The sequence below is a fragment of the Mus caroli genome, unplaced genomic scaffold, assembly GCF_978045245.1.
Source record: "Mus caroli unplaced genomic scaffold, Mus_caroli_1 scaffold_10, whole genome shotgun sequence".
NCBI classification, from domain to species: domain Eukaryota; kingdom Metazoa; phylum Chordata; class Mammalia; order Rodentia; family Muridae; genus Mus; species Mus caroli.
This window is the reverse complement of record NW_028227265.1, coordinates 82,712,155-82,856,333: the sequence shown is the minus strand read 5'-3', so window position 1 is coordinate 82,856,333 and position 144,179 is coordinate 82,712,155. Positions and strand designations below refer to the sequence as shown.

Below are 144,179 nucleotides of genomic sequence, written 5' to 3'. Positions count from 1 at the left end.
CTCGGTGCTCGAGTGTTTGCCTCGAGTGAATTATTAGTAGGCTCTAGGTTCAGTCTACACAGCTGATCTTGAGAGAGGCTGGTGCAGTCTAAGCATGAAGCTCACTTCCTGTGGCTGCCTAGGTAGCAGTGGGGTTAGGTCTGTTTTCTGTTCCTGCCCCTGGCACATCCCTCCACCTGTTCTATTACAGCACCTTCCCAGGCTGACTATGGCACACAAGTCAATAAAGTCTTTGTTTGAAAAATTCCATATACTCTATCCTCAACACTGGGCCATTAGCTCTGCAAATATCCCCTTGGGCTGCCGTCCAACCTGCTTAAGTCTGTCTTAACGACATTGAAGTCTGTTTCCTCTTGCCCTCAATACTGGCCAGACACCCTCACTTGCTTCTCCTCTTAGAAAACACACTCTAAATAAATAAATACAAACAAAAAACAAATCCTGGTACATTTGATTCCGTGTGGATTTAAACCTTTGTCACAACAAGCAGAAATTCAAATCCTTTGAAGTTCGTGTTTTCTGGCCACCCAACCAATATTAGTTATTGCATGTTGACTAGTAACAGGGATGGATATCAGTGGTGAGGCTGCATACAAGCTATCAGGACAGGATTTCAGTCATGGAGAAGTCTGTGGTCCAAGCAGAAACAATAAGCAAGCAGGAAATTACAGCTCAGAGTAAAAAGTGCAGCTGCAGAAGGAAGATCTCCATGGGGTGGATATACAGGCTGGGGGCAGGGTGGATATACAGGCTGGGGCTGGGGGTGGAGTATACAGGCTGGGGTTGGGGGTGGAGTATACAGGCTGAGGATGGGGGTGGAGTATACAGGCTGAGGATGGGGTGGAGTATACAGGCTGAGGATGGGGTGGAGTATACAGGCTGAGGATGGGGTGGAGTATACAGGCTGAGGATGGGGGTGGAGTATACAGGCTGGGGTTGGGGGTGGAGTATACAGGCTGAGGATGGGGTGGAGTATACAGGCTGAGGATGGGGGTGGAGTATACAGGCTGAGGATGGGGTGGAGTATACAGGCTGAGGATGGGGTGGAGTATACAGGCTGAGGATGGGGTGGAGTATACAGGCTGAGGATGGGGTGGAGTATACAGGCTGGGGTTGGGGGTGGAGTATACAGGCTGAGGATGGGGTGGAGTATACAGGCTGGGGCTGGGAGTGGAGTATACAGGCTGGAGAGATGGAGGAGAGGGCAGAATTATAAAGTCTGGGGGTTGGAGGTGGATATACAGGCTGGGGAGGGGGTAGAGTATACAGGCTGGGGGCAGGTTTGGGTGCCTGTTGGAAAGATAGGAAGAATATTCCAGAAAGAGAACAGTGGCACCGGTTCCTGCAGCAGAAGGAGCTGTCAGAACTCAGACCAAGAGCCAGAGATGTTCCTCAAGACTGCCCTGCACGAAGAGAATGGTGAGCCCAGCCACTGGGGACCATGCTTCATGACATTCCAGCAAGTGCTGCCCATGAGAAAAACAACACCCAAGCTCGGGACCTCAGCTGCTTGCAAACACTATGCCTTCTGGTGATACCATGCCCTGGGAGGACTCTCCTTCTGGGCCGTTGTTCCCTCTCCTGAACTGTAAGTGGGTGACTGAAATAATATGCCTTATGTCAAAGACGTCAGGAGTGTATCTCCCAAAGCAAAGACTTGCTGTGCAGTGCACACCACAGTCCGAGGTCCTATAAACCTTGGGTCTAGACCATCTTCTCTGGCCTTGTGACTTGGAGTATATTCTAATCTTTCACTGGATCTTGTGACTTTCCCTTGTTAAACACTGAATTGTGACTATACCCATACATGTACATGCATACATATATACACACTCATATATGCAAGCACGCATTGATGCACCCATGGATATATGGTCCAAATGTGTGCACATGGTTAATTTTTTAATATAAATGACAGGTAACTATGGGATCCACACTCTGTGTGTCTGTCTGTCTGTCTGTTTGTGTGGTCTCTTTTGACTGTCTCATTTTGCAGCTCAAGCTAGTGCTAAACATGCAGCAAGTGGCAATCCTCCTGTCTCTCTCCCTCTCCCTCTCCCTCCCTCTCCCTCCCTCTCCCTTTCCCTCTCCCTCTCTCTCTCTCTCTCTCTCTCTCTTTCTCTCTCTCTCTCTCTCTCTCTCTCTCTCCTGTCTTTTTGTTGTTGTTGTTGTTTGTTTGTTTGTTTGTTTGTTTTCGAGACATGGTTTCACTGTATAGCCCTGGCAGTCCTGGAACTCACTCTGTAGACCAGGCTGGCCTCGAACTCAGAAATCTGCCTGCCTTTGCCTCCCAAGTGCTGGCATCAAAGGTGTGTGCCACCACTGCCCGGCTATCCCGACTCTCTTGCTTCAGCCCTGGCACCACAGGCATAAGCCATGACACCCAGCTTTTCTCCTTAATTAACACAATTTTATATTGTTTGTTGCGATATTTTAATACATGTATAAGATGGACTTGCTCTTTAATTTGAATTTTGTGAGTGTTTGAAATACTCATGGTAAACCTAGTAAACAATATTCCCATCCTGTAGCCATTCCTGAATCTGTGGTCTGTCTTTTCGTTTAGGCAGCTTTTGGGTTTCTGTGCAATTTCATGCCAGCGCTTCCCCTCCTGGAGAAGGGTGCTCAGGACTGAATGGTTGTTCACAAGCTCAGCTCCTTGGCTTGGCATGTAGCCTCTCACTAGCCTGAGAAGTATTCATGTTCTATTTCTCACTGTGACATAAAGTGAACTTCAAGAAGAGCAAAAAATCAAGGGATGGAAGGCTTGGAATGTCTCAAGGTCACACAAAGTGAGTGAGCCACAGAAGTAGTCTCAGGGCCACACAAAGTGAGCCACAAAAATGGTCTCAGGGCCACAAAAAGAGAGCCATAAAAGTGGTCTCAGGGCAACACAAAGAGAGCCACACAAGTTGTTCTGGCAACAACTAGTTTAGTCAGTAAAGTGCTTTAAGCCACAGGCCTCAAACTGATTCTAAGTGAAATGGCTGTTGCTCTCTAGAGCTCTGAATACTCTTGTGAAACTTGGCCGCAGTACCAGCTGGTGGCTAGACTTGCTCACCAGGGCTGCAAGTTAAGCACGTGGGTTCCTAGCCACTCCTGGTCCACGATTAGGCTGGGCTGGGTGACTCCAGGGCTCAAGCAAGAGGTGAGGCCCCATCACTTTGTGACCAAACCGTGTGAACGGAGTTGTTCCCCTGCCCTTTTCTCCACTCTGTCTTTCGGGTCCATTGTCTCTACCTAGATTGGGCCCTGGCATTGCAAAGGGAGAATCACTCCTGGACTCTGCTGCCATGGGAGCCTAAAGGAGGCAGAGTGGGCTGGGACGTTGTCAAGGTTTGGCCTGTTGCTATGTATCGGTGATGCTGAATTCTGTACTGGAAGATCTAGGTCTACAATTCTCACATGCTTTTGTTGTGCAAACCGTGCTTCTTAATTTAAAACTATTGGTTAAATAAAATTGGTTACAGCCCCATTGCTGGAGAGATTAGAGGCGGGTGGTTTTTGAGTTACCGGATAGGGGGTGGAGAAGAGAGGGGGAGAGGAGAGGAGGAAGGAGCCATGAGGGGAGATCGGCCGTGATGGGGAGGCAGCCAGGCCAGCAGTTAGAAAAGTAGATTAGGGGTTACCCCCAATAACTGCCAGAGACAAATCAAGTAACCGTAGTCTGAGTCTCACTTATTTGTAGGCTAGTGGGTGATATGTTTAAGATAGCTATACTACAGGATATGGCTCGGTGGGTAACGGGCTGGCTGTGTAAGCACCAGGAGATAAGCGTGGTCCCCAGCATGCACATAAAGGCAGGCACAGTGGCACGTGCCTGTAATCCCATCACCGAGGAAGCAAACGCAGGCACATCCCGGCAGCCTGCTGACTAGCCAGTTTGGCCAAAGGGCAAGCTGAACATTCAGGGAGACCCCGTCTCTTTAAACACAGTGGAGCAAGGCAGAAGACACTCAAAAGTTGTGGTCTGTCCTCCACACATGCGCACATTGGCAAGCTCAACACGCATGCGCACAGTGGAAACTCAACACGCATACACACACACACACACACACACAGAGAGAGAGAGAGAGAGAGAGAGAGAGAGAGAGAGAGAGAGAGAGAGAGAGAGAGAGAGAGAGAGAGAGAGAGGAAGGCCTCTAAAATCAAGAAGGAGTAAAAGAAAAAAATTGCTTCACCATTGAAATAAAGCAAACTGTTCACCCCTTCCTCGTTGTCTAAGTTTGATCAGCTACAGTTTAAGATGTATCTTTCTGTTCGAAATACTTTCCACCTGTGTGTCTTCTGAGAAAAACATTATAAACACATATTTCAGTCTAAAAATATAGATACTATCCTTTCGGAAGTGGCCGCTCCCTTCCTCTCAGACTCGGGAAACCCTGCAGCTCCTACTGTGCTAGGGTTTCAAAGAGCAGGGTGGGAAGGAAGCCTAGGGCTCACTCATAAAGCAGCAGCTACGGCCAAAAAGCTGTAGGGCAGGCGGGGCAGCTTTCCCCAGCCTTGTCCTGCCTTCTGTCCTCTGTGGGGTGGACATTAAATACATCTAAATAGAAGTCAGCAAAGGACTTCTTCATTCTGGGACCTGCAAACACGCACGCTTTGGGTCTGAAGCCTTGAATCTCTCCTTCTTTCCAGTAGCTTACTAAGCTTCTGGAATTTGCTTAATAATCCTTCCCAGAAAATCTAAACATGAGCCCCATCTGCCCTCCTTCAGAGGGCGACCCTTCTTTCTTCCTCCCTGTGCTCGTGCCCCGACTTGTCTGGAGCACGTGATTAGCAAGAGATCGGAGCAAAAGCTCCTTGCAGGGGCTCTGTCTGTCTTTCAAAGACTTGACAAGAGCATTTGAAAGAAGCTCTTTCAGAGTTAGCCTTGCTCCATCACAAAGACCTATGCATAGAACTCACCTCGCTCTGAGGGTCAAAGGCAGTAAGTCAGCAAGCACAACGCGAATTAATAAGGTGCCAGGTGAAGGCATAGCACTGTCAGCAGTAACAGCGAGTATGTAATTTATGAATCAGAGTTAGGAAGGAGCGCTATCGATACACACAACTGTCAGGCATGGAAGCACATGCCTGTTAAGTCCAGCTCTTAGGGGATAGAGGCAGAAGGATTAAAGTTCAAAGCCACCCCTAGCTACATAGAGAGATTGGGCTACATGAGACCATGTCAAAAGTGGAAAGGAAGGAAGGAAGGAAGGAAGGAAGGAAGGAAGGAAGGAAGGAAGGAAGGAAGGAAGGGAGGGAGGGAGGGAGGGAGGGAGGGAGGGAGGGAGGGAGGGAGGGAGGAAGGGAGGGAGGGAGGGAGGGAGGAAGAGAGGAAGCTAGGAAGAGAGGAAGAGAGGAAGAGAGGAAGAGAGGAAGAGAGGAAGAGAGGAAGGAAGAGAGGAATCAAGAAGAAAGAGAAACAAAGAGGAAGGAAGAGGAATGAATGAATGAATGAATAAGTAAATAAATAAATAGCACAGTTAGAGACAAGAGTGACTGTGCAGTCAATTAAGCCAAAAAGGTCCTTCCCTCATGGGGGCCTGGTGCACAATGGCTACGGGCAGCCATCTTCTTGGTAGTGTACGAAGCCTGTTGCTTAATAAGAGCAGCACTAAGGACCTTGGAGACAGATTTCTGGTAGAAACTCATATCTCTGTATATTTCCTGCTCTTCCCAGTCTAGGCTCCAGACAGGTGTTCTGGTGCCCATGAGAAGGCCTGGAGCATGGTGGTCATGTTTCACAGGCTAGGTCACCGTGTTCATCAGCTCCAGGCTGCAGACATGTACACACATGACTGTTGTGGCCCGTCATAAAGGCAAGTACAGGGCTCAGTGGTTAAGAGCACTGACTGCTCTTCTGAAGGTCCTGAGTTCAAATCCCAGCAACCACATGGTGGCTCACAACCATCTCTAACGAGATCGGATGCCCTCTTCTGGTGTGTCTGAAGACAACTAGAGTGTACTTACATATAATAAATGAATAAATCTTTTTTAAAAAGTCAAGTGCAAGTTCTCTGGCACCAGGAAATCCACATTGCAAAGAAGTAGGGCTTCAACAAATTTAATACAGATGAGTTAGAAGACTGGAAGCTGGGAATCGGTGAGTCTCTGATGGCCGAGGGTCACACACATCCCCAGCTGTGGTCCATTGGACAAGTGGTGAGCCCCGAGCTCCTGAGGACTTTCATTATGCTGCGTCCTATATTCCACCATGATCAAAATAAATCTCACATCCAGTCTAGGAAAAAAAAAAGACAAAATGGGCAAACGCAATGAACAGTTCAAATCTGTTCTCCCACATGAAGAGAGGGGTCAGTTTGAGTGTGAGGGAGACTTTATGCAGAATGAATAAGTAGCAGTTAAAGTCAAGGGCTTTGACTGCCACCGTGTCTATATCCAGAGCCTGGCTCCTCCATCTCCTGAGACCTAGGACAAATACATAATGTTTCTGCCTTAGTTTCTTCATCTGTAAAATGGGAGTATTCCAAATATATCTCTCACAAGGCTGCTATGAGGAATTCACAGTTGTTCATTTCTTTATTTGTTATTGTTTGGTTCCTTGCTGCTGGCATGTGACTACTATGACAACGGGACGCATTCTTTGCTGTTCTGGTGACTCCGTCGTACCCCGCAGCCTGGTTAACCTGGAACTGCATCACCATGGCCATACCTGTGTGCTCCCGGGCCAGTGTAGGTTTGGGACAGCATGCCAGTTCATGTTGTCACTGACCCTCTGGTCTGGCAGTCAAGATGGCGCTTCCCTGGTTCTCCTCAGAGATCTTCTTTTTTTTTTTTTTTTTTTTTGGTTTTTCGAGACAGGGTTTCTCTGTGTAGCCCTGGCTGTCCTGGCACTCACTTTGTAGACCAGGCTGGCCTCGAACTCAGAAATCCGCCTGCCTCTGCCTCCCAAGTGCTGGGATTAAAGGCGTGCGCCACCACGCCCGGCTTCTCAGAGATCTTCTATTGGTATTGTTGTGTTCCAGGCCAGGGGGATGCCCAAGCAGTCACTCTGGTGACCTGTGGTGTTAGGGTTAGAGGCAGTGGGGTAGACGTCAGACTTAAGTTCCAGTTTGTTCTCGCATCTCTCAGTCTGTCTATGTTGTCCCCATTTCATATCTACCTTTCCTTCTCCTCCTGGTCTAGGCAAACTATAAATATGTCATTGTCAGATGGAGAAGCACCGGCCTTGCTAGACTCTTCCAGAAGCTCCCACAATGGAGAAAGGCTTCTCCCCGAAGTGAGTCCTTATTTATTCTATATCTCTTGCAACTTCTCTGATAGAGCCTCGGTCTTTATAGAGGTCAGGACTGGAAATGGTTCTAGAAGATTGTGTTGTCTGAACCATTTTTAGGCTGTGTGAAATTAGCCCCCTGGTTTGATATTTTTCAGGCAGCGATGACCTTATTTCCACGAATAGAGAAGAAAGCATAGAGCATAAGAGGTGACAGTTAATGCCCAATGTCAGCTTGGCTGAATTTAGAATCAGTCAGGAGAAACATTTTTGGGTATGCCTTTGAGGGCAACTGCTGAGAGCTGTAACTGATGGGGGGAAGACCCACCCTGAACATAGAGGACACCATTCTGAACTGAATGGAAAGAAGCAATGAGCAGGGCACAGCATTCATCTCTACCTCCAGGCTGCAGACCAATAGGAAGAACCATCCTTTACCTCCGGCTGCTGTGCCTTCACTGACATGATGGACGGTACCCTCAAGCCAGGAGCCAACACTTCTTCCCTTTCCTTGTTCCTGGTAAGATACTGGGCCACAGCAATGAGAAAAAGATAACTAATATGGATGTGGAAGAGAAAAGTACCTTCAACATTCCTCTTTACACCTATCATCATGTCTAAAGAATAGAAGAATATGACTGAGTAAGTCAGTCTAACATAGATTGCACACAAATATATAGCTAGACAAACAAGCTGTTTCCGTGCTTGCTTCTGGGTGTGCTTCAAGTCCTTGGGAAAAGGGCACAGTGAACTCAGAGCGTTCAACAGGCCTAGCTAAAGGACCAGAAATCACCTATGACTGCCCCCTCAAGGCACCTCCCCCACCACTTTTTTTTTTTTTTTTTTTTTTTTTTGGTAGTTACAGAGCTAAGATTTCTAAAGACCAAGCCAAAAGTCCAATCCAAATAGACTCCAAAATCTCCTTTGGTAAAAGTTAGGGCATTGGCTGGAAAATGGGTCCCCAAGGTTGGCAAAAATGCATATATGTGTCATCAGTGCAGCTGGAGACCTTAAGTCCCCAGATTCTATCAAATGACCTTTTTTGGTTTGGTTGGTTTTGTCTTGTTTTGTTTTGAGACCGGGTTTCTCTGTGTAGCCCTGACTGTCATGGAACTCACAGGCCAGCCTTAAACTCAGAGATCCACCTACCTCTACCTCCCAAGTGCTGGGATTAAAGGCTCTCACCACCACATCCTTTCAAAGGATCTTCAGCAGAAGGCATAGTTCTTTCTCTCCTGTCTAATGATTGCCAACAGCGCATCTGAGGATCTTTCAGTAGCCACCTCACAGAGCTGAATAGCCTCCTCAATGTCAGACACGCACCGCCCTTATTTCTCATTTCCAGACTCAAACTGTTCCCAGCATAAATATGTGTCATGAGGTTGCAATACGTAACAGAAGACCCATAAGATGGTATGAATTAATTCCAACACGAGCGAAGAGGAAGTATGAAAATCCAGTAGGATGTTGGATCTATGTGTTAATATACTGTTGGATTGCATTAACTTACATATATAACTATAATAATATGTGTTATGTAACAGATTCAGAGATTCGTGCTTTGTTGTGTATATTCAAGTAATCAGTGGTTCTCTTGTGTTTTTTTTTTTTAAAGAATTCTCCAGACACACTAGAAGACGACATCAGATCTCATTACAGATGGTTGTAAGCCACCATGTAGTTGCAGGGAATTGAACTCAGGACCTGTGGAAGAGCAGTCAGTGCTCTTAACCACTGAGCCATCTCTCCAGCCCATTGTATTTTCTTTCTAAAAGATTTGTCTATTTTAATGTGTTTGAGTATCTGAATGTATGTATATATGTGTACTTAATGTGCACCTGGTACCCATGGAGACCAGAAGAAGAGGGCACTGGATCTCCTGAAACTGGAACCGTGTACTATGATGTGCTGGGTACTGAACCCGCCCTCTGTAAGAGCAACAAGTGGTTTTAGCAACCTGGCCTGCTCTCGAGCCCCTCTCTTAGCTTTCTTATTTGTTTGAACAAATCTGAACCCAAAGAGGCTACATTCAAACTTTACTCGGCAAGGAGAGGTCTTCTCATACAGAATGAACAGAAACAAAAAATGAAAATCCTAGTTTCGAATATGCTCAGTCTTTTTTTTTTTTTTTTTTTTTTTTTTGGTTTTTTGAGACAGGGTTTCTCTGTATAGCCCTGGCTGTCCTGGAACTCACTTTGTAGACCAGGCTGGCCTCGAACTCAGAAATCCACCTGCCTCTGCCTCCCGAGTGCTGGGATTAAAGGCGTGTGCCACCACGCCCGACTGCTCAGTCTTTAAGAATTGTCGGAAGCCTGGGATAGTGATGCGTGCCTTTAACCCCAGTACTTGGAAGGCAGAAGCCAGCAGATCTATGTTGAGTTTGAAGCCAGCCTGATGGAGCCTGTCTCGGGCGTGGGGAGGTGGGAGTGGAAATAAATTGGTTCTTTTCTCACCTGTATCTAAAAGTTTTCGCCTTTGTGAAGTTGGTCTCCCGTTTCATGGTGAGGATGGAAGTCGCATCCTTGCACGCCATGTGCAATTGTCAAGTATTCTCTCCTCATAAGGTCTGCACTGTGAGGTTAATATTAATGAGAGCGTCTAGCTGACTCACTTAGCCATCCAAGCACAAAGTCCCCCCTCCCTTTTCAGTTGTTCTCTCTCCTTTGAAATTCATTCCCTGGGCTAAAGTTTGCACATGGCTCTCCCCAGCAATGAACCCAGTGCCAACCATGCCCCTGTGAGCTTGCATCTTTCTCAGATACAGAAATTCGGAATCCGTTTGTATGTTAGTTTTATTGACATAGCAGCAGACCCCAGGAGCCAACACTAGACAGGCAAGGACAGTGCACTGGCTCTGGGGTCTTCTCTGTCCTGTCTCCAGAAATGCCCAGCCAAGCCTTTGTGACCCTAACAACACTGTTGGCTGCCTGAGAGCTTCTTAAAGGAGGACTAGTTCTTGGATGCTCCTTCGATTCTTCAACTGAGTTTCTGAGTTTTTAAAAAAACTTAAAAATGTATTTTTCACCCCAGAATTTCTTATATAAAAATTTTAAATTTGGGGCATTTATTAAAATGTATGTTTCAATTTAATAATATTTTTGGTTCAAATGTGTTTTAATTTTTTATAAGAGATGTTTTTATTAAGTTTTTGCTTATGACGTCTCTAAAATTCAATTTTAACTTTTACCTTGTTTTTAAACACATTATACATATTCCTATGGATCATGAATTCTCAAGTGTAAATCACTGAGTTTTACCACAATCATGCCCCTACATAATAGAGTTTTGATCAATAATGGAGCCCGTGTGAGACATTGGTCCTATGAGATTGAATGAAGTGGGGACATTATAGCTATCTTTGCGAAGGTGTATTTCATGATGTTTGTTCAATGATTAAATCACCTAGTGCCACATTCCTCAGTAAGTGTCCCACTTGTTACGCAGCCCATGAGCGTCCATCCAAAGGCTTACACAACTCAAGCCATAGCCTGATTTTCAATCATTCTTAGCACCCTGAAAGGAAGCTGTATTGCTATTACCAGTTACACTACAACACAGCTCCTTCATCCTGGATTATAATTAACTCACTTTCTTCCTTCATCTTCCCTTTTTTGGACACTCACGTACAAGGCATTATACCGTATGTGGTGTTCCACCCCTGGCTTCATCTACTTAGCAGAGTTTTCAGACTGTATCATGGATTGGTGAGTTCTGTACCTTCCTTGGAATCTGGTGACTTGATATGGAATAAGTTCATTTTGCCCAATCAAGGATCAGGGTGAGGCTTTCCTAACAGACTCAGATGTGGCCTGGACTTTTGCTTCTGACTCCCTTGACTTTCAAGGTTTGTTATTCTAGGTTTGGAGGCTTAGAATCAGATCAAACTTTCTGGGATAAGGATGGGGGCAGCTGAGAAAGTCCCCAGAGGCTGAGAGGGAGTGATGGATAAATACATGGAGTTCTATATCTCCAACCTGAAATACACAGGCCTTCTACCTTCTCTTTAGGCTGTCAGCTTGACACAACCTTGAGTCACTTGGGAAGAGGGAACTTCAACTGAGGAATTGGCCAAAGCAGATTGAACTGTCGTCATGTCTGTAAGGGACTGACTTGTTACAGCCCACTGTGGGTGGCACCATCCCTACGCAGGTGAGCCTGGGAAATATAAGAAAGCTAACTGAACACTACTGAGCCAGTGAGTTGGCCAGAGAACCAGCTAGCAAACAGCGATCCTCATGGTTTCTGCTTTAAACCTCTGCCTTAAATTCCTGCCCTGAGTTCCTTCAGTGAGGGAAGTGTGAGCCAAATAAACCCTCTCCTCTGCGGGATCACTTTTGGTCAGAGTACATACCCAGCAACAGGAAGCAAACTAGAACATCTCTTCTGTCCTCTAGTCCTTTTGTTTGTTTGCTGTTTGTTAATAGGTCCAATTTATCTTGGTTGCCACCCAATTTTCTTTTCTTGAAACATTAAGGAGGAAAGGTAAGGAAGATAGTTTAATTCCACAACAATGTGTGCTTCACTTCACTCCGGCTACCTCTGACCCCAGGAGGTCCTAACCTAGGCTGCCCAAGAGTGCCTGCTTTCTCAACAACAACCTTCCTCTTTCCCAGGCTCCTGACGTTACTCCTCTCCACAACAGAGCAGTCCCAAACCCACAGTCCTGACAATTCATAACACTCACGGCCGCATTGCAACAAATGAGTCTCGCTTATCACTGCTCACAGATTTTCTGTTAGACTATGGAGGAGAAAATCTTTGACTGTTCATCCAGATCTCCCCGCTCCCTCCATTCCTTGTGCAGCTACTTTTTGCCTTCCTCGGCATTCTAGAATTTTACCCTCTCAGTTAACGTCACACAACTTTGGTGCTGAGAAGCAGACTTCGCGCAGGAGGGATCTGAGCAGTTAGCGCACCACCCCCCTCTGCCTTGCGTGACAGGATGCTGCGTGCATGCCTGACAGAATCCAGGACACCGTCCCTCACCCTCTACTTGTTAAATATGTATTTTGAACTTGATGTAGCTTTCAGCTTAAGCTTTCGGCACAGCTGTGGCCAGCATCAAGAACTGCCCCAGAGGGCCTTCCCCTCACACTTCCCTCTCCCACAGAGAAACCTGCTCTGACCCCTCAGAACATGCTCAGCTGGCGGAGGGAATTTTTATCACACGGAAAGAAGAAAAGTGCTAACAGCCACCTTTCCCCATCAGCCCTGGAAGGAAGGTCAACTCGAATGTAGCGCTCATCAAACACACTTCGGAGGTGCCGAGCTAAGCTAACTTGTTCCAAAAGTTGAATTTCTTGAAGCGTTTTATTTTGGGTGTTCAATCAACTTCGAATTCCAAATATTTATGGTTCCTGACAGCAGGCTGTCTGTCTACTTTGCAACATGGCTGCCCTAGGGCAATGTTCTTGCCTGTCTGAAGTCTAGAGCCAGGATGACAGATGGGACTCCTTTTGTGTTGTGGGAACTATAAGCCGTATTCCTCATTTGAGGTGGCCAGAACAGCAATGGCCTTCAGAAAAGAACGGCTGTCCCAGGTGTGGCTGCCCACACCTGTAAACTCAGCAGTAGGGAACAGGAGGCCAGAGAATCACACATTGGAAGTCAGGCCTGGCCTACACAGAGAGAGACAACAGTCTAAAATATTTTCTAGGAGAATGAAAGAAAGAAGACCAAGAATGGGGGCTAGAGAGATGGCTCTGTGGTCAAGAGCACTGACAGCTCTCCCAGAGGTCCTGAGTTCAATTCCCAGCAAGCACATGGTGGCTCACAACCATCTGTAATGAACATCTGATGCCACCTTCTGCTGTGTCTGAAGTCAGCAACAGTGACTTTCACAAACATGAAATAAATAAATAAAAGACCAAGAATGAGCAAGATCCCGCCCGCCCTCTAGATCCCTCTCCTAAGGCCTCTACTTGATCCCTTGACCAATTTAAAGAGGAAATATTAGCTCTGTACAAATTAGATTTTGATCATGCTTAAAACTGCAAACCAGAATGAGACTAAGTGTTTGTTGTATGGTAAAAACGAAAACTAAAAGAGAAATGTGTTAAAAAAAAAAAATGAAGACTACAGAGCTAGTGAGATGCGTAGGAGGTAAAGACACCGGCTGCCAAGCCTGACAGTCTGACTTCTATCTCCAGGACCCACGTGGTAGAAGAAGAGAGAACTAACTCTGACCCCTACCTATACACTTGCCACATGGACAACCTCCTCTCCACCAACACACACACGCACACGTGCACACACGTACACAGAGAGTTAAATAAATATGTAATTTAAAAGGTGAGAAACCTATAGGAAACAAAATATGTGTTCTCTTATGTTGGTGGGTCAGGATGAGGAGTCAGGTAAGAGTAGGAATATATCCCAGTATTCTGTCAGCATTTGTTAGCTAGTCCATACATATAATTATTGCTAAATTTCATTTCCCTCAAGAGGCCTCTTGTGAGGCACAACCAACAGTTGTCTTAACAACCTACACATTCACCGTCGTGTGCTGGCCACACCCATAGGAAGCAAGGCTCTAGGAAGCTAGCAGCTGAAGTCAGTGTGCTGAATGCATTTCTTGCAAGTGCTCAGGACTTTATGGAGTAGTAAAAAATGCTAATTAAGGGAAGAGGGGAGGAAGGGGAAACTGCATTCAGGATGTAATGTATACGAGAAGAATAAATAAAGGAAAATGCTAATAAAGATATAATTATAAGACTCTAAAGAGCCTTATAAGCAACCAGTAAACTCTGACAGCAAACATTCCTGCTGTCAGACAATAGGGTTCTCTAAGCCCTTCCAATATAATGCAGTCTTGGGTTCAGCTCAAGGAACCAAAGCAATGAGATACGTTCCCCTGTGGACTAATCACTGAGCTGGTCCCAGGATAAAGCTTTGCTATGGAGCACTTGAGGAACCCCTCCCAAGCACCTCAGCTGCACATCCTTTGTATATCTGAGCTTGTGTTCATCACTGTGCAATGCCGTTCCTAGGGAAACTAGAACATACGTCTGCCCATGCCAGGTAAGGAACTAATGACAACCAAAGTACTGATCCTAGCAACATCCATCCAACCTAGTGAACCAAAGTGTCTTATTGGGGTTACTCAATAGATGAGCAGTAACTTACAGGAGCTGAGAAGACTCAAAGACAGCATTATCAGCACAGCCCACCATAACATGAGTGACAGGCCATCGACTGGAAACCTGGAGCTCACTGCACATCCTGCAGGCAGCTCAGCAGGTTGGAAGGTGTGTTAGTCAGGGTTCTCTAGAGTCACAGAACTTATGGAATGTCTCTCTATATTGAAGGAATTTATTGTGATGGCTTACGGTTTGTACTCCAACTATCCTAACAATGGTCAGCTGTGGATGGAAAGTCCAAGAATCTAGTAGTTGCTCAGTCCCACGAAGCTGAGTGTTTCCGCCGGCCCTCTGCAGAAGTAAGTTCCAACAGATGTGCTGGCAAGGAAGTGCAAGCAGGTGAAGAGCAAATCTCCTTCTTCCAGTGTCCTTATGTAGGTCTCCAGCAGAAGGTGTGGCCCAGATTAAGGTGTGTACCACCATGCCTGGATCTGAGACTGGCTTTGTTCCAGGCTGACCTTGAACTCAGAGATCTCCTTGCCTAAGTCTTCTGGCATTAAAGGCATGTACTACTTTGCCTGGGCCTAGGCTTTTTATGGCCACTATGCCTCAAGATCTCCATGCCAAGATCTAGATCAGAAACTTGGGTCTTCCAGCTTCGAGATCTGGATCACCGGTGTGCCCTCCAATTCTGGATTGTAGTTCGTTCCAGATATAGTCAAGGTGACAACCAGTAATAGCCATTACAGAGGGTGTTCTGTCCCAGTGGTTCCCTAGGCCTGAGCTTCCTCCAGGCAGTTTAGCTGGTCTCTCCTACTTCCAGGCAGTTTGGTAGGTCTCTTAATCTAAGTTGTTTGTCTGAGATTGTCCCCGACAGTCCTTAGGGTTTATATATGTGTGAGAAAGATGGGGACTGATGTGCATAGCTCACCACCATTCCTGCATGATAGAATGCCTCATCTCCCTTTGAAAACCCTGTAGCAACCCCTGCCTTTTAACCTGCTGCTTCTTAACAAGCTTGTCTTCAAGATGACAGAAAGAAATTGCTACATAACAGATGTCTACATGGGCACACATGTACTCAGCCCCATACACGCATGTGTATAATGTACCCCTTTCATGCCCTTTACTAAAACAAACCGATTGTCTTTCTCTAGTCATTAAAGATTCTATAATCCTGTGCTGGGCTGGTTAGTATCTGGATAGGCTTAGACAGAACCTAGGACAGAGCAGACATCTTTAGCGGTGTCTGGAGCTTCAGATTTAATTGGAGAAAGAGCTCCAACAAAGATCTGGAGTAGAAAGGAAATATCCAATAGCAGGAGGGATCCACGTGGGAAGTACCGAGGCAGAATTATCATTTTAGCAGCACAGGGCCTAAAGGTGCAAAGTTGAATTTAATGGCAAAGTGGCTATAAACACAAACCATGAAAATGGCATCTCCCAGCCTTTTCCCTCCGAAGAAATGATTGTGTTCGGAAGAAATGATTGCGGGACACAATGTGGCCAGCACAGAGTCCTTACTTTCATGCCTAGAAAAAAAATCTGACTTTACACATTGGGCTCAACTCCGACACTCATGTGCACATAGCCCACACAGAGTTACAGACGCATACACACAAGTAAAAAGTAAAATTCATCTTCAACACAAATAGAAACTCTTCAAAATGCATCTTATCTTTCACGCCACATCTTACCTACGATATCATGGTTAAAGGCACGTGTGTTTACGCTCAGAATTCCATGAAACAGGAAGCAAAAATGGATAGAGCTTCCGGGAGATTTGGGAGATTCGTAGGTACACTTGGAGTTTTCACACTCCAACTCCAACAGTAGAGAGAACTCTGAGGCAAGCAGAAATATTCCAGGAAGAATCTGGAAGAATTTGAGCATCATCCACTGGGCCTACATGACACGGTCCAGAACACTGGACCAGTGATAAAATATGCAAGTAAAACGATTAAGAAGCCAGGCAGTGGTGGCACACGCCTTTAATCCCAGCACTTGGGAGGCAGAGGCAGAGGCAGGCAGATTTCTGATTTCGAGGCCAGCCTGATCTACAGAATGAGTTCCAGGACAGTCAGGGCTACACAGAGAAACCCTGTCTCGAAAAAACCGGGGGGCTGGAGGGAGTAAGGAATGTTCATCAAGACAGGCTAGTCATGTATCTTGACGTAAGCCTCCACACTTCAAAGGAACACACACACTATGCTCCTGGTTTATAACAGGATTGAGCTAAACAAGAAATTCAGGCTGTGTATTATTAAATGCTTGGAACCAAAAATGTGCCTTTGCATAATGAAATCCTTTTGGCATAAGATCCAAGTCTATACATGAAATAGCTCGTGTTACATTTATATAAACACAGTCTGACACCAATGTTATATAACATATTAATAATGTTATGCCTTACACAGCTTTACAGTGTGGAGTTTTTCATTTCAGCACTATGTTAGTATTCAAAAAACTTCAGGAACTGCAGATATTTGGCTGTTTCGGGTATTTTAACCTGAAAGATCGCTGGGAAATCCCCAGACGGCTGGAAATTAAATATTGCACTAATCTCTCTGTAAGAACCATGTCAAGCAAATGTTATTATCCTCCTCATTTTACAACTGAGAAAGGGAGGCAGGGAGAAAATATAGAAGCCCAGGCAACTAAGAATTCAGTCAAGAGCTGACCTCAGAGACCGGCTCTGGACTGCAACTCAACTGCCCACAGATCACACTGGGAAGCTTCAATTATCCGGACCCAGGGGTCTTAATTGCCTATCTATTGCTGTGCTAAAATGCCAATGACCAAATCAGCTTTTAAAAGAAAGCATTGAACTCAGGAGTCACAGCTCCAGAGGGACAGAGTTCATGGCCATCCTGGTGGGGAACCTGGCAGCTTGCAGGCAAGCATGGCATTGGGGCAGTAGCTAAGAGCTCACATTTTGATCCACAATTCTTGCAGGAAACAGAAACAGAGCACATCATGAATCCATGGAACCCTCCTGAAAGCTCAAAGGCCAGCCCCAGTGACACACCTCCTCCAAACAAGGCCACACCTCCTCCAACAAGGCCACACCTCCTAATCCTTCCCAAACAGTTCCACCAGCTGGGGACCAAGCGCCAATGGGGGCCATTCTCATTCAAGCCACCACACCAGGCTTCCACTGACTTAGATCTGTGAGCATCATTTTGGATAATGTAGGACTCCTTACCATTGTATTATAATTCTAAGCTGACAGATTTTCTTTTTTCCTTTTGTATGCATTTTTAAAGAGTTTTCTTTTTCTATTATTTTCTTGTTTCTGATAGCTAATGTACCTTTTCTCTTGGTTGATTTATAACATGTTTGGGTAGTTTTCCGGTGCTATGCCTAATGGTGGTTTTCTTTTTTCCTTTTTATTAATTAATTAATTAATTAATTAACTTTACATTCTTACTGAACCCCCCCTCCCTTTCCTCCTAGTTTCTCCATCTCTCCTCCTCTTAGCTCCCACATCCCTCTCTCCTTTTCCCCTCAGACAAGAGGAGCCCTCCCAAGGATATCAACCTGCCTTGGCATATCAGATTGCAGCAGGACTAAGTGTATCTTCTCCTATTGAGCCTAAACAACTTAGAGAAACCTATCCAGCTAGAGGAAAAGTCAGGTAACAAGACAAACTCAGCTCCAGTTGTTAGGAGTCCCCAGTGAAGACCAAGCTGTATATCTGCTATATGTACATATATGTGTATACATATATATATATATATATATATATATATATACACACACACACACACATATATATACATATACATACATATGTATATATACACCTATATATAATATTATATATGTATATAATATATACATATATTATAATATTATATATTATATATGTATATATAATAATATATAATATATAATATATGTATATATAATTGTAATATATATATATATGTATATATATATATATATATATATATATATTATGGAACCTAGGTGCAGCTCCTGCATGCTCTCTGGTTGGTCGTTCATGCTCTGTTAGGCCCTGTGAGTCCAGGATTCTATTTTTCTTTGCATGACTCCTGGTTGAGACTTTGTAAGCTTCTAAGTGGTTCAACTGAAACAGGGTTTGTGGTTTCTCTTTAAATTTACAGCCTACTACACACACATTCTTTCTCCTGTTCTGAGACTCTACCTACACATCAGCCTATTAGGTATTGCTTACAGCTACTGAGGTATTTTGTTATTATTGTTGTTTGAGTTGGGTCAAAAGGAGCCCAGGCTGGCCTTGAACTCACTACATAGCTGATAATAACCTTAAACTCTTGGTTTTCCTGCCCCTACTTCCCAAGTACTAGGGTTGTAGAAATCTCCTACCATACCCAGACAAGCTGTTTCTTTTTCTCTTTCTTTTTTTTTTTTTAATCTTTTTTTTCTGTGTGTGTTTTAGTCTGATTTCTCTCCATTGATCTTCAGTTTCACTGGGATTTCAACAGTTAAGCTACCTTAAATTTTGTGTTTAGTATCAATTCCAGAATATCCATTTTTTAAAAAGAAGATTTAGTTATTTTATATATTTGAGTACATGGTCACTGTCTTCAGACACACCAGAAATGGACATGGAATTCCACTACAGATGGTTGTGAACTACCATGTGGTTGTTGGGGATTGAACTTAGGACTTCTGGAATAGTAGTCGGTGTTCTTAAGCACTGAGCCATCTCTCCAGCCCCAGAACATCTATTTTAAAGCTCCCATGGATGACCTAACTTGAGCTTCTTACACATTTCCATGTCTTTTTTACCTGAAAAATTTTTATATGGCCCCAGGTAGATAGATAATACAAATTAAACATTTATTGAAAATAAATCATACAGAAATTCACTTTAACACAATTTTCTGCTACATATACATATTTATTATAATAAACAATACATATAATAATACAATCAACAAGTTTACTATTTGTTTATTATTTGTAGACAGGCATGGTTGTGTATACCTTGAATCCCAGCACTGTGGAGGCTGAGGCAGCTAGATCTCTATGAGTTTGAGGCTAGCCTGGTCTACGTGGCAAGTTCCAGGACAGCCAGAGGTAGAGGTAGAGAAATCCTATCAAAGAGAGAGACAGAGATAGAGGAAAAGGGAGAAAGAAAAAATTATTTGTATTTATTTTTATTTAAACAATTTATATTATATTTGTGCGTGTGTCTACTTTGCCTAGGTTCCCTTGGATCTGCGGGTGAAATAAATACACACACACACACACACACACACACACACGTTAGCTTTTTTTTTTTTTTTTTTGGTTTTTGGTTTTTCTAGATAGGGTTTCTCTGTGTAGCTCTGGCTGTCCTGGAACTCACTCTGTAGACCAGGCTGGCCTCAAACTCAGAAATCCGCCTGCCTCTGCCTCCCAAGTGCTGGGATTAAAGGCGTGCGCCACCACTGCCCGGCACATTAGCTTATTTTTAATAGGCCTTTAGCTCAATGGTTGGATACTTCTAAGCTTTCCTTGGCTTGCGTGCTTTTCTTTTCAGTCCCAGCTCAACACCACTAAATCTGCCCTCAACTTTAGTTCCCCCGTTACCTTCTCCTGTTCAGCACCCTAAACCTGCCCTCAACTTAGTTGCGTTTCTAATCTCCCCCCTGCTACCCCAGGCCCAGCCAGGGAAGCGGCCAATGGCCACTGCACTCAACCACCAATGGCTGGTGGCTCTCTTTTCCTCCTACTGCAGCTGCTAGCCTGCAGGAACCTGGAAGTTCCGCCTCTTCTGGCTAACCATTGGTCGCTAACATCTTTATTGATTGATCAAGAACCAATTGGGGAACATTCAGGATTCATTCCCTCCCGATCAGAGCGTGGGAACCACCCCGTACACTGGATCACCTGAAACTAGGGTTACTAATGGTTGTGAGTCACTTGATACAGTTACTAGGAACTTTGATTTTTTACACACATTCCCATCAGTCATTGGCTACCGGAGTTGGAGTTAAAGATGGTTCTTCCGTCTTCCTGATTCTTCTAGTCTGTGGTATGGTACCAACTTTCTTGGGAAAAGCAGACTTTGGAGTCAAAGACCACAGGCAGTCTCAAGTCTTCTTGCAGGATGCGAGAAAACGAGCAGACCGGACGTCATAGGGTGGAATGCTTTCATCAGGCTACACTCGTTTACACTGAGAATAAGTATTGAGTTCAGATACACATCTGATAAAATGCCAGGTTCACATAAATATTAGCCTTTAGTAATAGATAAATCACAGCTCTGGAGTCAATCCAACTTGGCTTTCTTAGAACCCTTTCCGGCTATTTTGTGACCCTGAAAAAAAATTACAAAATTTCTCTAAGCTTCAGTTCCTTTCATTTATAAGAAGGTGCAAGGTTTAAGACTGACGAGAATATAAACAAGATTGTTCCAGGCACAAGCCAAGCAAAACCGACTTAGCATTTCTTCTTCTGGCTTTAAGCCAAAACAATAAATTATGGAATTTCAAACACCAGTGAACAGGAAGTGTGTGGAGGGCAGAGAAAAGGGAAAGATGACTTCCTGGCATACTCGCCTGGACACTCTTCCCCCTTCTCTCTAGTTAAGTGCCCAGGAAAATGAGGTGACACTGACATGAAGAACAACACGAAAAAAGAGAGAGAGAGAGAGAGAGAGAGAGAGAGAGAGAGAGAGAGAGAGAGAGGTCATTCCAGTGCAAGGATAACGCAGTGGGTCAACCACGTATCTGAATATTTAATTCATACGATGCTAAAATCTAGTCATTGTTTTCAAAGCTGGGTGGTGGTGGTGCACACCTTTAATCCTAGCAGAGGCAGGTAAAGAGCTCTGTGAGTTCAAGGCCAACCTGGTCTACAGAGTGATTTCCAGGACAGCCAGGACTACAGAAAAACCCTATCCTGAAAAAGAAAATCTAAATGTTGCCCTCAATTCTGACAACTTATTAGTTCAAAGGAAGCATTTTCTTTTTTTCCTTCCCCTCCCCCAACCCCTGGCCCTGCTCACTCTGGCCATTTTTATTTCATATATGTGGGTACACTGTCACTATCTTCAGTCACAGCAGAAGACAGCATTGGGTGCCTATTACCGATGGTTGTGAGCCACCATGTGGTTGCTGGGAATTGAACTCCGGACCTCTGGAAGAGCAGTGGGTGCTCTTAACCTCTGAGCCATCAGGAAGAATTTTCTTACGATTGAATTTATATTTTTTTATGTAGATCACTAGATCTGAATTAGGAAATGATTCAAACTCTAGCTTTACCTTCTCCACTTATCAACTATGAATGGGCAAAGCATCTGATTCTTGAAGACCTCTGTTTTCTGTTCTACTTCATAAGAGGATCACGTGAAAGCTACGTAAGATACAAATTGTTATTACAGCCACTACAGTTGCCTGCACAACATCTGCACAAGATGGAGCCAACCCAAATCCCAGCAGAGAGGGAACGATGACCTCTTGGCCTCACCCCTGACTGAGGAGCAGCTGGCAGCTGGTAGTTGCAGGGGGAGGGGGTAGGGGGCAGGGGGCGGGGAGGATCATTCTTTTTTAAGGATGTAGCCACTGGTAGATTCTCCAGGCTCCTGTAGATGGCCCCACACCCAAACACATATGGGTAGCGCTAACTGGACTTACTGGGTTATGAGAAACATGACATTGAAGGGAGAGCTTGTTGAGGGGAATGTGGGTGGGGAGGCGTCGAAGGGAGAACTAAGAGTAGTCATAATCGATTGCAGTATACTTGTGTGACATTCTCAAAGTAAGGGAAAAACTATAAATATGGAAATGTTAATATCAATAACATGAGAAAATATTTCCAGGGACTTTCAATCCTGGCAAAGGCCATTATAAAACTTTTACAAAGATCTCCAGGAATAAGATTACAATATGTGCATAATTCTCGATGCTTTCCATTCAAGCAAGTGACTGAGGCTCCCCCCAACCCCCACCGTGGACCTCAGGATAATTTTTAGTAGAGTCACAATTGTCCAAAACCTATCCAAAACCTAACCTCTGTGGGCTAACAGCTGGGTAAAGAACCCAGGGAAAGGAGAAAGGGGAAGGAAGAGGGGAGGGGAAGGGCAAGAAGCTGGGGAAAGGCAGAAGGGGGCGAGGAAAATGGGGGAAGGGAGGAGACGGAGGAGGTGAAGGGGAGGGCGGGGGGAAGAACCATCATGTGTAGCACAGAAAGCCCGTTACTATGGTGATAAATCAGCTCTCCGAAACAGTGAACCAAAGTAAACTCTCGTATAAATCCTCCTTCGCTGTCTTTTGTTTTGTTTCATTTTGTTTGTTTTGTCTGATTTTGTTTTGTCAGCTTGTCACAAAGGGTCTTCTGGGAAGGGGATACCTCAACTGAGAAAAACGCTTCCCTCCGCCAAATTGGTGTACAGGCTGAAGATGAAGTAAACCCTTTTCTTCCCTGCGTTTTGAGTCCTGCAAGGTGTTTATCACAGCAATGGAAAGTGAAGGGGGGGGGGAGCACCTCCCAGGACAGGTGCTGCCACTGGCCACTGATTGGTAAGAGCCTCAGGTTGGTAAGTGTATGTACCAAAGTTAACCAAGAGCTTTAGAAACAAAGTTGCTGAAAACTTTAGATAACAGACTTTGCCACCCCAAGCTAGCCCTCAGACTGACAAGATGGCTCAGCAGTTAGAACACTGGTTGCTCTTCCTGAAGACCTGGGGGGGGGGGGGCGTTGAATTCCCAGGACCAATATCATGGTTCACAATCATACGTAACTTAAGCTCTAGGGGACCAAATGCCCTCTTCTGATGGCTGTGGGCACTGTATTTGTGTAGTGGTGCACGTACATCCATTCAGGGGAAAACACTCATACACATACAGTAAAAATACAGTAAAAATAAAGCAACCTTGAAGTTTAAAACTAGCCATTGTGATGAAGACAGGCTATAAGAATCAGAAGGCAGCTTAGGGCCCCGGAGACCTTAAAAACAGCACTTTCAGGAATGGCCTTTGATTCTCGGGCCAGCAATGCCAGAAGGAGAGCTCTGCTTTCGTATTCTAAGTCAACACCCTTGAATCTGATTCTCAGCGCCAGGAATAAGGAAAAGTATAGCATCCAAATAACCCCGAAGGTCAAACAACCGGCAAGTAGGAAAGCCGAGGGCGGCTCACCACCGCTCTGTGGGACTAGGAACTACAGTAGTCTCCCAAAGTGCTGATGATGCTGGATGCTGCTTCCACAGCCAACACGGGCACTCTCTGTCTTAGCAGTCTTCCTGCCAGCTGCCGAGCATCGCTCAGTGCTGAGGGCTTCCTGACAGTTCTTATTCCAGTGTGTATTTATAGCGGTGCCTCATCAGCTCTCCTGCCATGCCTATTGTTCTCAGAACACACCCGGCAGATTATTATTAGCACTACCAAATGTGAAAGGAGGAACAGTAGTCACGGGTGCTCAGAAAAATCTACCAAAGACCAAGACATTTTAAAAAGCATGTTGGGGATACTGAGAAGAAACTCTAGTGGCTTCCAGGATTACACTTGGGGACTCTTGCTTGTGTGTTAATATTATTTTTATTCCCATCGTATTTATTTACTTACAGGATATTTTATTTCCACGTAAGTGGTCCACATACTAATTCACAGATGGCCTACTGTGGGCCTGCGAGAGTTTAGAAATAATACATCTGGCTGTTTTGTGGAAAGACGGCAGAAAATGAACACAACATGGGCGGCAGACGTAATTGAGCCGTGGAGTGCTTGCTTAGCATAGGCTAGCCCCTCGGCCTTGAGAAGCACAGCAAAACAAAAGCACAAGTGAGTTCCAGGACAGCCAGGGCTACACAGAGAAACCCTATCTCGAAAAACCAAAAAAAAAAAAAGCACAACAACCAGCCAGCAAACTACTAACAGCCAACTTTTGTAAAGAATACAAGCCATGAAAGAAATAGTATACGAATAAATGTGCTTACTCTAAAAAAAAAAAAAAAAAAAAAAAAAAAAAAAAAGAAGAGGGGGAGAGGAGGAAGAGGAGAATTTTCTGGCATGCCCGAGGTTTTTATCATTTAGTAATTGTTTTGATTATCTTTGGTTTTTTTTTTCTTCCTTTTTCCAAATTTTCTACTATACCTACGCATGGCTTTTAGAAATAACATAATAAAAATAAGAAAACAATGGTCCAGGTCCAAACCTCTCAAAAGGGGCCTGGTAAGATGGCTGCTCAGGGGTTAAGAGCACTGGTTGCTCTTACAAAGGACCTGGGTTCTCTTCGCAGCCCCTTACCTGGCAGCTCACAGCTCCTATAATCTGATGCTGTCTTCTGACTTCCATGCCCAACAGGCACAGATGTGGGGGACATGAAGGCAAAGCATTCATACAACAAAAATAAATAACATTTTAGGGGGCTGGAGAGATGTCTCCGTGCTTAAAGACACTGGCTGCTCTTCCAGAGGGTCCAAGTTTGATGACAAGCACCCACATGGTAGCTGGTAAACAAATATCTGCCTTCCATGGGCCCCGTGATGCAAGTGATGCAGAGACAGGCATGCAGGCAAGCAAAATACTAATACACAGTTTAAAAAGAGAGAGAGGGGAGAGAAGGGGAGAGGAAGGGATGGAGGGAGGGAGAAGGGGGAAAGAATTTTTACAAGCTTTTAAATGGAGAAAAGAATTCAAGGTATTCTGGAATAAGCCTTCCCTATTCCAGGTCTGAAAACCAGAAACAATGTCAAAGCAAGCACACTAACATTTTATTGAGAGAGTGGTCCCAGGGAGTAAGGGAGGGAGGGAGGGAAAGACAGACAAATATTTGCATATCTCTGAGCTGCTCGAAGCATAGCTAACTCCTTGCATTTCTTTTTTTAAAAAAATTATTTTTGAGATTTTAATGTAATTTCATCACTTCCCTCTTCTTCTTCCCTCCCTCCTTTGATATCCCTCTCCTCGCTTCCAAACCTATCACTTCGCTTTATTAAATTTTACATGCATGCATGTGTATGCATGGTTTTGTGTGTGTGTATGTGTGTGTGTGTGTGTTTCTAAATATAACCTGCTCAGTCTGTATAATGTTACATCCTGGATATGTCTTTATGGCTAAGCATTTGCTATGAGATAAGCAGTTGGTGTGCTCTTCCCTGGGGAAGACTGTTTCTCCAGCTCGCCACACTCCTTAGTTGCCTGTGTAGCATCTTGGCCTCGTGAGCTTTAGGCAGCCATGTTGGTGAGACAACACGTGTGTAGCTTCTGACATTCCTATAGGCACAACCTCACAGCAAGCTCCCTGTTCCTCTGGCTCTTACAGTCCTTCCGCAGCGGTCCCTCCTCTGCAATGGTCCCTGAGCCTTAACACAGGAGCTGTTCTGTACAAGCAGGTTCTGGCACTGGGCTCTTCAACTCTGCATCTTGGTGGCTGTGGCTTTGTGTCGTGGTCTCCATCTGCTGCAGAGATATCTCCTTGATGAAAAGTGAGGACTGCACTTCCCTAGGGCATAAGGACAAGTATAGAGAATGTAGTTAAGGGTCATGCTGATTTAGCAAAGTGTTGCAGGTTTGTGGGGAGCCATTCCGGACTCCCTGGCCAGCCGGATGGAAATCTACTCCAGGCAGTAAATAAGCCCCATGTTTGGTGGATGGCCCTCCCTTAATCCCTGATTGGCTGAGCAAGCCTGCCTGGTGAGGTGATGTGACCTGTGGTGATTGGTGGGGGCGTGGTTGTGGCTGGAGTGGAGAAAAACACTTGTAACCAGAGAGGCTGGGGGATTTTAAGAAAGAAGCTGCCTGAGTAAAACTGCTTTAAGAAGAACCTGTGGTTGCTTCTGGTCGAGTTGGACGCGACACAGGTTCTCCTCCAAGGCCCATGACTTAGCTAGCTGTGGGTGTCCCCACTCTACAGATTGTCGGCCAATTTGGTCCACAAAGGCAGTGGGAGCGGAGACTTCAAACAGGGGGGTTGGAAGCCCTGTGAGTACACCCAGTGAATGGCCACACCGGGGCCACCTGTCAGTAGGCAAATCAACTTTACTCAGGGTGACTGCAGGCTCATAACGTTTTGGGGGATTGATGGTAGAAACATCCAGAATGGGCAAAGGTCATTGGCTGGGAACTTAGGGTATCTGGGAGGCTTCGTCAGCATGGGGAAGCATTTCAGGCATCTAGGGTGATGGCTGAACAGGTTTTGTCAGGAGAAAGGAAATTGATTCTATAAACTAATTGAGGCTAGGTGACACTTCTCAGGTAGAAGCAAGTGTCGGGGCTAAGAATACCCCAGATAAGGTCAGAGAAGGAGGAACTCTGTTAACAAAGGCAGTCCCAGGCTAGAGAGATAGCTCAGGGGTTAAGAGCACTGAGTGTTCTTTTAGAGGTCCTGAGTTCGATTCCCAGCAACCACACGGTGACTCACGACCAGCTGTAACAAGGATCCTATACCCTGTTCTCATGTGTCTGAAGACAGCTATAGTGTACCCATAAATAAAATTAATAGCTGGGTGTGGTGGCACACGCCTTTAATTCCAGCACTCGGGAGGCAGAGGCAGGCAGATTTCTGAATTTGAGGCCAGCCTGGTCTACAAGGTGAGTTCCAGGACAGCCAGGGCCATACAGAGAAACCCTGTCTCGAAAAACCTAAATAAATAAATTAAATTAAATTAAACTAAATTAAATTAATAAATCTTTTAAAAAGTGAGGTGTCCCCCATTACACGCCAAACCTCAGCAGGCTATCTAGTCAACAGTAGACTTCGACCTTAATTAGCAGTTTTCCCACAACTAGCCCTGTAGTTAGCTAGGTTTCTATTACTAGGCCTGGCTTCCCTCTTAAGTCCAGCGAGAGAGCTGTTAGTTACTGTCAAGGAATGCACGTACCCTTGGGGTTATCTGACCATGCTGGTTGTTGTTATGGTGTCTAAGCATCACAGATGGGTAGGACTCTTGTCACTTTCTTCCTTTGGGTGCTCACATGGTGTCTTCTAATACCATGAAGTTTAGTCTTCAGGAAGGAGGCTTTCAGGTCACTTCCAACTCAGTGGCCTCTAGGCCCCGTGTCTAAAGTGCGTGATGTTTTCAATAGGGACTCACCTTTTGTGCTAGTTAGGGTTTTATTGCTGTGAAGAAACAGCATGACCATAGAAACTCTTAAAAAGGGACACTACCTTTAATCCCAGCACTCAGGAGGCAGAGGCAGGCGGCTTTCTGAGTTTGAGGCCAGCCTGGTCTACAAAGTGAATTCCAGGACAACCAGGGCTATACAGAGAAATCCTGTCTCAAAAACAAAAAACAAAAAACAAAAAAACAAACAAACAAACAAAAACAACAACAACAACAACAACAAAAAGGACACTAATTGGGGATGACTTACAAATTTAGGGTTTCAGTCCATTGTCATGGCGGGAAGCATGGCAGCATGCAGGCAGACATGGTGCTGGAGAAGGAGCTGAGAGTTCTACATCTGGATCTTCAGGCACCAGGAAGAGACTCTCAAACCTCAAAGTCTGCCTCGCAGTGATAGACTTTGACAAGGCCACGCCTCCTAATAGTGCCGCCCCCTGTGGACCTGTGGGGCCATTTTCTTTTTTTTTTTTTTTTTTTTTTGGTTTTAGAGCTTTATTTTATTTTATTTTTTTATATTTTTATTACATATTTTCCTCAATTACATTTCCAATACTATCCCAAAAGTCCCCCATAGCGCCCCCCACTTCCCTACCCACCCATTCCCATTCTTTTGGCCCTGGCATTCCCCTATATTGGGGCATATAAAGTTTGCAAGTCCAGTGGGCCTCTCTTTCCATTGATGGCCAACTAGGCCATCTTTCAATACATATGCAGCTAGAGACAAGAGCTCCAGGGTTCTGGTTAGTACATCATGTTGTTCCAACAATAGGGTTGCAGATCCCTTTAGCTCCTTGGGTACTTTCTCTAGCTTCTCCATTGGGAGCCCTGTGATACATCCAATAGCTGACTGTGAACATCCACTCCTGTGTTTGCTAGGCCCCGGCATCGTCTCACAAGAGACAGCTATATTTGGGTCCTTTCAGCAAAATCTTGCTAGTGTATGCAATGGTGTCAGCGTTTAGAAGCTGATTATGGGACGGATCCCTGGATACAGCAGTCTCTAAATGGTCCATCCTTTCATCACAGCTACGAACTTTGTCTCTGTAGCTCCTTCCCTGGGTGTTTTGTTCCCAATTCTAAGAAGGTGCACAGTGTCCACACTTTGGTCTTCATTCTTCTTGAGTTTCATGCGTTTATCAAATTGTATCTTATATCTTGGGTATCCTAAGTTTTGGGCTAATATCCACTTATCAATGAATACATATTGTGTGAGTTCTTTTGTGATTGTGTTACTTCACTCAAGATGATGCCCTCCAGGTCCATCCATTTGGCTAGGAATTTCATAAATTCATTCTTTTTAATAGCTGAGTAGTACTCCATTGTGTAAATGTACCATAATTTCTGTATCCATTCCTCTGTTGAGGGACATCTGGGTTCTTTCCAGCTTCTGGCTATTATAAATAGGGCTGCTATGAACATAGTGGAGCATGTGTCCTTTTTACCGGTTGGGACATCTTCTGGATATATGCCCAGGAGAGGTATTGCTGGATCCTCCGGTAGTACTATGTCCAATTTTCTGAGGAACCGCCAGACTGATTTCCAGAGTGGTTGTACAAGCTTGCAATCCCACCAACAATGGAGGAGTGTTCCTCTTTCTCCACATCCTCGCCAGCATCTGCTGTCACCTGAATTTTTGATCTTAGCCATTCTGACTGGTGTGAGGTGGAATCTCAGGGTTGTTTTGATTTGCATTTCCCTGATGATTAAGGATGTTGAACATTTTTTCAGGTGCTTCTCTGCCATTCGGTATTCCTCAGGTGAGAATTCTTTGTTCAGTTCTGAGCCCCATTTTTTAATGGGGTTATTTGACTTTCTGGAGTCCACCTTCTTGAGTTCTTTATATATATTGGATATTAGTCCCTTATCTGATTTAGGATAGGTGAAGATCCTTTCCCAATCTGTTGGTGGTTTTTTTGTCTTATTGATGGTGTCTTTGGCCTTGCAGAAGCTTTGTAGTTTCATGAGATCCCACTTGTCAATTCTCGATCTTACAGCACAAGCCATTACTGTTCTATTCAGGAATTTTTCCCCTGTGCCCATATCTTCAAGGCTTTTCCCCACTTTCTCCTCTATAAGTTTCAGTGTCTCTGGTTTTATGTAAAGTTCCTTGATCCACTTAGACTTGACCTTAGTACAAGGAGATAGGAATGGATCGATTCGCATTCTTCTACATGTTAACAACCAGCTGTGCCAGCACCATTTGTTGAAAATGCTGTCTTTCTTCCACTGGATGTTTTTAGCTCCCTTGTCGAAGATCAAGTGACCATAGGTGTGTGGGTTCATTTCTGGGTCTTCAATTCTATTCCATTGGTCTATTTGTCTGTCACTATACCAGTACCATGCAGTTTTTATCACAATTGCTCTGTAGTAAAGCTTTAGGTCCGGCATGGTGATTCCACATGAGGTTCTTTTATCCTTGAGAAGAGTTTTTGCTATCCTAGGTTTTTTTGTTATTCCAGATGAATTTGCAGATTGCACTTTCTAATTCGTTGAAGAATTGATTTGGAATTTTGATGGGGATTGCATTGAATCTGTAGATTGCTTTTGGCAAGATAGCCATTTTTACAATGTTGATCCTGCCAATCTATGAGCATGGGAGATCTTTCCATCTTCTGAGATCTTCTATAATTTCTTTCTTCAGAGACTTGAAGTTTTTATTATACAGATCTTTCACTTCCTTAGTTAGAGTCACGCCAAGATATTTTATATTATTTGTGACTATTGAGAAGGGTGTTGTTTCCCTAATTTCTTTCTCAGCCTGTTTATTCTTTGTGTAGAGAAAGGCCATTGATTTGTTTGAGTTAATTTTATATCCAGCTACTTCACCGAAGCTGTTTATCAGGCTTAGGAGTTCTCTGGTGGAATTTTTAGGGTCACTTATATATACTATCATATCATCTGCAAAAAGTGATATTTTGACTTCATCTTTTCCAATTTGTATCCCTTTGATCTCCTTTTGTTGTCGAATTGCTCTGGCTAGGACTTCAAGTACAATGTTGAATAGGTATGGAGAAAGTGGACAGCCTTGTCTAGTCCCTGATTTTAGAGGGATTGCTTCAAGCTTCTCACCATTTACTTTGATGTTGGCTACTGGTTTGCTGTAGATTGCTTTTATCATGTTTAGGTATGGGCCTTGAATTCCTGATCTTTCCAAGACTTTTATCATGAATGGGTGTTGGATCTTGTCAAATGCTTTTTCCGCATCTAACGAGATGACCATGTGGTTTTTGTCTTTGAGTTTGTTTATATACTGGATTACGTTGATGGATTTCCGTATATTGAACCATCCCTGCATCCCTGGGATGAAACCTACTTGGTCAGGATGGATGATTGTTTTGATGTGTTCTTGGATTCGGTTAGCAAGAACTTTATTGAGGATTTTTGCATCAATATTCATAAGGGATATTGGTCTGAAGTTTTCTATCTTTGTTGGGTCTTTTTGTGGTTTAGGTATCAGAGTAATTGTGGCTTCATAGAATGAGTTGGGTAGAGTACCTTCTGTTTCTATTTTGTGGAATAGTTTGTGAAGAACTGGGATTAGATCTTCTTTGAAGGTCTGATAGAACTCTGCACTAAACCCATCTGGTCCTGGGCTTTTTTTAGTTGGGAGACTATTAATGACTGCTTCTATTTCTTTGGGGGATATAGGGCTGTTTAGATCATTAACCTGATCTTGATTCAACTTTGGTACCTGGTATCTGTCTAGGAACTTCTCCATTTCATCCAGGTTCTCCAGTTTTGTTGAGTATAGCCTTTGGTAGAAGGATCTGATGGTGTTTTGGATGTCTTCAGGATCTGTTGTTATGTCTCCTTTTTCATTTCTGATTTTGTTAATTAGGATGCTTTCCCTGTGCCCTCTAGTGAGTCTGGCTAAGGGTTTATCTATCTTGTTGATTTTCTCAAAGAACCAGCTCCTTGATTGGTTGATTCTTTGAATAGTTTTTCTTGTATCCACTTGGTTGATTTCGCCCCTGAGTTTGATTATTTCCTGCCGTCTACTCCTCTTGGGTGAATTTGCTTCCTTTTGTTCTAGTGCTTTTAGGTGTGTTGTCAAGCTGCTAATGTGTGCTCTCTCTAGTTTCCTTTTGGAGGCACTCAGAGCTATGAGTTTTCCTCTTAGAAATGCTTTCATTGCGTCCCATAAGTTTGGGTATGTTGTGGCTTCATTTTCATTGAACTCTAAAAAGTCCTTAATTTCTTTCTTTATTCCTTCCTTGACCAAGGTATCATTGAGAAGAGTGTTGTTCAGTTTCCACGTGAAGGTTGGCTTTCTATTATTTATTTTGTTATTGAAGATCAGCTTTAGGCCATGGTGATCTGATAGGATGCATGGGACAATTTCAATATTTTTATATCTGTTGAGGCCTGCTTTGTGACCAATTATGTGGTCAATTTTGGAGAAGGTACCATGAGGTGCTGAGAAGAAGGTATATCCTTTTGTTTTAGGATAGAATGTTCTGTAGATATCTGCCAGATCCATTTGATTCATAATTTCTCTTAGTTTCACTGTGTCCCTGTTTAGTTTCTGTTTCCATGATCTGTCCATTGGTGAAAGTGGTGTGTTGAAGTCTCCCACTATTATTGTATGAGGTGCAATGTGTGCTTTGAGCTTTACTAAAGTTTCTTTAATGAATGTGGCTGCCTTTGTATTTGGAGCATAGATATTCAGGATTGATAGTTCCTCTTGGAGGATTTTACCTTTGATGAGTATGAAGTGTCCCTCCCTGTCTTTTTTAATGACTTTGGGTTGGAAGTCAATCTTATCAGATATTAGAATGGCTACTCCAGCTTGTTTCTTCATGCCATTTGCTTGGAAAATTGTTTTCCAGCCTTTCATTCTGAGGTAGTGTCTATCCTTTTCTCTGAGATGAGTTTCCTGTAAGCAGCAAAATGTTGGGTCTTGTTTGTGTAGCCAGTTTGTTAGTCTATGTCTTTTTATCGGGGAGTTGAGTCCATTGATATTAAGAGATATTAAGGAAAAGTAATTGTTGTTTCCTGTTATTTTTGTTGTTAAAGTTGGCATTCTGTTCTTGTGGCTGTCTTCTTTTAGGTTTGTTGAGGGATTACCTTCTTGTTGTTTCTAGGGCGTGGTTCCTGTCCTTGTATTGGTTTTTTTCTGTTATTATCCTTTGAAGGGCTGGATTCGTGGAGAGATAATGTGTGAATTTGGTTTTGTCGTGGAATACTTTGGTTTCTCCATCTATGTTAATTGAGAGTTTGGCTGGGTATAGTAGCCTGGGCTGGAATTTGTGTTCTTTTAGTGTCTGTATAACATCCGTCCAGGATCTTCTGGCTTTCATAGTCTCTGGTGAAAAATCTGGTGTAATTCTGATAGGCTTGCCTTTATATGTTACTTGGCCTTTTTCTCTTACTGCTTTTAGTATTCTATCTTTATTTAGAGCATTTGTTGCTCTGATTATTATGTGTCGGGAGGTATTTCTTTTCTGGTCCAGTCTATTTGGAGTTCTGTAGGCTTCTTGTATGTTCATGGGCATCTCTTTCTTTAGATTTGGGAAGTTTTCTTCTATAATTTTGTTGAAGATGTTTGCTGGTCCTTTGAGTTGAAAATCTTCATTCTCATCCACTCCTATTATCCGTAGGTTTGGTCTTCTCATTGCGTCCTGTATTTCTTGGATGTTTTGAGTTAGGATCTTTTTGCATTTTACATTTTCCTTGATTGTTGTGCCGATGTTCTCTATGGAATCTTCTGCACCTGAGATTCTCTCTTCCATCTCTTGTATTCTGTTGCTGATGCTCGTATCTATGGTTCCAGATTTCTTTCCTAGGGTTTCTATCTCCAGTGTTGCCTCATTTTGGGTTTTCTTTATTGTGTCTACTTCCCTTTTTAGGTCTAGTATGGTTTTGTTCATTTCCATCATCTGTTTGGATGTGTTTTCCTGTTTTTCTGTAAGGACTTCTACCTGTTTGATTATGTTATCGTGTTTTTCTTTAAGGATTTGTAACTCTTTAGCAGTGTTCTCCTGTAATTCTTTAAGGGATTTTTGTGCTTTCTCTTTATTGTCTTCTGCCTGTTTAGCAGTGTTCTCCTGCATTTCTTTAAGTGTGTTATTAAAGTCCTTCTTGAAGTTCTCTATCATCATCAGGAGATATGCTTTTAAATCCGTGTCTAGCTTTTCCGGTGTATTGGGGTGCCCTGGACTGGGCGAAGTGGGGGTGCTGGGTTCTGATGATGGTGAGTGGTCTTGGTTTCTGTTAGTAAGATTATTACGTTTACCTTTCGCCATCTGGTAATCTCTGGGGTTAGTTGTTATCGTTGTCACTGTTTAAAGATTGGAGCAGAAGCTGTGTTCCACTCACCAGCAGTCTCTAAATCCTGCGGCGGGGGTCGTGGGTAGCTGACGGTACCCCGGTGCTGGTCCAGCCGGACGAGGCCTGTGGTCCTACACAGGCCGTTTTTCTGCTTCCCTAACTAATGCAGTCTCTGGTCCCGCGTGCAATTGGATTGGAGCAGAAGCTGTGTTCCACTCTCCAGAAGTCTTAAGATCCTGTGGTGGGTGTTGTGGGTAGCTGGTGAGTGTCAGCCGACCCTGCGCCCCAGCTGCCCCGGTGCTTTTCTGACCGGACGAGGGTTGTGGCCCTATGTAGGCCGGATTTCTCTCTCCCCAACCAGAGCAGTCTCAGGTCCCGCGTGATTGGACTGGAACAGAAGCTGTGTTCCACTCACCAGCAGTCCCAAAATCCTGCGGATGGGGGTCGTGGGTAGCTGGCGGGTGTCAGGCAACCCTGCGCTCCCGCTACCCCGGCGCTGATCCGGCCGGATGAGGCCTGTGGCCCTACTCAGGCCGGTTTCTGCTTCCCTAACTAATGCAGTCTCAGGTCCCGCGCAATTGGATTGGAGCAGAAGCTGTGTTCCACTCACCAGCAGTCCCAAAATCCTGCGGCGGGGGTCGTGGGTAGCTGGCGGGTGTCAGGCAATCCTGCGCTCCCGCTACCCCGGCGCTGATCCAGCCGGATGTGGCCTGTGGCCCTACTCAGGCCGGTTTCTGCTTCCCTAACTAATGCAGTCTCAGGTCCCGCGCAATTGGATTGGAGCTGAAGCTGTGTTCCACTCACCAGCAGTCCCAAAATCCTGCGGCGGGGGTCGTGGGTAGCTGGCGGGTGTCAGGCAACCCTGCGCTCCCGCTACCCCGGCGCTGATCTGGCCGGATGAGGCCTGTGGCCCTCCCATTTTCATTCAAACCACCATCTCTGGAGGGCAGCCAAGAACTACAGCAATAGTCTATGTTTTGGGAGTCTCTTGGACATCCCTGACCAACAACTCAAAAGAGGGCTTCTCTGCCTGATGCTGGAATTTTTGGTAAGTGGCTCTTGGAGGAAGCATTATCATCAGTTAAGAAGGGGAATTTTCATTTAAACTATATATGCATATGTATAAATCAAAAGTTAAACTATATATGCATATGTATAAATCAACATTTAAACTATATATGCATATTTATATATCAACATTTAAACTATATATGCATATTTATATATCAACATTTAAACTGTATATGCATATTTATATATCAACATTCAAACTATATGTGCATATTTATATATTAACTTGTGTAGATAAATAGTTAATATGATTCCTTGTAACTTTTTTCAGATTCCTTTTATCTTCCTACCTGCTTCTTCTCTATGTCTCTGTCCCCCTCCCCACCTACAGCCCCCTGTTTTCTTAAAAGAGTCCAAGTGGAGAAGAAAGAAAGAATATATTATATATATTCCTCCAGCTGCTGATGGAATGTGGACTCAGGTCCTGGGTTGTTTTTTTTTTTTTTTTAAGATTTATTTATTGTATTATTTTATGCATATGGGTGTTTTGTATGCATATGTGTATGTGCACCACACAAGTGCCCACTGCCCCCAAAGATCAGAAGAGGGCATCAGATTCCCTGAGACTGGAGTTACAGATGGTCGTTAGCCATTATGTGGGTGCTGGGAATCAAACCCAGGTCCTTTGCAAGACCGGTACAAGCTTTTAACTGCTGCGCTGAGTCTCCAGCTCAGGGGTCCTACGTTCCTCATTTGCATTCTCAGTGGGGTTCTTCAGGGAGACTTCAGGAAGTCTGATTCCCACACAGTCTTGCCAAAGTCTCCTTGCCCACCGACAAGATGGGCTCAGGAGCCTGGCCAGCAAGTGTGGGTCCCATGGGGTTTCCGGGAGTCCTCTGACTGCCATACAGAGCTGTGTCAGTCAGAAGACCGGTGCTGTATGGCGTGCCCAGGGACCTCAGCAATGCCAACAGTGCCATGACAACCAATGGAATGTGGGCAGGGAGAACCTCTTAGGGTTCAAGACAGTGTTGGCGTTATTGAGCCCAGCGTGTCACTTTCCAGCTGAAACCAAGCCATCTCCTCCGGCATGTGGGCTGTTTAGGGGTTTGGGCCAGGGCATCTTTCGGGAGTGTGTTCACAGTGTGCTGTGACACACCTTCTGTGTGCACAGCACTTAGTGTGTGCTGTCAACAGCAATCCTTCTCCAGGCTGAAGAGGAGGGAAGGGCGCATGGTGGAATCCCAGTGTTCTGGTACCTCTGACATTCCAGTCTTCTGCTACGTTTTCACTGAGAAGACTTGCGTACACTTTATTGGTTGTGGAAGAGAGAATGAGTGCGCAGAACCTTGCGGGTAGCTTTCACTGAGACACAGAAATTATAACCTGGACTCGATGACGTACATCGGTGTGGTTCAGATGCAGTGGCGCCGCCGACTTTTGTCCAGTCCAGCCCTTCACCAATTCAGAGTCATTGTGATGGGTTGTGAAGGGGTGCGATGTGGTGTGTGTGCGTGCGCGCGCATGCTGGTGCTCCTGGCCACTCAGCTGTTTCTCATAGCAACAGAGATGCTGAGAATATAGTCCTCACATGGAGGAATCCTGAAGATGCCCGCAAAGGGGGAGCATAGGAAAGAGAGTGAGTTTCACGGTTAGGATCGCTACTGACAACCGCCCCTGTGCTCCAGGCTTTGGGCACGTGACTCAGTTCCTACCGTGGTTGGCGAACCTGCTGAAGAGGTTTCTAAGAAGCAGAACATCACCCGCGCTCCATTTCTCCCTCCTAGGACACACCCTTCTGTTCAAGAGTATGCAGGATACAGCTTGGTGACAGGAGGATTGCTGCAGAGGGAAGTAGGATTAGCCAGCTTGTGGGGTCTGAGTTACATAGGAACGTGTCTGTCTGCCGGAGAAGACTTCTACTCATGTCTTGACAGAAATCACTGGTATCTTTAAGGCACATTATGCATGCCACAGTCTCAAATTCACAGCATAAAGGGTGCACTTGAATTCATTGTGTTTTGCTTCCTGCTCTGCAAAGCCTCGGTAAGGGTGGTGGGATGGTTCCATCAGCAAAACCCGTGCTTTGCAAGCACAAGGACTCACGTAAAATATGTCACCCTCAGAGGCAAGTGAATCTCTGTGAGTTCGTGGCCAGTCTGGTCTACATAGAAAGTTTCAGGTCAGCCAGGACTATATAGACCCTGTCTTAAAAATAAAATAAAAAGCACACCTTTTCTCCTTTCTAATTATGCTTGCTTTAAGGCTTGAAGTTTCCCCAACACTCTGGGCTTCCATACTCTTTCTCTTCATGTGGTTGTTGTGTGTCGTGGCTCTGTCCTCCCTGGCAGCTTAAATGGATAGCTTTTTCCTTCTCTCTTCCAGTCTCCTCTGGATTAGTTTTTTGTTTTCCTTTTAAACCTAATGAAAATCGTCCTTGAACTTTTATTCAAAGAGTCGATGTGATGTGTCGTGACATAGTGCATGTGTTTTGTGTGTGAGCTGTGCACATGCAGCTGGCCTCTCAGCGGACTGTCTCTTAGTCAACAGTGGAGATGAGATGGGCTCCAAAGGCATGAAATATAATTCTTAAACTCTTTCATCATAAGACCAAGAATTCCAAGAGAAGACCCTGACTTCCTGTGTTTTCTGGTGACCACGAAGGACCTCAAGATTACACACTGATATACTGTGCTGTAGTTACAGAAATTTGGGGGCCCTTCCTTAGTCACCAGGGTGGAGGAGGCCAGGTGTGTTCACTAGCATCTCATAGCAGCCAGGAGGGAGACACAGAAGGGATGAAGTTCCAATAGCCACGCCGATGGCACTCCCACAAGGGCCAACCCTACCTCTTAGGGGGTCAAACATTTCAGAGGACTTTCTAAATCTAAATCACAGCCACCTCTTAAGGCAGCTTGGCAAAACCCCTGTAAGACATTTTGCAGCGTTGCCTCACAAATGCAAGAGTCTCTGATGCTTGCGGCAGTGTATGAAAGGCGCATTCAAGTAGGTTGCCATACCAACTTGGAAGTAGAAGCAGTGCCCGCAGGTTCCTGATGGATGGATGGCTTTCTCATGGGGTCCAGGACATGCCCTAGGGATGCTATTTTACCCCACCTCCTTCTGGTGTCCCCCACTCTCACAGAGTTCAGGCTTGGGCCTTGCAGCTGGAGAGACAGTGATGCCCTGGTGATACACAGCAGGTACCCTTTCACCCAGCCTGCTTCAGTTTCTGCAGCCACCTCCTGGCCCCCAGCACTGCAAGAGTACAGAAAAACCTTCATGGCCTGTCACAGCAGGGGTCCCACTTTTACACAAAAAAGCTCATTGTCCTAAACTCACCCAGCTTGTCTGACCACTTTTGAAATTTCATTATGCACCATTGAACTTGGAACCGGTCACTCCACACCATCCTGCATCCTGCATAGGGAGACTCACTGTTTATTATTTGTGCATGGGAGCGTGACATAGCAAACCTCTGGGGGTGGGGGGAACACTCTAGTTTAATTTTCAATGAATGGAAGGGAAGCATAAGGGGACTGGAACTACAGTATGCACCGGAGGAGCGATCGCCCCAAAAATAAAACTGCAGGGGTGTGTGGCACAAGTTCCATTCCCGCGAGATGAACATAAAATGCTTTTACATGCAACCTCCCCACAGTGCCAAGTCCTACGCCCGTTTCTCTAGATTGTCCTAGGAACAGCACAGGTTAATATTGACTCTAGGTGTGTAATTAATAAAGGTTTGTGTTTGTGGCTGCATTGATTCTACTTCCACAGCTGGAGTTAAAAAAAAAAAAAAGCCAACTTTACTTTTCAAAGAAGAAGGAACTGAAGAGAGGGAGAGCCCGCACCCAAACGCCAGAAAGCGGCCACAACCAGTCCAGGCTACTTGTCACAGTGTAGACCAGCTGGCCTTGAACTCACAGAGATCCCTCCCAAGCTCCCAAGCGGTGGAATTAAAGGCATGTACCACCACACCCAGCTTGAGGCTCTTAAGAGTTTTGGAGATCACATGTGCACCAATATTCTCTCTCTCTCTCTCTCTCTCTCTCTCTCTCTCTCTCTCTCTCTCTCTCTCTCTCTCTCTCTCTCTCTCCTGAAATGACAGAAAAATTGTCTCTCAGAGGAAAAGTATTTCAAGGCGAGTGACTATATTTAGTAATCGAGGAGAAGAAAGTTTTTATACAGAATTCTAGTTGAGCTTTAAAAAAGTGTTTTTGTTTGGGGGATACAGGGTCTCATGTAGTCCAAGCTAGCTTTGACTGGCTATTTAGCCAAGGATGACTTTAAACTTACCATCACCCTGCCTCCAGTTCCCAAGTGCAAGGATGACAGAGGTTACTAACCACATGAGATTTACAAACTTGGAACTTTCTCTCCCAGTCTGCTGGAGATACTGGAGATAAAGAAACCTGCAGTATTAACACCCTGGAGAAGCAATCAACCAAATCTACAATGTTGAGTGTAATACAAGTGACTCTATTTCTTCAACCGGACTGATGCTCTTAGGGTGGAGGGTGAGTTGGGCCACTGGATGACTAAGACAACCATGAAGACTACAAAGGACTAACTTGGGTGGAGTGTCAAGCCATCAATAGCTAAGTATGACTGAACTCAAAGTGATCTTGATTTACCAAAGCTAGCTGTAAAAACACAACTTCATCATTCAGGAAAAACTGTGTGTGTATTGTGTACTAGACAATTTCAAGGAATTACTGATTGATTAGATATAACAATACAGGATTATATTGAAATATTTATAAGTGAAGTGATTTAATAAGGAGATGGGTGAGATAAATGGCACATATTAATAGCTGATGCTGCCTATGAATGTATTCAGAGAAACATATTAAATTAAAATAAAAATAACGGCAATCTGAAGGAGAGAAATATGGTAAATGTAGTCTGGCCATCCAATGGTCTTCAAGACTGCTCACTTCAAAACATTGTTACCTGTGGCTCACAGCCTATAATCCCAGCCTGAGACAGGTGGAGGCAGGTATCGACACTATGTAGTAAGTTCTGGGTCAGTCTAAACTACATTGTGATCCCTGAGCAATGACTGTTCTTCCATAGGTCCTGAGTTCAATTCCCAGCAACCACGTGGTGGTTCACAACCATCTGTAATGGGGATCCTATGCCCTCTTCTGGTGTGTCTGAAGAAAGCAACAGTGTACTTGGGTAAAACAGAAAAAACACACCATACCACACCACCAGCTATCTGCTTAAAAAAAAAATCAGAAAACGAACAAACAAACCAGCAAAACCTCAAAGCAGCTACCTACCTCTCCTACTCTGAGCGTAAATCATTCAATATTTCATCTAAATGAGTGGGCTTTTCGGCTTTCTTTTTTTTCTTTTTTTTTCTCTGTTAGGGATGGCACATGGATCCTTCTGCCCATTCAATGATCAACCAAGATCAGATATTTTTCAAAATACAAGCTCATTTCTTACTTAAAGCTAGACAAATCATAACTCAAACCCTTTAGCTGTGGTGTAGGGGGACAAGGAGGGAGGGTGGGTGGGTGCAGGTGGGGGTGGGGACCACAAAGGCTGCCAGAGCTCTGGATTTTTGGTGAGTTTTAGTTTCCCCGACCAACTGGCTTATTAAGGACCGAGAATCTCTGGGGGAGGAAACCTTGGCTTTCATCAACCGTGGGGCGGCTGGCACTGGAAGCCCTGGCATGCCTGGGTGCTGGGGCGGGGGTGGGGGGGTTGTAGATGGAGGGGGTGGATGTCTGCACTCCTTCTCATCAGCTGGAATGTTCTCCCTCACTCTGTTTATTTTACACATCTTTACATGTGCTTCAGACCCCAGCTTGCACAAGTTGCCATCTGTCTCCGGATGATGGAGATGAATTCTGGTACAACAAAAACATGGAATGAGCTGGGTGTGCATGCCTTTAATCCCAGCACTTGAGAGACAGAGGCAGACGGATTTCTGAGATCGAGGTCAGCCTGGTCTACAAAGTGAGTTCCAGGACAGCCAGGGCTACACAGAGAAACCCTGTCTCGAAAAACAAACAAACAAAACATGGAATGATTTTCTTACGAACATCAAGACTAAAACAGCTCCCCTGCCACTCCTTGAAGAAGCCTTCCCTCTCTGCTGGCTCCTCCTGTCCGTGGGCTTCCTTCCTGACTTTTATTTTTGGTATAGAAAGTTTCAAACACATCCCAAAGGGATCTGATTCGTCTAATGAGCCCCCATGTGCCCTCGCCTATATAACACTTTATAGCATCCTCCATATTTTACAATCTCCTTCTAACTAGGTTTTGAGCCTTGTTTTGTTTTGTTTGTTGGGTTTTGGATGTTTGTTTGTTTGTTTGTTTTAGACAAGGTCTCACTGAACAGTGCCACCTGTGTACACCAGGCTGACCTCAAACTTGCAGTGATCCTCCTGCCTCTGCCTGGCAAGAGAGGCACCATATCTAATTTTTGGTTTGGTTTTTGGAAGTACTTTAAAGAAACACCAGCTAGCCCACTGGTTTGCCAGTTCTGTTCTCATGCTGGACTGGCATTCTCTCCTTCTGGCCACCAGTCTTCAAGAATGAAGCCACCTCTGGGGCTTAGGAATCAGCACAGACAGTGGCTCATAAGAAGATGACAAAGGCTGGGCGTGGTGGCACACACATTTAATCCCAGCACTCGGGAGGCAGAGGCAGGCAGATTTCTGAGTTCGAGGCCAGCCTGGTCTACAAAGTGAGTTCCAGGACAGCCAGGGCTATACAGAGAAACCCTGTCTCAGAAAAAAAGAAGAAGAAGAAGAAGATGACAAAGAGATAGGGTTTCTCTGTATAGCTCTGGCTGTCCTGGAACTCACCTTGTAGATCAGGCTGGCCTCGAACTCAGATATCCTCCTGCCTCTGCCTCCCAAGTGCTAGAATTAAAGGCGTGTGCCACCACTGCCGGTTCTCAACTCATAGAATGCATAGCCTTTTGGTCATCAGATGCATATTTAACACAAAACAACTTAGGATTGAGCAGGAGGATGAAGCAAGAGATTCACAGTGTGTTCTCAACGACCAGCCTAGGCTTTAAGGTGAGTTCCAAGACAGCCAGCGCCACACCTGAGAACCTATCTCTAAAGCAAAACCATATACCACACTGAGTGTCTTACTTAAGGTTTTACTGCTGTGAACAGACACCATGACCAAGGCAACTCTTATAAGGACAACATTTAATTGAGGTAGGCTCACAGGTTCAGAGGTTCAGTCCATTATCATGGAGGTGGGAACATGGCAGCATCCAGGCAGGCATGGTGCAGGAGGAGCTGAGAGTTCTACATCTTCATCTGATGGCTGCTAGCAGAATACTGGCTTCCAGGCAGCTAGGATGAGGGTCTTAAAGCCTATGCCCCCAGTGACACACCTACTCCAACAAGGCCACACCTCCTCCAACAAGGCCACACCTCCTCCAATATAGTGCCATTCCGGGGGCCAAGCACATACAAACCATCACACTAAGTAAGACTTTTATAAGAGTTGGGCCTGGAGATATGCACCTACAATTGCAGCTGTTGTAAGGCTGAGAGAGAGAGAAAAATTACACCCTACTTGGGACACTGTAGGGCTCAGTCAGTATTAGCAACCGTCACTTAGGCAAGAGACACAACTTTAGTAATCTTTTTTTTTTTTTTTTGGTTTTTCAAGACAGGGTTTCTCTGTATAGCCATGGCTGTCCTGGAACTCACTTTGTAGACCAGGCTGGCCTTGAACTCAGAAATCCGCCTGCCTCTACCTTCCCAAGTACTGGGATTAAAGGCATGTGCCACCACGCCCAGCTTTAGTAATCTTTTTATCTGAGTTTTTATTCATTTGTATGTGGGGGTGTTCTTCCTGCATTTATGTGTGAAGCCAGAAGAGGGCACCATATCCCTGAAAACAGAAATTACAGATGGCTGTGGGCTGCCACGTGGGTGCTGGGATCCCAACACAGGTCCTGTGGAAAAGCAGCCAGTGCTTCTAATCACTGAACCATCTGTCCAGTCCAACTTTAGGAAGTCTTGTCCAGCCTAGCAAGGCTGTTGGTCAGCTCTCACTTGTCACACATCCTGAAACAGCTGAGCAAGGGTGAAATGCAGGCACACTTGGCACCTATGAGTAGATCCTTCCCTCTGGTAAAATGTGTTTCAGAACACAGAGGCAATAGAGCCTCGTGCCGACTGGCTTTTGTACTCAGCTTAGGCAAATAGGATGGAAAGGAGAGTTGCTCAGGAGATGGTCTTTGAGGGACAGTGAAAGTAACTCAGATTCCCCCCCACCACCTCTTTTTCATTTTAATGGGATTCTGCACTCATTTAGTGAGGAGTCTTCTGGAGCTCTTTAAAGGTCTGAGGATGGCAGTTAGCTAAACAGTGAGGTGGCTACGAAGCACCAAAGAACAACGTTAAGACTCACTCTAGAAATTTCCAAAATAGCAATTAAGAGTGATTAATCTTTAAGTAGACACTACTTCCGAATATTGTGACAGTAAGGTTGCATTTTTTTTTTCTTATAATCCTCCTGCCCAGGGCTGTGGTTTTCAGTTGGCAGCCATGCACAAGGAAGGCGAGGATTCAGCCCCACAGGAGGGAGCACTGGCCACGAATGTACAGAAGGGACAAGATCAAGCCTGCACTTTGCATCTGTTCGACAGACTCCACCCATTAATGGCATGGGTAACTACTCCTTGAAGATTACTGATGTGTTTTATAAGAAGTCAGGATATGTTTTCCAGAGAGCGGTATGGTGAGGTGGGAGGGGTGGGAGGAAGCAGGCCCACGATGAAGCATCCCTTGTCCCTGGGGTACCAGCCAGCCAGCAATCTAGTACAGAACAGAGAGTTGAGAAGGGAATACCAGGCTGGGGGTGGGGGGCTGGGGGGGTGTGCGGGGGTGGGGAGAGGATGTGGAGGGAGACAGAGACAAAGACACAGAGACAGACACACAGAGACACACAGAGAGATATGAGGCTGGCCAGGAACACATGGAGAGAGGGGTGGAGGGGAAAGGGGTTAGGAACAGTGGTGTGTGTGTGTGTGTGTGTGTGTGTGTGTGAGAGAGAGAGAGAGAGAGAGAGAGAGAGAGAGAGAGAGAGAGAGAGAGAGAGAGAGTCAGAGAAAGAAAAGGGGCTAAGAGAGCAAGGAGGGACCAAACAGTACCTTTCAGAGCAAGCCAGGCCTACATGGCTGTTGCCAGGTAACTGTTGGGCAGAGCCTAGAAGGAATGCCAACAGTCACAGACATTACAACTTAATTAAGTCACATAACCCATCACTAAGCTGTTTTCAAACGAAGGATTGAACTGTTGGGTGCTTTTTCTGGGTTTTGAGGTCAAGAGAGGGAGCTATAGAAAGGAGCAGCTGGGAGCAGGCGTTGATTAGCTTTGTGCAACTTGAGGGGAGAGAACGTCAAGTGAGAAAATGCCTCCTTAAGAGGGCTACAGGCAAGCATAGAGCATTTTCTGCCCCTTGTGATGGGGCCACCCTTGGTGGTCCTGGGTTCTACCAGAGAGCAGGCTGAGCAAGCCAGTAAGCCCCACTCCTCCATGGCTACTGCTGCTAAGTTATTCTCTGCCAGTGAAATGAGCCAATCCAAGAAGAATTAACACATATATCTATAAAGGCAGGTTTATTGGGAAACCGCTCTCAGGGGGGAAGTTCACTGGTCCCAAGGAGGGGGTCAGTGAAGTCACAATAGGGAGGGAAACAAAGAAGAGGGGGTAGAGAAAGAGAGAAAGCATGCATACAGATGGGAGAGACCAAGATATCTGCTTTTTATAGGGAACAGCTTGGGTCGGGGGGTTGGGGGGGAGCCCAGGGCAGAGGCGGGTAGGCCTTGTAACAGGTAGGGCCTGAGGGCTGCTGGGGGCTGGGGAGGCTGGAGGCCAGGTCTGTACCAGGCTTTGGTATGTGAAATATGCTCCTCAGCTGTTTGTCCTGGGTCTGGCCAACGCCTGCCTTGACTTCCCCGGCTGAGTTTTAGGATATGTCAGCCTAATAAAACCTTAGTTGGCCCCACGTTGCTTTTGGTCATGGTGTTTCATTACAGCCACAGAAACCCTGCGACTGACTGCTTGGACTCGCCCATTTAAAGGGGTTACCTTCCATCTGCCATTTCTTTTTTCTGAAGGCACGCCCTCTCCCTCTGCAATGCTGATGTGGAAAGCATAGCTCAGAACTGCCACTGTTCTGGGGATCGTTAGAGGATGGGGAGTCCTCCTCACAGGATGGGGAGTCCTCACAGGAAGGAGTTCTAGGTGGTGATAGCACGGGCTGTGAAGAAGTGACTAAATTAAAACAAAAACAATCTTCCCTTCAAATAACAAATGTTTAAAAAACCTCAACACAGCAGTCACACTCTTTAAAATGCTTCAGTTCGATGGTTCTCGACCTTCCTAATGCTGTGGGCCCCTTAATACAGCCCCTCCCTCATGTTGTGGTGACCCCCAACCATACAATCATGTTTGTTGCTACTTCATAACTGATTTGCTACTGTTAGTGAATCATAATGAAAATATCTGTGTTTTCCAATGGTCTTAGGAGACCCCTGTGGACGTGACCCACAGGTTGAAAAAGCACTGCTCTAAGAGGACAAGGAGCCCTAGGTGGTATAGGTAATCAGAGCTAGGATTCAAGGTCGAGTATGTGGCTCTAAAGGAGCCACATGGTAACATTTGGATCTTGGGCTGGTGCTTACTGCAGAGTCTGGGAGCCATGGTCTGATACAAATCTCCTAATATATACTGTCTTATTAAAAATCACCACTCATAGTGTGTGCCTGGGTAAACAGCAATGCCGGGTAGTGAATGTAACACAGTAAAAAGGCAGCAGACATTCTCATGAGGGGCAGAGGTCCCAGGTGACATGATGAAGGGAGGAAAGACAGGAACCTGGTAAAATGATAGCTTGTATGCCATTATCTTGGGTTAAAGTGCATTTAACCCAAGATAAGTCACAATCTTACATGTGTTTTTCAATAAAAATATTCAGTTTCAATACAGGCCAATAGAATGTATTCACAGTAGAATTTATAATATGGCAATGGGTGATAAAGTTTTTCTCACTGGCTGTATGAAAAATTTTAAAACAGATTTGTTGATTGGTAAAGCAGATGAAGTTAGCGCAGTTAACATGGCACACTAACACCAAGGCCTCAGTGAAGAGCACTCTGGTGACTGTTTGGTAAGAGCACAGATCTTACACTGGGAACGGTCCATGTCAATGCATGGGACTTTATGGTTAGTACATTATGTCCGAGTATCGCAGTGTCCACGGGGACCTTGAAGACCTTCATCTGAAGTTTTCAAACTTCCAGTTACGTCTTACCAGAGGCCACGGGATCAACCTGGCAGGTTACAATGAAGACTGAAAACAAAACACTAGCGTACAAACCAGGGGCCGATGAAGAGCGCAGGTATTCCATGGGCCACGGTTACCGTTTATATTAGGTATATGTGTTTCTATACATGGATGCACTCACTTCCATATTGCATTATGTACATACAACGTAGGACAAATGCACATAGCCGTCCTTTTCAGCCTCCCCCGGAAAGCAGGAGGGGAATCTAGCTAAGCATGCACCTTGGCCCTGGCAGGGTCAAGCTATCCTTCCTCACCTGTTAAGTGACATCCTCCCAGCAAGCCTATAAGGGAACAGATCTCATCAGCTTCTCTTGGGAAAGCTCAGTATGCCGAGGCAGGCACTGGCCAGCCAGCCAGCCACACAGGTGAGATCCTAGTCCACTCGGGAGCCATACTCCTATGGCCTGTCCCTGAAAACCCGTGACATAGGAACTTATGCCCTCAGACAGCCTTGCATGGGCTGAGCAGGTCCTGGAACACAGAGAGACCTTCCTGGGCTCTCCATTACCCTGCAAAATGTTCCTGGTAAAGTGTACACTAAGATCCAACCACATAAAAGAAAACCAAAGGTATTTACGAGCAGATGTGAAAGAGAACATATTTTATTTACATCACTATTTCCTTTTTACAATATGCCCACAGTCTGCATAGTACAAATTTCTAAGAAATTATGTAGTTTTAAATTAAGATATTTTACAAAGAAAATGTTCACCATATGATCTGTTTCCATTTACATGAACTTAAAGGTCATTCTAAATAGCACTTAGGAAATTATGTAACGGGACTGACAACTCTCAATGCTTCATTCTCACAAACTTGGTCTCGTAACTAAGCTTGTAGTCAGGTCCCCCGGGACGCACACAAATGCACGTGTGGGCTGTGGTTTGAAACTTTCTAATGGTAAACAGAGCACAGCTCTCAACTGCTCCAATGAACCCCCTCTCCCAGAGGTCTGTCCCTCAGTCAGACCTGGGCTGCTTGCTGTGTCTGCACTAAGTACACAGGGGACTTACAGGGTGGGTCACTTGCAGGCACACCCAGGTGAATTGCATCTCCTCTGTCAGCCACACTTGGGTATCTGTTTCTATTGATGCTGGACATCAAGACACATCGCACTAACAGCAACGATGACCTGACACCCTTTCACATCACATGACACAGTTCAAACTTTTATTAGTAAAACTAGAGAAGATGATTTCCTCAATATTTTAGCCATGAGTTCCTCTGAGCAGCTGGTATTATGTCCATTAAAAAATAGGCAAGATTAACTTTTCATCATGATCAAAGCTACAGCCGCAGCAGACCTCCCAGGTAGTCTCTTGACTCCGCTGTAAGAACACCAAGCGCTGGTCCTGGACATCACGCAGCAGCGATGGAGGTATCCTCCAAGAGGCGACCCTGCGGCTTTACAACAGGAAAAGCAGGATGGAATTACAACACCGTCATAAGAAGGCCTCTGTTACGGAAAGCACTTTGGAATTTCTGCGGCTATTTTACAAACTGAAGCAGTAGCGGCCCCTATACTTGCACTGCAGATCCACTTCAGTCAGCACCTCGCTCCTAGCCCTGTGCTCTCCACACTCCCACAGATCCTCATAGCCACTGTGTAAAATGGGAGCTATCCCCAAGGCCTGCCAGCCACGCAAGCTCAGCGTCCTCCTGTGTCTCAAGACCTGAACTGACACAAAGCTCCTTTAGGCATTCAGAATCCCCTGATCTTAAATTTGGGAAAAATGGGACTTACAATGATCTCCCAAAGTACCCACCCACCCATCCATCCATCCACCCACCTGTCTGTCCATCCATCCATCCATCCGTCCATCCATCCATCTATCCACTCACCCATCCACCCGTCCATCCATCCATCTATCCACTCACCCATCCACCCGTCCATCCACCCGTCCATCCATCCATCCATCCATCCATCCATCCATCCATCCATCCATCCATCCATCCACACACCCATCATCCATCCTTCCATCCTCCCATCCCTAAGCTCAAGGATAGAAGCAAATACTTTCGCTTTCCTATGCTGACAATAAAACATAGAACACCGCACCCCGACAGTCGATGCTAAGGACAAACGAAGACATCACAGAACTGAGGATCAGGATTTGACCCCCAGATGTCAGGGGGAAAAGCAGGGCCTGGTGGCATGTGCTTGTGATCCCAACAACGGGGGACAGGCAGATCTCTGGGGCTCACTGAGCAGTCAACATTGGCTTACTGTTCCAGGCCAGTGAGAGATCCTACCTCAAAAAGCAAGATGGATAACATCTGACAAACATAAGGTACCTCTGACCCCCACACAGATGTGCACGTGCACGGATGTACAACTGCATTGTTTGTCTGTTTTATAGTGTTGGGGATGAATATAACTATTTAGGCTGTAAAATCCACAATAGGTTAGCAACATGTTACAGAATCATCCAATGGGTATAAGATTTGTTTTTAAAGACAGGTTCTCTCTGTAACTCTGGATGCCCTTGAACGCTATATAGACTAAACCCAGCCGCCTCTGCCTCCCAGGTGCTGGAACTAAAGTTGTGTATAACCATGCCTGGCTGAAAAGAAATGCTTGCAAGTGATTTTATCACAGATACTCAACAGTCAACTTCTGCAGGGGAGAGCATGAGAAAGTGCTCAGAACATGAAACAGAATAATGTCGTGATCCAAACTGTCTGCTATCCTGAGGTAGTACAGGCCTCCAAAGGCATCATCGCACATGTATGTGGGTGAGTGTACAATGTGCAGCACTTGCCCACCACATGTGGACCAGTGCACCTTATAGACTTATGTAGGATGTGTGTGTGCTGAACACACTTCAAGAATGGAGTCGCGTAAGGAGAATTCTGAGGAATTCTGAGAATTAAAAAGAAACTTCAAAAATAACTGGACAGTAGTTTTGTGACCTCAGTTTCTTTAAAAGCACGAATTGTGCTTGGCGTGTGCTTCGGGCCCTCCAGGTGCAGTGGACAGGAGTGTGTCTGCCTCAGATTAGCTATCCCAGCTATGATCTGTTTACATGCTGCGGTCGAGCCCACCCTTGACGGCAGTGACGGTAACAAGGTGCTCTGGTGGTTGGAAAAAGACATGCTAATTACATTAAAACTTAGGCATATTACCTGGAACCTCTCAATCAAGGCAGACACTGAAACAAGCGACTGTTTAAAACTGACACATTAATTCAGAATATAATTCTGTTTAAAACTGACACATTAATTCAGAATATAATTTCTGGCCCTTTTCCGAAGGAATCTAAATCCTGTATTAAAGAGGTAAGAGCTAGGAAAGTTCAAGGCTATTTAGAAAGTTAACCTATCTGATAGAAAGCAGTTATGAACTGCAACTGAACACACATTTCACTGTGTCTAAGGGAAACCAAGTTCAAAGACACCACAAAGACAAATCACTAAATATCTAAGGCAGAGGTTCTCAGCCTGTGGGTCAAGACCATCAAAAAACATGTATAGCCGATGGCTTTAAGAACTGAGACATGGCTCAGTAGCAAAATTGCAGATATGAAGTAGCCACAAAAATGAATGTATGGTTGGGAGTTCCTAAGACCATCAGAAAAAAGCAACGCACAGGTTGTGAACCGCTGATCTATGGAAATGACAGTCTTTGAAATTAGATTCTATAAGATGGTACCACAGAAATAAACAATTACCAAATGCATACGCTAAAAGCAAATGCCATCACTGCCAGCTTTCACTTTCCCTCGGCGAGGCTTCTGTCTGCTTTTAAGATAGAGTTTAAAGGCTGGAAAACCGGAAGCCTCACCTTCACAAAAATGCTGGTCGGGATGAAACGTCTGAGCAGCTGGTTGGTGAAGTTGGGAAACCTAAGCAAGTTGATGTTGAGCGACGGTAGCTGCTGGTACCCAGCCATCAGAGGATAGAAATTATACAGCATTTCCTGTTTGGTGCCAGGGAGAATACGCAACCGGATCTAGTGATGAAGAGTCAGAGGAAGACAGTCTCAGAGTTTCCTGTATGAACACACATCCCTTACATCGTTGCCCTCAGTTATTTATGAAGGACAAACCCTGCTGGTGAAGTTGCACGCTCTCCTCTAGCCGGCCTTCCAAACATACGGAAATGCACTTTATGACACAGGCGCCAGCACTCAGTTTCTGTCAAAATCAGAAGGGCAGCACGTGCCTTCTTAAGGACTCTAGTTGGGTTACCATTTTGTCCTACACCAGGTATATTACAATCTTCAAAAGATATTATATAATAATTTACCAAAACCCTCCTATATCTCTTTATAGGCACTTTTCATCAAAATAAAAACTATCTGGTTTTGGTGATTTCTTGTAGGAATTTCATGCTATATATTAAGGTAAACAACTTGTGGAGCAGGGCTCTGCATGCTGGCCAGCCTGAGAACGTGGGTTCAGTCTCCAGGTCCCGCATGATGTAAGGAGAGAACTGTCCCCCACAAATGTCCTCTGACCTCCACAGCTACCCTGATGCACGTGGACATGACATTCCTAACTCGCAATAACTACGTGACAAAAAAAAAAAAAATCAAACTTTAGAAAAATATACACTGTAAAGTTCTGGCAAGACAATAACCCAGAAACAGCTTACTAGTTTACAAATGAGAAACACGTATGTGTGTGCACACTCTGTGCCAGGGACAACATAGCACAGGCTTGTGAAGGACTAAAGCTAGGACATGTATACATTTATAACGATACACAGCAATACTACATAATTCATGTATAATTCTGCTGTGTATCTGAATATGTACAGCAAACTGGTTGGTTTGTTTGAGGTACACACTTGTGTTAAGACACATTTGGTCCTGTAATTAAAACTGTCCCTTGTTAATAAAAGGCATTAGTGCTGGGCAGTGGTGGCGCACGCCTTTAATCCCAGCACTTGGGAGGCAGAGGCAGGCAGATTTCTGAGTTCCAGGACAGCCAGGGCTACACAGGGAAACCCTGTCTTGAAAAAAACCAAAAAGCAAAATAGTAAAAGTCATTCCCTGACAAATGTGTGGCGTCTGAGTGTCTGACTCTCCTCAGGAACATGTTTTTGACAGAGTTTTTCATTTTAAAAATTGATAAACTTTTCCATCTGACTTGACTGAATAAGGAAGAAAGGTTGAATAGGCAATAAATAAATAGTTCCTAAACAGAGCAGAGAAAAGTACATTTTATGCAGGATAAAACCCTGTATAAGTCTTCAGAGAAGCCAAGCAGCTTTAACCTCAGGATAGCTGTGGTCCAGGCCACAGGCCAAGACCGGGCAAATACAGAAGAGGTTATGGTGCTCAGGGATGCTAATGTGTTGTTATAATGTAGTCCTGTCACCAGTGAACCATGCTTTATAAGGAGTAAGAACTCATCTATCTGATCTCAAAGATGTGAAATGGCAACACACCTCTGCAGGAAGTTAATCTTTAAAAAGGCTTAAAAATTTACCACTATGAAAACACGACCCCAGTTCTCTGCTAGTTGGTCCCACTCCTGTGGTCACACACACACAGCAGCAGCAAGGATGACCTGTACCTGTTTGAGGCCTGAGAACATGAAGGCGTCACTGGGCTCCACAGAAATCTCTACATCTTGAACCAAGTCGGTCTTATTCTGCAGATGGTACCTGACAGGCAACGACTCTCTGACACGCCCAAACGAGGGCAGGTCTATGGAGGAAGCACAGGTTCTCGTGAGGTGAAAGGCGGCTCATCACACAGGCGTGTGTTAGACAGACACAGACCCAGTGGTACTCAAGTTACGGCTTTGCGGCTTTGCGTGTGGGATCCTTCCTTTGGGAAAGGATGCTGACAGGACAGGCTGAGGAAGAATTATTTCCTGTGACTGACACAGAGAGGGAGTCTGGCTGCCACAAACTGTTACAAATAACTACAAATATGCAAACCATCTCCCAAAATATCAGGCACAGTTCCTAAACTAGAATAAGCAAACATTGTATTTTACTGAGCCGAGGTAAAATTTCCACTCATCCACTCCTTCAGATTTGCCCTTTTCACCGGAGTTCTGCAGACTTATTTTTACCGACATATAAAAGTGAAATGTTTTGTAAGCTTGTGACCATTCTTGCAGAGGCCACTCAACGTGATCTGTGCTGCTCTGTCACATGCAGCTCCGCTTAGGCAAGCATTGCAGGTGGCTGCATGGTAGGAGGCAGGCACTGTATGCTATTTTTAAAATCATTATAGACATGCTAGGGGCTGATAATGGAACGTTTCTCTCAATAGAATTATTCAGTGGAGAGAGGAGAAATGTGCCAGGCATGTGGTGGGCACACCTGTAAGCCATGCACTTGGAAGGGAGAGGTAGAATGAACAGTAGGAGTTTCAGGCCAGCCTTGGCTATGCAGTGAGTCTGAAGCTAGCCTAAACTATATGTCACCCTACCTTAAAAAGATCAGAGAAAGAGAGAGATAGCGGGAGAGAGACAGAGACAGAGAGACAAAAGGTGGTCGGTTGAAGTTACAATAGCTACTATGTGCTTCCTAGTTTGAGATTAGCGGGACTGTCTGTGACCCTGTGTTAAAACAGGAGGGAGGCAGATTACATGCCCACTAAAGGGGACATGAAGCATTCCTAACAAAACTGTAAACTGAATCTGATCAAGTCTGATGACTGTCAATTTACAGGGATATGAAAACAGTTAAAAATTATATCATAAAATCAGCAAAATCAAGCAAATGAGTTGGCTTCCTCAACAAATCATGAGGAAGAGGGAAGGGCAGGTGGAAGCAGCAAAGGAGGGTAGGTGTGCAGGCAGGAACACTGAAAACAGAGCTAGGGGCTAACAATGAGGGAGCAGACAGCAGCCCACCTAGAGACAGCTAAAGAATTAGCCACATCCTGCCATGGAAAGACCTGAAGAGGAGCTGAGAAAACACCCAGACAACCAAAGTTTCAACATTTCAATCTGGTGATATTTAAGAATCTATTGCTAGGCTGGGCAGAGTGGCACATATCTTTTATTCCAGCATTCATGAGGCAGAGGCAGGAGGCTCTGTGTGAGTGTGAGGCCAGCCTAGTCTACTTACAAAGTTCAAGGCTATCCAGGACTAAATAATGAGATCATGTCTCAGCCACCCTCCTAAACAAAGAATCCACTGATAATTTTAAGTCCATTTAGATGAAATGGCATGTGGGATATGGCTGATAATAGCTGGGGTAGGACCATAAAAAGTTTATAGAGATTGCTGGGTGTGGTGACGCACGCCTTTAATCCCAGCACTCGGGAGGCAGAGGCAGGCGGATTTTTGAGTTCGAGGCCAGCCTGGTCTACAGAGTGAGTTCCAGGACAGCCAGGGCTACACAGAGAAACCCTGTCTCGAAAAACAAAACAACCCCCCCCCCAAAAAAAAAAAAAGTTTAGAGATGTTAGCCATTTTGCATAATATACTGCTACCAAACTAAGTTCCTCGAAGCCCAGTATGAGTACCATGAAAATCCCACCTGCGTTCACGTGGAGAGGGATGTTTTCAGCAATCACATGAGGCAGTGTGATGACGGTGCTGACGGCAGGGATGCTTTCCATAACCGAGGCCCTACGGCAGAAAGTGCAGCTCTGAAACTCACACTTAGAAAGTTACTTAACCAAACACAGGAACCTGTATTATCAACTCCTTCAAAAGAAAAACAAATTATCCATTTCGCAAAACTCCACCAACAGCATTTTGAATCCCACTGTTGCTCTGAATATTCAATGAGCAGATGTTACAACCTAGGGCTACTGGGTGTTACCACTGGGAGCTAAGGCAGGAGCTATGACCGTTAACACTTGAAGCACATCACTGGATTCTGTGTCTGGGAAGCAGGATTTTTCAAGGCAAAAATACTGCAGATTTACACTAGACACAAACTCCTCTTCTCTCTCTGGATGCTGCTGAGGTGGGCTTTCAAAGGGCATAATCAGAACTCAACACAAGTACACAGTAGAAACAAAAAAATCATAATTTTGCATTTTGTCTTTTCATTCTGTATGATTTCTTTCAATGAATTGGAAATTTTAATTTTAATATTTTTAGCCTTATCTTTTGTAAGTTTTTTTGTCTGAATGGATATATGTGCACCACGTGTGTGCTTGGTGCCCATGAAGTTCAGAAGAGGGTATTGGATCTCCTAGTTATGAATGATTATGAGCTGGTATATTCTGGGAACTAAACCCAGGTCTTCTTGCAAGAGCAACAGGGGTTCTTAACTGCTGTCATCCCAGCTCAAGATGACACCTTTCTAAGACACCAAGAGGCTTATTTCTATCAACAGAAACATAACCAAGTGTTGCACAGTCACATTATATCCAGTAACCCCCCTTAGTCCTTAATCCCTTGGTTGTCTTTTTAAAAAATCCACTTTGTCTATGTTTAAGTGCGTACATAGGCATACATATATAAATTCATGTGTGGGGGGCTGGCGAGATGGCTCAGCAGGTAAGAGTACTGACTCTTTTTCCGAAGGTCCTGAGTTCAAATCCCAGCAACCACATGGTGGCTCACAGCCACCCGTAATGAGATCTCCCACCCTCTTCTGGTGTGTCTGAAGTCAGCTACAGTGTACTTATTTATAATAATAATTAAATCTGTGGGCTGGAGCAAGCAGGGACTGAGCAAGTGGAGTTGACTAGAGTGAGCGAAGCTGAGTGGAGTGGAGCCGACTGGAGCGAGCAGAGGTCCTAAAAATTCAATTCCCAACAACCACATGAAGGCTCACAACCATCTGTACAGCTACAGTGTACTCACATACATTAAATAAATAAATAAATCTTAAAAAAAATAAAGTTATGTGTGGTCACAGCCTGAGTGTGGAGGTCAGCGGACACTTGTCTTTCCATCATGTGCACTCCAGAGATAGAGCCCAGGCTGTCAGGCTTGGCACAGGCACCCTTTGGCCGCTGAGCCATCTTCCTGGCAACCTCTGTCAGGTTCTTCTGCAGACAACCCTCTGACTACAGGAGGACTCCACTGATGCTCTCAGCCCTGTATTCAGCTTCAGTTTGACTGAAGTCTTACTGGCATTTCAGTCAGAAATTGTGTCCAACGAAGTTTGTTTCATCTGCCTCATCATTGAGATTTAACATAGTCATCACACTTATGACTGTCACTCCACCCTGTACTTCATTAGGATAAATGGCAATGACAAACAGTCAAGATATTACGAGAAGACACTGAGGGAGAGCAAGGGCCAATGCAATTTCTACCTCTTCCAGGAGATAATGTAATGTCCCGTCGCCACGCCACCTTCAATGTTCCCAGCAGACGGGCAGCGAAGACAGAAGCACTCGCTAGCGCTCTCTCCCGTCTGTAAGACAACTGCAAGGAAGATGCCTTATAGCCTACAGCGTAATTTAACCCATGAGAGTTTCACCTCAGTAGACAATAAAGCAATATATTACAAATGAACTGTTCTTATAAGCCACGGCTCAGAAATGCTATATTACTTTTTCTACTACACGTAAGTCTATTATTGGGCTAATCTGTCAATCTTCATAACAGTAAAAACCAGTGATTGGAGTCGTAGCAGGACAGTTGACACCCTCTTCACATGGATGTGTGTGCTCACATATATACATATGCACCCACCACCACTGCCACCACCGCCGACACCAGTGGGACCTTTATAGATCTACAACAAAGTCCCACTGAAAAGCAATGAATACCGACAGCTTGAAGAAACAATGATATCATTAGTTTCCTTTGTCCAAATTATTTCATAGCAAGAAAGAGAAAAGAAAGAAGGAAAGAAGAGAGGAAGGGAAGGAGGGAGGAAGGGAGGGAGGGAGGAAGGGAGGGAGGGAGGGAGGGAGGAAGGAAGGAAGATAAATATTTGGGGGTAAGGAAAAAGAAAACTCCATTACTCCAATTTTATTGACACCATTCCTCTTTTTGACTCACCATTGAACTCACTCAAACAGAAATCCCCACCATCGCTCTACTATCGACCCACTGTACTCATCTCGTACAGCAAGAGTTCCTTTTGCCACTTTTGCCTCTGTCTAAATCAAATCTCTACCTTTCAACACTTCACAGCCACAAAGTCAGTCTTTAAATGCAAGCGGATGACAGCTTCTAGCTAACACAATTATAGTGAATTTGTGAGCAGCCACGAAATAACAACATTCTAAACACTGGGTTGGTACTTTTATGGCTGCCCACTGAAGACGACTGTACTAGGTGAATGGCTATCTGGACAAGGAGTCCCCAGTGAAAAAGAAAAGGGCCAGTCAGTTCTTAAGTTGTTTCAAGAAAACTTAAAAAGTAACAGACAACATCCAACCTAATGCTTTCTTAAAAACCCACCAGTTCAAGCCCTGGGAGATGCTTTTATGAGTCCTAGGCTGCTCATAGTACATCTACCAAGGCTCTCCTAAGGTAGGTCTATGTCAGGCAGAATGATGATGATGTTGGTTAACAAATCAACGTGGTGAATGTGTGACACAGAAGTGCACTGTTGACTATGAGTGAGGCAAGAGGCATGAGGCAAACCGCAAGTGGCCCCTCTGGAAGAGTTGGGAGAGGTCAGGAGCCCGGGTCTTCCCTAGAAACTGGGAAGGAACTACCCATGTCAACACGTTGTTTCTAGGATTTCCAACCTCCAGAACTTTAAGATAAGGCTAAGTTCACCAGCAATAAGACACTGAAACACCAGAGGTTCAGACCAGAAATTAGTCCTCAATTTAATACATGGTCATTAAATGATGTCAGCAATATAAAGATGAAAAAGACAGGCTCTGAGTCTAAAGAGCACAGTTTACTGCGGGAGTCTTATGTAGAGACAGATAACAGGCTGTCACAACAGAGGTATGGACAAAGTGTCACGGGTGTGAAAGAGTGCAAGCCCTGCAGAGGAGGATCAGAAGTCTGAGCTCCTGAGTCACAAGGAGTAGCAAAGGGGAAACAGGTAGAAAGAGGTGTGAGAGGATTTAGACAAAGTGATAGATAACCTGTTCAAATCTCCATGGAGCAATGTCTGCTAACAGCAAGTCAGCCTCAGCTCTAGTGGGAGAAAAGTAAAGGAGAGTAGAGACTGGTGTGCGGGATGCTTACAACCTATGCAGAGCCTGACTCTGAAATCCAGCGTGCTACCAGACCGCTGGAGGAGGAGCGGCAGGACCACAAGAGTTTCAGAGGAGTCGGATTCTAGCAGCATGCACCAGGGAAAAGGGGAACAATCCAGTTAGAAAGCCACTTCTACAAGCCAGGAGAGAGAGCCAGGATGGCAGTGAGCAAGGACATGAGACGCTGGACTCAGTTTCTCCCTTTCCTGTACACTATCCCTGCAGCAGGACTAGTAACACGGACGGGCAGTCTAAAGTTCTGTAGCAACTGAAGACTTAAGAGACAGAGGGATGCCCAAGCCAGGATCTTAGAAATGGCCAACATCACACAAGCACATCAACTCTGACTAAACAGTGCATGCAATGGCCATGCCTGCATGGAAACAGCCGTCCTCACCACACTAGCCTCACCGTCCGCTTGGGTAGAATGTTGCTCCATTTAATATTCACATTAGCTTTGTAACCCATAACAGTTTATGAAAGTACACTGAACAGGGAAGGTCTCACCTAGGTTTGGACCTGCTCTCTGGACTTTTAGCTGGGTGAATTAGCAAATCTATTGTCTATCTAATAAACACCTCGTCCTATTTCTAATTATAAACAACAGCAAACATTAATTTCAAATTTAAAAAAACTTAAAATTTCAAAAATGAAAATCCTATTTTGCTTTCAAGTATACTTCTTAAAATGTTTCTTCCTTAGAGTAAAAAGGAAAAAAAATATGACCTTTTATGCTGGGCATGGTGACACATGTCTGTAATTCCAGCACTGGAAATAAAGGCAAGGGGGTCGGGAGCTCAAGGACATCCTGAGCTACCAGGTCAAGGCTAGCTTTGGCGCCATGAGACCCTCTGAAAATCGAACCAAACAAAACCCAAAGCTGATCTTCTAAAATATAACATGCTCAAGCATACTGTAAATACTAATCCTGCCTTAACTCTAAATGTGTTAAGTCTCAAGTTCCCTTATTTTGCAAAATCTAACTAGTGCACCCCTAACCGACACACACACATGCACATCTGCCCCTTATGTGAGAGTGATGTAAAGTTTTACCTTTGTCTATCTGGGACTCCAGATGATCCATTGCAGTCATTGATGGAGCAAGCTGTAGCTCACTGGACACAATTGTGAGGGCCCAAGGAGAGGCACTTAAAACATCTGTCATCAGCAGGAAGGGGATGTCTGCATAGACTCTTTCCAGGTGCTCAAACTGCCACCAAGGAACATAAAAGGTTGGTCAGCAATCACACTCATTTTTTCCTTGAGTTCCTCTGACTGACAGGATTCCCAGCAACGATCACAGAACATACCTTTGTGGAAACAAATCTGACTGCGACATCAAATGGAAAGACAGTTTCTATTGTGACAGTATCATCCTGGAAGAAAGCATAAGGCACACGCAATGGCTTTTCTCATCTGCTAACAAGAAGTTTTAAAGATAAAAAGCCTACAAGGTGTAATCTAGAACTGATCGATAAACAGCCCAAGTTACACACTAGGAAGCAAGAGTCTTTTCCTAGATAACAGTTGTGGAAATCTACATAATGACCTGCTCCCCTCAGTGAGTTATCTGACTGTCTAGCAGTCGCATAGGGAAGTGCTTTCTTCAGTGTGCTTTCTTCAGCATTATTTATCTAGTTATTTATCTCGAGATCTGGTGGAGCAGGCAGGACAGACATCTTTATCACTCTACAGAGGAGAAGCCAGATGTTAAGAAGTTGAAGTGATTTGCCTAATGTCACAACAGAGACACACCCAGAATCTGGACCATCCTCTCGCATGATTTTTCTTTAACCTCACCTTGACTCAAGGAGACTGAAATGCCCACTCAGTAAGGTAACAGACACTATTACAACCGTCATCCACACACAGTATAATGCCCACAGCATCCAATCTGTTATAATCGACTCTTTAAGATGGAGGTCTAGAATGTAAGTCACAAGATGAAATCTTTGACAAATCTGATCATGGAGCTCTACCCTAACCAACACGCTGCCTCTCCCCTCTAAATGACTGCTTGAGAGGTCATGGGGTTATCCTTCCTTTAAAACAATAACCCAGCACACTGACGAGCATTACTGTGGGCCAGGGAGACGGGTCGGAGGATAGGAGCTTGCTCCTCAGTCTGATGACCTGGCTTCAGTTTCTGGAACCCACACAGTACAAGGAGAGCACCAATTCCCGCAACTGATGCCCTACTTTCACATATGCACTGAGGCCTGCACATATGTACGTGCACACACACACGCAAAGTAAACAAATGTAAACACAAGTCAGGCTGTAATGTCAGACAGGTGTCTGTCATCTGTAGGGCCATGGCCATGATGATGTGACTTAGTCGCTCACATAAGCCTACATTCTAGGTCTCAGTTTCACCACACTCCGAGGGGATGGAGATTAAATAACATAGAGTGAGCCGGGCATAGTGGCACAGGCCTTTACAACCAGCATTCTGGAAGGAGAGGCAGGCAGATCTCTGCGTTTGAGCCAGTCTGGTCTACACAGTGAGTTCCAGAGCAGCCAGGGCTATGTAGAGAGATCCTATCTCAGGGAAAAAAAAAAGATGGTTCACATAAAGTGTGGGGTTTGGCCACCCATCTGCTAAGTTACCCTTTCAGCAATGGTTTCTCTCCCAATAACTTAGAAATGGCCCATGGACCACAACTCCTAAAAAACCACACTATAATCAATTCCTGGGCCTTTGCGTCTGTTGGGCTGAGAGACCAACCTATTAGATAATATATTACTGCCAAGACCAAAAAGATATTAAAATAACACAAAATGGAAGTGGTTCAAACATGAAAAGTAGTCATGGAAAAAAATACCTTGTGACACTTGCAAATAATTTCTTTTCCTTCAACAGTTGTATTGATCAGGTAAGAAACGTACACAAGGAACATTCTGGAACCCACTGTTCCACAGCGAACATATACTGTTTTTTCTAGCTGCAACACAGTAAGTATTGGAAATTTAATGTTACAGAGGCTTTCTCCAGATATTCTACAACAATATTCCCATTTAGAGATGTCTGGCTAGATACTTGGTACAGGCTGTCACAGTGTAACCCATGGGGATAAGGGAAGTCTGCCACCAGCCACACAGAACCCTGAGCTGACCTCTGTGACATCATCCTCCACCTCCTCACGCTCTCCTTCAGCCCCCTACCACCTTTTTCTATGACTTGGAGACAGAAGTTGATTGAGAAATTCGTGCAGTTACAGACACCAGTGATCTCACCAGCAGCAGCAAGCAGTCCATGGAGGGTTACCTGTTCTAAAAGCCCTGCATAGAAACAAACCTAAGTATGTCAAATTCTAGGAACTGCTGATCGGTCCGTCACGGTCCCAGTGCTTGGCTATGCTGTTGTAGTACTACAGCCCAACTCCTGTCCTGTCCTGTCCTGACCATCCCCGCTGAGCATGCTCACCTGCTCCCCTGGGTGTAGGTCTCCCACAGGAATGTCAGTGAGGAGGGCTGGGTAGGACTCATCACACAGCTCTGCCCCGTGAAGTGTCACATGAGTTTTCTGGGTTAGGTTGGCATCCTGCCCTGTGAAGGTTGACAGAGTGGGGCTTTAGGACAGTATAATGATCAATACTATATGAAGAATACTCTATCATACGGTCTTTTAAATAAATATCCTATCACTGATGTCATGGTGTTTACCTTGTTTCTATATTGCTGTTAAGGGAATTGTGGTTTCAGACTGCATTTTAATTCACTGTAACTGGTCTCACACACATCTTTATGGATCAAAGTAGGAACTATTATAATCAATATATTTTTGCCACAAGAAAGAATTTTTATTCTTACAGTGTAAACATCTGTGCTCAGGGACTGAACAAACTCCTAGCAAGCATTTGTGCCCTGCTGCCTGTGCAAGCATTTTTCCCTGCAGAATGCTGGAGAGTGGCAGACCCAGAGAGCTGCGCTGGATCTAAGGGCAGCAGGCAGCAGTGACCGTGAGCTTTTGTTGTTGCACATCTGTCTCTGCAAAGTGCTTTGGGGCTGCTTCTCCACCAGGAAGCTGCTCACCGCCAGCTGTGCAGACAGTCCGTTTGACCATTCTTGATTCACCGTCTGATCAGAAGTTTGCTGTTGTCCAGCATGAGAGAGACAGTTCAAAATGATGACTGCTTTCTTCTCAGTCAGCTCATGGAGGCAACTGCTGAGGGAACTGCTGCGACTTTCGCACTTGCCTTAAACGCCAACTACCACGGAGCAGTCCATGCATTCATACAGGCCTGCAAAGAGCAGCTTCAAAGACAGCTCTCCAGTGGTCAGCTTCTGAGGGCTCTGCCTGAGCCCCTCTTCTCAAGGGTCTTGTTTCCTTTCTAGAAGTTCCTGAACAACCACCCAGGTGTGTTTGTAAGCAGGCCAGATCTGTCCTCTGACATGCATGCTACGGTACATGCAACCATGCCCAAATGAGTAAAAATTTATACAACCAAAAAGCTTTTTAAAGAAAATCATTCAAATCTGCTTTTTTGTGTAACACAACTTTCATAGTGTAATATAAATATAAAATAAACAGTAAGTTATTATCAACAAAGTAAGAAATCTACGTTAAAACCACGTTTAATATAACCACATTTACTAGTGTATTCTAATATTAAATGGCAAATTTCAACAGTGCTAAAAGACCACAGTGCCTTTTCAACCACCATAATACATGGCTCCTGGTCCATCTTACAACGCGTAGGACTTATAAAGTGGATGCTCACCTGGCTTTAGGCCCGCAGTGAGCTTCACATCCCTGATCAGGGACTTCTCGTGGGACTGAACAGTGACAACCAAACAGTACATCTCATTCATCAGAGCAGGGGGCTCGTGTCGCAGGTGGACAGAGATGTTTGGGACTCTGGAAATGATCCTTTGAAAAGAAATAGCTCAATAAGCAGCTTAAAGAGCAACAGTAAGACCAGCCCTCCTCCAGAGGAAGTGGGGCAGTCTCCGTGTCCTCAAAGTGCACTTACATTGTGCTTGCCTGGATTAGGACGCTGTCCCAGTGGATCTCGTCCTCAGCAAGCTTTGGCCGCCTTTTGAAAGACCTTGCAGCCTGCAGGGCTTCCTGGGAGGACGCAGCATCTCCTCCTCCTCCCTGCCAGCTCAAAACCACACACCGGCCTGACTCGCTGCCCAGAAACAGATCCACAGAGGTGATCTGAAAGAAGGAGGCACAGCACACACGCCATCACACACCTGCTTGTCATTGTCCCATCAACAACCTATCCACATGGAGTACGATCACACTTAATGTTCACCTAGTCACCACAGGATGAAACATAGCAGAACACCTGCTGGGAGACGCTCAGCCTGGCCAGGCACTGACCGTACCCTCAGCTTCCAAGAGCCTGCATGTATAGGTATGATGCTGGCCCCTGTACAGCACTTGACAGGACAGATGCTTACTGGCGGACGCTGAAGGAAATAAGGAATTACTACTGACTAGCTTACCAACTAGAGTCTAATCCCACAGACATTTCCGCTCTAAGTACTTACAGTGGTGGTAATGAAATGTTTTAGTGACTCAATACTACCTTCAGATAAACCCATTTACAAAAGGACCCAACATAGGTTTATTAACTACAATGATAGGTTTCCTTAGATACCAAGTAAAAAATTAAATATAGCTCTAGGTGTAGGAACACAGTCCAAGAATGGAATTGTGGAAGGGGAATTCTGAGCACTTGGGGGAGAAAACCCCAAGACAAGTCTCATGACCTCAGGTTCGGCAAAAACACAGAGCTGTTCTGGGATTCTGCTCTCGTGCCCCTCCCAGGTGTAGCAGAGAGGTCAGATGACTTGAGCTCAGTCATCCCAAGTGGCTATTGCTATTGTTTATACGCCTCTATGGAAGGCTGCATGCAGCTTGGCCTTGTGGACGATCTACAGTTTGAATTCATGACAAATGCACTCAGGGAAAGTTCTTAACATCAGGACACAGTCTGTCTGCTGCTCTGAATAAAGCTGGGTATTGCTTGAGACTTGACTCCACCTCTCCCAGGTTCACACTGCCAACTAAAGCAGTAAACAAACAGGTAGATTTCATCAAATCACGAAGGACTTGTAAATGGAAGAAACTAAGGGCTGGATATTAGCCAATAAGAATTCGTCTACTTTATAGAGGTGGCTATGCAAATGTAAGTAGTATAACCTTATGTGCATACATTTTAACAGTGGTCCCAAGGTCTCACTTGGCTAACCACTCTCTTATAAGTCCTGGACACCAGGCACTCGGAGAGTGCTCACTGTGCTGTAAACTGTCAGCATCGAATGGACTGACAACCCCGCAGAGCCCAGAGCTTACAGATGAATGACTGAGACACACAGGTTAGCATGCCCAGAACCTCGCTAGCTAGGCTACAACTAAAGATATGCAGGTGGCTCCAGAGTACACACAACATAAAATACCATTTCACCATACGGCTTTGAAGGGCTTCTCAAATGTTATACTATATCAACCTGCTAAAATATTAATGTATCCTCATTTTCTTTAAATATATGCAAACAGCAGTGTTTGAACAGTAAAGAGATAAAGTTGAAATTAGATCCTATTACATATATTTGATGTTTTATGTAAAATAAATCATTGAAAATTCCTTAACTGATAATTTACTCATTAAAAAAAATGAGATTGGCCTTATGTATTCAGAGCAAATAATGTCTACTTATAATACTACTAGTGAGAAAAGCCAGGAATGGAGTATGATGTCCTGTAAGTCCTGTTGTCCTCCTTCATGCTGGGGCCTGGACCCAGGACCTGTGCATGCTGGGAAGCATCCATTCTACCACTGAGCTACACCCACGGGGCCCAGTCTCCAACTACAGCATTTTATAGTACAAGGAACTGACAAAGAGCACACAGAAGGAAGCCTACCAATGACTAAGAATGCATCCTTTACATTTTTAACATAAACATACCACTTCTGGCATTCAAATTAGTTTTAAGTGAATTTCATAACTTACCTCGATTTTCTTTCCCACATCTTCTGTTTTTGCAACAAATTTAAATGACAATTTCCTTGTTTTGCCAGGAACTAAGCACATCTTTCCCTGAGTCAGATTTTCTAAGACCTCACTTGCTTTGGATGCTTCTTCCAATACACAGAACTGGTTGTAAACCTTAGAGAGAGGCGAGTGACGTTATAATTTGCAAGCATCAGATAATGGATCTTTTGCTAACACTGAGCACCAAGTGATTCAAAGCACATTTAGTTCTAGCCCAGGGGTTCTCAACTGGTGGGTCATGACCCTTGGGGGGGGTCGGACAAACTTTAACAGGCATTGTACACCAGATATCCTGTATATCAGATATTTACATTAAAATTCACAACAGTAGCAAAATTACAGTTATGAAGTAGCAATGTAATAATTTTATGGTTGGGGATCACCAAACATGAGGAACTGTGTCAAAGGGTCACAGCTTAGGAAGGCTGAGAACCACTGCTCTAGAGTGAATATCACCACTGCACTATGCAGTGGTTTTTATATAAAAAGAATTATTTTGATGCCAAGTTCATGTACTTACTCACTGCTAACACAAAGGAAAAAAAAACACATTTAGCACACACAACCTGATATCTGGAAGCTTTGAAATACCAATTCCGAAGGAGAAACAAAATATATGTTGCACTCTTTCCTTTTTAAAAAAACTTATTTATTATTATTTATGTGTCCCTGAGTGTGTGTGTGTGTGTGTGTGTACTCCTATGTATATGTGTGTGTGTTTCTGTGTGAATGTATGAATGTCTGTGTGTGCTTATGTGTGTGCATGCACATGTGTCCTCATGTGCATGTGTGTGTGTGTGTGTACAAGTGCGTTTGTTGACAGAAATCACCATTCTCATCTGTTACTAAGTGTAAGTAAGGGCTTCCAAGAGCAACTTCCCATCCCTGCAGACAAATTGCCTGCACAGAAAACACTTACTATTTTATATATCCTCCCTGACTCTCACTTCCGACTAAGGCTATCAAGCACACGTTCCCCTTGTTTCCTTGTGCTCTACAGCTTGAATTTCAAATAAGATATAATGAGAACATAAGGAAAGTTGAAAGCTGACATTCTACCACAGCGTTTGTATCAGTGTTTAACTATGGACGACGCTCATGCTTCTTATTTATGTAGACTTGGAGGCCATTCAAGGAAAGGTGACGTAAGAGGCCTACATTGGCTCTAATTTCACAATGAGGAGAAAGGAAAAACTGTCTGTCCGTGGGACAGTTTTTAAGAGTGTAATAAGGGAAGCGAGCAGCTGAGAAGTAACTGTACACACCGATGGCCACAGAGCTACGGGCACTCATACTGAGAAGGCTAAGAGAGCCACAGGAGAGACAGCGAGGGATACAGGGGTCACTGCAGTCAGGGCAGGCTTGCCTGAGAATGTGACGTTTTAAGTGCTCAACCTGGAAGAATGAGCCAGGCAAGGAGAAGGCAAACCGAGTCAGGCCAAGGAAACAGCCCAAGCCAGCCTCCAGCCCTTTACTTACCCTAGCCACTCCTCCTCTTCTCTCTACTCCCCAACCCGGGCCTATCTGCTCTCTGTGTGCACACCAGAGTGTACACTCACGTGAAGGACAAAGGAAACCCTGGCGACTTCTATCACCCTTATTCCTTACTTCCTAGAGGCAGGGGCTCTCACTGGACAGCCAGCAAGCCTCCAGGGTCACTCTGCTCTGTCTCCCAACACTGGGGTGGGGTTGCAGGCCCCTGCAGCCACGCCCACCTAATTTTATGGGCATGCAGGGGATCTGAACCAAGGTCTTCCCATGCTCTTATACTCTGAGGTGTCACCCCAGCCTAGACTTATCTACTATGAAATGCCTTTCCCACAACCAGCATCCTGACCCAATCCTCACTCTTTCTACCTGGATAAATATAATTAATGTCTAATTACTTTCCACGATATCATTTCTTTAAAATAAAGTTCTTCAAGTTTCATGTTTCTGCTTTTACACCGTCAGACTAATGAGATGGCCTCCCTGCTTAAGGGCTGGAAGGGAAACACACTGGTCTTTAGGAGAGCCAGATTCATCTGAACATCTCAATTACTGGGTATTTCTCTGGTCTCATCGATTAGTTTCTACTAAAACAGATAAAATTCTTCATTATTACAATCTAAAAATGAAGTCTGTATAGGCCAAGCAGTGAATACATCTTAGAGGCTTTGCTGATCCATCTGTTTCCTTCTTCAAGGTTCCTGCAGCCCCAGCCTCACTTCTCACCACTCGACCGGGCCGTCTATACAGTGGTTGTCCTGCCTCACCAGTAAGTGCACACGCACTCCTGTTCCTGGATTGCGTTTCCTCAGACACGGTCTCCCATCCCCATCTTCTTACACTGACTCTGACCTTGTCTTGGAGCTTCTCCTTCTCTTGGCCATGCCTACCGTTGCCATGCCTACCATCACTATGCTCCCAGCAGAGACAGTAACAGGTGGTCTGCAGTGCTTACTGGACAGACCCTGAGTCCTTCTGGCCCGTCCCTAACATTCCTACAGATAATGATGCTGATACACAGGATTCCTTTACGTTCACCAGGAGACTACTGGGACTCTGAATACATGTGTTGGTTAAAGGCTTAATACACTTTCTACGTGATCAGAAGATAATTATCTATTAAGCGAGCACGCAGGTGAGAGAGACTAGGCTCCAGCCCTTGGCTTTAGTGTATCATCACACTTTAACGTGTTCATATGCCTAGAACATGAACATGTTGCTTATGAGTGCACAGAAAATACTAGACTGTTAGGAAGTAGAAGCCCTGCCTCTAGCAGGACAGACTGCAGAGTGCTGGGTCACTGGGCACATCACGCCTGTCCACTCCGCTCCAGTATTTCAAAACCAAACATATACTAGTTCTAAAACCAAACTAACAATGGTAAAACAAATGAAGCAAGCGATTTTAAAAATTAGGCTAGCTTCACACTAAATATATCTTATTTGAAATTCAAGCTACACATTATAAGAACTAAGAATAATATTCTTGGCTTACTTAAACCAGAAATGAAAAAGGAAAATTAAGAGCAGGAAAAGCATATTGAATTAAGACTTTGGAAATACATTTATTCTTAAATAAGTCTAGCCAGAATCAGATAACGAGTAAGATGTAAAACTCACTAACCTCACTTTGCAGCAGTTACCGAGAGCTACAATCAATGCACATGGAGGAAACATACGAGTGGGCACACTACCTGGTTATTAAAGCTGACGCAGAGCTTGGAAAACCTAATGGGGTGTGGGCAGTCAGCCTTCAGAAAAACATCAAACTCAACAGGAACATCCACGTGAAAACTTGGAGCGTGGAACTTGGCTTTGCATTGTACTGGAAATCAAACAAGAAGGGGGGAGTCAAACAGTCCCAGGCATCAGAGCACCCAGCACTAAGTCATCTTTACAGCGAGCACACAGTGCTGAGTCATCTTCACAGAGGCAGCTCATCTATACTCTCACTGCCTTCTTACTTACGGAGTCCCCACGGATGGCAGCCACTCAGCAAAGACAAACAAGCTCTTTGTAAAAATAAAGGTAAACAATGGAGCTTCAAAACCATCATCGGAGTGGGGTGCTGTTTGTATGTTTCGAGACAGGGTTTCTCCATGTAGCCTTGGCTGTCTTAGAACTCACTATGTAGATCAGGCTAGCCTCCAGCTCAGAGATCCACCTGCCTCTACCTCCCAAATGCTGGGATTAAAGGTGTTGCCACCACTGCCCATTTTCAAAAACTTCTTAAATTTTAAAACCATACTTGTCCATAAAAAGTTGGTGTCAAAAGGAACAGTGTAATTTTCAATTATTTTATTTCAAAACACCTGCCTAAACTTTAATGGATGCAACTTTAAAATGCTATTTCTCAAGGATATTTCATATTATACTTGAATTATAAATAAGCAAAGTATATTTTAATAAACAAATGTAAGTATTTGAACAGGGGAATAGTTCAGATTGTAAAAGCCCTCCCCCCAGAACAATTTTTTTCCAATTCACTTTTTCTAAGCAAATTTAAATTGTGAATTATACACATATAGGAAATGCATGCAACATCAAATCATTCTATTATAGTGTTATTATTTAATATGTAAACCAGAGGCTCTCAACCTGTGGTTCACGACCCCTTTAGGGATCACATATCAGATATCCTGCATATTAGTTATGTACATTATGATTCATAACACTAGCAAAATTAGATATGAAATAGCAACGATGTAATTGTCTGGTTGGGGGTCACCACACATGAGGACCTGCATGAAAGGTCCCAGCATTGGGAAGGCCGAGAGCAACAATGTACACTATACTGTTACACATAAAATAAAACATGGTTTTTAAAAAGAAAACTAGAAAATGTTCTTTCCTGTGGTGTTTTAAAGTAACAGTAACTGAGATGAAGGCTTTCAGAACTCACATATTTGTTCAATAAATACTCGCTGAACTTAAAATACTTGATAGCATATTGTTATGACACTGAAGAGAAACATCAGATCCACGGTTACCCACAAGCTGGCTATACTCTAACTACTTTTATATTTATTATTCTGCATGTATTCACTTCAGACAAAGGGTTTCTATGAACACTGTGGATGTTGGCTACACACCAAATGGCACGAAGTCCTGTACGCCTATTGTGAAGACATTGCTGCCAGCCAGAGAGACCCGGTCCGCCCACAGCTTCTGCGCAGTCTTCACCGCTAAGACATCACAGTCAGGTTCAGGGTCAGGGCTTTCATTCTGCAATGAGAGTTCAACCTCTGACAACTAACTGAGGAAGAACACGCAGATGCAGATCTGGGTAGACTGTCTACAAGGAATGACAACCTACCATTAAAACATTCATGAGGTTCTTCTCTATCCGAGATCTCTGCTCATCTTTCAGAGTTGAAGCTGAGATAGGAAAAGAAAATAGCGCTGTAAGACAGGCAGGTCGGTCCATCGCCCTACCATGGGGTTACAGGCCACTATAAACTGCCCAAGGGTGCTGGGCACAGAGCTAGCTCTCCAGCCCCAATAAAATACATTCTTTATGTGCCCGTCCTTTGAGACAGGGTTGGTCATTGGCCTGGAGCTCACCAGTTATGACAGGCTGACTAGCCAGGAGCCCTAGGGAATCCTCCTGTGCACAAAGCTCCAGGGCCAGGCTTAGAAACACAGGCTACCATGCCTGGCATAAACATGGCCCTGGGAGTTGAAATCAGGCAAGCATTGTACCAATGGAGGCCCCGTTCCAGCCCCTTAAGGTATTTTACAGCAAGTGCTTCTAACATGACTGAACATGGTGAATTTTATATAATAAAAGTACATTTATTGTTTTTCTGTGACAGGGTTTCTCTATAGAACACACTATGTAGGCCAGGTTAACCTTGAACTTACAGAGATCTCCCTGCTTGGGTCTCCTGAGTGCTGGCATTAGAGATGTGCTAAACCACACCCAGGACAGAAGCACTTCTAAATATTTGACAATGAAATATTCCAGTTTAAATATATATTTATGATGCAAACTACTGTTTGAGCTGGCCTTTTACAGAAAAAGCATCAATACCTCGTCCAAGGAGTTCCAGAGAATAAGTAATATAATCTTTTAACTGGGCCATGAGGTAGGAACACTTCAGGGCTGTCGTCAGTATAGACGTGAGCAGAGTCCACCACGCTTCGCTCCGGTAGTCGCACATCACATAGTCCAGCAGCCTGAGAGAGAGAAGAGCCACTGAAAGGGTTCCTCCAGAGGGCTGACAGGCCTAGGGAGAAACTGCACGTGCCTTTCTAACCTTGTGTAAATAAAGAAAAGCCTCTGATGGTCTAACAGACACTGTTCACACGTAGTTAAACCCCAGGTTCCCTAAACCCTTTTAAGGAAGGATTTTGCTAGCAGAGGACATTGAGAAAGTACCACAAAGCTGGAATTTAGTAACAACAGACACAGTCACAGCAAACCCTTCCACATCAGAGCACTTGTGGGACTGGGCAGCGACAGGACTCACTTCAGAGCTTTGGTGTAATCCTTTGCATGGTAATACTCCTCTCCCATCTGAACCACTGCAAAGGAAGAGACGGGCAAGTAAGCCAGCGCCTCCCGCAGCCCAGAGCCGCGAGGGGCGGGTACATACTGAGCCAGCGCCTCCCGCAGCCCAGAGCCGCGAGGGGCGGGTACATACTGAGCCAGCGCCTCCCGCAGCCCAGAGCCGCGCGGGGCGGGTACATACTGAGGTGGCTTTTCATCCGCGGGCACTTGTACTTCTTGAACTGGGCAACAGCATTGCTCAGAAGAGCGATTATTATTTCCTGTCAGGAGAGAGAAGGTATGCGACATTGGAATGGAAACCATTTAACTAGAATAGTGCGCAAGCAGTTTACACTGGGGAGAGCGACTCACGGAGTGGACGACACTTCTCTCCTTCAGCTGAATGGCAAGAATCCCTGCTTTCTCTTTCTCAGGGTCCGAGAGGTCAAAGCCTATGGAAGACAAGAAGCGATCCATCTTAGCTCACGTAACACAACGTTTCACATGAGTTCCTTGAGTCCTTCACTTGAATACCGTGTGCACTTAAGACTTGCGAATATTCTAGAATGTTAACGATTCTCAGAGACAGCTTCATTGACCTGGAGAGTTCTCTGCTGTCTCTGTTCTGGCAAGAACGTTCCTAATCCCAATGTTCTGTCCCCAGCTGCTGAGTGCTATCCTCTCATACTATGAATGACTGAAGTACCCGATGCACTGGCACTTAAGGTGCCAACTGCCATGGGTCCCAGTGAGTGCGAAAGATGGCCAGGAAGGCTGTTTAAGACAGGACGGGGCAGTGTCCCTTTAAAATGCTAAGTAAATCACCAAAGTTGAGTGCTTAAATGCTCAAATGTTTTAACAATATCATTACCTTTAATTGGGACTCCAATATGTAAGGAAAGAAACTATTCTAAGAACTAAGCGCACAAATCTTAGAAACAAACAAACAGACTAGGAGAGAACACTTTTTAAAAAGACTTAAAAGCCTATATATGCATTTCAATACAGTTCCACCAGGCATTAGACAGCATGACAGCTATCTCTCTGTCTTCTAAGAGAAAAGGCAGAGAATAACTTACTTAGTATTCCTTGTCTCCAGGGCCTCTGTCCATAAAAGTCAAGAACGCCTGTTTGTGTTTCTAAGGGATCAGGGTTGGGGTACATCACAGCAGCCTGAAATCAAAAGAACAAATCTGTACAAGAGTCTAGGTCATCTACTCCAAACGCAATCTTCGACTGAATAAAGAGATATCCATAAATATAAACATCAAGTACCGGGTTACACAACACCACGACAAATATTTTAACATCCTTGACTAACATTTAGAAATCTTACAAAAACTCAAGTGGGCAGTGGTGGTGCCCACATTTAATGCCAGCACTCTGGGGGCAGGGGCAGGTGAATCTCTGAGTTCAAGGTCAGCCTCTGTAGACTAAGTTCCAGAACAGTCCTCGCTATCCAGAGAAACCCTGCCTTGAAAAACCAAAACCAAACAAAAACAGACGACAAGAAACAGTGTAAAAACTGCAGTCTGACACTGGTGCTGAGGTCACAGTAACTGACTTCTTTGTCACATACTCTTTTTCACCTTGCTATAATAAAATAGGGAAAGCATTACAAATGGTGGTTAGTATATACTTCACATATAAAATGTTCTCTGTGAAAATAAAAGACATCATATAGAGTACTAAAAAGCGACTTGCTTTTCTTCATTATTCTGTATTAGTTCTGTTATTGGTAGAAAACAGTATTTTTTGACACTAGAAAGAAAATATTTACACTAGTTTTCCTTTTTTTATATTTAAAAAAACTGAAATATAACTACATTATTGAACAATTATAAAACACCCAAAAGGAAAAAAATTCTAATTACTAATAAAATCTGCTGCCACTTGTTAATGTACATTATTCTCACATATTATCATGCAAAACTTTAGTTGTAACCGACTAGCATAATTTTTCAACCTACTTTTTCCACTTAAATATATTCCATACATTTCACTGTAACACTAAATATTCTTCTAAACATTTGCTTTCTAGAGTTTCCCTGCTGTTATGTATTTCAATAAACTCTTACACTATTCCTATGTTATAGGGCTGGAGCGATGGCTCAGCAGTTACAGAACAGTGGCTGCTCTTCCAGAGGACCCGGGAGCCACAGGGCAGCTCATGACTGTCTGTAACTCCAGTTCCAGGGGACCTGGCACCCTGGCACAGACGTATATGCAGGAAAAACACCAATGCACATAAAAGGAAACAAATCTTTTACAATTCTCCTATATTACAATGCAATCAATAAGCCTAGGAGGACTTGATAACTAAGCTGATGCCTCCCTAAGTCCATCAGCCTATTTCTGAAAATGAAATGTGGTGTCGAGATATCATGGATCTGTTGAAAGCTCGATTTATGTTTTAGCAGAATTAGCTTACGTCCTATTGAATCTTATTTCTTAAAGCCCCACTCCACATGTTCTTTATAAAACCTAGTCTTTATCATCTATTAAAATCTGTATTGAAATTATAATAATCCAAAGCTTAAAGTCTTAATACATGTAAAACATAACAGAAATACCCTGCTCATGGAATTCCTGGGTTTAAACTAAAAAGTCATAATAACTCAAAGGATATTCAAAGACAGGGGGGAACCAATACCGTGAGCCCTAGCTTGTGTCCTGAGGGGAGGAAGGCAGTGCAGGCCGGGACTTACATCTTGGTTACACAGGGCTTTCGCGTGCTGTTTTCGCTCCTGGGCATAGTAAGCTGCCTGCTGATAGTAGAAACCAGGGTTCTGCGTTTGAATAGCTGTCAACCCCAACTTAATGGCTTCATCAAATAAATCTCCAAAGGCCTGGAATCTTAAAGAGAACAAACCAAGAAAAGGAATGGGTAGTGAGGGCATGGAAAAGCAGCTTCCTTCTAATGACGAATCCTGGAAGCCATACACTCAAGTCACTGCATCATTAAATAGAGCTACTGAGTAACAGCTAGTTATTTATAAATAACAACATACACTATTGATAAGTTACACACATGTCCTTTGTGTACGTCATCTGAGATAACGCAACTCCACGACTGCACCACTGTATTAGAACTTACCTTAACCCTCACTCTTCAGGAATAAGCGAGCTCCTGGAAGTGACTTTACTCAGCATTTTTTCAATTAACACTGTCCTAGTTGGTCTTTTCGTTGCTGCTGCTGCTGTTAATTTGACACAAGCTAGCATCATCAAGAGAGAAAATGCTTCTATCAGGTTGCCTATAGACAAGTCTATAGGGCATTTTCCTGACAGATGTGAAAGGGCTCACCCACGGTGGGTAGTGCCAGTCCTGAGCAGGTGGTCCTGAGTGTCTAAGGAACAGGCTGAGCAAGTCATGAAGAGTCATGTCAGTAAGTGCACTCCTCCATGCTCTCTGCTTCTGTTCCTGCCTTGAGTTCCAGCCCCGATTTCCCTCAGTGATGAACTGTTACTCAGAGTGTGAGATGAGATAAACCCGCCCTTGCCCCACAAATTGTTCTTTTGGCCATGGTGTTTTATCACAGCAACAGAAAAGAAATTCTTCAGAAGCTGGTACCAGCTTTATGGAATATCAACCTGCCCATGTTATCATGCAAGGGATTGTGAAGGATTTTGGGACTTAGGGCTGAAAACCCTTGATTGTTCAAAGCTTATCGGGCTTTGGAAAGATGAGAGTGTTGAGATGCATGCAGATGATGGAGGCCTGGCTTGGGAAATTTCAGGGGGAGGCAAAGCTTTACCCAGGGCCATTTTGTGTGACATTCTGTGTTAAGAATTTGTGGTGTCTCCTCAACTGGAGCTGAAGAATCAACTGTGACTAGCGAAGGACCTGCAGCACTAACACTAACCTGGCGCTTTAACTGAACGGATGTTGGTCCGCTGGTGCTGAGAAATTAGTAGTGATTAAGAGGAGTCAGGCAGGCATCACGGAGGTGAAACCTTCGGGGTCACCTCACACAAAGCTGGGGTCCAAAGGAGGCCAAGGCCATATCCCAAGCTGGCAGGTCAACTAGGTAAAGTCTAAGAGTTTACCAGGTTTACGGAGAAGTCACAGAGAGCTAGCGACCGAGGCTTGCAGTGTGAGAGCCCACAAGAAGCTTCCGATGAAGGTGCAGCCCATTCACAGCAGAGACCCAAGAATTCTGGAGCTGTCAGAACCATGGGACAACCACCAAGAACAGCAGCTACTGTGGAGTGGAGGCAGCCTGAGCCTATGAGACAGGCTAGGGTGCTGTGGGTGGCAGAGAAGTACCCAGGCTCTGTAGAGCCCAGGTCAGGAGTGAGTGGGTCCCTGACATCAAGCACTGAATGTTGGGCTTTGGTTTTACTTTAAGTGGACTGTGACTGCCCTGATTCTCCCCTCTTAAGATCAGACAGCTTTTACCTTGTTTCTTAACTTTATAAAAACCGACACTTAGAAGACATTGACTATTTTAGAGAAAGTCTAAACTTTTAAAGAGACATTGGATTATTTTTATTTTATTATTTATTTTAAAAAAATACTTATTTATTTTATGTATATGAGTACACTGTAGCTGTCTTCAGACACACCAGAAGAGGGCATCGGATCCCATTACAGATGGTTGTGAGCCACCATGTGGTTGCTGGGAATTGAACTCAGAACCTCTGGAAGAGCAGTCAGTGCTCTTAACCACTGAGCCATTTCTCCAGCCCTGGATTTCTTTTAAAGGGCCTGCATGTTTGAAGTGTTTGAATTTTTTTAAAAAAGATTCACTTATTTTATGTGAGTATATCACTGTCTTTAGACACAGCAGTGTATATGCAGAGAGAGAATACATACATAAAATAAATAAATCTTTTTTTTTTTTTTCAAGACAGGGTTTCTCTGTGTAGCTCTGGCTGTCTTGGAACTCACTTTGTAGACCAGGCTGGCCTCGAACTCAGAAATCCGCCTGCCTCTGCCTCCCAAGTGCTGGGATTAAAGGCATGCGCCACCACTGCCTGGCAAATAAATAAATCTTAAAGCTTAAAAAATAGCCTGACCTTTTGAAAGTGTTTATGTTTGACACTGTGGTATTCATATAAGAAGAAATGGAAGGTTACAGTTTAACAGTAATATATTGGTCTGTCAGTTGACAAGTCATTTGTCCTATTTATTTTTCTTGTTAAGTTCACACAAGCTAGAGTTCCATGGGAAGAACAACCTTAACTGGGAAAACACTTCCGACAGACTTCCCGTAAGTCTGTGGGGCTTTCCTTGATTAGTAGTTGCTGTGGGAGGGCAGTCCTGGGTGAAGAACGCAGGCTGCATAAGCTAGAAGGAGCAAGCAGACTGAGCAGTGCTCCTCCATGCTCTCTGCTTCCACTCCTGCCTCCGGGTTCTGGTCCTGAGCCTACCTGCCTTCCGTCAGTGGCAGGCAGTGGCCTGGCAGTGCCAGATGAAACAGCCCTTCCTGCCTAGCTGCTTTTGGGCATGGCGTGGCATCAGAGCAACAGAAGCCTGGACTGCGGCAAACACTACGCTCCATCAAGCAGAGAATGCTTGTGCATTCTCACATCTTCAGAATGTAAACAGAAAGTGTAAACCCGGTAAATACCTGGTGAGCGTAAGAGACAGGACCATAAATCACCCACTTCCCATCAAGAAGTCACACCGTCAATAGCTACTACTCCTGAACACACACCTGGGATATATTATTAAAACCCTACTCGATAAGAGAAAGATACTCAATTCACTTTAGAGCCAAAGCCTTAGTTGATGCCATCCCTTCAAATCCCGCACTCTATTTTTAAGATATGAAACGCAGGGTAACATACTGTTTTGCCATCCACGCGGCGTGCTCAAAGGCCAGCTCCGCACTCCCAATCTTTTTCTTACACAAGTCAATGTGTTTTCGAAACTGAGCAATCGCATCCAGTGGGGTATTGTGCTGAAAACACAGCCTACAGATCTGAAATATGTAAATCCCCAAATAAGAGAGAAGTCTAAAAACACATTCATACACATTAAAAAATGTAAACTCTAAGGGACTACATAATTTCCTTCTCTGAAGCTCTCTGTTATATATAATTCTCCTCATCAGAATGCTTGGAGAAATAAAATAAAATTATTCAGTATACTGAATTTGTCCTATGCCTTACAAAAGCTTTGCAAAATATAGAATTTTAAAAATTATATCAAAAGATTATAATAATGTGCTGTACTATTTCCAATAGGAATATATATGGGAGAGACTGACTTTGAGTATTAAAATTGTCAGAAAACAAATATTTCTGTTGCATAATCGAGGTTTAGTTGCCTATACACCAACGAGGATAACAAAAATTCTAAGTGTTTTTTCCCTGGGACACTAACTCTACATTGTTTCAAAAGTGGTATAATCTATATGAACTGAGGGTAAATGGAAGCCCAAAAGAAAGAAAGCTGAAGTTTATTTCCATAAGATATAACTTTCAATTTTATCTCTTAGGTACAAAGAAATATATAAAAAACAATCCGTGTGTGTGTGTGTGTGTGTGTGTGTGTGTGTGTGTGTGTGTATGTGCAGTATGTATGGGTGTGATATGCATGTATACCTGAGTGCAGATGTGCACGTGCGTGTATGTGCAGTGTATATGTGTGCACATGTATATATGTGTGGTATACGTATATACGTATGTGCAGATGTGCATGTGTGTGTATGTGCAGTATGTATGTGTGTATATCTGTCAGATGTGCCCGTGTGTGTATGTGTGGTGTGTATATATGCATATATGTGTAGTGTGTATGTGTGTGGTATGCATGTATACCTGTGTGCAGATATGTAAGCTAGAAGACAACCTCATAGTATCTTGCTCTATTGCTCTTCATCTCACTTAGGAGACAGGGTCCCTCACTGAACCTGAGGCTCACAGTTAACAGCCAGACTGGCCCACGAAGGAGTCTCCCGGATCTGCCTGTCTGCCCCATCCCCCCATCCCAGGCAGCACTACAATTACAGGAATATGCCCGCATACAGCTTTGCAGTGGGCTCTGGGATCTGAACCCAGGACCTCATGCTTATGCCGTAAGTACATTGCCCACTAAGCCAGCTTCCAGCCCCACAAGTTTATTATCCATCATGTCCTTCAGTCTTCTAAGTTTTCTTTTCAAAGGCACTTAGTGTTTACATATAGACAGTATAGTCTATAGACAGTAAGTGTGTGTATATTCACATTTATAAACAAGGAGCCATGTGGCATCAGGCTAAGGATGCTGAGTTACACCTTACTTTCTTCAACTAACAGGCTTTTGTCAACTTGATGCAGCTCGACAGAGCTATAAAGGGGAGCTCTTCTCTGAGAAAAAGCCTCCATCAGACGGCCAGCCAGCAAGCCTCAGGGCATTCTCTTGACTGGCCTCTGTGAGTGGTACCACCCCTAGGTTGGCTAGTGGTCCTCAGTGCTGTAAGAAAGCCGGCTGAGCAAGCCATGAAGAGCAAGCTAGAAAGCAGCACTCCTCCATGGCCTCTGCACCAGCTCCAATCTCCTACCTTGGCTATGTTCTCTCAATGTACTGTGGCCTGAAATACTTAAAGCAAACCAACCCTTTCCTCCCCAGCTTGCTTTTAGTTAAGGCAATGGTTCTCAACCTACGGGTCACAACCCCTTTGGGAAACACTGGAAATGGTTCATAAACTTTACATCCACTGGAAACACAGATATTTACATTATAATTATAATAAGTAGCAAAATTACAGTTATGAAGTAGCAATGAAATAATTTTACAGTTGGGTTTCAGCAGTAGGGGGTTGTGAGTTGGGGTTATGATTTTTATCACAGTAACAGAAACCAAACTCAGACACATGCTACATTTTCATGTCAATTGATGGAGCTGTCACATTCTTAATCGTATTAATGTCCCATAATGTTATTAATATATTAATATATTAATGTCCCATAAAATTTATACAACCAATCACTTATTGGCTTATTTCCAATATATTCCTATTTGAAAATATAGTAAGTATCCGCAGATTTTGAGATATACATATTACCATAATTGGCAAAGAAATGTCCTAAAAAGGACTGTCTGGTAGGAGAATATCCACTTTGAGATTTGTGCTCACTAAAAATATGTTCTCTACTATCCACCACCTGCCTAGTAGCAGGCATCTTTAAAGGTGAGTGGGAAGACAATATAGCCTTGTCCCTGAGAAGTGGGGGAGGAGGGAACGGGCCACAGCATAGAGGTGGAGTGGGACAGATGGACACAGGACAAACAAGATCATCTCTACTATACACAATCATAAAATGCTCAAACAATAGTTAGGTTTCCTCTAACGTGAACTGAGCCAGCAGTGGTGGCGTACACTGTAGTCCCAAGTGCTCACTGGGCAGGATAAGGCAAGAGGATCCCTTGAGCCCCAGAGTTAGAGACACTAGTGATACCAAGTCTCAAAAGACAAAACACAGCCCACTAAAGTGTACAGATGTATCCGTTTATGGTTGAGTCATGAAGCCAAGAAATGCTTACACAATTTAATGTTGCATACTCCCTTCTCTACAAACAAACACTGTAACACTCTTGAGGTTCGATAACTAGTATCTATACATTTAAAATACAACTCTTACAATGAGGCTACTGGGAATCAAAGCCACTCTTGAGTAAAAGGATATCACAAAGAAGAACATAATTCACAAAATACCACCTTTATGGATCAAGAAACTGATTTTGACTTAGCATTTTAAAAAGGTAACATTTAAAGTAAATCCCCTTTATTTCAAAGCAGAACCATACCTTGTAGTTTATAAATCCTGCCATCGTCTTAATTTCCAGAATATTAGTTTCATGGGCCCTCAATTCATGTACAAGGTTATAGGCAATCCTATAATTCCTAATGCAAACATGAGAAGGGTGGTTAAATAATCTTTAAGATTCCAAAGAGCTATATTATTATGACAGACAATATTTTTGCAACATTTCTAACCACTCAACAATTCAATATATATATATAATAATCAATATATATGTGTATGTGCATATGTATATGTATATATACACACACACATATATATAGTGCTCTAAGAAATTATGTGTTGATTACCAATGACTTTACAGCAAAAGACCCATCCTATTGTGCATTGTTCTATCATTAACTAGCCAGTTAACAACAAGTTGAAAACAAAGGTCATATTGGATGGTTATCTAGAATTGCAGTAAGAAATAAACACTGTTTGCCTGGTGTGGCAGCACACTCTTAATCCCAGCACTCAGGAGGCAAAGGCAAGAGAATCTCTGGGTTCAAGGTCAACCTGTTCTATATCCTGGATTCCAAAACAGCCAGAACTACAGAGAGAGCCTCTATCTCAAAAACAAAACAAAATTGTTAATAAATTGTGTGTGTGTGTGTGTGTATGTCTGTACACTGAGACAGGCCTGGAATGTGTTACTCAGCCCAGGCTGGCGTTGAACTTGTTTGTCGTCCTGCTCTGCCCCCACCCCCAAGATGTAAGGATTACAGGTACACGCCACCATGTCCAGACAAGGTTTGGTTTTGTTTGTTTGTTTAAGATTGATTCATTTATTTTATGTATGTGAGTACACTGTCCCTGTCTTCAGACGCACCAGAAGAGGGCATCAGATCCCATTACAGATGCTTGTGAGCCACCATGTGGTTGCTGGGAATTGAACTCAGGACCTCTGGAAGAGCAGTCGGTGTTCTTAACCACGGAGCCATCTCTCCAGCCCTTTTTGTTTGTTTTTAAATACCACTATAAGTTTCTCAGTGACGGTTACGAGTAATGACAGAACAAGTGAAAGTGTCTTATGGCCAGGTGCAAACGAAGGACAAGGACACAGTACTAATGTTAGCAGAGGCTGCAGAGGAGAGGAAATACCCTTAGCACATCTAGTACAGCAGACTGAGGAAGAAACCAGCCCTGGGAAGGCAGCGTCTCCTCCCCAATAGGTGGTTTCTGACAGCATCAGTTGCTAGGAGACCTAAAACTGAGTCTTACCTGATGCTGCCACCCATCCACCAATAAAAACAAACTACAATACAGCCAGCTAGTATTTTGATCTCTTGCTATTTTCTCCACCTCCGCAATTACAAGATAGATACATAACGACTCCTTTTAAAAACCATTTACACATTGCCATTGTACATCCAAAAATCTGAGCTAACACACAAGGAGGTCAAGTCTTACTACAATGCAGTTGGTAAAACAAAGGAATAAAATGTTGGAGCATGTCAATGGACCTGCAACTAACCTTCAAGGCTCCAAGCAGGGCCTTCAAATAGAACATGATGTGAGAAATTAAACAATTAATGATAAAACATTATTTCAATTGAATAAAAGAATATTTAATGTTTATTTTACTTTGAAAATTAGTTGCAAAAATTTTACTGAAAATGCAAATAGAAAAATTAGGCCAATTGTGACACTGCTGTCTTTAAATCATGAAGTTTAGTTAAATTAGACCAGGGAATTTTACAACAATTTATTTCTAAAATGGAAGAAACTACTTATTAAGCATTTGAGTATGAAAATCTTAAGATCAAGATGACTGAGATAGGTGGCTGTCTGTACAGGATCATTAACATCAAGATTTTAATAAAGATTTAGTTTGAAAACAGAAACTTACTTCAGGGCATTTTGTGTGTCTTGTTTCAGCTCACTGAAGAAAGCTATTTTAAACTGATGTCGAACGAACAAAAGCTGAAACAATGGTTAAACGGTGGTTACATACATGCTTTAAAGGTAAAATGATATTATTATGATGCATTGAAATATGAAGGAAATTATTAAAAATTAAATTCACAATGAGCCCAAGAAACAAAGACATGATTAAGAAGGCTTCCACGAGCTCGTACAGGTAAGAGTTTGAAAGTAAGGGCAAAAGAATCTAATTTGAAAACAGTTCATTTTTTTAAGAGCTTAAAAAAAAAACTTTTAAAGTACTAAACAATTTGAAATATCAGTACTGAAGAAATAAGAATCATCTCAAAAATAAACAGTATGGATAATCTGCTCTGAATGCTTCGTATTAGTTTTTGTTTGTTTGTTTGTTTGTTTGTTTTTTAAGTGTACCTGGTGTGTTGTTTTATTCAAAAATTCCTTATGAGATTTCACTCTTCTGATCTCCGTGTAGTAATAGGTCTGGGCATGCTCATAAAATGCATTTTCTAATCTGTTAAAACAACAACAACAAATAGCAGAATTATTCAGAAGCAAAGCGTTTTTAAGCGCAGCATTTGTTGAGAACTGAAAGCCATTGTTGACCCACACTGGACTTCATGATTAAGATGAAAAATAAGACATCCCCTAACACCACTGGAAACCACTTACAACACAGGATAGTCCAGATTAAAAAACCTTATGATTTATATGAATTAGGTGATCTTACTGGCTTTTATTTTTCTAACATTTATTGTTTAAAAGAATGAGGGGACTCGTGTCTCTAGCTGCATATGTAGCAGAGAATGGCCTAGTCGGTCATCAATGGGAGGAGAGGCCCTTGGTCCTGTGAAGGCTCAATACCCCAGTATAGGGGAATGCCAGGGCCAGGAAGCAGGAGTGGGTGGGTTGGAGAGCGGGGGGGGGGGGGGGGGGAAGGAAGGGGGTTTTCAGAGGGGAAACTAGGGACGGGGATAACATTTGAAATGTAAATAAAAAAAATAGAAAACTTCTGGGAAGAATAATTGGCAAACAAGTCAGAAATAAGATTAATGTTATTAAGGTCTTGCTTCATCGTACAATTCTGAGATTATGCAAGCACCAATAAGAAATCTGCGTGATTCCAGTAAGCCATCCACACTGTACTGGGGAACACGACCATCAGAGGTGACTGTGCAGAGCATGAAAAAAAAAGTAAGCCCACAGGGAAAGAACAGATGATAGACTCAAGGGGTCTCCTCAGAAGAAAAGCTAAGTTTAACCTATGTCCAAAAGACTGTTTACCACATCTGAGGAAAACACAGTAAGTCAAATACTAAAATCAAATATTTTATTTACTTCTTTACAGACAGGTCTAACTATGTAGTCTTGGAAGGCTTTAACCCACTCGTGTAGCCCAGACTGACCTCAAACTGGCAACCCTCCTGCCTCTGCCTCCTGAATGCTTGGATTATAGGCATCTGCCACCATACCTGGCAGATAATGGATTGTAAATTGGATTTTCTAGGTTAAAATTTTTTATTTTCAAAGAAAACTGTTAAAATATGAAAATAAAGTTAGATTCTAATCTTGAAACACAGGTCATTAACTTAAACTTGTCCTTAAGACTTTACGAGTGGGAACACTAAGGAAGACTGAAATACCTAACTGTAGCCAGAACTATCTTTACAGGTCATCCTCAGTGATGAAGAGATAAGCTTCTCTAAGAAGTTAGTTCTATCTCTAGGATAACCTCAGGAAATGTCAGAGATAAGCTCGGTTCAGTCTCTAAATAGGCTGTGTACTCAGATAAAACATGTTTTAATCCCACAGAACAGACCTGAGGATAAGCTGTCCTGGTTAATCCTTTAAACTTAGTTTGACTTTGGGCTGGTAAGATGGCTCACCAGGTAAAGGTGCTTGCTGCCCTGACGACCAACCTCAGTTCAATCCCAGGGACCCACAGGGTAGAAGGCCAGACCTGGCTTCCCTAATTTGTCCTCTCACCTCTGTAGTATGCACATGTCCTGAGTCATTAATAAATAAATGCAATTTTAAAGCAAAATCCCTGGTTATTTGGAATTAAACTCTTCCCTGCTTTTAAGCAAAACAGGCTAGATAGCTATAGAGATAGCCTGGCTATCAGGCCAGAGTTAGAAGATCCTCACTGTTTGTTTTTGATGCAGGGTCGTACTATGTAGCCCCAGGTAGAGTGGAACTTGCTAATGTAGACCAGGCTAGTCTTAACCTCGCCATGCACAATGTTTTTATGAACACTTTGTTGTTTGTAAATAAAAGGGTCTAAGCTACCGACTTTTCCTTCCTTCCTAAGAACAACACAAACTCTGACTTACCTTATAATGTAGCCCACGAGGTGGTCAGTGTGGGGCAGCACAAACAGAGACTTGCCTGAGAGCTCACACACATTGCATAAGGCCGCCGCCCGCTCGGATGCAATGACATCTTCTCCTGTTGACAAAGAGAAGCAGAGCAAAGGTGTCAGTTTTCTGTAGTCAAATTTACTCAAGTTTGTCATCAGGAATAAAGTTCTAAGTCTGTCACCCTGGCAGCAGGGCTCCTGCTCTTCCTGAGGGCTTAGGGCTCCCAGAAGTTAATACATTCATATTTGTCTAGAAAATAGTGTGGAATTTTCTCCTGAGCACAACAGACAGGACAAATAATGCCCAAACCATATTACATGGCTGTTCCAAAACATAAATAAAAATGGAAGCATTCACTCATGAAAGAAGTTTCCAAAGACCTCAGAATGTTCAACGTGGCAAGAACAATTGTTCGGGCTTATGAAAATCTGGGAAGGTGAAGAAAAGTCACGTAAAGGAAGTGCTTGCCTGGACGATATTACCAATCTTACGTTTCTTTGTGTTAGAGTACATTTTAAATAGAACCAAGCAAGGAAATGACACTTTAGAAGCAACTGCATGAAATGTTCTGTCAACTGATACGTGCACACACGAGGGCTAAGCCGAGAGGAAAGGCAGGACTCAGCATCTGTAAACGTCAATGTACAACGAGCATCTGTGCGTTATTATAACAGTCATTTACTTGTACATGGGCATGCATATGTATGTATGCATGCATGCATGCATGCATGCATGTATGCGTGTGTGTGTGCCTCACACACAGTACATCTGTGGAGCTCAGAGGACAACTTTCAGAACTTGGTTCTCTCCTTCCACCAAGTGGGTTCTGGAAATCGACTGAACTCAGGCCATTAGCAAATCCTTTCCTTGCTGAGCCATCTTTCTTTGGTGCCTTTAAAAGTTAGTATACTGTTATCCCTCCACCCCCAAATGAACATGCAAAACATTTAAACGTTAAAACCATCTCCCTCCTGGGTCAGCACCAGTGGAGACTAAAGCGATCGCGAGCCTTTGGTACCTGGCGGTAAAGGCGTCTTCTTCTGAATCAGGACCACAGCAACTTTTGTGTTTCTCCCTTGCAAACTCTGCCTGTGATGGGGAAAACAACAATATAACTAATAGAGCAATGAACTTATTTTACCTAAGCTATTTCAGGCTTCGCATAAAAAACAAACTTCATAACTCAACAGAAGATAAACTTCAACTAACCCATTAAGATCAGAATAAACCTTCTCCTCCAGTGGCTGCATTCCATAATGACTTGCATTTTCAGAGGACAACCTCCCACCAAGCTCATCATCTTACTGAAATCTGCTTTAGGAGAGAGGCACCAGGGCCAGGGAGATGGCCTGCGTTGGACTCTCCAACGGTACACAGTGCCAGGACAGACCCGACTCCCCCAAGCTGCTCTCTGACCACACACATGACCTGCCTCCCAAATACATGAATGGATGCAAAGACCATTTTAATGTGAAATTTTAACATCCACTTCTATATACAAATGAATTACCTTACTTTTCATAGTGATACATTATCGTCTGGAACAATGGTCTTAGAACTACACAACGATAGAGCGAGTCTCAGGGGACAGTGAAGCACTCAGAGGGTAAAGTGCTTGCCTTGTTAGATGGCAACCCAAGGTAGAGCCTCAAAACACAAGTGACGTTTCAGGAGGGAACCAGCTCTCCACAGCTGTCCTCAGACGCTCACACACCATGGCACACATGAGCACAAATATGAGTCATGTACACGAACAACAGGAAACAGTCTGCAAGTGTCGTATGAAAGCGGCAGAGAGGTGGCTCAGCATTTAAGAGCTCCTGCTGTCCTTCCAGAGGCCCCGGGTTCAGTCCCCAGCACCCACTGTGGGGTGGTTCACAGGGGCCTACAGCTCCTGCTCCTGGGGATGCAATGCTTTTTCTAAGTCTCCACATACTCCAGGATACACATGCACATACACACGTTCACTTGAACACACACACACACGTAGACACACACACACACAAGTAATAAAATATATCTTTTAAAACAATGTTCTTTGAGAAAAGTATCTTACGGGGCCTGATATAAATTGCTATCTCCCAAAGAGATCATAGTATAAGACAAAAATTTGAAACTCCAGGCCAACTAGCCTTCTAAATGTCTTCATTTCCTGGGCACTGTATTGTTACTATTTAATATCACGTCTTAGAAACAGAATGAGTTTCAAAGGAGGTCAACAATCTCAGAGAAACCATCACAGTTTAAACACTATTCGGTTACTTCCAATAGTGTTTTTCAATGGAGAATACAGTTCAAGGTTAGAGTGCTGGCCTTCAACAAGGGGCGTGGGCTCAATCCCTGACACCACAAGCACGTAAGTCCCTAGCGAGCAGAACCTTGCGAACCCCGCTGTGGCCCCACGGCGCCGTACCTGACAATCTCCACTCTGGTAGCGCACTCAGACTGCTTCTCCTTCCACTGAGGCTCGTCCCAGTCCAGCTCATAGAACACGACCACCAGGGCCGGCACCAGGTTCAGGTGCTTATTCATCCAGCCCGTCTTTAAGATCCCTTTAGGGATGTACCACTCGTACGACGTTCTCTGCCAACCGTGACAAAAAAAGTTAGCTGGTCAGAAAAGAAGCCGGGGCTGCCTCCAGAGTGCCAGGCACCCCACAGGCGTGGGCCTCAGCCAGTGTGCACACTGCCCACTCCCTAGAGGAGAAAGTCAGCCCATCAGAAATTAATAAAAGGTGTCAGAGTGGAACCTCAACCCCACAAACACTACACTTCCCATGAGAGGAAGAATGTCCAGAGCAACAAACAAACAAACAAACAAAGTCCCAACAATGCCAAGGATCTCAGCTCCTGTCAAAGTATTCAGCCATTTTCCAGGCCTGCTCCTACCCTTCCCCACTCCCATTTCTGTTCCTGTAAAATAATAAAGTGAACTAAAATCCACTATGCCTTCATTTGTTTACGTACTGCCCTGACAGCAATTCACCTTCCCTGTGGATAAAATAAAAATGGTTTAAAAACGGGGGAAGCTGAACCCAACTGTGAAGGCCATGGATTCCACAGAAAACCAGCAATGAGGAACGGGTAGCTCCACGTCTTCCTTTTAAGAAGCCTACTAAACTATGGGGACGTGGGGGGGGGGCGGGCAATGGAAAGGACACTTTCTGCAAAGCCTGGGAGTTCCTGAGTTCAATTCCCAGGACTCAGAAAACTGGAAGAAAACTAACACTACAAGTTGTTATCAGACACACACACAATCTCTCTCTCTCTCTCTCTCTAAATTAATTTTTTAAAAGATTTATTTAGTCTATGTATGGGAGTACACTGTAGCTGTCTTCAGACACACCAGGAGAGTGTATTGAATTCCATTACAGATGGTTGTGAGCCACCATATGGGTGCTGGGATTTGAACTCAGGACCTCTGGAAGAGCAGTCAGTGCTCTTAACCACTGAGCCATCTCTCCAGCCCAATAAATTTATTTTTTAAAAAGAAAAATATGTAGGTTCATAGTATAGAAACCACTGCAATTAATCTGCTTGAGGTTAAAATTAAGTGTTATTAAGCATATATTCCATAGTGTATGAAAATACCCGGTTTTCCTTAGGCACAACCATGACCTTTACCCTGATAAACTCAGGGGTTTTATAGCACACATAATTGGAATAGGATTGGTAGAGGAAGAGGACTGGGGCTGTGAATGAATGCAAGTGATCTTATGTCATTACCTTTGATCTACATTTTGGATATTCATGGTCACCTGGGAGCACCTTGAAAGAAATTGGTACCCGGTCAGCTCTCCGATTGGCACAGAAAGCATCCCAGACTGCTCGATGGACAGCATTATAGACCACATCAAGGCCAGTGAGTGTAACAAAAGCCATCGGCCGGCAACATAACTCCACAGGGAAGTCCCACTGTGTGGGGCTCATGCTGAAGGCGTCACGGAAAAATCTGAAACACAAATGCCAAGATAGGCATAATTAATTTTAAAAACCAACATCACTATCTAATTATAAACACTGCAAAAAGACAAAAGGCTTTGTATATACACAGTCAAGCAAATAGAAGAGAGCAACGTGAAAACTTTAATTACCAAGTCAGATTTATTAAAATTACTAATTGCACTGCTATCCTCAATTTCACAGAAAAGGTTGTACTCAGTTTTCAGGTAAATTCTCTATTTCCAGTAATCTTTCAAAATGTCTATCAAAGTGTGGAATGAACAGACTAAGAAAGCTGGTAAGTGAGGAAATTAAAGTAGGTCCAGCCTGGTATGCTGGCACATGCTGCAATCCCAGAGTGCAGGAGGCTGATACAGGAGGACCAAGTGTCCAAGACAGGCTGGTGTAAAATAGTAAGACTCTGTCTCAAAAATCTTATTAAAAATATTCAAGTCATATATGTGCCCCATTATCAACCACAGTCAATAAAAGTTAAAAAGCTATTGTCTTACATATATAAAAAAAAAATCCAACTTTCTCTGATTTCTTTGGAATTACAATTATCTAATTTCTCAATACTTAGAATATAATTCATGTAAAGTGTGAATTATTTAATAGCTGCTTTTTTGATTTTCAGAATATAGGATGACGTAATAGGTAAAGGAAAATGTCTAAGAGAGACACCAGTAATGAATGGAAATCCCTAGGACATGTTGGTATTGTGTCCTTTAGTTAAGTCTACAATAAATGCAGGTATGCACTGACTTTACAAAATGACTATACAAAAAATGTGCTTATTCCAATCAAAAGGGTCACTATGTTTTTAAAACAGTTCCTTATTTCTGAAAGGATTTATCACCTGCTTCTTTAAACAGGGATCGCCATCATCACATTATACACAACACAAGGCAATCTCTGGGAAACTTTTAGTGTAGATACCACCTGGTCCCTAAAATGTGGATTATTTCTACCTGAGACGCTAATCACCTTTACTAATTAGCTACCTCACGCTCAAAGGCTAAAGGAACAATGGATAGTGCAACATGAGTCGGAAAGCCTGCCAGAAATGATGTATCTACACCATAAGCTTGCAGAACTGCTTCAAAAGACCTTTGGGGAGGGTTGTGCTATGAGAGCAAAGAAAGCCACAGCTTCTGGGGAGTAAGATGGAGAGCAAAATAGAAGTGGTCAAAACACAATATGGCTACCATATCTGCCTAAAACCAAACAGTCTAGACAAGAATGTGAAAGGGCCTTTTCCCTTGATCTTAGAGGCTCCACAGAAATAGCTGTGGCCCTTGAATATAGACCGGCTATAAGGGGAAGTAGAATAAACTTGCAAAGTTTTTAAATTAGCACCACCTGAGACCAGTATACAGCATGAATCCAAAAAAAAAAAAAAAAAAAAAAAAAAAAGTCAAAATTTCCAGCAGTTATGTTAGAAGGGAAAAGAGAAGTTGACTCAGAAAGCACTCCTGAAAACCAGCATTCGAGAGGCAGAAGCAGGGGGCACTTTCAGCCCCTCCAGCCAGGGCTATGGAGATATCAAAAAGAGCCTCCCACTCCCCCCAAAAAGAAAAAGGAAAGATGTGGGATTTTAGATATATTCTATTTTAGCCAACAATATTTTCCAAACATCATTGTAAGTTATCGATGAACTTGTAAAAACCTATTTGTGCACTGTCTTCAAACCTGTGTGTATTTTATAGGAACTGCACACCCTCAGTTAGACTAGCCGATTTCAAGTGCTCTCTAGCCTTCCCTTGGTTACTGGCTCTCACAGCTGACAGTGTAGTTCTTGGTTACAGTAAACCTGTTCCAAGAACGTCATGAAAACTACACCAGCAATCCCTGCCTTACTCTACCTTACAAGCTTGGGCACTTGCAATGGTCCTGCCTATGCTGTAGGAAAATTTAAAAAGGAACAGAACAGGACAAGTGTTGACTGAATAGATTTCAGTGACACACAGGAAAGAAATCGCTTCCTGATTTCCCGGAAAATAATGGAGAAACCAAGCAAACCATTGACAGAGAGGGAACGTGGAGAAGTTCAAAGTTATGTCCTCAGCACCTGATCACCTCATCAGTGCAATCTATCATAGAAGAGAAACACGCAATAACCCAATCAGAGTATCTACTAAAGAAGACGGCTCTCGATAAACAGGTGGTTTGGGATGCAAGTCACGGGCTAACAAGCAAGGATTCAGAGACATCCGATTGCAAAACGCTCAAATGAAGAACCAAAGGACTGTCCCTAGGGTCTCAGCATTAGGCTCTAGTAGCTGCCACTGGGCAAGGAGAATAACCTCAAAGTCCTAGAAACTGACATAATTTTCCTCCACCACTCCCACCTCTCTGGCAGTAATTCTTTGCAGGGGAAGGAGAAACGCCAAGATTGCATCGGTGGACGCCTAGGGGAAACGCAGGCCACCAAGCCAGCCGGGATGGCCTGGCCTGGCCTGGCAGGTCTTTGGGCCCAACTCACCCTGGCCGCACACCCTGGACCCGCTGCAGCTGCGGCAAGTCGCCGTCAGCCCCAAAAGAGGCAGGAGAGCCAGGCAGGGGCGACTAGGAACGCGGCCACCAACAAGCGACAGCCCCAGCCGCAGACCGGGCGGCAGAAGGCGACACTTCCTTTTCCCCGCCTCCGCTGGCACAGGAAGCACTTCCTGGGCTTGAGTGACAGCACTCCACACCAGTCCTGGAATAGAACGGGGTTCCTTGTAAGAAGGTGTTCCATTTCCTAGAGGAGAAAGAGTTGGGGGCGGAAAGAGAAGGAGCCAATAGGAGACGCGATCGTGAGAAGGGGCGGGGCTTCCTCGGTACCGCCCATCAGTAGCTGGTCAGAGGTCTAGGTGTCCCTTAACGTGATCCTGGTTCCCGACCACACATAACGCGATCCTGGGTTCCCGGCCCACAATCGACTGCCGGTGGCTTGGTGCTGCCGAGGATCGGGAGCGCGCGAGGTCGTACCCACGGCTGCGAGGAGGGTTTCCCTAGACCGAAGCGCGGAAACGGGGTGCCCCGGCCTCCCGCCCGCTGCCCGCCCGTTCTTCGTGGTAGCGAACGCCGTGCGCCCGGCACGATGGGTGCCAACGAGGACCAAGAGGTGAGAACCCAGGACTGGACACCCCTGTCCCGGCGCAGGTCCCGACGTGGAGCACCCGGACTTCGCACGTGTCCTTTGCTCTGAGAGCCTTCTTCGCTTGTCCGGATGTCCCACGTTGGTGGATCCCCTTCCAGATAGTAGTGGGCAACCGTATGGCCAGCAAGCATGAATGGGTCACGTGAGACTCGGCCTCCCGCTTCCCTCATTTGTCATTTTTGCATTTAGGTCTTCCTAGATTTCCTTGCTAAGATGAGTGTCCTTGGTCCACGACCCTAGAGCACTTGGCCGTCCTTAAATCCCTTGTGTGGCTTAGCGCTTGTGTGTCGAGTTATTCTGTCTTCAAATCTGAACGCCTTTAAATTTGAAAACTTGTGGTCTCGTGGAGAGGGTCGATCGAGTAAGTAAAATCTCTAGAGAAAAATGAATGACCCTGGTATTTCGGTTTCTGTCCATAATGCCTAGTGAAGTCACCCCTCAGTCTGTTGTTGAGGGATATACAATGTTTTTGAGCATCCTCATGTCAATCAGAATTTTGTAGTTTGTGTTTTGGTTTTTGTTGTTGTTGTTATTGGTGGTGGTGGTTTGTTTGCTTTGCAAAATATCAAAGTCGGAAGGAATAGCTCCTATAAATCATCTGTCATTGAACTTTCCAACTCTGTAATGTGTCCAGATGAAAAAGGAAAGAGTCTACAGTGCTAGGGCACCCTAGCTTGGTGAACTTGGTAGAATGAGGATTAGAAGATAAATCCCATCCGGCGGTGGTGGTGTACGCCTTTAATCCCAGTATTAGGGTGGCAGAGGCAGGCTGATGTCAGAGTTTGAGTCTAGTCTGGTGTTCCAAAAGTGCCTTCTCAAACAAAGGAGACAGATCTTATGTAGTAGAAGACTCCTTGTGTAGTAGTAGATACATGGTAATTTGCTGTTTGTTTTGAATATGTTGCTTAAAAATTAACATTTGACAATATGGGTGTTAATAGAAGCTAGGCTACAAATACTCCATACAGGACCCCCATGTTCACAAGGTAATTGGTATCTGAATACCCTGCTAAAATATTCATACCAGTTCAATGAATCCGAAGCATTAATGAATCCAGGGGAGAGACTAGAGAGGAAGGGTTAGAGACTACTAGTGAGTGGTTACAGACATAAATGGAAAAGAGGAAAGTCTGATGTCATTTTACACAATGAATGACTAGTTTTACAGTACCCTGTGCATTTCATTTCATAATAGCTAGAAGAGCTTTGAATGGTTCATTGACAAATAAGTGGTTGAAAACTTGGGGTGATAGTTGTAACAGGGACACTTATCAAAGAACTGCATTGTATCCCATAAATAAATACAATTTTTAAAATAGTTTTTTTTTTTTTTTTTACATATATGAGTGTTTTGCCTACATATATGTATGTGTACCACTCGGGTGTCTGGTACCCAAAGAGGCTGGAAGAGGATGTTGGATACCCTAACTGGTGTTCTAGACAGCTGGGAACCACCATTATAGGTGCTAGAAATAGAACCAGGTCTCTCCATTCTTAACCCCTGAGCCATCTCTCCAGCCCCAACCAATAAAATTGTTCTGTGTCAGTTTGAAAATAGTTCTTTCTCCCAGCAAAGCACAATGTAACACTTAATGGATTTGACTGCTGGGCCACCATCACCACTGGTCGCTGACTCCACCTCAGACCTAACGAGTCAGAATTTCTGTGGTAGAGTCCAGGAATCTTTGATTTCAGCAGCGAAGTTTTATTCTTCCCATGATAGGTGTCTGGATCTTTGAAGATAGTTTCCTGCCTGGTTTTGAAGATACTGGCTTTGAAAAATAAAACAAAACAACTAAAAGCACATCATATGTTTCCAGTTGACTTTTGTTCATGTATCTTAGTTCCTGTGCTGTCCTGAACTGAATGTAGGAGCAGAATCCCCTCCCTTTGCCTCTGCTGAGCCCGCCGCATCACACTGTCTTCTGATTTACCGTCTCTCCACATCCACTTAGTGCTTTCTACAAAGTAGTTCATCCCACATCCTCTACTTATATATTTAGGTGTTCAACGCAATATTTAATGTTTTAATGTTAATATTTACCCTGTTAAATATTATCATAATTTGATTTAAAAGAACTTTGGAGGGGGCTGTCCTAATTCTTTCATCGGCTTGACTTATTTTCTTATCAGATTACCATCCATCCATTTAAACAAGCCTGTCTTCTCTTTTTTGTTCCTGCCCAAGTTATTAATTAAAATATGGAAAGAGATTATGGCCAAAGTGACATTCTTGAGTCCAGTTTGAATTTCTCTGTTTTTCTTTGTTGTTGCTTTGCATTGTTTTTGTTCTGATCTGTTCTGGAAAGCGATCCTTGCTGAGATCTAAAGAGACTGAGTCCGGCGACCTTCTCTAAAGTACAGAGTTCCGCTGAGAAGGATTGTTTAGCTATATCGTGATGTAATGCTTGCTGGATCCTAAGGATTCTAAGCTTTCCTGCCCTGTTTCTTTATGATCTAATCTAAAATTTGTACATGGAGAATAGATCAAGGTCACCCTCTTTAGTCTGCAGAGTTAGTGACGTCAATCTTTTTGAAAACTAAAACTAAAACATATACTCTTGTCTTTGTTTCTCCCAGACTCAGCTCTCACGCACAGTGATGGAGATTTCTCATTTGTGGGACCACAGTGTTCTGAGAACAAAGCCTAGGCAGGGTTTACTAATTAGCATCTTCTCTTCTAGTCTCTCCATCATCTTGAATAGATCCTGTCAATTTCCTTTCTGATATTCTTTCTTGGGACTGAGCTGTACTATGTAAGCATTGTATACTGAGCTGTACTACATAAGCATTGTATTACTTTATGGAAGGGATTACCGGTATAACTGATGTTCTTTTTCAAATGGGAAATTGTTGTGCTTCCTAGTTCTCATTCCCAAGTATTTTCAAGTTGCTTTAACCTAAATCTTTCCTCTACAGCATAGAGAAGGAATATGGTAATGTGCTCTTCACAGGGCCTATTGGAGAATTAAGTGAGCTGATACAATGTACAACTCCTTAGTAGCACCCAACACCTACCCTTAAGGTACCTGTTGTTAATGTGATTGTACTGTGGTGGTATGTGCACATATATTGTGCTTTGGGGCCAGTAAGTTAAACTACATTTTACATCAACTATACAATGTGGGTTTGAATGAGAAGTTAAAGTCTTTCTAATCCACGCATGCCATTTAACAAAATCCACTGATTTCTTTTTCCAGATGGAGCTAGAAGCTTTACGGTCTATTTATGAAGGAGATAACAGTTTCCGGGAATTAAGTCCAGTGTCATTTCAATATAGGGTAAGACACAGCAGGGACAACGCATGCATCTTTGTGGTACTGGGAAGAATGTGGAGACTCTGTCAAACCTGATTCTGTCTTTTCACTTAGTGCTTTAACTTTATTACAGTCCCATATTTTCTGAAACTTTTGTTTTTCTAAAAAACTATTTGGTTTTATAGGGGGGAGGGGGGTGCACAAAGGCCAGAAGAGGGCATCAAATCTTCTAGAGCTGGAATTACCAGTGGTTGTAAGTCACCTGTAATCCACCAAAGGTGGATTCTGGAAAACAAACTAGAGTTCTCGGAAGAACGGTAGCAGCTGAGCCATCTCTTCAGCCCTCCTGACACATTTAAAACAAAACACATCACTATGACATTGCTATTGATTAAAGTTTGAAAACTAAATATAGAACCTCTTATAAAAAAATACACATATTTATATAATATATATTTATATAACATAATATATAAATATATATTACATATATATTTTTTTAATTTTATGTGTCTGGTGTTTTGCCAACGACCATGTCTGTGCAGAACATACATGCCAGGTGCTCACAGAGCCCAGAAGAGAGAGCATTGGCTCCCCTGACCTAGAGTCATGGACAGCTATTGTGAGCTGCTGGATGGCTGCTGGGAAATGAACTGAAGTCCTCCTAGAAGGACAACCAATGCTCTTAACCCCTGAGCCATCACTCTAGCCTAATTCAGAGCCGAAAAACAACAACAACAAGTTAAAAACATTTTGACTTGATTATAAAATGTTAGAGATAAAAGAATTCTTAGGGATTATATAGTATCACCTTCTTAAAGATGGCTTCCCACAGCCCTGGCTGCCTGTCTGCCACAGTTAATATTGATAGATAATCCTCAATTTGAATGTATTGTACACAGTAACAGAAAATGAGTGTTCATTTTTGTTTATCTTCTTAAGACAGAATATTATCATATAGCCCAGGCTAGCTTCGAATTCTTGATTCTCTCACCTCACATTCACAAGTATAGCTAGGACAGAAATAAATTCTCCATAGCAGTGGTTCTCAACCTTCCTAACGCCGTGACTCTTACATGCAGCTCCTCGTGTTGTGGTGACCCCAAACATAAAATTATTTTCATTGCTTCTTTATAACTGTAATTTTGCTACAGTGATAAATCATAAATATCTGTGTTTTCCAGTAGTCTTGGATGACCTTTCTGAAAGGGTCATCTGACCCCCACAGGGGTTGAGACTCACAGATTTGAGAACCCCTGATCTACAGCAATGCCCAGTTCCTCTTCACACCCCGCTGCCTTTGTCCTGCCTGTATCTGTATAACCATGAGAATTGTTACTTTACTTATTGCTGTGACCAAATTCCTGATGAGAGCAACTTGAGAGCCCGAGAACAAAAAACATTCACTACTCAAGCCCCAAAGCCTAAGCTGGTTCCCCAGAATCCACACAAAGGTGGGGTGATAAAACCGATTCTCAGTCCTTGAAGTTGTCCTCTGTGTACTGTGGGACTTTTGTTCTTCTACACAAATCACACATATACAGTAATAATAAATAATAATAAATAAATAATATTTAAAAAAGAAAGGAAGGAAGACCGTTTTGGCTCCCAGTTTGAAAGGTCCAGGTCATCAGTGGCAGGGAAGTTGAGGCAGTAGGATCCTGTGTGAGGCTGTGGTCATATTGTACCCAAAGTCCGGAAGCAGAGGAAAAGGACACTTGTGCCCAGTTCTCGCTCTCTCCTGACATGGGGAATGGCTCGGCCCATAGAATGGTGTCCACATTAGCATAGGTCTTCCTACCTCAGTTAACGTAACCTAGCAAACCCTTCACAGACGTGCCCAGAGGTTTGTTTCTGGGCTGATTCTAAATCCCATCAAGTTATATCGGGGAACTCTTACTGACCAGAGGTCACGCTGGACTTAAGACCCAGGCCCTTCCATTTTAAGTCCAGCTGCCTTCTCAGATCTCCCCAACCACCGTTACCTTTTCTTTCCCAAAGAGGCTCTGAGAATTCTCATATGCTTTCTTAAAACATCTCCGTTAACAGTATCAGTTATTTATTGAGTGCAAAATGCGGAATGGTCCAGGTTACGCATGTTTGTTATACCATAGAGTGAAACATGAAATTGGAGATAGTGTCCTGACAGTCAAAGGAGAAGAGCCAGACAGGTCTGCCTCCTTGGGCCCTCTGTTCTTTCACAGAGCAGTTTAGTAGGCTAAGTGATGGCTCTGCCCTGCCCTCCCCCCATTCGTTTCATTTACATTGTACCACCACCAGTTCAACATTTAAGTAGTCGTGCCAGAGCCTGTTTAAAGAGGCTTCTGGGCTTCTCTTGCCTGTAGAATGATGACTCTATTCTCAGCTCCGTAATCAAAGTCCACTTTAAAGAAGAGATTTATTTTTATTTTGTTATATGAGTGTTTTGCCCGGATTGTGTGTATGTACAACGTGTGTTCCTGGTAGTCTAAGAGGCCAGAAGGCTCCACATCCCGGGGAACTGGAGTCACTGGCTTTTGTCAGCCATATAGGAATATGAGTTTTGGGAACCCAACCGCAGCTCTCTGCTATTAGTGGCAAATACTCTTATTCTTTGTTTTGTTTGGTTTGGTTTGGTTTGGTTTGGTTTGGTTTTTGAGGCTGGGTTTCCCCGTGTAGCCCTGGCTGTCCTGGGACTCCCTCTGTAGACCAGGCTGGCCTCAGACTCACAGAGATCCTCCTGCTTCTGCCTCCCACTCGAGTGCTGGGATTAAAGGTGTGTCCTAGGTGGCAAATGCTCTTAACTCGGGAGCTAGCTAGGTCTCCTTCCGCTCTGAGTAAGTAAGTAGTCCATTTGTTTTGAGCTGCCTCTGCCAAACTTTGTCAACTTTCATTAGGCACAACAGATGGCTAAATGATCTCATTAGTATCTTCTCCCCCACTTAAGCATTGTCTTTAGATACCTTGTAACTCTTTTGTCCCCCTCTTATCTCTTACCTATGTGACTTCTCTATGCTCAGTTAATCTCTGTGACCCATTTGGCCAAAGTCTCTGTAAGGCATTTGGTGTCTTTGAAGACAGGAGTGGTCCTGCCGCTAACTTTAATACAATGAGGCCTTGGTTATCCGTTTCTAAGTACACCTTGATTGCATGAAGCTTCTGTCTTCTCTCACCTTCGACGGCATCCATCATGCCTGTGACTGACTCATGTCAAGAGGTCCTTACGTTTATCTGATGCTGTTTCTGGGCCTCAACTTACATTGATACTGAATGTAGCTGAAAGGAGACTGAGGATATGGGCAGAACATAGAAGGTGAAGCAAGTACTAATTTGAGGTGAAATTTTTTTCTAATTCTTTTTCATTTCATGTGTGTGTGTGTATGTGTGTGTGTTGGGGGAGGGGCACATGCATGCCACAGCCCCTGTGAGTTGCTTGTCCCCTTCCACTCTGTGGGTTCCAGGATCAAACGCAGGTCATCAGGCTTTACAGCATGTGCCTTTACCCCCTGAGCCACCTCACAGGCCTGGAGGTGAAAGAAAAGCTTGATTCTGGCAAGCGTTATTACAGATGTTAAAATCTCTTGGCAGAGGTTGCTAGGAAACAGGGTGGTGATGTAGTTGTGTGTTATTACTGCACTGACTACTTCGTCATTACCTCTACACTGAAGGAAGATATTGTCCCCATTGGTGATTCTGATAGGCTGCAGCGAGAGCCACCGTACAGCCTCTCCTCACAAAACAGTCCATCTAAGTATAAACAGAGGAGGTAGTTCTCTATATTTGGGGATGTTAGTCAAGAAAAATTGCCTAGACTCCTTTTTTATCCCCCCAAGACAGAGTTCGTCTGTGTAGCTGTCCACTCTCCTAGAACTTGCTCTGTAGCCCAGGCTGCCCTTGAACTCAGAGATCTGCCTGCCTCTGCCTCCTGAGTGCTGGGATTAAAGGCGTGTACCAGGGCCTTGGGAGATGGCTCAGTGGTTAAGAGCACTGACTGCTCTACTGAAGGTCCTGAGTTCAATTCCTAGCAACCACATGGTGGCTCACAACCATCTGTAATGTTATTTGGTGCCCTCTTCTGGTGTAACAGAAGACAGCTACGGTGCACCCATACCCAGATTTGGCCTAGACTTAATGTCATAAAAAGACTTAAAAACCTGGGGGAGGGCTCTATTAATATAGACTAGAGAGCTATTACAACGAATTACCATAGACCTTCCGTGAGTTTAGATTTCTGGGGTGGGGATGGTATTAATTAAAGGGCACTTGAGGCATAGTTGGGGAATTTGTAATATGAATAATTATTAGGTGAGATTTTTATATCAGTGTTGAATTCTTGGGGGCGTGAGGATTGTCTTTTCACTGTAAAAGATACCGTGAGTTATTTGCCTTTTCACCCATAAATAGCTAAAGCCATTCCATTACTTTCAAATGCTTCAGCCAAAACCAAAGTGGGGGGAAAAGTCATATATGTTAGAGGCGCTGATGCTCATTTCTGTGCTAGAGGGAAATGACAGCGGAGCGGGATGCAGTGTTGAGTACGTGCACGACAGTGAGAGCTTCTGGTGCCCGCTTAGCTCTTCCTTAGAACTGAAGATGCTTTAAGTAAAAAAGTTGACAAAACTGAAGACGTTCTTGTCAGGGATTGCTCTGGGGCCTGCTGCGCCCTCTCCCCCATCCTTTCCTTTGCTTGTCTGTTTTACACTCCATTTTCTGGTCTTTTTCCACTTGAACAGCCTGTATCAGTTTCCAAGTTCTTTGTGCCTCTTGCATTTATTTTAGCAGTTAGAAACCTTCAGGACAAGGTGTTTCAAGTTTGGGAATAAGTATTTCTTGACTATTGCCATTGTGTTTTCTGACACAGGGCTTCTCTGTGTAGCTCTGTAGACCAGGCTGGCAACAAGCTCAGAGGTCCACCTGCCTCTGCCCCCTTCCCCAACTCCCTCTAATGCTATCACATGCAGCAGCTCCCTTGTCATTTGTTCCTCATTCACCCTAGGAAACAAAAAATGTCAAGTGTATCCTTGGTATTGACAAGCCTGGGTCTGGTTGAGAAATGGCCCTCGGCAGAAATGAAGGTTCCTGAAGCAGGATGGCCCTAAAGCAAAAGTCAGAACTCATCCTTGGTCAGCCCTACCCCATACCTCGGAACGTCTCAGCATATTATGCCACTGATTTGAACCCGAGTTTTGGAAAGAATCACCTTGAAGATAGTAATTTGGTTCTCCTGATCCCTTTCCACAAGCCTAAGACTCCCATTTCCTCAGATAGGTGAAGACGGCGATCCCAAAGCCTTCCTGATAGAGATTTCCTGGACGGAGACATACCCGCAGACGCCTCCGGTCATATCTATGAACGCCTTTTTTAACAACACCATGTGAGTAGTTTGGTCTTCAGAGCGGTTTCATTCTCTTCTCTGTCACTGACCCTTGACGGTATGGTTTCTCTGCACCGTAGCTCCTCGGCTGTGAAGCAGAGCATCTTAGCCAAGCTGCAGGAAGCGGTGGAAGTGAATCTCGGCACGGCCATGACCTACACGTTGTTCGAGTATGCTAAGGACCATAAAGAGCAGTTCATGGAGAACCACCATCCTGGGAATTCTGCAGTGAGTGTGCCTGCCGGCGGTACACTACATGGCTCCGCGCTGGGCGCGTGCTTCTCTTTTCTTTTCTTTTTTTTTCTTTCTAGTTGTTTTTTGAAAATTAGGAGACTTTGTGTTTGATGTAAACAGAGAATAACATTTGGGTTAAATGAGACCAGTGAATCTCAGCTTTCCTTTATTGATGGAGAAAATGCAATTACAGTCTGTCAGTGTTCACTTGTCAGCAAAGATTAAAATACTTCTAACCATGGAAATCTAAGCAAGGCATGACAGTGTAGGTCTTTAATCCCAGGGCTGGGGAGGCAGAGACAGGTCTGTGATTTCAATGCCAACCAGGCCTACATAGTAAGGTGCTGACTTAGAAAGAATGGATGGGAGGGAGGGAAAAAGGGGGGAAGGAAGGAAGAAAGGAAAAGAAAGAAAGAAGGAGAGAAAGGAAAGAGGGGGGGAAGTAGGGGAAGGAAGAAGAGGGAGTCAGTCTTGTCCTGGTTCCATTGGAGGTTCACATGGGTTCAAATCTTCTCTCTCTACTTTTTTAACCCTACGACTTTGGCCAGCTTTCTTTATCTCTATGTGCCCAGTTTCTCAGTGGTTAAGTGGAATTATAATAGTGTCTACTTTAGACAATTGTGGTAAGGCACAGATAAATGATATATGTAATCATAAGTGGTAACTATGCAAGCCCAAATATTTTGAAGATTTTTTTCAAAAAAATGAGAAGATCTGAGGGGAATGTGTGATGTTTCTAAAGAGGTGCCAATAGTGACAGCAAGCCCAGTGGTTTAGACAATTATGTTTGACCCTCAGATTGTCACCATAACGTGGGCAATTCTGGTTTACCTGCTGTCCCAGGGTTGTGTCCTTGAAAATGAGAACAAGGCCATCGATGCCTGAGGACGCTGGGGCCACTGAGTGAATGACAGAATAACACCTTCACTTTTGTAATCTAGAAATCCCCCATTCCCTCCGGAATGTACCTGTTTGGGGGTCTAAACCAGTAGATTTTAAGGTGTGAGTCTAAGATCTGCTTCTGTTCTTGTAGACGCCTGTAGCCAATATCATCTCAGTTGAAACTCCCACCACAGCCCCATCGAGTAAGAAAAAAGAGAAGAAAGAACAACTTTCCAAAGCTCAGAAACGCAAGCTGGCAGATAAAACAGGTTTGCATTGTGTTCTTTGTCTTTCTTAACACAGGAAGTGGGCTGCTTTTACTCTGACAAGGGTGCTTGATAGGTTTAGGTCTCTTTACAAGAGGAATTCTTTGTTTTGTGTCCAAGATAGGGTTTCTCTGTGTAACAGCCCTGGCTGTCCTGCAACTCGCTCTAGACCAGGCTGACCTCAAACTCAGAGATCTGCCTGCCTCTCCTCCTGAGTGCTGGGATCAAAGGCATGTGCTACCACCACTGCCTGGCTAATTCTTTAGTGTCTCTCTCTCTCTCTCTCTCCATATATATATATATATATATATATATATATATATATATATATATTAATATATAATGTATAATTTATATTAATATATAATATATTATATATAATATATTAATTCTCTCTACATATATATTAATTATTATATGTAAGTACACTGTAGCTGTCTTCAGACACCCCCAGAATAGGGCATCAGATCCCATTACAGATGGTTGAGAGCCACCATGTGGTTGCTGGGATTTGAACTCAGGACCTCTGGAAGAGCAGTCAGTGCTCTTAATCACTGAGCCATCTCTCCAGCCCTCTTTAGTCTATTGGAGCATTTGAGTCAGAGCCCCATTGGTCACAGTACAAAAATACTGCATTTATTGCTACTTCGAAAGAGTGACTCACAAAGCAATTATAAATATTCTCACTGAGGGACATTAGAAAAATAGACAAAGCACATTGTCCTACCTGAACACTGTAACATGTGGGTTTTATTTGCCTGTGTACATCTAAAAGCTGTGTGAAATAGTTCCCACTTGCAGTCTGACACATCACTCCATCTTAGTATAGTTGTTGGATTTTTTTCCCTATAATTAACTTAATTATACAATAAGTCTTCAGAAAAGAATTCCTGTGTATATGAAAACAGACTCCTCATGAAAAGGATTATAAGCTGCCACTCAAATCAACAGCTATGTTTGGACCCTGTTCTTTCTCTTAGATTTGCAAATGGGTATCCATCTGAATTTTCCCAATTAGGAAATTGGGAAACATACACTGTTGCATGTACATACACTTAGACATAAATGGGTGCCTGCGTGTGTGTGTGTGTGTGTGTGTGTGTGTGTGTGTGTTTGCGTGCGCACAATGCTCATGGAAGGCCTAAAAAGAATGTTGGAGCTCCCAGCCTTGGAACTGGTGTGGGTGCTGGAAAGCAGTCTCTTACCCTGGAAGGGCAGCACGCGCTTTTAACTGCCAAGTCATCTCTCCAGCCTCTGCCATGTTTTTTATGGAGGGAGCATAGGTTTATTTTTGTTTAATGTCTGTTGATGGTAAAAATAAAAGAAACCAATATTACAGTGGTCCTCCAACAAGATTTTGGAATTGTAACAGTTTGTGCTAGAAAAGACTCGGCGCTGCCCCCACACGTCAGGAAGTGGTGGAGTGTATAGGCCTGAAGGGGAAGAAGAAATTAGCCATCGTATTCTGTTTTCTAGAATTTGGGTGTTTGTCTTTTGCAATGTTTTAGCATCTATGGCAGTCGCCTTTCATGCCTCACGGCCTATGGTCATTTTCATTAAATAATATCTCCCCCTACCCCAACACTCATCTCTTTGATGACGCCCTACTAAGGTCTAATTTCCTTAAGATGACAATGTAGGGTTTGTGACTGAGAACTTTCATGCTAAATAAATAGGCTAGCCTGTGCGACCTAACTGACGATCCAACTGCGTGCCCGCACGACATAAGAAGCTTACTGGTCTGAAGGAGAAACGAGCCATCAGAAACTGGCTCCTACGAGAATTGCCTTTGGCTGGAGCGAGCGGAGCCGGAGCCACCAGGGCCGGAGTGGAGTAGGGGGTGGGTGGGGAAGAATTGCGTTTATCTGAAGATCATTACCTTCTGAGTTGTTTACTGGAAAGTTAATACAGGTGAACGTGTCTTACCCACATGCATGAGATCATGGTTCAGAGCCTTCCAGATGTGGAATATTTTCATACTTAATGACTGAGCAGTCCTAATTCAAGATCGAAAATACTCCGATGTTTAAAACTATTCAAAAACTTTCAGATTTTAGAGTTTTTTTGTTTTTTTTTTTAATTTGTATAGTGCTGGTTTTAAATGTAAAATTTTAAAGGCTTCATAAAATGAGACATGCAGCCTATGTGAAGAATAAGAGAAGTAAAGACATTTGAAATAGAAGAATTATCTTCATTTATTTTGCACACATACCTGTCTCTGTGGGTATATGTGTGCTGTGGCATTTGTGTGGGGATCAGAGAGCAATATTTGTGAGTCTCCCGCCATGTGAGGCCCATGGATTGATCTAAGGTAGTCAGTCTAGCCAGCCTGTACCTTCACCTGCTGAACCCTAATATTGAAGAATTTTTTAAAAATAAAATGCCAATTTGTTAAATTGTCCTTTGAATTTGAATATTAAAAGATGAAAACATTCTATAAAGCATGCATTTTTTCCTTTTTTAAAATTTTTCTCTCATATAATAATACACCTGATCGCAGTTTCCTCTCCTTCCCCACCCCCTAGTCCCTCCCTTGAGCCTCCCCTTTCTTCCAGATCCACCACCCTTCCAACTCCCCTCAGAAAAGAGCACCAACTAAATACTGCATAATAGATACTGTAATACTGCATAACAAGCTATAGTAAGACCAGGCACAGGTTCTCACAGCAAGGCCTCTGCATATATATGCAGAGAATCTAGATTAAACCACTCATTTATATATGAGACCTTGTGAGCTTTGTCCCAAGCATCCTCAATAGAGCATCAGTTTTCAACCTTCCTAATATTGCAATCCTTGAATACAATTCCTCATGTTGTGGTGACCCCCCCCCCAACTATAAAAGTATTTCATTACTATTCCATAACTGTAATTTTGTTGCTGTTATGAATGGTGATGTAAAGATCTGATAATTGACCTCTGTGGGGGTCGTGACCCACAGGTTGAGAAATGCTGCAATAGACTGAAGTGCCTTTTGGAGAATGTCGGATAATGTCTTGTCAGAGCATGGCCAAGCTATACAGAAGTTAACTTGCAGTCCTCTTAGTCCTGAAGGCAAAATTTTGTCAACACAGTCTCTCCTATTCCTAGCCGAGAGCCCTGGTGAGACCCCTGAAACAGTGAGCCAGGGCAACTCCACACTCAGATGAGCACTGGGCTCATGGGAAGCAGGACTGTGCACATGCGTGGGCTCAGTGTGTCCTCAGTCTTATCGCTTGCTTTCCCTTGGTTTCATCGTGACTGGATGAGGGGTAAATTAAAGGGGGGTGTGTCTCAAGTACTTGGCAGGTGCCTCCAGGACGGAGCTTTAAGGTCACAACGCTACTGAGAAACTATTTTCTAAGGTAGTAGTGTGTGATGCCAACTTGCCATCAGTGTTGTAAAAAGTACTCTTTGCTAAGCTATCAGTTCACTTATGCCGGTTGTAGTGACGTTACTGATTTTGTCCCCCAGATCACAAAGGGGAGCTCCCCCGCGGCTGGAACTGGGTTGACGTCGTGAAGGTATAGCAAACTTACATCAACTCTTCAAAGTTGTTAAAGTTACTACTGTCAACTAACGACATGTATATTTTTCATTTTCCTTCCTACTGCCTTCGGGGTTCCCTGGATGTCTGTTGGCATTTTTGGATTCAGCATGTAAGTATTCTTGAAGTCTTTACCTTCTCTGTCTCCTTGCTGTTAGGTGTTCTTTCTCAGATGCGAGAGCCCTGGAGCTGGAAGCTCAGCTCTCATCCCTTGGCTGCAGTGTCACCCCAGGGTCAGCTTCTGTAAAGCAGATCTGCGTGAAGCCAGCCACCTTCCATGGTGCTAGATTGTAAAGAGATCTAAATAGATGGGAAGTAGCCCCATTCTATGTCTTGTTTAGAAAGGGTAGCTGTTATTCAGGGACTAGAGAGATGGCTCTGTCAGTAAAGGCCCACTGTGCAGTGATGAGGCCCCGAGTTTAGAGCTCCACACACATAAGAAGCTGGCTTCAGTGGCCTGCATTTGGGGGTGAGAAACAGGCCAATTCCAGAACTCGTGGCCCAGCAAGCCTAGCTAAATTAATGAGCTCTAAGTTTTGTGGGAGGCCATGTCTCAAAGAATAATGTGGAAAACAATCAAGAAAGACACTTGACATCTGGCATCCATGTGTACACACTCACACAAACATATACATATACCACACACACACACACACACAGGAGATGATTGGGTTGTTGCATTATAGGTTTATCACTAGTTTTATATGAATGCTAAATTCTAATTAATTTAATTCTAAATGCAGCACCTGTAATCCATATTAACAGCCGGAAGTCTTTAATGCCTTCGATTATTTAGCAATACCCCTGTGTTTGAGAACTCTTACCTTTCATAGTTCCTGCTATCTATATATCTTAGTTAGGGTTTACTGCTGTGAACAGACACCATGACCAAGGCAAGTCTTATAAAGCACAATATTTAATTGGGGCTGGCTTACAAGTTCAGAGGTTCAGTCCATTATCATCAAGGTGGGAGCATGGCAGCGTCCAGGCAAGCATGGTGCAGGAGGAGCTGAGAGTTCTACATCTTCATCTGAAGGCTACTAGCAGAGTACTCACTTCCAGGGAGCTAGGATGAGTATCTTAAGCCCATCTTAAGCCCACTTATGCCTGCAGTGACACACCTACTCCAACAAGGCTACACCTTCTAATAGTGCCACTCCCTGGGCCTAGCATATACAAACCATCACACTTCTGTTTCCCACATTTTTCTACAAAACTGTTTCATTACATTATTTATTTTGTGTGTCTACACTCATGCAGTGGCATGGATGTAGAGGTCAAAGGACAACTTGGAAGAGTCGGTTCTCTCCTCCTACCATGACTGAAAGGTGGTCAGGCTTAGCAGCAAGTGCCTTTACTGGCAAAACCATTAGCGATCTACAAGTCCGCGCATATGTGCCTTCCTGTCTCTATGTTCTCCATGTCTGTGTAGGTGCTTGTGGCGGCCACAGGAAGGTGTCAGATTCCCTGGAGCTGGAGTCAGAGTTGGTTGTGAGCTGCCCAGTGTGGGTTCTAGGAACTGAACGTGGGTCCTTTACAAGAGCGGAGTGGGGGCAAGTGCTCTTAGCCACTGAGCCATCTCTGCAGCCCTAGCTCCCGTGTTCTTAGTTATTGGGTACAGAGTGAGATTGACTTGTGGTGATGGGTGGCTACCCTATTCAGACTCACGTTTGTGTGGTTTGAGAATTAATCTGTCTCATTCCCAAATTGGCCAACTCTTGCCGAAGATTTTTACCAGAAAAAGAAAGCAAATTTAAAATTTGTTAAATTATGGTTTCACACATACAATTTAAGAATTTGTTATCTGTAAGGTGGCTTATTTTATTATAGCAATTTTTTTAACCTCTTAAGAAGAATTGATTGACACAAATATGTGACTATGCATGTACATACATTACATGTATACTTTTAAAAAAACCTAAGTTTAGAAAAGAAAGACTTTATCTTTTGGTCTGGTGATAGAGGTCTCCATCACTGCATATATGCACATTAGAGGTAAAGGCACTTGCTGTCATGCCTGATGACCTGAGATCAAGCCCTTGCTCTTACATGGTAGGATAAAAGAACTAACTCGTCCAAGTTCTCCTCGAACCTCCGTCGACACACCTGGGCACACTCATGCGTCCTCACACACACATGAACACAAACACCCATACATACAATAATGTATAAATTTATTAAAGCATAATAGTTTATCGTCTGTTAATGTCATGCTCTGCTGTACTGACACATGCGTAAAGTAGTTTCTGAAGAGTTCAGACCAAGGCCAAGGCCAACAGAGTCAGACTGCCTCGGGCGGGAAGACATTCTAGTGCTCGCCAGCTAGGTGCTTTATGGCAACTGTATCTCGGGTCTGACACTTCTAATAAAATGTGAAAGAAAATAAGGGCTCATATGGAGTTAATATGTGCTCATCAAAACACTTAGAACAGCACTAGGTTCAGGGAATGCACTAGACATTATCATTACCCCAGATTCATAGAATAATATCAGCAAAAAATCAAACCAGGGTGAACGAAATACTACTGAAGATAGAAAACAGGATAGAAGAATGGCGTCTATTTAACAAGCTACCCCTTCTATAAGAATCGCCTTGGGTCTGATTGATTCTTAGAAAGCCGCACCAGAGGTTACCCCTCTGTAACCTTGTTCTGCTGAGCTGACCTTTGGGGTTGTTTTCATAGCTGGTGGAAGTAATTTCACCTGGGGAGGGAAGTGGTTACAGATAGAAACAGTTATAATCTAAGCTCCCTGACTTGAACTGTATTTCCGTTATTTGTTTAGTTTTGATTCTCATTAGAAACAATGACTCAGATACTGCAGATGTCTCCACTTAATACTTGTGTCTTTTTTTTTAATCAGTTAAGCAAAACTGGCTCTAAAGACGATGAGTAGCAAGCGCCTGCAGCCCAAGCAAGAGCAGCCTTGGAAAAGCGGCCTGGTTCAGCATCTCTCCTTGCTTTTTTCTCTGTTACTGAGTGGCTTTTTACAGGGCATGTTCTTTTGTGAGTGTCTTGAAAAAACACGAGTGGAAAGTCCATGAAGGGTTTGGCTGTAGTAAATTATCTTCACAAACTCGCCTTAATAAAAGGTCAAAGTGTAACTTGTTCAGAGCACTTCCTGAAGCTCCTGAGCATCATATCATGGCCGGTGGATGGCTCCACAGAGGGAAGTCAGTGGTAACTCAACCGTCTGGGCCAAGCGATGTGATCATTTTTAAAGGCCAACAAAGCCGTGTTTGAACTCTCAGTTCAGAAGAGCCCAGTCCTGAGTCTCTGGCATTCCTCACACGACCTGTACTGATAAGCGGCACCTCCGTTTGCTTAGATGACAAAGCGTAAGTTGCTTCAGAGAAATCTGAGTACTGGAGTTGAGCTTTATGTATTATTCTCTGTGTAGTTCCTTTTCATTTTCAGCAGTGAACTGCTTCTCCTTAATAAATTGATAACTGTTTATGCTTTTCTCTCGGACTGGATGCCGGTGTGTGATCATGAATGCTTTCAGTTATGTGAATAATAAAAGAATATAAGAAGAAAAGTGAGGGGCTGGAGAAGTGGCTCAGTCAGTAAAGGTTTGCGGTGCAAGCCTGAGGTCCTGAGTTCAGATCCCCAACACCCACATAAAAAGTGGGGCATGACCTGAGACCCAGAGCTGGGAAGGCAGAGACAGGAGGATTCCCCAGCTTGCTGGCCTGACAGTCTGGCTGAGTCACTGAGCACCTGGTTCAGGTAGAGAGCAATAGAGGAAGATGTAGAACATAAATCTCTGGCCTCAACAGGCAAGCACATGTGCATACACCCATTTGCACACACATACAAATACCAGATACACTTGCATGCATGACCGAACACCGAACAAAACAAAAACAACAAATTTGCCAAATACTTTAGAAAAGCATTTGAATAAGTGCTAGCTCTTATTTAAGATAATTCTCTTTGCTGCATAGGTCAGGATGAGAGTATAAGATGCCTTAATATTTAATTTTTGTACCGTTGGAGACAGTGGTTTTAATAAATTCCTAATATTTGCTATCGTGATGTTTTGTTGTTGTTTGGTAATAGGTCTTTCAGGGGAGTCAGCGTTAAACACTTCGAATCTGGGGGCAGTGCTTGGGTTTTGGTTTTTGGTAGGTTTTTTTTGTTTGTTTGTTCTGTTTTTTTTTTATAGTGTCTTTTCAAGTATCCAGATGTGTTTCCTAATCTTGGTGTCTATTCAATAATATATATCCACTCTTTGTCATGCTGAACTATTGTTATACATGCTTGGTTTTTAAAATCATTAGGAAAAGAAACTTGCTGTAGTTTTATTAGGAGAGGTATTGGGTGTGTGTGTGTGTGTGTGTGTGTTACAGTGATTGTGTGTGCTTCCACGTTGTTAGAACACCAAGCTATACTGTGTAGATTATATCAGGTTTTAAAGAACAATCAACTTTTAGAGAAGTTACCTTAGCATAAGAGCAGATAGATCTGTGGATTTCACAGTTACCCCTGGCTCTGGTTAAGCTGTGTGAGCTGTAAAGTAAGTGTAGTCACAGCGAGGAGTTTGCTTGCGCCTGTCTCGTTTTCTAGATGAATGTTGGAGATGCCTAGACTAACAACTTTTCTTTTCAAGCTTCAGTTTGTGCAGTTTTTATTGTCATCTTGATTTGTTAGATTTTTTTTCTTTAAAGAAACATCTTGTAATAGAAAAAAAGTATTTTGTTCTGTTCCAAAGTCATTTCTCTGGTAAAAGTTACTGTGATTCTTAGATTGCAAAGAATAATGCTAGTTAAATGCCAATGAACTATTTTTACTCTTTTTCTATGAAATGTATAGATCTCTGGGGCAGACCGTGGCAATGGTATCCCTTGTTACCTTATAAACACTTGAACACTTGCATCAAAAATAATGCTGACCTGATAATGCTCCCAGTATATTTTCTCAAAGTCTGTTTACTTAAAATTGTATGAGATGACATGACTAATAAGCAATAAAGTCTGAATTATAGTGATTTTTTTCTATATGTTTTGTTTCAAATCACTTCAGAAAGAGTAACTTTTTAAATCTGCAGTAAAATTATCTTATGGTGTGACATGTGTGCTCCTGCTGGAACCATTCAAAGTGTCATATTCAAAGAATATTAAAAAAAAAAAAAAAAAAGCTCAAGAGAAAGTAAGGAATGCCCAAAATAAGAAGATGGAAATTTCAGTGTGGAAGTTAAAAACAGTTTGAGCTTCTGGTCAGCCTAGAACTAGACGTTACACCCAGCCCTGTCTGCACACTTACTGGCTCAGACCCATTCTCCAGCAAAGGCCCTGAATAAGAGGGCCCGCCTTGAACTTTGGTTCTGATGGAGGGCTAGCTGTACACAAACACGTATACTGTCAGTACACACTGTAGCCAAGAGTTACTACATACTTGAATTTTGTAACTGGTCTTTTAATATTTTGTGGGTTCTTCTTTCTTCCACCCTTCTCCACTCTTTCAACCCCCTAACAGTAGATAGGGGAAAGAAAGGAGAGGAAGCAATGTAATGGTTAAACCGCTTCCTGCTTATTGGGGGCTTCGAGTTGTCAGGATATCTAATTTCTTCTTTCTTCTTTGCATGCCACTACTTAACAAACCATGGCCAACAGCAACCAACAACCCACCTATCAGGGTTGTAGCATTTATATACCCTTCTGAAAAGTTCCCAGAATTACAAACGTCACACAATCACAGTAACTATCTGCAGCTGGCAAAACCACACCCCTGCAGAGCATGAGGCAAATCATAGTCACCTGCTTCCAGACACTCTGAAGCCGCCCTATGTCCCACACCTAGCATTGAAACAAAAACACATACTTAAGTATTTCTGTTTTTTAAAGAGTCCAAAATCCCAAAATTCTCCCAAAAGGATTTCAGCCCAAATCCTGCCCCCAATAATGGTTATCCCTTGAGTATGAAATGACTCCTGACAGGCTCATGTGTTGGGACACATGTTCCCCAGCTGGTGGCGCAATTCAAAAAGATTGTGGAACTTTTGGAAAGAGGAACCAGCCTAAGTCAAGGCAGTAGGCAAGGCTGGAACTGTGGATTCTCTGTGGGCAGGCGACCAGACCCCACCCCAAGCTCTCTGCTTCATTTGAAATGAGTATGTGTGCTCATGCTGTCACCCCTGTGCCTTCCCACCTTGAGACCATTCCCTGAATCATGAACCAGAATGTCTTCTTAAGTTTTGTCGGGTGTTTGTCATTATGATATCAAGGTAACTGAGGCAGTATGAAAAATACAAAACAAACGTTGACAAAAACCTCAAGCTATGGTTTTAGTTTAAGATGGTACAGGGGCTGGCTAAAGGGCTCAGCAGATAAAGGTGCTTGCAGGCAAGCCTCAATTTGTGTTCAATCTCTGGGACTCGAACAGTAGAAAGAGAACTGATTCCTCTGATTGCCACATGCTCTGTGGTACCCCACCACACACAAAAATTAATAAAATACTATTTAAAAAAATATATTAGCCAGGCAGTAGTAGCACACGCCTTTAACCCAGCACTCAGGAGGTAGAGGAAGGCAGATTTCTGAGTTCGAGGCCAGCCTGGTCTACAAAGTGAGTTCCATGACAGCCAGGGCTCTTGGAAAAGAAAGAGAGAGAGAGAGAGAGAGAGAGAGAGAGAGAGAGAGATTAAATGGTACTCAAATTACAAAGGTATGTAGGTACATGATAAAAATGAACACAAATCTACTCTAGAACAACCACATTCAACACACTTCTTCAAGTAGATCCTTGTAGCACACAGAATGTGTGCTTAGCCTCAGGTACCATGGGCAGTCTCACACCGTCCTGTAAGAACCTGACAAGAAAAGCTTGAGTAAGAGCCACCAGGATATAGTGGCATTCCCACACCCTAAGCACTTTTTAAAATAACTTAACAATTTTTATTTGATGTATGTTAGTGTTCTGCCTCCATGTATGGCTGTGTGAGGGCGTCAGATCTCTTGAAACTGGAATTGCAGACAGTTATGAGCCGTCTCATGGGTGCTGGGAATTGAACCAAGGTCCTTTGGAAGAACAGCCAGTGCCCTTAACTGCTGAGCCATCTCTCCAGCTCCACTCCTAAGTATTTTAAATAAGGGAATTGCATACATTCCAAGAAACTTAAAAATCAGCAAGCAAGAATGCCCCATACAGAACTTGTCAGTGGAAAGCAGTCTCTGAAGTTAGTGTGCAGGGAAGAGGAGTCAGGCCAGACCAATACCCTGTTGAGTGAAAGTGATGCTAAACCTCTAGTTTAGATTTTTCTTTTTTCCTTTTAGATTTCAGCATTAAAACTTCATCCATCCCATAGCATTTCTCCACTGGCCACAACAGGTCAGATTAACTAGATAAATCTAGCCCCAATTTCTGCTGGGCACTACAGATATGCCCAAACCTACACTTTATTTCTTAAGGCAAATATGCAAGATTTGGGCAGTCTTTCCAGAGGATGATGTAGTCAGAAAAACAATAAACTGTGTGTGGTGGCTCATGCCTTGTGTGTTTGAGGAACAAGGCGGGTGGGGGACCATGGAGCATTTGAGGTGAGTGTGGGCAACAGAGAGCCTGTTTAAAAATAGAAAGTTTTTCCAAAGCTCTCAGGGACTAAACCACCAACCAAAGGGTACACATGGAGGGACCCATGGCTTCAACCACATATGTAGCAGAAGATAGCCGTATTGGGCATCAATGGGAGAAGAGATCCTTGGTCCTGTGAAGGCTCAATTCCCTAGTATAGGGGAATGCTAGGGCGCTGAGGCAGGAGTGTGTGGGCCGGTAGTGGAGCACCCTCATAGAAGCTGGGGGGAGAGGGGAGTTTGTGTGAAACTGGGAAGGAGGATAACACTTGAAATGTCAATAAGTAAAATAACCAATAGAAAAATAAATAAAAACTAGGAAGTTTAAAACTCCTGCTACTGACAGACTCCCTTCTTTTTAACATAGAATTTCTACAAAGGAAAGGCAGCGGGAATGACAGTCTGGCAAGGCTGTGTTTCAGAATTCAGTGTTTTGCCACAATCCAGAGTGCTTTTCAAACTGCAATTTATGGTCCATTCATGAAGAAAGAATGGGCGGTCTTTGCTAGCACTTTGTTTTTAATGAGACAGAACTAGAACCCAGCAGAGAATACCAGCATGCCCTCTGCCTTTTGTGGGGGTGCTTTCTTCTTTGTGAGAGCTCGCTTGGGTTTCTGTGCTGGTGGGGGTAGGGGTACCGAGTCATGATGTCAAACTCACTAGGAATCGGAGGTGAAAATGAGAATCTAGAAGCCACAGTCTGTGAAGACTCAAAAATGTAAAAACATAATTTGCCTATGGAGCGCTGAGGATTTTATTGCTGATGATCAAGTAAGGAAAGCCATAAACACCAGCCGTAAGAGTGGCTTTGTACATATGATGACGAAATGCTCAAGCGAGGATCGTGGCTGTTGGGAAGAGTCCAGGGGACATCTCAGGTAAAGGCACATTCTTTTCCTTGTTCTCATCTCTAATAGACCAAAAGTCAAAAAATATGTCCTGTTTTCCCACGGGTTCCACTTGCTGAGTCTCCTGCAAGAATCTAGATTCTACGATAAAGTGTTCTAATGGGCTGAGGAGGGCTGAGTTGAAACAGTCAGGAAATGGCCCCACCCTGCTGGTTTTTCCAATTGTGATTCCAGGTCTCTGTGACTTAGGAAGTAATCCAGAGTGCTATTGGGGTTTAGCCTGCTGAGGCTCTGACTGTGACTTCTAAGCAGCATTCTCTAGGCCGTCCTTTCTCCTTTTGTTAATACAAGAAGTGTTATCTTAGAGAAGTAGGAAAATGTCCATGAGAAAGAGAGAGACAAAATAAAAGCTTATTATTATTATTATTATTTTGCTTGGAAATTGAGTCTAGGACCTTATGCATGCTAGACAATTGCCCTACCACTGAGCTGCGTCCACAGCACATAAATTTAAAACATCCTGTGTGATGTCCAATGTGACCAAAAGGAGGAGGGGGGAGAGGAGGAGGAGGAGACAGGACAATGGATAAAACCTTGTGTTGCTTTTGCAGAAGACCAGAGTTGGGCTCCCAGCACCAGCACAGGGCAGCCTGTAACTCTCGTCTCATGGGCTCTGTCACCACCTTCTGGACTCCATGGACACCTGCATACATGTGGTACACTCACACCACTCAAACACAACAAACAAACCCTTTTTAAAGGAATATTTATCTTATACATGTGAGTACACTGTCTCTTCAGACACACAGAAGAGGGCATCAGATCCCATTACAGATGGTCGTGAGCCACCATGTGGTTGCTGGGAATTGAACTCAGGACCTCTAGGAGAGCAGCCAGTGCACTTAACCGCTGAGCCATCTCTCCAGCCCACAAATAAATCTTTTTAAATAATATGATGGATGCTAAAGTTCAGAAACGTCTGGAGGAAGGGCTTCGGGGCAAAGGCGTGGCTCAGCAATTAGGAATGCTTACTGCTCTTGCAGAGGATGGGGAATCAGTTCCCAACACTCCATCAGACAGCTCACAACCACCCGGAGCTCCGTTCTGAGGCATCTGCTCGCGCTGCAAGGTGAAGCTGGAGGGCCTGTGGGGTTTTTTGTTTTGTTTTGTTGTTTTGTTTTGTTTTGTTTTGTTTTTTGTTTGGTTTGGTTGGTTGTTTAAGAAGACCAAAGGTATTCTGGTTGCCTGTGGCCAGCCTCCCTTAGGAAACATTATGAATCCTTGTTAAACCCTGTTAACCCCTGTTGCCTGGTGAGATTCACCCCAAGACTCCTGGAGTGGATGCACACAGCTCCCCCACATCCCTTAACTGTCGTGTGTCCTCAGAATCCTTTCCTGGGCATCTACAATTCATCCGTTTTCCATTTCACTTGACAAATGCCCTCCAGAGGCAGCTCAAAAATTAACTTTTAAATTGACGAATGTGAGTTGTTTTCATTAAAATCCCCCAGGATAACTGAGAAGCTATAGAGTCTGGAATATAGGGATGTCTGTCCATCTGCTCAAAGAAACGCCTAGCTCCTGCCACGTGCTGGCCAGTGGCATCTGCTCAGTTGTCCCTGCGTGTTCAGAGTACTCTGTCCTGTTTAGGTTTGAAAATATCACTTTATTAAAAGTCATACAGGGTCTGGCGTGTCTTTAATCTCAGCACTAGGGATCAGAGGCTGGTGGATCTATGTGAGTTCAAGGCCACCCTACTGTAAAGAAAGAATTTCAGGCCAGCCAGGACTGTGTCGCAAAGTCATCCATCAAGTTGCTTTGAGACCTTTCTGCTGTGTCCCTTCTTATCTCCTTCCCATTCCAGGCAGATGACTCTGTGGCCCATGTCTGTGACCCCATTCCCTGTGACCTTGTCATGTGGCCTTTGTCCCGGCTGTTGCCTGTGCTCCGGGAAGTCCTGTCCAGACTCACACAGTGCACAAACCTCAGGTTTGAGCTGACAGCCTTGTATTTCACTGAGTGCATTAGAGTTCCTGTGTGGCTTTAACATGGGGGTGATTGTGTTTACACAGTGTGTTGTCCGCTTGAACGACTGAAGCAAAGAGAGAGGGCAGGGAGATCAGACACGGGGGCAACTGATGTCGGCTGGAGAGGCTGGAGATAAGAAGTGCTTAGGTTCTGGCTTTATACTGGGAGGAATACTGACAGAACTTGTCAGTGGGAGGAAGAGGCAAGAATGATTTCTAGTATTTGAGACTGGGCCATTGAGAAAATAATGCAAATATGAAATCTCCCTAAATTATACTGCAAAGTTAGGCAATCCTACTAGAATTAGTTGATTGACTGACTGATTAAACTTGTGATTCTTCCCTCCCATCTGATAAGATTAGAAGCATATATTACCACCAACGGCAAATAATTTTTTAAAACCCCACTTATTTTATTTTTGGTGTATGAATGTTTTGCCTATACACATATTTATATATCACGTGTGTGCTTGGTGTCATCGGTGGCCATACATAAGAGGGTGTCAGACCTCCCGGCACTGGAGTTACCGATGGTTGTAGGTCACCATATGGGTTCTCCGAATCAAACCTGTGTCCACAGGAAGATCACCCAGGACTCTCAGGCCTTATCAGTAAACCTGCAAATGGATTTTTAAAGACAGAGAAGCCAATGTCTTTTTTATTTTGGTTTTGTTGTGGTGGTTTTTAGTTTCGTTGTTGTTGAGACAGGGTTTCACTCTGTAGCCCTGGCTGTCCTGGAACTCACTATGTAAACCAGGCTGGCCTCGAACTCACAGAGATCCACCTCCCTCTGCCTCCTGAGTTCTGGGATTGAAGGCATGTGCCGCTGCTAACCAATTTCTTAAGGCAAACCAAACATCCGGGCTAACTAAGGAAAGTCCTTTCTGATACAAGTCAACAACTGCTTAGAAAACAAGACTCCAAGTGGCACAAAAAGTAAGATTATTTACAAGGGACTGGAGGGATGGCTCAGTGGTTAGGAACACCGACTGTTCTTCCAGAGGTTCTGAGTTCAATTCCCAGCAATCACATTCTGGCTCACAACCATCTGTAAGGGGATCTGATGCCCTCTTCTGGTGTGTCTGAAGACAGCTACAGTGTACTATGATACATTAAATAAATAAATCTTTAAAAAAAAAAGATTATTTACAAATGATTAATGAGCAAAGATCGAAAGCCGGATATAGGGGGTGGTAGCCTGGCTGCATTCCTAACAATCACATATAAGGCATCATTATATACAGAGCTGTCATCGGGCCCATCCCTTGGGACTTGGAATCATGGAGACTGGTTCTACCACACGGAGCTGCTAAGCCATCTTGGTTCTTTGTATCTCCTTCGGCAACTGTGACTCTCTGACACATCTATTCCTTTGCTTGCCCAGTCATCTTTCTTTGGAGTCTGATAACTTCTTACCCTCCTCTGTGGCGTTGGCGTTCTTCTCTTGATGAGAACAAAGTGCACCCGGAACTACTGGCTGCTTTCTTATGTCTCCCAGGGACAACCTGCCTAGAGGTGGCTCTACTCACAGGCCAATCTGATGGTGGCAATTCCTCCACTGAGGTTCTCCTTTCCCAGAAGACTCTAGATTATGTCTAGCTGACAGCAACAAACCAGGACAGCCCTAGAAGTCTAGTCCTGGTGGACTTCAATAAATATCAAGATCCTGGTATCACGATGAAGTTGACCAGGGAACAAGCTGGGGGAAGCAGCTCAGTTGGCAGAGCTCTCACCCAGCATGCATGAAAACCCTGGGTTTGATTCCCAGCACTGCATAAGCCGGGAATACTGGTTTGTGCCTATAATCCCAGCACTGGGGAAGCAGACACAGGAGGATCAAGGGTTTCTAGTAGCTACACAAGTTCAAGTCCAGCCTGGGATACATGAAAGTCTGTCTCAAACAACCAGGGGTAGGGGGTTATCTCAGTAATAGAGTTCATACCTAGCACATTCTAGGGCCTAAGATCGATCCTCAGAGAGAGAGAGAGAGAGAGAGAGAGAGAGAGAGAGAGAGAGAGAGAATACTTTTATCACCTTTGTTCTCCAGCTCAAATATCCTTAAATATCAATATCAGGGGTTGCCTAGTCTATAAAGTCTTGCCTCTCATATTGTATAGACACCAAAAATGAGAAAAATCTATCTTCCTAGCTGTGTTTCCTTCCAAACTGGTTCACAACCCATTGGTTATAAAAGCAATTGGGTAGGATTTTAGCAGCCTCCTTTTGAACAAAGTCCCAAGAGAGTTCAGGCTGAGATTAAAGCAAATAAAACAAAACAGAAATCCATCACTTTTCGTTGTCAGCAAATGGATTCTGCATAATTTTATTTATTTTCAGTATGGATCAAAATCCTGTACCCTGTGGGAGAAGCACACCAGAGGCTCCTTCCCTATGCTGCAGAACTGGCTGTGCCTGAGTCATTCTGACTGCATCATGCTTTATAGCAGAACACAGGCTTTGCTGCTGCGTTGAGTTGGTCATTAAAAACAAAAACTGCCTCTTCACCCATGAGCAAGAGAATCATCATTTAGAAGCAGTTGATTATCAGCTTCAAATGTCATCTTTGTAAACTGTACCCCTCGGGTGGTTTTCCTTCTCCAGACATGGTGACTCGTTTCTTATTATCGCCTGAAATGCTGAGTTACTGGGTTCCTGAAAGACCCACCTGACATTTCCACATACGCTATGTCTTAGACAGTGGGCCCAGATCTGACTGAAAAAAAGAAACATTTGAACATATGTTCAGATCTGACTCTCCTGGTTGGTTGTCTACTAGACACAAACTAGAAAGAGGGAACTTCAGTGGAGTTCAGGGAACTTCAATTGCCACCATCAGATTGGCCTGTGGATGGAGCCATCCCTGGGCAGGTTGTCCTGGGACAAATAAGAGAGGAGAGCTGAGCAAGCCAGCAGCATTCTTTCACAGTTCTGCTTGACTTCAGGTTCCTGCTTTGAGCTCCTACCCTCCGTGATGAACTTGTAACCTGGAAACTGAAATAAACCCTTTCTTCTCCAAGTTGGTTTTGGTAAATGTTTTATCACAACAACACAAAGTAAACTGAGATGTCCTTCTTCTTAGGCTACTGGGCTAAGGTAGTTTTCCTGGCTGGAAACTATCCCTGCTGGGAACTGTGGTTTGATTCTGTTTGCCGGCTAGGCAGTCACCTAAGTGACATATATGTTAACAGCTAGGAAAAGCAAGCCTGGTGGTACATGCCTTTAGTTCCAGTGCTCAGGAAACAAAAGCAGGGGATCTCTGTGAGTTTTGAAGCCAGCCTGGTCTTCAGAGCGAGTTCCAGGATAGCCTGGGCTACACAGAGAAACCCTGTATCAAATTCCACCACCACCACCACCACCACAAAAAAAAAAAAAAAAAGACTTCGGAGAAGCAACATCACCTACTGCTAAGGAATGACAACGTGCCACTCAGCCTTGGTGTCAGTGGCAATAGGGAAGAACAGGGAAAGGAAGCATGAATGAGAATGAAGGAGTTCAAAGTCAGCACCTACTGGTGGGTGGCATCCCTAAGTCACCACAGAAGAAAGAAGGCGCTGGAATAGATCATTTCAAGAGAAATCCAAATCTGTCCTTTTCTGTATGTTCACCCAAACTTCAATTTAAGTACGCTGGTGTCTTAGGTAGGGGTTTATTGCTGTAAAGAGACACCATGACCAAGGCAACTCTTAGAAAACATTTAATTGGGGCTGGCTTACAGTTTCAGGAGTCCAATCCATTATCATCATGGTGGGAAACATGGCAGCCTCCAGGCAGACATGGTGCTGGAGGAGCTGAGAGTTCTATATCTTGATCCAGAGGCAGGAAGAAGAAGACTGGCTTCTACAGGCAACCAAGAGGAGGCTCTTTTCCATACTGCTTAGAGCTAGAGCTTAGGAGAAGACCTCAAAACCCACTCCTACAGTGAAACACTTCCTCTAACAAGGCCACACCCTCTCCAATAAAGCCACACCTCCTAATAAGTATCACTTCCCACGAGCCAAGCATATTCAAATCACCACAGTTTGGTCTTTAGAACTCTTTTAAGATTAGTTTGAACAAAATACAGCCATGGTCTAGACTCAAACCTTGAGCTGTGAAGTTATGATCTTTGGCCTTTGGAGCTATAAACTTACAGCACAGTGAACCTTCAGCTGTGTGCCCAGGCCTGACATGGTGTCACATAAAATAAAAGGGTTTTCCACGATTGACCCCCTACAGCTAAAACTACAGGTAGCTGTGATCTGAGACCCACCTCTCAGCTCCAGTTCTGTGTAGGAACAATACATACTCTTAACTGCTAAGTCATCTCTCCAGCCCCCACACCACCTTCTTGGATTTATTTTCTTTTCTTCTTTTTAGTTTTAAATGATATTTCCAAATTAAAATTGTTTGAGAATTTCATACATAATAATGTGTTTTAATCAGGTCTATTCCCTTAGTTCATCCTTTGAATTCTGTCCCACACTCCCACCAACTATCCCCTCCCAATTTCATATGGTCTTTTTGTTTGTTTGTTTGGTTGGTTTTCTTTTTTCTTTTTTCTATTTATTTATTTATTTATTTATTTTGGTTTTTCAAGACAGGGTTTCTCTGTGTAGCCCTGGTTGTCCTGGAACTCACTCTGTAGACCAGGCTGGCCTTGAACTCAGAAATCTGCCTGCCTCTGCCTCCCAAGTGCTGGGATTAAAGGTGTGTGCCACCACCGCCCTGCAATTGGTTGGTTTTTGAAGCAGGGTTTTTCTGTGTAGCCCTGTTTGTCTGTTCTGGAACTCCCTCTGTAGACTAGGCTGGCTGTGAACTCAGAGATCCACCTGACTCTGCCTCCCAAGTGCTGGGACTAAAGGTATATACCACCATGCCCCCAGCTTATGTGGTCATGTGGTCTTCTTCTCCTTCTTCTCCTTCTTCTCCTTTTCCTTCTCCTTCTCCTCCTTCTCCTTCCTTTTTAAAAATTTGTTTATTATATGTAAGTACACTGTAACTGTCTTCAGACACCAGAAGAGATCATTAGCTCTCATTACAGATGGTTTCGAGCCACCCTGTGGTTGCTGGGATTTGACCTCAGGACCTTTGAAAGAGCAGTCAGTGCTCTTAACCACTGAGCCAACTCCCCAGCCCCATCATGTGGCCTTCTTTTATCTCCTTGTGGAGTCCACTAGGTGCTACCTATATGTGTGTGGGTGCAGACCACCCACAGGGCTTTGAAGCCTCTCAGGGGCTGCATCCCTGAAGAAAATTGACTTTGCTTTCCCCAGCAGCTATCATAGCCACTAACTCCTCAGCTATGAGTTGGGCTTTTTGATACCTGTTGTTTAATGGCCACTCTTCCACCAAACCTTCTAAGACCTGAGTCCAATCCCTACGTAGAATGAGAGAAGCAACTCTCAGAAGTTGTCTTTTGACCTTCACATGTTCTCTGTGGCATGCATACACACACACATACACTAACACACACACACATGTATGTACACATATACACATACACATGCTTATGCACATAAATACATACACATACTTACACACATACACACAGAGACACACAAAATAGGTAGATAGATGATAGATAGATAGATAGATAGATAGATAGATAGATAGATAGATAGATAGATTTTAAAAAGAATCATGTTTACATTTATGTATACCAGAGCTTTGCATTGGGTCTACACATTCATTATACAGTGAACACATTCAAACATGTTGATGCAAGGGAAAGTCTTAAAAGACAGAAATGAAGATGGCTATATCAGATATCTTTGGCCACAGTGATTAATAGTCTTCATGATAAGAGACACTTGCTGGGCAGATGTCCTTGCAGACGTGCTTTCTGTAGAAAGTTGTTGGAGGACTGCTGGGGTTTGTTTCTGTGATAAATACTGTGACCAAACGCAATTTAAGGAGAAGGGTTTAGTTTATCTTAGGGGATGCAGTCCATCAGCTGGGAAGGCCAAGGCAGGAACTCAAGGGAGGACCTTCAAGTGGAAACCAATGGAGGAATCCTGCTCACTGGCTTGCGTTTGGGCTCATGTTCTGCTATTTGTCATGTATAGCCCAGATATACCTGCCTAGGGATGGTGCTGCCCACAGTGGACTGTATCCTCCTACAATTAACAAAGAATTCCACAGACTTGCCCACAGGCCACTCTGATGAGAACAACTTCTCTATTGAGGTTCTCTCTTCCCAAGTATATTAAGTTGACAAGCAAGATTTACTACAACAGGGGCTTATGCAAGTGTGAGATTACAGCAATGTTCTGTATAAGCACAATTAGGCAATCTGATTTTATTTACTCTGGGGCATTAGGGTTAACACAATTTCTATTTGATTTTGACAACTTTTGCTTTTTGCTTATTATTATTATTATTATATATCATTATTATTATAGTTATTATTATATATAATACACATTCATATATATGTATATGTATGTATATTTATACATTGGTGTGGTGGGCAATGGAATAATCAGCTGTCCCCTCCACTTTAACATTTGCTGCCCCAACCTTTTTTTTTTTTTTTTTATTTTAGCCTGGAAGCCAGAGATGATAGACTACAAGGCTGAGTTTAGAGAAGATTCTTGTAGAAAATTTTTCTTTATATTATAAAAGGTATTTGAGAAATGTTGAGGTTTGGTTTTTTGTTATCTATTGTAATGCTAAGAGCAGGCTCCCAGGACCTGGTTGTCCCAGAGATGAGAGAGTCCCCCAAGTTATTTTATATTGGTAAATAGAGATAGTAACAGCCAATAGTTGGGCAGAAGATACACAGGTGGGGTTTGGGTTTCCTGGGCTTGGGGTGGGAGAAGTGAGAGGAGAAGAGGGTATTGGAGGAAGAAGGACAAACCACCATGGGTTAGGTGAGCCATAAAAACATGGCCCTGAGGGCTGGCAGATTGGAGCTAAGAGCAGCTCAGATGAAACATAGTAAATAGTAATAACTCGGGGTTATCGATAGGAAAGAAGATTATAACGGCACGGAGGGTAGGTACCTGCCCAGCTCTTGTGCTGTTTAAGGCTTATTGTAAATATAAAGGCTGTATGTGTTTTTTGTTTTGTTTTGTTTCTCTGGAACTAAATGGTCAAAGGCGGGATAGTAACCCAGGGTTGGGATTAAATAATTTCTACAGGAAGTGTGACAAATTCAGAAAATGATTGTAGCCTGAGAAATAGCACTTCGTTGTCAACAGTCCTATGGTTATGTAAGAGAATGCCTTAGTTTTAAAGAAACACATATTGAGGGGTTGGTAAGGCAGTCCAGTGGATAGAGCACAGGCTGCTCTTGCAGAGGACCTGTGTTCAGTTCCTACCACCCACACCGGCTGACTCACGATGACCTATAACCCCAGCTCAACGGATATGCAACATCTCTGGCCTCCCTGGGAACCCACACTCACACACAAGTACACATCATTACAGATGGTTTTGAGCCACCATGTACATGGTGGGAATTGAACACATATCCTCTGGAAGAGCAGCCAGTGTTTCTAACCACTGAGCCACCTCTCCAACCCCATCTAATTAAAACTAAAAAAATTTTAAGACATACACATTCAAGTATTTAGAAGTAAAGGAGCATAGTATTTCCAAATGTGGTTTAGAAATATGTATAGATCTATGCATTATGTGTATGCATGTATGTGCATATATGAATATATATTCTGTATCTTCTGGTTCAATTATATATAAACTTACATATAAGCTTGGAGAGAAGGAAACAGAGACATAAAAAGTGGTGATGACAAAGTTCTTGCACAGAGAAACAACACACTTAACACTAAGTGTCTTAGGGTTTTATTGCCGTGAAGAGACACCATGACCACAGCAACTCTTATTGGGGCTGGCTTTCCAGTTGCAGAGGTTCAGTCCATTATCGTCATGGTGGGGAAACATGACAGTACGCAGGCTGACATGGTGCTGGAGAAGGAGCCGAGAGTTCTACATTTTGATCTGAAGGAACAGAGACTGTGAATCACACTGGGTGCAGCTTGAGAAACTCAAAGCCCACCTCACCATGACACACTTCCTCCGACAAAGCTACACCGACTAATAGTGCCACTCCTTATGGCCAAGCATTCAAACACAGGAGTCTATAAGGGCCATAGCTATTCAAAACCACCACACTGGGGGAATCTGTAAAGAGTGTAGGGGATTTTGTACTCTTTGTACTTATTCTTGTTGTTTTTCCTGTAGGTCTGAGCTTCTTTCAAAATGAAAATTACTAGCCGGGGCGGGAGATATGACTCTGCGTTCAAACCCCAGCATCACAAAACAAAAGCAAAAAGCAATGGAACAAAACCCAAACATCAACTTACACAACTGTCAATCAAATCTCTTTGTCCTCCCAGGGTGAAACTCAATATAGGCAATTCCTGTGGAGGTAAACACTTTAAGCGCCTCGACTCCCCCACCCTCAAAATGTGTAGTTTCTCCTTTTTGCTTATTAAAGGCATGCCACTCACTCGCTATTTCTTTGGCTTGCAGAACGTTCAAAGCTAACTTGCTGGTAAACTATTGTTAAGTGCACAATGCTCTCAAGAATTGTCCCTGTGTTCTCTGTACCCGCTGATCCTTTTTTGCCCCATAGTTTCCAGACCAGGCGCTTTTCTGCTTACACATCATCTGTCAGGGACTGCCCAATCTCTGCACAGATATCTCTATCATACCACACTAATACTTCACGTGCTAGGACATCGATATCCCAGAGGCTATGCCTCCGGAATTTTGCAAGCAAAACCCCAAAGTGAGGTTTGTTAAAAGCCAAGACGCTGTGATCTAGAATTACAGATGGTGAGTTTTGCTTGGCCCAAGACTAAAACTCAGAGTAATTCGAAGAACCTGCACCCACCTTCCCAACTACCACTCCACAGTAAACAGTGCTTCTTTTTAAAGGCTGAGAAGGATGAGATGTGGACATCAGCCAAGTCAAGGCTTTGTTTCCTGCCCAACATCAGCCTAACGGTCCAACAACACCTTCGTCTGCCACAGCTACATGCTACAGCTGTGTCATGCAATAAGATGGCTGCTAGGAGCACACGGTTGCTGGATGTGGATATTTGCAAGTATGTGGGTAGTGTGACCAAGAAACTTGACTGCTAATTTATGGTAGGCAGTTACAGGGTCTGGCGCATAGTTCAAGAGTAGACTGTCTGCCTAGCTTCCCCAGAACCCATAGAAAAATAAAAACTACTTGTACTGGCTAGTTGTCAACTTGACACAGACTAGAGTCATCTGGGAAGGAGGAATCTCCATTGAGAAAATTCTCCATCAGATCAGTCCAAATGCAAGTCAGTGGGGGCATTTTCCTAATTGATTATTGGTATGGGAGGACACAGCCCACTCGGAGGATGGTACCACACTTGGGTAGGTGGTCCTGGGTTGTATACACAGGAAGAGCAAGCCTTGAGGAGTGAGCTAAAAAGAAGTGTTCCTCCGTGGCCTCTGCCAAAGTCCCTGCCTCAGCTCCTGGCTCTGTGCTTAAGAGAAAAGAAACCAACACAGTGGTGGTTATCATCCCCAAATGACTTAAATCTCCTACAGTTGCTGCATTATTTACACAGAAAGCTCTGGCTTCCCTCAGTGATTGACTGTGACAGCGGCGTATAAGCCAAACAAACAATTTCTTTCCTGAGCTGTTCTCGGTCAGTGTGTTCTGCACAGAAATAGAAACCCAACTAGGGCACCTGCTGATTTTAATGTAGAAAACCTACACTTGGGGCTGGAGAGATGGCTCAGTGGTTAAGAGCACTGACTGCTCTTCCGAAGGTTCTGAGTTCAAATCCCAGCAACCACATGGTGACTCACAACCATCCATAATGAGATCTGATGCCCTTTTCTGGTGTGGCTGAAGACAGCTGTGTACTTACATATACAGTGTACTTACATATAATAAATAAATTTAAAAAAAAGAAAAAAGAAAAACTACACTTGGCTAGTGGCTGATTGCTTTGTTGAATACTTGGGACAAGAGCTAGGTTATGGATAGCCTTGGGGCTAATTATATTTGATGTTAATTCCATTCTCATGTGAGGGGTTACGAACAAGGAACAAGTCAGCACTCAGGTGATTTCCTGTAAACCTGCTTCCCACCTTCATTTGTAAAATAAAGGAGAGCTGATGATTGGGCTGATAAAGGGAAATTAGAGCAGAAAATTGGGGGAGAGAAGAAAGAGAAAATGGAAGAGGGGGGATGCAGAGGAGGAGGAGGAGGAAGAAGAAAAGCAGAGCAGAAGCACTTGGCCTGGAGAAACTGCAAGTTCTAAGGGGTCTCATAAGCTGTGGAAGATGGTAGTGTAGCGGTAGATCTGCCTAATCTAGGCGCACAGCATGTATTCATATTAACTGTGTTGTGTTTTCATTGATGGGGCATATTTGGGTTGAAGATTTACCGCAACAGAGCTAGGGTTTTATATGGAATTGACAGGGGGTAGTTTAAAATGCACTGGAACTATTGAATGAATGAATGAATGAATGGTAGCCTTAAAGAAAGAGTTTTATGGCTATTATGGCTAATCATGACTACCAGCTTAAAAGGGTTTGAAATCACCTGGGAGACACACTGTGGGCGTGACAGTGAGGGCATCTTCTCTCAGTGAGGCAGCCGTGGAGAGAAAGAAACACCAGCCCAAACATGAACAACATCATTTTCTGGGCTGGGTACCAGACTGGATAGAAGAAGAAAGTGAGGGCTTTCCAAATGGCTCAGTGGAGAGGCACCTTCCACCAGCCTGATGGCCAGCGTTTACTCCTGAGTTACCACACATGGTAAGAGAACTGACCCCCACACGCTGTCCTCTGACTTCCAAGTGTGCACTTTGGCACAATAAATTAATAAGTGTGTGTGTGTGTGTGTGTGTGTGTGTGTGTGTGTGTGTGTGTGTGTGGTGTGTGTGTGTGTGTGTGTGTGTGTGTGTGTGTGTGTGTGTGTGTGTGTGTGTGTGTTTAATGTAAGGAGAAAGGAAGCTGAGCACCAGCATTATCGGTCTGCTTCCTGACTGTGGGCACAAGGTGACCAGCTGCCTCGCTTCTGGTACCAGCTGGCTTCAACCTGCTGGCCGCCCAACCTGGCATTTTGTGTCCCTTGGCAAGTCCCACTCTCGGGCATGCTCTATGAAATGGGAAAGAAAGCACCAAGCATGGGTGAGGGAATCACTCCTCTTGGAGTCCTGAGCCATGCTGGTCCAACCTGCATGAGCCAACTGTTCTCCAACAGAGCGCGGAGAGGCAGAGAACATGTGTGGAACACCTTCACTCACAAGTTCCAGCATGGTACCTGTTTAATGAGATTAACCTATATATATATATATATATATAGGTTATATAATATATATATATATATATTTCCTGCAAAGAGCGGAAATCATCAAGGAAAATGGAATACATGATATCACCGAGAGAAGAGAGCAAAAATTACTATTGTTCTTAAGATTATGTTATTCTCCTAACAAGATTAGCATGGAAACTCCAAATCAGCTAAGAGTCTATTAGTTGCCAGTTTACCATCGTTAAGAAAAATTAAGTCAAATGCTTGAAAATTGCCTGGCAAAGAAAATCAATGTTGCTTTCACAGCGGATAATGATCCTGCTGGTCCTCTGTATGTATTAGCTGGGCTGGACACTCACGCTTAGTTATGGTCAAACACTGATCTAGAGGCTGCTACAAGGGATGTCACAGAGACAATAATGTCTCGAGTTAGCAAAGCAGACTGACCCTCATAGTGTGGATGAGCCCCCTCCAATTGATGGAACCTCGAAGAGGAATGAATCCCACTCCAAGACAGAAATATGGGAACCTTGCCTAAGTGTCCAGCCAGCCTGGCCTGGCCTAGCCTAGCCTGCAAATTATAGACCCAAGACCCTACCATCCACACCTACCTGCATCTTCTCCCACCAGGCTTTCCCTAGGGATTTCAGGCCTGCAGGACCCAAAAATCCATGCACGCCTGCGCGCATCCACACACATCCACATGACTATTTAATTCTCGGTTCTATTGCCTAGAGAGCCCTGACAGACATGGCTATATTCTGATGTTAAGGATGCACAGAAAGTTACTAGAGTAAGAAAATTTTTCCAAAATGTATTTATCTTATTTATATGAGACACACCAAGAAGAGGGCATCAGATCCCACTACAGATGTTGTGAGCCACCATGTGGTTGCTGGGAATTGAACTCAGTACCTCTGGAAGAGCAATCAGTGCTCTTAACCACTGAGCCATCTCTCCAGCCTGAGTAAGAAATGTTTAAAGGCTCAGTATCACTACAGTTGGTTGTTGAAGAAGAGGAGTCAAAGACCTTTCTTAATTGTGTGTGGTCATTTGCTTCAATGTTAAAACCTCGTTACTTTGATTTCGTATGAATGTGGAACCTAACTTTCATTGAGACTTTACAGTCTCAAACGTGCTCAATGTACAGTATAAAAAGGAAGAATGAGGCCATCCCTGACTTGTGGTATATTCTTTTCTAGACAGTGTTAAATACTTCAATCCAATCTGGGATGCTGGAAAATTTGAACTTCTTACTTAACTTCCAGTAAGACTCATTATTTAAGGAAACACTGGAACTTTGCAAAAGTCATTGTATTTTCCCCCAAATTCAAAAGTAACTAATGTTCCTTGTAGCCCAACTAAGTAACAAATATAGGCAACGGAATGATAGATAGCTCTGAAAGGGGACGAGTACTTGCCAAGTACATGAGAGACCCTGGGTCTAACTATAATGAGTACACACACACACACACACACACACACACACACACAGAGAGAGAGAGAGAGAGAGAGAGAGAGAGAGAGAGAGAGAGAGAGAGAGTGTTTGTAAGTCCAATGCCTTTGGGCAGTGCTGAGAACATTAGATACCTAGCTCAGGTAGGATCAGAGGTTGGAAGGTAAATGTTTGAAAGCAGAGTAGGAGCATTGAAGACTTGATCTCTAATCTTTGCCAACTGATGTAGGGTAAAAGGATCTAGTATGCCAGTTCCAAGCTGCCAACATAACCTGGATGCAGGGTTGGTAGGGGGTCGGGGTAACAACATAACTGTCTATCTGAAGCTAGTGTGAGCAAGCTCAGCACTCCTTTGGGTGGGCTGGCCAATATGTGGTGTTTTGAGCCTCAGTGAAGTGAGGAAGGAGAGCCCATGGGAGACTGTGTGGAGACAGCAATGACCAGCTCCAGTGTCAGAGACAAGGGGCAGGGGCCAGTGTTTTAACAGGGGTGATATAGTTAGGGCAGGGAAGGCCTGGAACAGGTCACCTGAAGACAAGCAGGATGATGTGACCCTGTGGCCTGGCATAAGTTGTAGGAAACCAACAGCGAGGAACCCTGTCTGTGGCAGGGATGGGAATCTGGGACTGAACTGATAAACATCCAATGTGCTAATACTTGTGAGATTCATTTTTTCTATTATTAGGAAAGAGGACAAATGCAGATATGACTAAATACATCTGAAATCCACGGGGTTAGGCTGGGGTTAGAAGGGTTGCTGGAAACTTGCGCTTTTAAGTGGATAGATAGGACTGTGCATGTAAGATATATTACGCTGCACAGCTATGTGTGAGTTTAAGATTATACGATATGTTTGTGCATATGCCCATGAGCTATATCTCTGTGTACAGATTCCTGGAAGGCTCTAACAACAGCAGCATCCTACTACTACTGTCCAGTGGGCTTGTTTTTGTTCTTGTTTCCCTGATGGTGGTTTCCCGAAGGGTTACACCTAGGGCCTCACACAGGCGAGGCAGGCACTGGACCGCCGGTATCTTTAGACTTCTTTGATTTTGAGGCAGTGTCTTCACTCTGTAGCCAAAGCTGGCCTTGAATTAGTGATCCTCCCGTTTCAATTTTCCAAGTCACTGAGCTGAACGGGCTACACCAGCAGACCTAGGTCTAATGCTGATTCTTGCTTTATCAGTCGCCATTGAAGAGAGTCGGGGTTTCTTTGGAAAATGTCTGACACTAAGACTGGAGCAGGGAAGGTTCAGGATTGAGTCTGGAATATCTCCTCCTCCTCCTCCTCCCCCACCTTCTCCTCCTCTTCCTCCCCCTCCTCCTCCTTGTTATGCTTTCCCCAAGATAGGGTTTCTCTGTGTAATAGCCCTGGCTGTCCTGGAATTCACTTTGTAGACCATACTGGTCTTGAACTCACAGAGATCTGCTTCTGCCTCCTGAGTGCTGGCATTAAAGGAGTGTGCCACCATGCTTGGCTTGTCTGGAATATCTTATTGTGCCAAAAATTAAGGGTTGTCTCAAGAAACTAGGGAAATTTGATTAAAAAGGAATGAATTGCCTCCTAAGGGCCAGCAGGTCACACCTCATGGGACCAAATGGGAATCCATGAATCAGTATTAGACAGAGAAGTGATGATAAAGATGATGACGAAGGCAGGAAGAAAGGTGACAGGTAGAAGATCTATCACATAGATGTTGCCTAGAAGATAGGTAGATAGATGGTAGATAGATAGAGAATACATGATAGGAAAAAATAGGTGATATATATGTATACACACACATATATGTATATGATAAGTAAAAACATAATATATGATGATGAATAGATGTTAGAACATAAGATACATGATAGTAAATAGACAATAAAAAAGCATGGATGAGGGAGGGAGGAAGAGGAAGAGAATAGTTTTTCTTCCAATAGGCTATATAAGCAGAATGGTTGCACCTAAGATATCAGTGTGCTAATTCCCAAGACCTATGACTACATTGCCTTGCACTGTAAAAGGGGCTCTCTTTGCATAAATAAAATTAAAGGGCTTCAGGTGGAAAATGTATTCTAGGCTATTCATCTGGGTCCAGTGAGTTGAAGTCAGAGTTAGAAGATAGAAAGATGAAAGCAGAGATTAGAGAGGTGAGGAGACACTAAGCTCTTCACGCAGAGATGGAGCTGAGATGCAGAGGACCTTCCATAATAGTGGTTCTCAGCCTGTGGATCGCAATGGCCCTTTCTCAGGGTCACATACCAGATGCTTACATTACAATTCATAACTAGCAAACTTACAGTTCTGCAGTAGCAATGAAAATAACTTTGTAGTTGGGGGAGGGTCACCACAGCATAGGAACTGTATTAAAGGTCCATGGCATTAAGTTGTGAAGCCCTGTTCTAGAAGCTTGGCAGGCCAGAGAGTGGGTCCAGCAGTACCTGCTCTTAGCCTGGTGAAACTGATTTAATTTGACCCTACAGAGTATAAAAAAAAAATTAACTCTATATTATTTTCAGGAACTACGTTTACAAGAGTTTGTTCCAAGAATAATACAAAAGGATGCAAAATTGGACACTGATCTAAATACCAATGAGGAAATGTAGAAATTTGGAAGCAGCTAAAGATAGTTTGAGGAATGAATATAATCGTTCCTTCTGGAAGTGTCAGTCAGCCAGGTATGGGTGGCACATTCCTGTAACCAAGCACTTGGAAGGGTGGAGCAAGAGAAAAACTTGGAGGCCAGACAGGCCGCATAGTAAGTAAGGCTCTGTCAGAGAGAGTGAGAAAGAGAGACAGAGACAGATGAGAGACAGAGAGAGGGAAAAGGACATGGAGTCAGGTTTGTATATGCTTGTCCCAAGGAGTGTCACACCCACTCCAGTGGAGTCTGCATGACAAGTCCAAAAGCTTGCCCGCAGTCCTGAGGCAAAAAGTTTCACAGAAACTGGTCTCCTGGAGAGTCTCTGGCATCCCATAAACGGATTTGGTCCAGATTTGTCCTTGCAATAGTTGGTGAAGGGTTCTGTGTGCTTTCCTTCAGTATTGTTTTATTATAGGTACCCCCAAAGAATGATTTGACAAATAGCTAATTAGATTGAACATTGCTTCCTGGCCTTTACCAGTGTCCCAATGTCCTAGGCAGTTGTTGAGCTGACCCTGGGCTTGGAATTTCGTAAGAATGTTACTTATTCAGACAAAATGCCTCCAGTATTGAAAGAGAGATAGTGAAAGAAATCAGGCATTATAATTTACTATTATAATTTACTAGATAGAGTTAAAAATTTCAGGGCAAGTTTAACAAAGTAAGTTTGGAATTCTTATTATGGTCATGTATGGCAGACTACATTACTTTTCTTTTTCTTTTCTTTTTTTTTTTTTTTTTTTTTTTTTTTTTTTTTTTTTTTTTAGAAACAGGGTTTCTCTGTATAGCCCTGGTTGTCCTGGAGCTCACTCTGTAGACCAGGCTGGCCTCGAACTCAGAAATTCACCTGCCTCTAAGGTGGCGCACGCCTTTAATCCCAGCACTTAGGAGGCAGAGGCAGGCGAATTTCTGATACTTACTTAATAGAAGAAAGTTTGGTGGGCTCCTTTGGTAAATGGAGGTTCCCCACAAACACTTAGAATAGCAGCTGAGTCATTCCCATATGCAGCAATTTACAATGGTCTAGGAAGAAGGAGGGTTGTGGTTTAAGGAGGAACTAGAGTATTGCATTATTCATGAAAAGGTTAGCAAGAGCAGAAACCCCTGGTTCAAGTTTTCACAAGTCTCAGAGGAATAGCATAGTTAGGTGCTTACTAAGGGACCCTTGTGACTAGGGTGTGAAATCCTCACCTGGCTTGTGGAATAGCTGACTTCAAATAGGGCTGCTTTTTATCTCAGTTGTAACCACTGCCTGATTCCTGCCAGTCTTTATGTATGCATTTTTCTGTTTTGTGTCATTATACATCCGATAACCTCAATGTACCTTGGCTGATGTGTCACCTAACTTCATTGTTTTTTTTTTTTATGTAATATAAGTCTGATGCTCGCTTTGAGAAATTACATTCAGATCCAACACTCTTTTGTGTTCACGTCTGTTTGTCACTCACTGACTCCTTGCCCACCTGAGTACTGAGACCCTGCTTTCTCGCCGGGTTGAGGGACTCCGAAACCAGTCCGCAGCAAGGGAGTGGCGCTATTAGGAGGTATAGCCTTGTTGGAGTAGGTGTGGCCTTGTTGGAGGAAGTGTGTCACTGAGGGATGGGCAATGAAACCTTCCTCCCAACCACATGGGGTTTAGTCTTGTCCTAGCAGACTTCAGATGAAGATGTAGAACTCTCAGCTCTTCCTGCATCATGCCTGCCTTGATGATACTGGACTGAACCTCTGAACCTTTAAGCCAGCCCTAATTAAATGTTGTCCTTATAAGAGTGGCCTTGGTCATGATGTTGTTCACAGCAGTAAAACCCTAACTAAGACGCACATAAAAAGCCAGACTTGATGGTTTGACCCCAGAACTAGCGGGACAAGGACAGGAATAGATGGTACTCTGGAGCTCATTGGTGAGAGAAGCTAACCTAATTGATAAGATGTAGATTCAGTGAGAGATTGTGTCTCAAAATATAGTGTGGTGAAAAACTGAGGAAGACACCCTACACCAACCTCTGGCACATGCACACATGTGCCTGTACTTACACATGCACATAGACAAACACCCATACTCCACACGCAAGAACACACACATGAACTTTCTTAAGAGGAAAAAAATAGACATCTTTACTATATTCGAGGCTTTCAGTGTACATAATTATTTAAAAATCAACAACAGGGGCTGGAAAGATGATTCCGTGGTTAAGAACAGTGGCTGTTTTCCAAAGTACCCCAGGTTCTATTCCTAGCAACCACATGGTGGTTGACAACCACCTATAACTCCAAGGGTAAATATAGCCGTCTTCTGGCCTTTGTAGGTAAGAAACATATTCATGGAACACAGACATAGTCTGTTTCTACCTCTTAGCCATTGGAAGCCATGTTGCATCTTTGCCTTTGTGTCAGTATTTCTGTAGAAAATTCCCAGAACTGCTGTATCAAGCTATGGACCTGATAGTTTGTTTCTTGCTACCATTGTGGTTCCCAAAGATTGCTGCTTCAATTCCTACCAAGAGAGTTCACGTACACTATTGTTTACATGGATAGTAAGCTTTACAAAGAGTAAACTGTGGGATTCTGTCATTCAGAGGAACTTCCTCACTAGACATTTGTTTTTTTGTTTTTGTTTTGTTTTGTTTTTTCCAGACAGGGTTTCTCTGTATAGCCCTGGCTGTCCTAGAACTCACTTTGTAGACCAGACTGGCCTCAAACTCAGAAATCCGCCTGCTTCTGCCTCCCGAGTGCTGGGATTAAAGGCGTGCACCACCATGTCCAGCTTTTTGTTTTGTTTTGTTTTGTTTTGTTTTGTTTTGTTTTGTTTTGTTTGCTCACTAGACATTTGACCTGTTCATCTGTGTTTCTTTTGACTGTCAGTGTTCTTGATACTTTTCTTGTCCGACTGACCTATTGCTGTATGGATGGGCAGAATTCTTCATGCTGGAGAAGCAGAGCAAGCTGCGGCCCTCCATTTTCCAGATAATGGTGTTGTTGTTGCTGTTCTCACTGAGGTTGGAGTTTTCCCTGAGATTGGGTTGGAGGAAAATGTCTTCACTCCATGAACAAACATCTCTCCTTCCTGTTTTGAATGCTGTAACTCATCTTGGTTTCCAAACAAAAATTTTGATGCGTACAGGATTCTAGAACCCACTCCAAAAACACCCAGAATTCTCATTCACTTAATATAGCCTTCTTGCTGCTGCTGCTGCTGCTGTTGTTGTTGTTGTCATTGTTGTGAGTACACTCTGCTCTTGCAGAAGACCCAAGTTCAGTTTCCAGCATCACTGTTGGGCACTGCAGTACTCACTGCTCTGTAATTCCAGCCACGGCATCCAACGCCCTCCTCTGGCCTCCATAGGCATTGTACTCACGTGCACATACCCCACAATACATCACATATATGCATAGTTTAAAATAAACAAGCAAGATGTTTGTAGACTAACACCAACTAGGGTGTCCTCTAACGGGAGGCACACTCTGGTTTCCACTGGTCTCTGGGGTCATGTTCAAAAGTCGGCTTTCAAGTAGCACAGGCGACTGGATTAGCTCTCTCTAAAGGAAAGCAACGAAAATACCAAGAGTTGCTAAGAGGCATGTGTGGGTTTTACACAAAAGAGGAAAGGTAAAAGTCACTCGTTCCCAAAGGCAACAGCCAAGACATGCTTAAGTGATAAGACTAATCAATTATTAAAGAAACGCCTTCTCCATTAGGTTTTAATTAAATGTGAGCCCCCCTGGGGGCACTGATAGCGAGTCCAAAGCTCAATTTTTCCAAATGATGGTGAATTTCACCTCAGGATTAGAACATCAAATATTAAAACTAAGTAAGCATGTAGCTGGAAATCTGCACGAGAGTGCAGGAAATCGTTTGATGACTGGGAGAACTCACAGTGGTATGTATGTCCCAGAAAGGCAGCCCGTTTATATGATTAGTCTTGATATTGCTGAAGAGAATTTCCTCTAGAAATGTGCCTCAAAGCTCTTGAGGAGGAGACAATAAGCTTCCTCCTGAATGGAGCCTGAATGGAGCTCGTGCTAAGGTCCTTTAGAGACTGGATGCAAGGGAGCCATGCTTGACACTTTCTTTCTTTCTTTCTTTCTTTCTTTCTTTCTTTCTTTCTTTCTTTCTTTCTTTCTTTCTTTCTTTCTTTCTTTCTTTCTTTCTTTTTTCTTTTTTTTCTCTTTTTTTCTTTTCTTTTCTCTTCTCTTCTCTTCTCTTCTTTCCTTTTCTTTTCTTTTTTTTTTTGAGACAGGGTTTCTCTGTATAGCCCTGGCTGTCCTGGAACTCACTCTGTAGACCAGGCTGGCCTCGAACTCAGAAATCTGCCTGCCTCTGCCTCCCAAGTGCTGGGATTAAAGGCGTGCACCACCACTGCCCGGCTTGACGCTTTCTTACAAGGATGCTCGCAGAGTCTATCAAAGCAGGGACCAGAGAGACAGGAAGAGTGAGTGTTCATGGGTATGAACATGACCTGTGTATCGAGTAGAACCCCCTTCCCTGGGATGGAGAAGACTCAGCAGGCTTGATGTCAGGTATCTAGCATGGGTAGCCACATGGGTGGAGTCGGGACAATTATGTGTCATCTCAAAGCCCGAAGAAAATATAGGCATATATGGCAGGAATCAGAGGTCTCCATCCCTTAACAGATCAGTTAGGGTTCTCCAGAAAGATGAACTAATCTGGATGTGTGAACAATTTAGATCCTAGCTCACTGTGGATCCTCAGAGGTCAAACCTCCACAGGGGAGGACTGGTCAGAGAAGGGCTGACATAGTTCAAGTCCAAAGGGATCGGCTACTGGAATTCCTTCTTCTCTTAGACCTTGGTCTCTGCTCTCAGCAGGACTTTCAAAACTGACTAGATGAGGTGCGCACACATTGTAGAAAGTTAATCTGCTTCATTCAAAATCTAATTTGTCTAAATTTCCATACCATATAAAGGAAAACTTCATTGGGGCTGGTGAGATGGCACCATCTGTAGAATATTTGCTGAGTAAGTGGGCATCCCCTCTGCAGAGACCACATAAAAAGAGGGGTATGATGGGATACTCCTGGAACCAGCCCTGTGAGAGGGAGACAGGAGGGTCCCAGGTGCTTGCTGCTGGGACAATCTCGCCAAACTTGTGAGCTCAGGAATCAGTGAAACACCCTGTGACAAAAGATGAAGTGGAAGGACACCTAACTGCAGCCTCTGGTCTTCACACAATACACACACAACAACCGCCACCACCACGTTTATAGAAACACCTAGAGTAGTGTCGGACTAGGTCCTAGGCAAGCTGATACATAAAATAAACCATCATGACCACCTCCCTGCTGGGCCCTTCCTCTATCACTGAGGTTATCTGAGGCCTCTGTCACCTGAAATTCTGAGGCCAGCAAAGGGAGGCTACTCTTTCTCTGCTGTTGCTGCCTGGAAAACTGTCATGCTAGGTTAAAAGTCAACACCGCTACCTCAGGCAGGGACAGGGACAGGTCTAGCAAGTTGACTGGGAACGAATTCTACTTTTGTTGCTAAAGCCTGTCACTGGTCCTTGGTCCTCAAAGTGCCACAAGACAAAGAAGCCATACTGTGGGTTTTGGTTGCCTATTTTTTTTTTTTGTTTTTTGTTTTTGTTTTTGTTTTGTTTTGGTTTTGGTTTTTCGAGACAGGGTTTCTCTGTAGCCCTGGCTGTCCTGGCACTCACTTTGTAGACCAGGCTGGCCTCGAACTCAGAAATCTGCCTGCCTCTGCCTCCCGAGTGCTGGGATTAAAGGCGTGTGCCACCACGCCCGGCCCTTGTTTGCTTTTATCATAGAGGGAGACGCTATTGAGGTTCCCCATTTTTGTTTTTCCTCGAAAGGGCAAAGATTTATTCTGAATTCTCTGAGTGTCACCTTTCTTCTCAAGCAAAATACTCCTGGGGAAAAAAAGAAAAAGAACCACATGTTTGTGAAATCAAAAGGTTACTTCGAAGCATGTAGCAGGAAAGTGATTTTCTGTTATAAAGAATTTGGCTGAGAGGAAATTTGGTCAGAGTAGAGTGGTCCTGCCTATATATATGTAGGCCCCGTGTATATGAATTTAACCACAGGTCAAAAATGTAAATTAGCCGCCAATGGCTCCATCTCTACTGCACATCTTCACAGTTCTTTTCCTTCTCTCTATTCCCTAAGTTTTACATTTTAACAATGGCTTAAATAGCATTTACACCGTATTAAGTATTACACATAATCTAAAGATGATTGGATATGTACATGAAGATATGAATACATTCTATGCTCATTCCATGCCAGGCGGATAAGAAGGAAGTTGAGCATCAGCAGGTTTTATTATCCCTGGGGAATCCTGTAGCCAATCCCCAGTGAGTACCTACGGATGGCTATATTCTCTTCTGTGGTTTGAATATGAAATGTCCCCATAGGTTCGTGCTTGGAACACTTGGCCCCCAGATAATGGTGCTGCTTAGGAAGGTGATGTGGTCTTAACGATGTAGAGTCTTCCTTGAGGACGAATGTCACTGGACACAGGTTTCAAGTTCTTGCTCTTTGTTTCCTGTATGTGAATGCAATGTGCCCTGCCTTCTGCCTTAGTTAATGTTCTATTGCTGTGAAGAGACACCGTAACCATGGCAACTCTTATAAAGGAAAACATTTAATTGAGTCTAGCTTACAATTTCAGAGGTTTAGTCTAGTGTTGTCATGGCAGGAGGCATGGTGACCTGCAGGCAGACACGGTGCTGGAGAAGGAGCTGAGAGTTTCTACATCTTGATCGGCAGGCACTAGGAAGAGCACGTGACACCTCCTCCAACAAGGCCACACCTACTCCAAAGAGGCCACGCCTCTTAACGGTGCCACTCCCTAAGACCTGTGGGCGCCATTTTCATTTAAACCACCAGTTTCCCTCCTTTAGAACTATTAGTGTTTTCTCCCTTAAGTTGCCGTTTTTGTTAGGGAATTCTATCATAGCAACAGAAAAGTGGTAATACATTGTCCTGTAGCTGCTTGTATTCTGAAGCTAATTTGGGTCCCCCCACAAATTGTTTGCACATGAGGGTCTGCGAGTAGCTTCTGGGAACATGCCCCCCCAGTTAATTCTGAGTGGTAAATAAAGATGCCAGCAGCTAATAGCTGGGGAGGAGAGAGAGAGAGAGAGAGAGAGAGAGAGAGAGAGAGAGAGAGAGAGAGAGAGAGAGAGGATTTAGGATTCCCGGGCTTGGGAGTGAAGGGAAGGAAAGGGAAGGAGAGACCCCTTAGGAGTGTGCGGGACAGATAGAAGAGCTGCCAAGGGGTAGAGAAGGAAGGAGAGTGTCCCAGGCTCTGGGCCGAGAAAATGTGGCTCGGAGGGCTGATTAATTGGAGTGTAGAGCAGTCTGGATGGAACATAAAAATTGGTAAGTAGTAACTTGGAGTTATTGCTGGGAGGTAGATTTGTTTTGTTTTTTTCTTTTTTGATTTTTTGAGGCAGGGTTTCTCTGTGTAGCCCTGGCTGTCCTGGAACCCACTCTGTAGACCAAGCTGGCCTCGAACTCAAAAATCCACCTTCCTTTGCCTCCTAGGTCCTGGGATTAAAGGCATGCATGCGACACCACTATTTTTCTGTTCCATCTGGACCCAGAATGAGCTGAAGTGATGAGGAGGGACTGGGCTTATATGGTACACAGATGATCTCTGTCCAGCCTTCTTGCCTTTGGGGGACTTTTGTTCTCTGGTAGCCTTAAAGAGGCTCTCCACTGGGACTGGAGAGATGGCTCCGTGGTTAAGAGCACTGGCTATTCTTCCACAGGACCTGGGTTCAATTCCCAGCTCCCACATGGCGGCTCACAGCTGTCTGCAACTCCAGTTCCAGAGGACCCGACAGCCTCACACACACATACATGCAGACAAAACCCCAATGCACATGAATCAGTGTCAATCATGTGGGTCCTTTTGTCCTGATGCGAGTAAGTATGTGACTCAGGCTAGCCAATCAGAATGCTCTCTTCCACTGACAACTGTGATTGGCGTGGACATATGACCCTTACAAAGCCATCTACCGTGTAGCTCTGGAAGCAGTGGGTTGAAGAAGGGTCATGTGACTGATAAACATCTTTCGTCATTGGCTGTTACTGGGGCCAATAGGATGGGGAAGCAGGTAGTCAGAAAAACAAGTGGGAACCAAGTTACTTTAGGTCTGGGAACTACACTGTTTAGTCCGAACAGAGCAGCTTTACAAAAGGCTGTGGTCGCGGCTAACACTCCTACCTCTTGATTTTATTAGAGGAGTGAAAGAGGGAGAGCGGTTGCCGTCCTAATGACTTTATGCTGAACAGGCGTAGTATCTGAGATGGTTTGAATGAGAATGCCCCCTACAGGCTCACAGATTTGAATGCTTGCTCACCAGTTAGTGGAACTGTTTCAGAAAGACTAGGAGGTGTGTGGCCTTGGAGTCTGTGTGACCTTGTTGGAGAATGGGTTTTGCTTAGGGGTGGGCTCTGAGATTTCAAAAGCCCATGTCACGCCCAGTGTCTTGCTCTCTGTCTGTTGCCACAGAGCAGGGTGTAAAGCTCTCATCTACTGCTCCAGAGCCACGCCTGTCTGCTTCCTGCCGTAATCATCATGGTCTAACTCTCTAAAACTGTAAGCACGCCCCCAATTAAATGCTTTGCTGATAAAAGGCGTCTTGATCATGGTGTCTCATCAGAGGAGTTTGGAGGCAGCCTTTGGTATCAAACCTTTTGAAACAGGGGGTTACCGTTGATGTCTTTTCATGGTATCTTAACCAAAGGCGTTCAGCCTCTCGATCGCAAAACTGAGTAGGTATTTAGAACTACAGGTAGAAAGCCATGTATTATGAATTAGGGGGTCTAAGAAAGCAGTCAGGTTCAGTAATGGAAGTCAATAAGTAGACGCATGGTATATTGGCAGCAACATGGAAGTAGGTGTGGGCTGGGTAGGGGTGGGCTTCAGAGAAAAAGTCAAAAAGCTTAGGGTGTCAGAGAAAGCATGCCAGGATTTGGTCAGTAGCCAAAGAAAAAGAGAAAAAAGGAAAGGGAAAGTCCTGCTTCCCTGAGTAACTCAAGAGGGTTGGCTGATAACTGCTGACCATAGACCCCAAATGGCGAGACTTCAGTCCCCTCTTCCTCCCCTTTTATGTCCTATAACTAGCCCAACTTGTAAGAAGACTATGGTCTCTTGTTCTTACATGGGCCCCTCGTCAACAAGTCTTTTCCAGTCGCTCATCCTTCATCTTTTCTCCTCGGAGACCTTACAATAGGTGTGCGTTCAACTGGGTCTTGAAGGACAAATCGGATGCTGCTGGCACAAATCCAAGCAGATCCTTGGAAGGACTCTACGAGCCCTCATAATTGCACTGCAAAATACACCCAAAAATAGATGCCAAAGAAAGACAAGTTGGCTGTGGGGTGAGTCATTCGAGCAACCTCATCTCCTGTATTAGTTTGGCTTGGAATTTACTGCTCACCTCCGCGTCATCATCACATTAACGAAACATCTAAATTTACCCTAGTTCCAAAGAGAACTATGTAATAAATTGAGGTTGGGGGATGGGGTGGGGGCGGCGAGAACCAGGGCATTCACTCTTGCATTCATAGATTTTAATGGAATGCCATGAACTCTGGATGTAAACCAGCACTTATTTAAACCAGCACTTACTAATTAGAATACTGAGGATCTGCCAGCAGCCAGGAACAAAATTCATTTTGGTATATTAGCCAGAAGGAACTCATCAATTTCTGATTTATAGAAATATTTTTCTTCATCCCCGTTGAAAGCAGTGTTATGGGATTTCTCCTTTTTTTGTTGTGTACTACAAAGGTTACCTGTTGAAAACTTAGTCCGCGTAGCAACAATATTGGCAAGTAGAATCTAATAGGAGGTGTTTAAGCCAGAAGACAGAGAGCAACAGTAGATTGGTTGTTACTGCAGTAGGTTTGTTATAAAGTCGAGTTTAAGTCTTTTTGCCCTCTCTTGCTCTCTTGGGCTTCCCAGCTTCCAGAACCATACGCTAAAGCTAAATAAATTTCTGATCATTAAGAATGACCCAGCCAAGCCAGGTCGTGCACACCTTTAATCCTAGCACTCAGGAGGCAGACAGATCTACGAGTTTAAGGTGAGCCTTGATGTCCTAGATGGAGTTCCAGGACAGCCAAGGCTATACAGAGAAACCCAGTTTCTAAAAAACAAAAATAAAACAAACAACAAAATAATAGAAGAAGAGGGAAAGAAGGAAGAGGAAAAGGAGGAAGAAGAAGAAGAGGAGGAGGAGGAGGAGAATAATGACTTAGTCTGGAAAGAAATTTACCCAGTCTGGCCAGGAGCAGAGGGTGAAATCTATGAATTAAAACCCAGTCTGGTTTACATAAGAGAGGTGCAGACATGTCAGGACTACAAAGTAAGTCCCAGTCTCAAACACCAGAACAAAACAAAAATGACTCTGCCTGTGGTGTGCTGCCACAGCAGTGTAAATGGACCCAGAGATAAGAACCATTACTGTGCTAGTACCTATGCTGAAACCTAGATGAAGTCTCTCTCTCTCTCTCTCTCTCACTCTCTCCCTCCCTGTCTCCTCTTCTCTCTCTCCCCTTCTTTCTTCTCTCCCTCCTCTCTCTCCTCCCTCTCCCCGTCCCTGCTTCCCTCCCCTTCCCCTCTAAGTTCCGCACTTCCATAACATGAAATCAATCTCATCAGACCAGTCTCTGTTTAATTTGTACTCGATGGCTTTCTATGGCGTTGAAGAGTTTGTAAAAGGGAGAGCTCTTTGGAGTTCAGTTGGTAGGTAATTGAGCACCTTGGGAAGCCCACACCTAGGCTCTTGAGTGTACCTTAGTCTTTCCCTTTCTACTGACCTCAGCTCGCGTGAACATTAAAAATTCCACTTGAGAAAAGGCCGCAACTCTGCGTCACTGTGCCTGGTCCTGAATCTCCTCAGATTGCTCACCCTGCAGGTGCTGCTGTTTTATTTGGGGGAGCTGAACGGAAAGACAAGGGAGATTGTGAGGATGTAAGAAAGAGAAGAAAACTCCCATCCCCTACACCCTGGACTTGAAGCCCTTTACCAGAAGCAAATATTCCAGTACAAGAAACAACATTCGCTGTGAAGATTCCAGACATACAGATAATACTCCTTGCAAATATAGATATTCTAAGGGAAAATAGCAGTGAACAAGGCTTAAGAATGTAACAGGGCCCCAGGCCTTAGTAGGCCCTGAGACCTTAACACAGCTTACTCCATGATGAAAGTGCCATTCTGGGGCTGTGAGATGGCTCAGTGGGTAAGAGCACCCGACTGCTCTTCCGAAGGTCTGGAGTTCAAATCCCAGCAACCACATGGTGGCTCACAACCATCTGTAACGAGATCTGACTCCTTCTTCTGGAGTGTCTGAAGACAGCTACAGTGTACTTACATATAATAAATAAATAAATCTTAAAAAAAAATTAAAAAAAAAAAAAGACAGTGCCATTCCGGCTCTAACACTCAGCACACAGCACCACCTGCCAAAACAAAAAGACAGCAAAGGCCTGATCCATGAAAGGCCATCGTTCTTGGAAAGTCTCAAAATGTCCTGGCCTTGCTTTTTGGCTTCTGTAGTTCTACTTCTGGCTAACTGTTCTTGTTATGTCAATCCAGAATATGGTTTTTGTTCTTAAAAGCTCATCCTGAGAAAGACTGAGGGCTACACTGGAGTCCTGAGCACCCAGTTAGTCGCCAGATGACTAATACAGACTTTCTATTGGCTTAAACCCATGCTCGAGCAGTCTTCCCTGACGAACACCCCACAACACCTGAGTGTGGCCTGTTTCCTTCCCAAACATCTTCTGGGACTCTTGCAAACAGGACATCAACTTTGTTTATGGTGAAGAGATCCTAACATCCTACTTTCCTGGCCTCTAGCCTTGAAATCCTGGAAATCTAGAAAAGTCTTATCAGATGTGTTATGTGTTGCATGGAAAAATTAGCATCCTTCCTCGAGGTTCTTAGTTTCATAAATGGACCCAGAGGGAAGCTCGTGTACGATTCTATTAGAGAAGCAATGGGGAAGGTAAGCTGGATGTCTATGCAGCTGCTCAGAGGAGGAAGACAGATAATAGAAGACAGAAAGGTATACAGCTTTTAAGTAGCCACAGGGCAGATCAGCAGCCAAATGGCAAAGAGATGTGGAAGCATCAGAGAGAGTGCAGAAACTCAAGTGTCCTGGTGTCAAAAGAAAGAGCTATCAGAAGGAGGACAGAGGCAACTCAGGAGAGCAAGCAGACCATCTGCAACACTTGGCCACAGCTCTGTGACTGCAGCAGAGCGGGCTTTCCAGCAAGGAGAAGCACAGTGTCCATTCAAGGGCCAACTATTCCTTCCACACCTTCCTCTCAGTGTAAAGTCACTCCGCCTGGCTGGAGACACAGCTCAGTTGTAAAGAGAAACTTGTTGCTCTGGCAGAAGACCTGTGTGGATTCCATGAACCACGTGGTAGTTCACAATTACCCAGTTCCAGAGTTCTAAGGCCCTCTTGTGACCTCTGTGGGCACCTAGCACGAATGTGATACACATACACAGAGGCAGGGAAAACGTTCACACATAAAACTAATAAATAAAAGGGTTTTTTAAAAAAGTGACTACGCCTTTCTGAGGAACAGTCTTTTTGTCCAGGTGATTGACAGGCCTAGATAGATTAACTCTTGGTTTGGGTAGCTTGGAATAAGGTTAGGTTTCCACTCAAGGACACAAGTACAGTCCACTCTTTTAATCAGAAACAATGAACAAACAAACAACACCTTTTCCTTAATGTCCCTCTACAAAAGTAACTTTTATTCTCCTGTGGTAATTGTTGTATTAGGGGGCTGGTAAGATCGCTCAGTGGTTAAGAGCACTGACTGCTCTTCCAAAGGTCCTGAGTTCAATTCCCAGCAACCACATGGTGGCTCACAACCATCTGTAATGATATCTGACGTCCTCTTCTGGTGTGTCTGAAAACAGCTACAGTGTACTTATATATAACAATAGATAAATCTTTATTTTAAAAAAATTGTTGTATTAGAGGCTTACTGCCTCTGTCTGCTAACCTAGGCCTAGTCCTGGAAGCTGCTAAGCCTCCATACAATCTTATCTAGAATGTTCTCAGTCTCTGAGACTTGCTGCTGAATAAGCTCACCCTTTCTAGTTCTTTCTGAGCTCTAACCAGCTGGATCAATGTGGCTGTTCTGGCTGAAACTCTTCTCTCGACCTCTCCAGAATGGCTCTGCTTGACCTCATACTAACTCTGGAAATCTGTTCTAATTTTCTGGCTCCTTCTCATTCTCTGGCTCATTCTGTTTTCACCTGTGTCAAGCTTGTTCTCTCTTCAACCTGTCTCTGTACAACTCCTCCTCCCTCTCTGCTGCAGTCTCCAGGAACTCTACCATATTCTGGATTGCACTCTCCTCTTCTTTTCCTGTCTGTCTCTCCCCTAAGTAGCCTCCCTTTCCTCTCTCTTCTTGTGAGAGTTGGGCAGGTCCTATTCTGTCAAATCTTCTGATCATGTTTTCTGCCACTCAATTAGACATCCCTTTCAAACATGGGTGCTTCCCTCTACAAACTAACTTTACCTTCATTGTTTGGGATTAAAGGTGAGTACTAAGCGCAAATCTGTATTCCAGCCAGAGGGATTAAAGGTGTGTGCTAAGAACTCAGCCACACCCTAACTAGAAACAGGTTCAAATATCTTGTAACACCCCTCAAAAGAGCACTGGTGGAGGTGACTATAACATTGCCCCCTTTCAGGAGGTAACTCTAACCATCAGAAATGCTCTGAAACTGAGGAGTAGAACGAACCTGTTTCTACCATGGAAATCCAGAGATCCAGTTCAAAGGCTGCTCCACACTGGGGTTTCACCACTACACTCACAGTGAGCCTCAGGTAAGGGTGCTCGCTAAAGATAAGACTAAGAGGTCTAAGGATAAAGATAAGCCAGCGCTCCTTTCTGACAGCGGTGGAGGGAGATCCAAGAATCCAGCTTGCGTGGAACTGCCTATTCCCGGTCCCGGGCCGGTCCCGGGCCCTAAACTGCCTGTCCTATCTCCTCTTCTCATCAGTTCTTCCAGGTCCCTCTCAAGAGCCAGCTTGTGACGTCACTGAGACTCCTTAGCAACCCTTTGAAGAGAAAGACTACAAAATGAACAAAAATCAAGATGATGATAACGATTTCAAAATTCACCGAATCTCACATGTGACTGCCGAAAAGCCCCCCACCCCCACCCACCGCCCCAGCCTGCTTCCGGGCGCATCGTGCTTTCTTCCCAAGTGCCTCCCTCTTTCTCTTCATGTGTGCGCTTAAAATCTAGGTCCTAAAATCTCTTTTCGTAAGCCCCTCTCTGCTTTACACTGGCTCATCTTGAAATTCTTCTCTGCATGGAACCTAAGGGACTAGTTTTGCTGGAGTCAACACCTCTAAAAGTAAGGGACTGCCTTAGGCTGCTGCAAGTGACCACGGGGAAACATTCTTGTCTCCATCCGTGCCACCACGACAAGCTTACTATATTCTTACCACCTGGTCCTGTGCTCTACCACTGAGATATCTCTCCTCAGTACCGGCAGGGATGTCTTTATTAACCCAGAAAAATGGCATGCAACTCATACAGCTTGGTCGTGGTTCATCGAGTTCTAACACAGACCAACCAGCTGGCTCTAGAGTTGTAGTATAACAAAGGTATTTGGCCTTTGTGTCTAGAGCTGGTTTTTTGTTTTGTTTTGTTTTGTTTGTTTTTGTTTTTTTTTTTTACAGGTATTAGTGGCATACTAATCCCACAATTAATTTAATCCCATAATTACAGTACTGGGAGGCAGAGGCAGGTGGATCTCCCAGTTCCAAGGCA

The 144,179-nt window shown here is 43.9% G+C and overlaps 2 protein-coding genes and 1 non-coding gene across 4 annotated transcripts; 2 read left to right on the top strand and 1 right to left on the bottom strand.

Annotated features, from left to right (window-relative positions):
* Nucleotides 1–5,486: 5,486 nt before the first annotated feature.
* On the top strand, nucleotides 5,487–5,620 carry LOC115032414 (small nucleolar RNA SNORA70). Its single transcript, XR_003838090.1, has one exon. It is a non-coding gene; the product is annotated as a small nucleolar RNA SNORA70 (small nucleolar RNA).
* A 40,936-nt stretch (nucleotides 5,621–46,556) lies between these two features.
* Nucleotides 46,557–89,575, bottom strand: Trappc11 (trafficking protein particle complex subunit 11). The gene is made up of 30 exons (XM_021169277.3): nucleotides 89,413–89,575; nucleotides 86,712–86,937; nucleotides 85,400–85,569; nucleotides 84,005–84,075; nucleotides 82,960–83,074; nucleotides 81,041–81,140; nucleotides 80,595–80,668; nucleotides 78,747–78,843; nucleotides 75,806–75,939; nucleotides 72,718–72,865; nucleotides 71,089–71,182; nucleotides 70,382–70,461; nucleotides 70,212–70,290; nucleotides 69,990–70,044; nucleotides 69,551–69,696; nucleotides 68,834–68,895; nucleotides 68,610–68,742; nucleotides 67,212–67,342; nucleotides 63,988–64,143; nucleotides 61,995–62,182; nucleotides 61,743–61,891; nucleotides 60,446–60,567; nucleotides 59,844–59,963; nucleotides 58,329–58,394; nucleotides 58,072–58,228; nucleotides 55,162–55,273; nucleotides 53,421–53,512; nucleotides 51,493–51,626; nucleotides 49,755–49,922; nucleotides 46,557–47,374 (listed from the first exon to the last, which is right to left on the bottom strand). The coding sequence occupies exons 2-30, from the start codon at nucleotides 86,913–86,915 to the stop codon at nucleotides 47,330–47,332; spliced, it is 3,402 nt and encodes a 1,133-aa protein (XP_021024936.1). The 5' UTR covers nucleotides 86,916–86,937; nucleotides 89,413–89,575; the 3' UTR covers nucleotides 46,557–47,329.
* A 164-nt stretch (nucleotides 89,576–89,739) lies between these two features.
* On the top strand, nucleotides 89,740–108,589 carry Rwdd4 (RWD domain containing 4). Of its 2 annotated transcripts, XM_085843959.1 has the most exons (7): nucleotides 89,740–90,036; nucleotides 93,273–93,353; nucleotides 98,573–98,682; nucleotides 98,763–98,910; nucleotides 99,950–100,067; nucleotides 103,516–103,700; nucleotides 106,451–108,589. In XM_085843959.1, the coding sequence occupies exons 1-6, from the start codon at nucleotides 90,013–90,015 to the stop codon at nucleotides 103,569–103,571; spliced, it is 537 nt and encodes a 178-aa protein (XP_085700085.1). In that variant the 5' UTR covers nucleotides 89,740–90,012; the 3' UTR covers nucleotides 103,572–103,700; nucleotides 106,451–108,589. The 2 variants fall into 2 exon arrangements, with proteins under 2 accessions (XP_085700085.1, XP_085700086.1); XM_085843960.1 differs by lacking the exon at nucleotides 89,740–90,036 and having other exon boundaries at nucleotides 98,577–98,682.
* Nucleotides 108,590–144,179: the final 35,590 nt, after the last annotated feature.

What these genes read in the sequence shown, in the direction of transcription:
- Rwdd4 (XM_085843959.1), top strand. Translation starts at nt 90,013, where the DNA reads ATGGGTGCCAACGAGGACCAAGAG. An exon ending in GTGCCAACGAGGACCAAGAG is followed by an intron (nt 90,037 to 93,272) that starts GTGAGAACCCAG and finishes TTCTTTTTCCAG; the next exon opens with ATGGAGCTAGAAGCTTTACG. An exon ending in ACCATCCTGGGAATTCTGCA is followed by an intron (nt 98,911 to 99,949) that starts GTGAGTGTGCCT and finishes CTGTTCTTGTAG; the next exon opens with ACGCCTGTAGCCAATATCAT.
- Trappc11 (XM_021169277.3), bottom strand. Translation starts at nt 86,915, where the DNA reads ATGAGCCCCACACAGTGGGACTTCCCTGTGGAGTTATGTTGCCGGCCG. An exon ending in GCCGCGTGGATGGCAAAACA is followed by an intron (nt 72,866 to 75,805) that starts GTATGTTACCCT and finishes GTTCTCTTTAAG; the next exon opens with ATTCCAGGCCTTTGGAGATT. An exon ending in ATGTGGGAAAGAAAATCGAG is followed by an intron (nt 62,183 to 63,987) that starts GTAAGTTATGAA and finishes TCCTTCTTTCAG; the next exon opens with ATCACCTCTGTGGATCTGTT.